General features: G+C 54.3%; 4 protein-coding genes, 1 long non-coding RNA gene, 5 other non-coding genes and 2 pseudogenes across 12 annotated transcripts; 7 read left to right on the forward strand and 5 right to left on the reverse strand.

The window, feature by feature from the left end:
• Positions 1-647: 647 nt before the first annotated feature.
• SYNGR1 (synaptogyrin 1) lies at positions 648-25,845 on the reverse strand. The gene is made up of 6 exons (XM_039863018.1): positions 25,695-25,845; positions 9,092-9,329; positions 7,737-7,798; positions 7,140-7,228; positions 6,048-6,297; positions 648-4,478 (listed from the first exon to the last, which is right to left on the reverse strand). The coding sequence occupies exons 1-6, from the start codon at positions 25,791-25,793 to the stop codon at positions 4,182-4,184; spliced, it is 1,035 nt and encodes a 344-aa protein (XP_039718952.1). The 5' UTR covers positions 25,794-25,845; the 3' UTR covers positions 648-4,181.
• Positions 25,846-36,629: 10,784 nt separating this feature from the next.
• LOC120602800 (uncharacterized) lies at positions 36,630-40,994 on the reverse strand. The gene is made up of 2 exons (XM_039863019.1): positions 40,460-40,994; positions 36,630-39,765 (listed from the first exon to the last, which is right to left on the reverse strand). Exon 2 carries the CDS (start codon positions 37,614-37,616, stop codon positions 36,630-36,632), a length of 987 nt encoding a protein of 328 aa, XP_039718953.1. The 5' UTR covers positions 37,617-39,765; positions 40,460-40,994.
• Positions 40,995-41,038: 44 nt separating this feature from the next.
• Positions 41,039-47,700, forward strand: RPL3 (ribosomal protein L3). Its single transcript, XM_039863417.1, has 10 exons — positions 41,039-41,247; positions 42,161-42,353; positions 43,049-43,217; positions 43,802-43,937; positions 45,044-45,230; positions 45,658-45,818; positions 46,311-46,412; positions 46,824-46,919; positions 47,287-47,406; positions 47,600-47,700. The coding sequence occupies exons 1-10, from the start codon at positions 41,245-41,247 to the stop codon at positions 47,642-47,644; spliced, it is 1,212 nt and encodes a 403-aa protein (XP_039719351.1). The 5' UTR covers positions 41,039-41,244; the 3' UTR covers positions 47,645-47,700.
• Positions 41,723-41,787, forward strand: LOC120603041 (small nucleolar RNA SNORD43). The gene has a single exon (XR_005652946.1). It is a non-coding gene; the product is annotated as a small nucleolar RNA SNORD43 (small nucleolar RNA).
• LOC120603044 (small nucleolar RNA U82P) lies at positions 43,746-43,801 on the forward strand. The gene has a single exon (XR_005652950.1). It is a non-coding gene; the product is annotated as a small nucleolar RNA U82P (small nucleolar RNA).
• On the forward strand, positions 45,277-45,372 carry LOC120603043 (small nucleolar RNA U83B). Its single transcript, XR_005652948.1, has one exon. It is a non-coding gene; the product is annotated as a small nucleolar RNA U83B (small nucleolar RNA).
• On the forward strand, positions 46,638-46,731 carry LOC120603042 (small nucleolar RNA U83B). The gene has a single exon (XR_005652947.1). It is a non-coding gene; the product is annotated as a small nucleolar RNA U83B (small nucleolar RNA).
• A 5,042-nt stretch (positions 47,701-52,742) lies between the features above and the next one.
• LOC120603061 (uncharacterized) lies at positions 52,743-52,861 on the reverse strand (annotated as a pseudogene).
• A 14,387-nt stretch (positions 52,862-67,248) lies between these two features.
• LOC120602802 (beta-centractin-like) lies at positions 67,249-68,225 on the forward strand (annotated as a pseudogene).
• Positions 68,226-100,537: 32,312 nt separating this feature from the next.
• PDGFB (platelet derived growth factor subunit B) lies at positions 100,538-120,167 on the forward strand. Of its 3 annotated transcripts, none has more exons than XM_039863418.1 (8): positions 100,743-101,653; positions 104,904-104,966; positions 109,446-109,542; positions 111,750-111,839; positions 113,129-113,334; positions 114,694-114,838; positions 118,090-118,240; positions 118,593-120,167. In XM_039863418.1, exons 1-7 carry the CDS (start codon positions 101,591-101,593, stop codon positions 118,212-118,214), a joined length of 789 nt encoding a protein of 262 aa, XP_039719352.1. In that variant the 5' UTR covers positions 100,743-101,590; the 3' UTR covers positions 118,215-118,240; positions 118,593-120,167. The 3 variants fall into 3 exon arrangements, with proteins under 3 accessions (XP_039719354.1, XP_039719352.1, XP_039719353.1); XM_039863419.1 differs by lacking the exons at positions 100,743-101,653; positions 104,904-104,966 and adding exons at positions 105,707-105,942; positions 107,261-107,379; XM_039863420.1 differs by lacking the exon at positions 104,904-104,966 and having other exon boundaries at positions 100,538-101,653.
• Positions 120,168-123,426: 3,259 nt separating this feature from the next.
• Positions 123,427-127,588, reverse strand: LOC120603006 (uncharacterized). Its single transcript, XR_005652936.1, has 3 exons — positions 127,476-127,588; positions 126,029-126,221; positions 123,427-125,454 (listed from the first exon to the last, which is right to left on the reverse strand). It is a non-coding gene; the product is annotated as an uncharacterized LOC120603006 (long non-coding RNA).
• On the reverse strand, positions 125,501-125,572 carry TRNAA-CGC (transfer RNA alanine (anticodon CGC)). The gene has a single exon. It is a non-coding gene; the product is annotated as a tRNA-Ala (tRNA).
• Positions 127,589-131,506: the final 3,918 nt, after the last annotated feature.

Raw genomic sequence — 131,506 nt, forward strand, 5'->3', positions numbered from 1 at the left:
CTCACCAACCCACCTCCTAGCCAGCAAAGCCCTGCTCATCTTAGAGAGCTCCAGTCCGTCACCTGCTCAGAAGGGCTGCATCTGCTGACACCCTCAGCACTTACACAATTTACATTGCTGCTTGCACGTGGGGATAGCCTCCATCTTTCCTGCTGGAAACATATCTGTGAGAGCAGGGCCACCTGTTCAGGTTTGAATTCCTAGGCCCCAGCGAAGTGTCTGGCACTTCATAAGGTCTGAATAGATACTGGGCCACTAACTTTAAAAGCCGGTCCTGCGAACATATGCAGATGTAAAAGCATGGGAATGATCTGGAAGGAATGAGGCCGAGCTCCTGACCTTGGTTGCCTCTGGGGGCTGGGGAAGGAACCAGGATAGGGGATGGTGACCAGGTGTCCACACACACGTAAGTTTGGGGTTTAGGGAAGGGGCTGGGATAAGGACTGGTGATGTGTGTACGCGCGTGTGTAAGCTGTGTGTGCATGCACGCATGTAAAGCTGGGGAGGGGCGCTGGCTTCAGATGCAATGATTTTACTTTTTGATAAACAGTGTTGAACAAATAAAGCATGTCCCAGGTCAGGGGGGACAGTGGGTTGGCAGTCACAAGCTACAACGCAAAAACAAAACACACTATGACACGCCACAATCCACTGGTGGGTTTTGAGTCTTCACTTTATTTACTGTCACCAGAAGTCACCACCTTTACTTGGTTCACCACAAATGGACGGATGTCATAAAGGAGGGTGCCATGGGGCCATTGGATTCACTCTTGAGACTTGACCAGGTGGTGGGGGAGTCCAGAGTGGGCGCCCGGGATGGGGACCGCCATTCACTGCACACACGCACACACACACAGATACATTTGTGGAGCCTTATATTATACATCTTATATATAGAAAATATATATATTTATACTATACACAGGCAGTAATGCTGCAGAAAGGGCCGGGTCACCCAGACAAGGGCTGTGGGCACCAGGGGAAGGGAGTGTCACATCAACAGACAGCGCTGGGAGGCAGCTGGACCAGCCCATCCTCTCATAAACTCTTGGGAGAGATGATCCCCCTTTGTGCTCCTTAGAGAATCGACGGGATCTTGGGCCAAGGTTGGGGGGCCCCCGAGTGGTAACAGGTGGGGGCTGTTGGTTACATGGGGAAAGCCTGGGACCCCACAAGAGTCTCTGAAGATCAAGAATCACCAGGGAAGGTTAGAGCAGGGAGCGGACCAGTCTCCTGGTAATTAGCCCCTCAGTGGTTACAGCCCCGGGGGACCAGGAGCCACACCCAGGCAGTGAGCCTGGGAATGCACAGGACGAGTGCCAACTCAGAGGCAGGACACCTGGATCCTGAACCTTGAGCTCTGTGCCTGACTTTGGACAAGTCACTGTCTTCCTGGCCTAGACTCCAGGGGCCCTTGCATGGAACCTGGTTTTCCTGGGCCTTGTTCTTGATGGGAGAAGGAACCCAAATGAGAGGGCAGGATGCCGGGGGCCTCCCCCAAGGAAAGGCTTGGAAGCAAGGGGGTACAGCAGGGAGGGAAAAGGGGATACTGGTAGCTTGGGAGCACAGGCTTTCAGCTTGGGGCCCCAGGGGGTCCTCAGCTAACAGAAAGAGCCGGGCTTCCCCACCAACCTCTCAGTAGGGGTCAGGAGCTCTGGGTCTCATCCAAACCCTGCCTCCTGACATCTCTCGCCTTGTTTATCACCCCTGCCATTGGCCCCTGCTGGTGGGGTCGTGTCCAGGCTGTACCTCAGATGAGTGAGGAATGCTGAGTGAGAGGATTCTGTGCCCCCACTCCTGGCAGGGGTCTTATAAACTTTCCTAGGCTGGAGTGGTAGAGAGAGTCTGCAATCAGCACCCAGGAGCTGGGTGAAGCTTAAATGTACCCTGCCCTTCACCCCAGCTTTTGCCAGAGCTGGCTGGTGCTCAGGGAGGACAGACAGGCAGCACCCTGGGGTCTCCCAGTGCCCTTCGGCAGGGGAAGTTTCTGGTGGAGAGTGGGCAAGGAGACAGACTTCTCACAGCCTCCTGCATGGACACAGAACTTCTGCCACAAACATATCCACACTTGCTTGCACCCTTACCTGCTCTGCAAACCTCTGGTCTGGTACAGCCTGGCAGATACCATGACCCTATCCTGTTTCCCCTTGGGCCACCTGGAGGGAGAGGATCACAGATAGAGCCCCTTCTCCGGATGGAGAAAACTGAAGTCAGCAACAATCAGCTAGCTGTCACTTGGCTGTCTGGGGTCCTCTCCCGTCACTGCTGCCCCTTGGGAAGACTTGAACAGACCTGAGTTCGGATCCAAGCCCCATGGCTAACTCACACTCTCTGAACCTGTTTCCCTTTTTGTTAAGTGGGGACGATGCTACTTTTCTGCCTAGGAGATTCCTTCTCCTGCCTCATTGCTGTGCTAACTCCTGCCATCCTAGGACCCTTCTCCAGGAGGCTCAGCCCGTCGTGCACCCATACGGCCCTCTGCTCAGCAATGCACCCTGGTCCAGTGGTCTAGTGCTCATCTCTCACCGACTATCAGCGCCTTATCCCAAGCACAGGTGCCCCATGCTGAATCAGTGGGCAGGTGAGTGAACATTACCTGCCTCTTAGGGTTCTTGTGGGGGTGCTGATGGTGGCTATACCCAGCACTGTCCCTTTGCCCTGCTCCCTGAGGCACTGGGCCCCAGGTCTTCCCACACCTTTCTCCACTGCTCAAGGCCTCCTTGTCCCGTAAGGCTCAGGGAGGAGCCCGTCGTATACAGGAACCCCTCTTTGCCCCGCATAACTCTCCTTGTGCCTTGGGGACACCTGCTACCCTCTCCCCTACAGCCCATAGCCTCCCTGAGCCTACTATGCTCCAGAGGCTCTCACCATTCATCTCGGGGGAGTTTGTCCCACAGCAGCAGTTCCAGGCTGGCCATGCAGGGTCCAGAACCCCTGCCCTCTCTACTCACCCTCCCACAGGGAGACCAGCCCCAGTGGGCCTTCTGGAAGGCCAGAGGAAGGACCCTCCATGCCCTTGGCTACTGCAGCCCCTTAGCCCCTGCCTGACCCTGGTGAAGGGAAAGATGACACAGTGTCCCAGATCAGTTCTGTTTCCTGGGAGGTCACAAGGGCAGGGAACTGGGGCACTGGCTGGGTGGCTGGAGCCAAGAAACCCAAACAGCAAGCCCAGCTCTGCCACTCACTCACTGTCACCTTGGGCCAACTGCTCCCCCTCTGGGCCTCCTCGTCCACCCAACCCTGAGCAGGGCCGTAGTGAACCCCTCCTAGAGGCAGGAACAATGGCCAGTCCTCTGGCAGGCCACAGAGGCGGTGCTGAGCTCCTGAGGGGACACACGCAGAGTGATACAAGGGGACATTCCCACGCTGGGCGGGGCCGTTGGGGATGTGGGGAGAGGGCCTGGAGGCAGGGCTGTCCCGCTGGGGAACATCTGAGGCCCTAGCTTGCAGCAGAGTTAGGGTATCTCACAGGCTGGGGTCCCCAAGGCTTCCCAGAATAAGAAGAGCACTGAGCAGTGGAGCCCCAGGCTTGGGAACAGGGGAAGGAAGGAAGACAGGGGACAGCAGGTGCTCTGCAGTCAGGTGGCCTGGGCTTGGTCCCACCTCCACCACCTGCTGTCTGAGTGACCCTGGGGGAGTGACCCTGACTTCTCCAGGTCTGTTTCTTCAACCATAAAACGTAGACAGCCCAACACTTCCAGCAGGGCTGCTGTCTCCTAGCAGGTGTCATCCCCCAGTGTTACGGGTGTTCGCACTCGCCCTGCAGCCAAACCTCCCAGCACCATCCTGGTCTCTGTTCCACCTGCCGGTACCAACAGGGCCTCCTCCACCTCTCGTCTTCCCCCTTCCCAGAGACCATTTCTCACTCACATCCGTGCTAAGCACGGGACAGATAAACAGTAGGCGCTCAATGAATGTTCGATGACACAATGAATGAATGTCAACACCCCAGGCCCCTGCTGGACACACTCGCACACACATGTAGACACCCCCACACGCACATACACGCCTTACCTCCCCACCCCACCCCAAGCTGCCCTGGACCTCAGCGGAACCACCAGGAGGCTGGTGAGATGCTGGGCAGGGCAGCCTGGGAGAGCAGGGGGCGGGTGTGGAGGGAGGGCCGAGGGGGCAGCTGGGGCTGGGGCAGGGGCAGGCAGGGGGCAGGCGGTCACTGCGTCTCAGTAGCCCTGCGACTGGTAGCCCTGGGGCTCAGTGTCGAAGGCGTTGGCCGGCTGCTGGTAGGTGCCACCCATGCCGGCGGGGTCCGGCCCAGCGCTGGGCTCCACGTAGGGGGCATAAGGCATGCTGGAGTCCTGGCTGGGGTCCATGTAGTCCTGGGAGAAGAGGGCCGAGTCGGCGCCAATCTGGTACCGCTGGAAGGCCAGCACAGCCTGGCCCGCCTGAGGACGGGAGCCAGTGGGGACAAGGACAGGCGGGAGGGGATGGTTAGGGGAGAGACAGACAAGAGCACCAGGTTAGTGGCGGTTAGTTCACAGGACACAGGCAACAGAGAGTTAAATATCCTCCAAGCACCAAAGACGAAACCAAGCCTGACTGAGGGGAAGGAAGGCTGTCCTTGCCGCCAGCCCTGGAGAGGCCCGGTTCATCGTCCAGCCAGAAAGGACTTCAGCGGTCACCTGCCCCATGGCCTCCAATCCCAGAGGTCGTCATTCTGGGCCACCCAAAATTCTAGAGTCTCCACTGTGGAGTGTTAAAATGGCCCAAAGGCCCACAACTTCCTTCTCAAACTGTGTTCTCAGGGCTGTTATGTGGAATGAGGTGAGATAGAGCTGTTGGCATCTCCTAAAAATCGTCGTTTCTCTTGCTAGGTGCAGCCGTGTGACTAGGTTCTGGCCAACAGGTCGCCCCAAGTTCTTTGTCCCACCTTTTGACTTGATGCCTGGAACATAGATAGTTGGAGCTCTAGTTGCAATGCTGAACCATGAGGTTCAGGAGCCAAATTGTAGGGATGGAAGAGGCCTGGGTCACTAAAGATTTCTGGAGCCGGTTGGGAAAAACTTGTCTATAGCATACATGCTTTTTGGAAATTCTTTTTAGGTAAAAGCAGCTATACTGTCGTTAAGGACAATGACATTAACTACACTGGGAATAAATTATATCTGTCATTAAAAAAACAGTTTATAGGTTTACATTGAAAGTCTCTCCAGAGATCTGTCCAGCCCAGGTTATCTGCCTGTGATGGAAAAACGCTCACGGTCTACATATCTCTGTCTGGGGGCTGGAGAGACCGAGGCCTAAAGAACGGAGGCCTCAAGGCAAAGTCAGTGTCAGAGCCCAGATCGAGACACAGGGCTCCTGTCCCTTCCCAGGCCAGGGCCCTTCCCACCTCCTTCCCTTCGATCAGCCCCCAGACAAGGCATTAAATCAAAAGGGCCATCAGGTCAGAGGCAGGTGCTTGGCATTTTATTCCAGAAAGTTCCAGAAGCCCAGTGACTAGGCATTAACTTTTGATTTGTGTCCCTGGAGAAAGCTGAGGGGCAGCCCTTTTTGGGAAGTGGCTGTTCAAAGCAAAGTGTCAGGGGCCTGAGAAGTCAGGCCCAAAGGAGCTGTGCTGGGGAAATCAGACGTGGCCCTGTTGCATTTTCCACTGTGTAGGTGTGAGGTCCTGGCTGCTTCGGGGCTCAGACGCAGGAGCCTTGAGAAGCAGGGAGGCAAAAAGGCCCCCTGGAATAGCGGCCAGGCCTTCAGCAGCCTGGAGCCACAGGCAGGCCCGCAGGAGCACACGGGGCAGTGAATGAAGGACATCTGCAGACCTGGCTCTCCTGGAGCTCCCAGGCTCCACTCTGCAGGCTGTGGAATGAGGTGAGACAGAGGGCTGCACGGAGACAGAGGGCTGGAGCAGATGACCTCTGTAGATTCTCTCAGGGAGAGGCCTCTGGCTACGGGCACCTAGTGCAGACTGTGGGCGCTCCTGTGCCCTCGCTGAGTCAAGGCCTCCCTTAGCCACTCAGTTCAAGGGGCCGTAAGACAGGAGCAAAGGAGTGCTGGACTGGAGTGCAGAGGGGAGGCTGGAGCCTAGGGACCTGGTGGTCCACCTGGCCTTGCATCTTCTGCTCAGAGCCTAGGGACCTGGTGGTCCACCTGGCCTTGCATCTTCGGAGCAGGTACAGTCTCTGGAGCCTCTCCACTGTGCTGCAAGCAGCCTGCACTTGTATGCCTCCAGTGTTAGGAAGCTCACTCTCTGCGTGCTCTGCTCTGGGAGCCTGATTGTGCTCCATGACTTCTTCGACCCCTGCAGAGAGTAGAGGGATCCAGGGGTTCCTGCCCAGGCAGCTGATGGCCCCAAAGAGGGAAACTGTGGAGAAGTGGAGGCCAAAGTCCTTTGGAAGAACAAGGACGCACCGCTTGAGGGTCACCCCTAAAGTCAATATTATGGAGGTGTCCCTGACTCCTTGGAGAGAACGGATGAACGAATGAATGAATGAATGAATGAACGAATAAGTGAATAAACGAAAGAACGAAAGAGCCTACATTTATGGAGCATCTCTGTGCCAGCCTCCATTTCATCTGCACAACAGCCCCAGGAGGTTGGTCCATGATCACTCCTCAGTCCAGGGATGTGGACGAGGCTGAGGCGGGCAGGGGTTTGCCCGGGGTCACACATCGCGTGAGAGCAGAGCTGGGCCAGGCATCCTCCGATGTCCTCGGCCAGGCCTCCTTGGCAGCCAGCCGCCACGGGAACTGTAAGATCAGCCTTCGCGCCGCAGCTGTGGGACAGGCTCTCGCACTGTCCATGGTTCAGCACCCTGGCAGCCACGTGCATGGAGCCATCTCCAACTCTCTAACAGCCTGCAGCAGTCCCATCTGGGGGGGATTTTGATTTGTCTGTCTTCCCCGCCCCCAGCCTGTGGGCTCCTGAGGCCTGGGACCCCATTGGATTCATCACTAGGCACAAAACTGCTCAATAAATGTTTACTGAATGCATGGACACATGAAGAATAAACAACGGAGGCAATGAATGAGTAAGTGGTGAGTCTTAAGTGGCCTCTCAAACCAGCCTTCCCCTGCCCTGCGAGCCCTGGCATTCTGGCCATTCCAGGCAGCAGGCTGCCCCCACAACCTCGCCATGGGGCAGGACACCGGGCTCCCTGATTCTGGAAGCCAGGTAGGCCTACGGCTGTGCTGAATCGGGAAACAGTGTGCTGTATTCCTCCTGGAAGGTAAGGTCCTTGAATCTCCGCACGGCCAGGGCTGCGGTCAGGCTCTGCCAGGAGAGAGCAGGGGTGAGGCCAGCGCGGGGGAGCTGGGAAGGGCAGAAGCCAGCAGGGAGGCAGGCTTCAGTGGACCATGGGGTACCTGTCAGTCAGGCTTTCAGACCCGGCCACGAAAGTCCTGGTGTCCAATCGCCCACTCCCGCTCTGTGAGCCCTGCCCCCACCTCAGGGCTCGCTGCTCTCAAACTTCTGCCTGTAGGGCTGGGTGGTTCCCACTTCCAGGGCACCTTCTCTGGTCTGAGATCCCCTAGGGTCACTGGGTTCTTCCTGCCCAGCCTTGAGGACAGAGCTCTGGAGTGACCACAGGTCGCCTCCTCTAAACTCTAGCTCCCACTATTGTATTGGGAGGAGGGGTCCCAGGAGAAAATGGATATCTAGGGCCCTCTAAAAGAGAAGTCACCCTAGGCAGGCCCAGGAGGGTGGGGGCACAGGGAGGGCTGGCTGCCTGAGAGGCTCAGGGACTCCTGTCAATTGTTTGGGTTGTCCTTTGCTGGGAGACCTGCCACAGATTGCATTGTGGTGCAGCAGCTTCTCCACGAACCAGAGGAAGGGCCCAGAAGGTCAGCAAGTGTCCACTCAGCCAGGTGAATGGGCCATGAGAGAGGGGCAAGGGGAAGGAAGTAAGCAAGGTTCTCTAAGAGCACGTTCATGCTCCCACCCCGAAAGAGTGGGGAGGGGCAGGAGGGGAGCATAGGGAAGGCGAGGCGAGAACAGAGAGGTCAGGCAGAGGCACAGCCAGAGAGAGACATGGAAAGGAGCCAGCCAAGGCCCAGGAAGAGCCGGGGCAGTGAGGGAGGGCGGGAGGGAGAGAGAGAGAGAGTCCGTCAGCCTCGGCTGGCGTTTCTCTAACCTCTGCCAAGCACAGACTTCCCAGCCATCTCAGACTGGCCCGCTGTCCACCCTGGGGCCCTGTGGCATTCTGGGAGGAGCACCCCGTCCCCACCCCACTGCAGGCTCCCAGAGAACTGGGCAGGGGGAGGGTTATGGAGGCTGGGGCAAGGATGTAGCTCAACTCTGGCAGGTCCGAGCCTCAACCTCTAATGTGCCTGCAGCCTCACAAAGTCCCCGAGGTTAGCGAGGGGCCCTTTGAGCCATGGTCCGGGGAGTTCAGCAGTGGGAGCCCTGTGGTAACAAGATCTTCCGTGGTGCCCAGGGTCTCTTCGGAGAGGGCCAGAGTGTGTGTGCCCAGGAAGTGGGGTGTCTAGCGTCCAGGTCCCTCCTAGAGGCACTGTTGGGGAACCCTGGGGCTCTAAGCAATACTTTGAGAACTATTAATTTTGTTCTAGTTCCTTCAAGTCTAAGGGACCCCCGACCTTGTCAGGCTCACTCTGAGAGTCCCAGGCCTGGAAATGGGGGGAGGTCCCTCCTAGAGACCTGAGACCAGGGCCTCAGGCCGGAGAGGCGAGAAGTCTGATGACCTCCAACCTAAGCCTCCACTAATCAGAACCCCTAGACTTGTGGGACCACCATCAGGGTACCTCTGCCAAGGCCATTTCTGAAGGGCAAGAGCAACAGGTCACGTCAGCTCCCCAGCTCCAGATTCCAACCCTCCCAGGGTCCCTACTGTGTGCCTTCGGTTACCACCCTGTTGAGTTCTCATGGGGCTCCGCCAGGGAGGTGGCACGGCAGAGGCCACTGAGAGCTGAGATGGACATTGTACTCCCTCCCCTGCTGTGGCTGTTCTGGGATCTCAGGCCAGCCATGGTCCCACCAGTCCCTGTTGCCAGTCCTGTGACCCCAAGTCTAACCCTTCAGCCGCCTCACAGCTGTGCATGAGGATTAACAGGAGCAGGGCCGGGACGGCCCTCTGCACCCTGCGGTGTGGAGGGGGCACCCTCTGGGGTAGGGACTCACCCGAGACACCGATGTCGGACAGGACGGCTTTCTTGCGGTCCTTCACGCTGCTGATCTGCGGGAAGTACACGTCCAGGGCCAGGTAAAGCAAGCAGGTGAGGAAGGCGAGCACACCCACGGTCACGCCGTAGCTGCAGGCGTTGGGATTTCGGTTGTAGATGCAGAATTCTTCGGCCTCCGACGGGGTGTTGAGGTAGCCCTCGTTCACGATGGAGCCGAACACCACAATAGAGAACACCTGTGGAGGGCGGGGAGGGGCGGGGGCGGGCATGAGAGCTGGGCAGGGCGTTACCGACACCCCTTGACCTGCTTGCTGCCCGCCCCTCTGTGAGCCCTCTTCACCCTGGACAGCAGGCATTTCAGAGCGGAGGCCCAGAGAGGGTGTCACGCAGCACAGGTGGGAACAACTGCTTCCTTCCTCAGCTCCAGGCACTGAGGACCCTCTGACCACAGATGTGGCCCCCCAAACCTGCCAGGTCCTGAGAGGTCTTCCTGGGCCCTGACACCACGGTTCCTGACACCAAGGACTGGACCCGGCCTTCCAGAGCCAGCCGTCTCACGCCCTCCTGGGCTGTGAACCTTCTAAGCCTCCACCCCGATCTGTGCCGCCCTCCCCTCTGCAGAGCTATGGGCTGTTCTGGGTCTCAGGCCCTGTCCTTGGTCCTACCCTTGGCAGTCCTGCCAGTTACAAGGCAACCTGTACCACCCTGTGTGTTACACGTGGTGCCTCATTTGACCCCCACCAACAACCCTCCCCAAATGGTCTACTTCAGTTGGGCTTGTAGCCAGCTACGCCGCCCCGTGACCCCCGTCCTGGTGTTCACACCCTCATGCAGACTCCTTGGCCTGGACTGTGAGCTGGGCCTAGTGATTTGCTACAGAACGTGGCGGAAAGCGATGGGAAACCACTTTGGCGAGGAGGTTACGAAGACTCTGGCTTCCATCTCGTTCGCTCTCTCCTGCCTCCTCTCATTTGTTCGCTCTGATGTTAGCAGATGCCCTGTTACGAGCTGCCCGTGGAGAGGCCCGCCTGGCAAGGCACGGGGGGCGGCCTCCAGCCAACGACCAGCAGGGAATTGAACCCCTCAGTCCAACAGCCCACAAGGAGTCGAGTCCTGCCGGCACCATGTGAATTTGAAAATGGATCCCTCATCAGCCTTCAGATGAGACCACAGCCCTGGCTGACACTGCAATTGTAGCTTGTGACAGACCCTGAGGCAGTGGCACTTAGCTAAGCAGATTTCTGACCACAGGAACTCTAAGAGGGCAAATGTTTGTTATAAGCCACCACGTTTTTGGGGTAATTTGTTACGCAGCAATAGCTAACTAATACAAAATTAGTATCATTGGCATTTTGCAGATGAGGCAGTTAAGGTGCAGGTATCGGTAATGAGCCTAGAGTCACACAACTGGTGAGTGGTGGAGCTGGCTTCAAACCCAGGGACTTGACTCGAAAGCGCATGCTCTTCCTCTTGCCTCTCGCCTGCTTTGAAACTGTATGAGGATGAAGAAAACCAAACCCAATAGACACACAAGAAGGCGGAGCCTCAGGTGTAGCCTGCGGTGAGCTTGTGGCGGAGGCCGGGGGCATTCCCATCGTCTATTTTCCACCTCTTTGTTTTCCAATTTTTCTATAAGAAACTTTAATATCAATATAAGCCAGACATATTTTCATCCTCGGCTAATGCCCAGGATGGCTAGTGATTCCAGGGCAGGTATGCCAGCCCTGGACAGGGGGCTACCAACACCCCTCAGAAAAAATATGAGAAGCGTTATTATTTTTCTATCTCATCTTTTTAAGATGATCATACTTCGCGTCGGTTTTATAACGTACTGGATATATTAGTGTAGTAATAATATACATAAAACTAATCTACATTTAATGGGAGGACTGATTCAAAAATTTTTCCTGAAGGACTGAGTGGTTAAAAGTTTGGAGACCTCTGGTTCATGACTCTCTGTGTTCAGAAGGATTCTGACCTAAATGCCATCAGTGGATGAACGGAGAAGCAAGTCAAAGCATATCCATACAATGGAATATTATTCAGCCACAAAAAGGACCACAGTTCTGATACATGTTACAACTGGATGAACCTTAAAACACGTGAAAAAAAAAAAAAGTGAAAGCAGCCAGACACCAAAGGTCAATATTATATGATTTCTTTTATGTGCTATATTCATAATAGAGACAGAAAGCCGGCTAGAGGTACAGGGGTAAGAAGCAGAAGAAGAGGGAGTAATTGCTTAATGTGTATGGGGTGTTTTATGCGTTAATAAGTTTTGAAACTAGAAAGAGGCAGTGGCTGCACAACATTGTAAATGCACTAAATGCCACTGAACTGTACACTTTAAAATGGTTTATTGTATGTTACGTGCATTTTTCTACAATTAAAAAAGAGAAAGCATTGTGGGGCTGTGTCCTGGTCCGGCCCTGGGTACAGAGGTGGGCTGTGGGCCACACCTGCTGGAATGCACACACAGCCACAGCCCTTCAGAGCCATGCAGGCGTCCTGACTCACAGCTCTGCCCTGTCACAGAGGGGGCGACTCGTACTGCCCCCCATTAACAGAGTAGGAAAACTGAGGCTCAGAAAGATATGATGCTGTTGTTAGCAATACAAGCTGAACTTGAACCCAGGTCTCCCGATTCTCAGCCCTGTGCTCTTTTCTGCCAGACCAAGCTCTCAGCCTCAGGAAGTGGGTCCTGAAGAAGGGGTGTCATTTCCTGAGACCCCAGGGACCCGCAGGGAAGCATCAGTGTGACTGGGTCAGGCAGTGTGTTTGGAGAGCCATGTCGGGTACTCAGGGGCCCGCAGGGGAGAGGCAGGAAGTCCTGACTTCAAAGCACCTCCTGACAGTCCCTGGGAGCTGGAAGAGACCTCGTGGCTGCCAGAGGGGAAAAGGGTGGACCCCCTTCCAAAAGCAGGCCAGAGGAGGTGAGAGGGGAAGCAGGCGGCCAAAGTCTCAGCTTTGGGGACAGCAGAGAAGGAACCAATGAGATGGGCCCTCTTGAGGGAGAGAAGCAGGGAGTCCTTGGAGAGGCCAGGAGGAAAGTGCCGGAGACCATGTACCCCCAAGAGGGTAAGGAGCAAGATCAAAACACCCTCCGAGGGACAGGGCTTAGGGCAGAGCGGAAGGAGGAAGCTTCGCAACGGCTCCCTGCTGCCTGTTCTCAGGCCTCTAGGCTGCTGCATCCCACCCGCCCCCCACGGCCCTGGTCAGGCATCCATCACAGATCAAAGGCCTCTGGGTGCCTGGCACCGTGCTGGGAGGGGGCATCAAGGGGTAAGCACATCCACGAAGACCTTGCCGGGGAGCTGACAGTCTGGAAGGACAGGAGTGAGGAGCTGAGAGTCTGGGTCAGACAGTGGGGCTTGCGGAAACCTAGCTTGGCCACTCATCTAGTGGGTGACCTTGGGCTAGTGACTTGACCTCTCTCAGCCTCGGTTCCCTCCTCCGTAAAGTGGGGCAGCAACAGCACCTAAACCCCTGACTGCTGTGAGGGGTGAATGAGATCATGCGTGCAAGATGCAGCACGGGACACGGGGTAAGCAGCCCCCAAATGCCAGACTGACACTGAACCGTGGAACAGGAGGGAGGTGGTCAGGGAAGGGAGCTCGACGCGGTGATTTCTGAACTGAGATGAGAAGGAAATTCGGGGGGACGCGTGTTTCAGGCAGAAGAACAGAAAGGGCAGGAGGAGGAGTGTGGCTGGAGCAGGGACCAGGGAGCTGGGGCTGGAGGGGTAAGAAGCGGCAGGCGGGGGCAGGAGAGGGGACAAGGCCCGGTGGGCCACAGTGGGGACACGGAATGTAAATCATACAGTGAGAGAAACCACAGGAGAGTGATGAGATCTGGCTCTGTGGATCGCGGTCCCCACCCTGCAGCACGAAGGTCACTAAAGTGGTTCCCTACCACCTCTGGAGACAATCCATGCTTCTAGGTGGTCAAGGTCTCACTTCCCTGTACTTCTCATCAACCACCTGCTCCCCGGCCTTCTCACGCCCCAGGCCCTTCTCACTATTTCCTCTCTGGAAGGTGGTTTCCGCATCACAGGTCCTGAGCAGTAACTCACTTTTGTGTTTATGTTCAGTGGAGGTGGCGTGAGCTGCCAGGTGGCCCCTTGGTTCAGCATGTGCTATCCTGGGAGCTGACCCCTCTGCACTCATAGGGCCCCCCTGCGTCTGGGGCCTGGGAGGCCTCATCTCAGAGGCCAGAGACCTGGAGTGTGCCATCAGTTGTTCATTTTTTCAACATTATTTCCTGAGGACCTAGTACGTGACAGGCCCTGTGCGAGGCCCAAGAGGCGGCAAGGTCCCTGTTCTCACTGAGGGAGACAAACAGGAAGCCAATAAATATGTAGGGAAGTCCTGGCAAGTGTCCTGAAGAAGCACAAAGCAGAAAGAAAGCTGGACTGGGTGACTGGAGGGCATGGGGGGCTCCAAGGAAGTGACCTCTGAGTAGATGACCAACATTGCGGGGAGAAGTCACCACAAGTGCGAAGGCCCTGGGGCTCGAATGAGCTCGGTGTATTGAGGAGGCCCATGGAGGCCAATGTGGCTGGGGCACAGGTGACTGAGGTAGGCAGGGGCTGGCCCTCAGTGCCTTGAGGAGCAGGATGAGTTCGGGAACCACTTCAGGTTCAAGAGCAGGCACGTGACTCGACCTGACTTAGGTTTGAAAAGAATCACCCCGGCTGCAATGCAGAAAAAAGACTGTAGGGGCAAAGGTGGAAGCGGGGAGACCAGCTGGGGGCTGAGCAGTGCCCCTGTGAGGGATGCGGGGGCAGGCGCTGGGCTGGCGTGGGCAATGGTGATGGTGAGAAGTGCTGGGTGCTGAATGTATTTTGAAGGTAAAGCCACCAGAAGCTGCTGACAGGTCTGCTGTTGGGAGCAAAAGGAGGAACAAAGGGCAGGTGGGGGAGGAGTTGGGTGTGACAATCAGGAACAGAGCTGCGCCCGCCAGGTCCCCGCAGGCTGCAGGGCTGGGCCAGGACAGAAAGCCTCACTTGCACCAGGCCTGGTAGTCTACAGACGGAGAAACTGAGGCTCGGAGAAGGGAAGAAACATTGCCAAGGACACACCACCAGGCCCTGCGGTCCCCCAAACTCCCTTCGGGACCCTACGGCCCAGTTTAACTTCTCTGTTCACCTGTGATCTCCCCGACCGAGTGGGAGGGAGCCCCCCAGGAACAGGGCATGGGCCTCAGTTTCCGTTCCTCAGCTGCATCTGGGGACCTGCCCAGGTCACTCGAACCTGAGTCTCTGAATCCAAGCTGGTGCCCTGCGGCCTCTGGGGTGACTTGCTAGGGCTGGATCTTCAGGGACAGCAAAGTGCACACAGAGCAGCCACCAGAGAACCGGAAATTAAACCGGAATGAAATTCTACGCTGCGCGCTGTTGGCATAGGGAAAACACCCCAACAAACAGGCCTACGGCAGGGATGGGAGTCAGGTCTGCGGAGGCAGAACCACCGCAGGAAGCAGCAAGAGGATGAAGGGAGGGCGGCGTCGGGGAGGACCCAGAAGGCCGCTGGTCACTGGCAGGCACAGGAAGAACCTCTTTCTCTTGAGCTAGAGAAAAATGTTAAAAGAAAAACAAAAACAAAACCCCACCAAGGTAAATGGGCCAAGGCTGGTTTTTCTTTTTTTGTTTTGCCATCTTTATAATCCAATCCTGGCTCTTTTTAAAAATGGATTCCAGATGGCGCTTGGAGCAGAGCTGTGTCCAACTCAGGAAAACAAATCAGAAGGAATCTCAGAATTCTGGAATTTCGGGATCTTGGGCTACTGGATGCAGCTACGTACAGACTCGGAGAACTGCCGGACCGGCCCTGGCCTCCGAACCGCCCACCCCCACTCAGCCATCCCAGACGGCCGGCGGCCAGCGTTGGCACCGCTTGATCACTGCGCACCTGCTGTTCCCGCCTCCCCAAACGCCCTTCCTCGCCTTTTCCCTCTTTCAAATGGGAGTGAACTCCTCCTCATCCTTCAAAACGCTGCTGGGAGGGGGTGACTCCCGGGCGCCTTCTGGGACACCCACCTTCCCAGTCACTCTCCTCTACCCTGACCCCGCACACACTCCGGCTGGGGATTCACGTCCTGGTCTGTCTCCCCCATGAGACCCCGAGACAGCTCACAGCCTCCGCAGGGGCCTCACATCAATGGGAGTGCCTGACAAAAATCTCATTTAATCCTCACCGAAGTCTCTAACGATAAAATATACCTAAAAACACCCCCACAAAGCAGGCTTACTCGGCCCATTTCACAGAGAGGGACGCCGAGGATCAGAGAGGCCTGGACTCTGCCTGGCACATAAGCAGGGCGCCGGGCCTCCCCCCGTCAGCCCCATTGCAGAGTGGGAGCCAACGCTCCACCTGCAGCTGCCTCCCCGTGAAGGAGTGGATTCCAGATCACAAACTTTAGCATCGGCATGAGCCCCAGAAGGGACACTGGCTGTCCCATGCCGTGTCACCACTCGCAGTGTAGGAGGGGCCGGACACACCTTACTCCACACCTGCACGCAGAGCTGGCAGGCTGTGTGGGGCCACTGCCAGGTGCCAGCTCACCCAGGCCCAGCGGAGAGCCGCACCCAGGCCCACGGGAGAGCTGCGCCCAGGCCGCTGCTGCTCGCCCGGAACTTCCCAGAGGTTTCGCTTTAAGCATCTATCTGTAGGCATATGCTGAGTCTTCCCCCACATAAGCTGTAGACAGATGAGGTCTGGAGCCCGCAGCCCTCCAGGCCTGCCAGCTCTGAAGGATACGATCTATCTCACCCTGCACGGGACATCTGTTCCCGAGCCGAGTGCCTGGGGAAAGTCCCTGGTCCCTGCCCCACGCTGCAGGCAGCCAGCTCGCTGACCGGCTCACCGGCTCCCCGCTTCGTAGTCTCGGCTGCCACCCACTTCCAGGCGGCAGCGTTTCTTGCCCAACCCAGCACGGCCTCCTCTCTGGCCTCTCGGCCTCCTCCAAACTGGCTCCAGGCAGCACCTGGGGCGCTCACCAACCCCAACTCTCACCAGGTCCTCCCCCGGCTGGGGGTAAAGTCTCTTCCCTAGGCAGACTCCGATACCCCTATTTGGGCTGCTGGTCTCACCTTCAGCCTCTTCCCGCCTCCCAGTGACCTCAGGCCACCCTCATCCTGGCTCCCACGCAGCTGCTTAGACCCCAAACTGGGCTCCTCCTTGAACTCCAACCAAGTGGCAGCCAGGCCTATTGCTTCATCCTCCCCCAAATAACTGGTGCGCTCTCCATGCCACCATGCTGGTCCAGGCCGGTCACCTCTCACTAGGCGATGACAGCAGCTTCCCAGTCTCTGTGTCCACTTCTGCCCCCTGCATGGTCCCCTTTAGAGGAGTTGGAAAGATCTCTTTAGACCTAAGTCAGATCCTGTCGCCCACCCCTGGTCTATCCCACCTCCCCATGCCATACCCTTCGGGGCTCCAGCCTTCCTCTCAGACTCCTTCCCTTCCGCTCTACGCTCCTGCTGCCTCCCCAGCTCATTCCTGCCTCAGGGCCTTTGCACTTGGCTCTTCTCTCAGCCTGGGATACCCAGAGTCCCCCAGATCTTCCTGATTGTCTCCTGCTTGTTCCTTCTCAACATCCGAATATCAATGCAAGACACCTCCTCAGAGAACCCCTCCAGACTTGACTCCCAGATCTACTACAGTCTCTAATACCTCAATATATTTTCTTGATAACATCGTTACTTAATTTTTTTTTTCTTTCGCTATTTATTGGTTCAGTTGTTGGGTTTTTTGTCTCAATCCCAGAGCCAGAGGGAAGATCAAGAAAGGCTTTGAGGGGAGCTGACCGCAAGCCTGATAAGATACGCAGAGGCAAAGGCAGTGCAAGAGTCAGGAGGAGGGAGTATTCCCTCCTCAGCATCCCTGGCTTATGCGCCCCCCGCTTTCACACCTGTGACCACAGGGAGCTCACTCCCTAACAAGGGGGCTGCTGAATCCCTCTCCCTCACGAGCTGCACCTGCCTTCCTGCTGGGGTCCCCACCCGAGTGCTCCATCCTGCCTCCTGGCCCCAGGGAAAGGCTGAGCGAGAAAGGAGCCTCCATGCTTTTGGGTGATGAGTCAGGCTGCCAAGGGCCCCCCTTCATGGGAATGGGGCCCTGTCTCCCCCAAGGTCATGTGAGGAAAACGGCTGTAGCTAAGGCAGGGGCGCGTGATGGGCGCCGGGCAACCGCTGGCTTCCTGAAGAGCCGCAGGGGTGAGGCGGGGTGGGTAGGGCAGCTACAGGGTCCCTGCTCTCCTCCTCTGCCCCTCGCCAGTTCTGCAGCCTTGTATGTGACCTGCTGGGGATTAAGCCATAATCTTCCCGCAAGCTGTCCCCTTGAGTTCTCAGCAGTGGGGGTGGGGAATGGGCTCTGGCGGGGCAGAGCAAGCAGCCCCCTGTTCCCAAGGTGCTGAGACTCGGCCTGGGTGGTCTGAAGGCTCCCCCTTCTCTCCACAGGGTCCTCATCCTCACCCTCCTGTGGCCAGGACCCTATTTGGAAAGGGGGAAACTGAGACCCAGAGAAGGGCCCAGGGCTCACACTCAGAGACAGAAGTATCCAGACTCCCACGCCACAATCTGCACCCCAGGTCCTGCCACCCCTGCCCTTTCTGAAGTAGGGAGCAGGTGGGGAGTGGTGAGCAACGCCACCCCTAAAAAAGGGTCGTAATGCCAACCAAGCACAGCTGAGCTTCCCAGGCAGGATCTCATGTGCGCCCCCATCTTGCAGGTGGGGAAACCAAGGCTCTGTGAGGTCCCGCAGCTGGAAAGAAGGGCAGAGTCAACCGCCCAGTGCCATCTGCCCTTCCTCCCCCACATGCCTGACACTGTTCCCTGTTTCTCCCCCTCTGTGGAAATTCCAGATCTTCAGAGAGAGAGTCTGGTCCCAGGCCCTGCCTCACATTCTAGAAGAAAGGTACAAAGGGGAAGAGCCTCCGCTGTTCTTACAGCTGTTCACAAAGGGCACAAGGGGAGGGGGAAGGGACAGAGCGATCCTGGAAGAATCCTGGAAGGCTTTAAGGGGGAGGTGATATTTGAGTCGGGCCTTTAAGGCTGGGTAGGAGACGTGAACAGGGACGGTGGGTGGAAGGAGGAGGGCTGGGCAGTGCACGTCCCACTGTCGTTCACTCACACGTGGAGTCCTCACGAGATGCCAGGCACTGTCTGGCACTGGGAATATGACCATGCTGGAACAGACGCGGTCCCTGGCAGGCTCCCGCGCTCTGTGGCACCGCTCAGCCTTTACCGTGCCTTTCCACCTGCCTGGACCTCCTCCCCCGTCTCTGCCTGGCTGGCCTCGTCCCTCTCATCCCAGCTCTGCTGTCACCTCCCAGCCCTGACCTGAGAGCGTGTCCCCTCACTCCGGGTTCTCGTGCTCCCTGGTTTCCCCACATTTCCCCCCACTAGACAGGGAGCCCTCCCCGCAGAGCAAGCACCCAGCACACGCTCGACATGTACAATAAGTAGAAGATGACAGGGCGTCTGCGTCCTGCGGCTGTCGGGTCCGCTGCCTGCCAGATGCAGCGGAGAGATCCATTAGTGACAATCGGTCACTGGATTTGGGAACATGAAGGTCACGGACTATGGAGAGGTGGGAGGAAGCCTGGCAGGGTGCACGTGAGAGCTAAGGAGAGAGAGGAACACTGCAGACAGTGACCACAGACAGACCCTCCGAAGGACCTGAGGAATGGGCAGGAGGGAAATGAAGCACATCTGTAAGCAACCAGAGTGGGGAAGATGAAACGGGGGCTGGAAAAGACGGAGGGACAAAGGGAGCTGGGAGCGTTGCTGGATCCGAGTCTCTGAGTAGCTGAGGGGACGGGGTCTGGTGGCGGCAGGGAAGCTGGCCTGGGCCACCAGAAGGGAGACAGCCTGGGGGAGGCTGCGGGGCATGTAAGCAGAGCTTTGCCAGGCGAGTGCAGAAGGCTAGAGCTAGAAGCAGGTGGGTGAGACCACCGGGGACCCCAAGCTGGAGAGGGGGACAGGAAGGACCGGGGTGAGGGCAGCACACAGTGGAGGGTCCCAGAGGTCCCAGGCTCAGAGGTCTCCGGTCCAAGGACCGCTGGAATCAAAGTAAGCGAGGGAGAGAGCTAGAAAGACAGGAGGGGCGGGGAGGGGTGGCCACGCGCGTGTGTGCAGCGTGCAGCGTCAGGAGAGAACAGCCAGGCTGAGGGGTGTGCCTGGCGAGAGTGGCCGGGGCAGGTGAGAACAAGGCTGTGGAAAGAGGGGAGGCCAAGGAAGTGAGAGGCCAGGGTGAGAGGGGATCATGGGAGCAAACACTGTGATGACAAGGATGAAGGCGGGGGTGGTGCCACAGAGAGCAGGTGCCAGGCTGTGGGCATCTTGGAGGGACAGCGGAAGTGACCTGCGGCTGGCGTATACTGAGGGCAGTGGCTGATCCTGTGCTGGAGTGAGATTCAAAGCTGGGGGAGCCAGGGGTACCCTGCCCCACCTTCCTCTCGCCCCACCCTGACCGGGAGCCATTTAAGGAGCTCTGGGTTGCTGGGGCCCCTGGATGATAGTGTTCTAAACAGTCTGGGTCTGACCGCCTGGGGCTATTCCAGGCAGCCACCCCTTCCCCCCAACATCCTCCTCCCCTTTAGAGGGGAGCTGAGCAAAATTCCATACCCGGAAGGAAGGCTCCCCCAGAAACATAGGCTTCACTGACCCAGCTCTGCTCACATACAGAGACCTGGGGCCCAGGCCCCCCTGCCGCCGGCCCCCACAAAGCACTGGGCGGGGGCAGTGGTTCTTGGCATCGCTTCTTTAAAGACGGACCAGTCCAAAACTTCCCAGCCTACAATCCACTAGGAGCGACAGTAGGGTTCTTTGAGGGTGGAAGGGTTGGGAACCGCCAGCTCAGTCCCACTAACCTCTTCCCGTCTGACAGATGGAGAAAGCGAAGCCCAGAGCGCATGGCATCTTGCTCAAGCGAACTGCCAGTCGGGGCCAGAGTGGGCGCAGAACGTGGCCCCAAGCACCTCCCAGCACCCTGCCCCACCTCTCCGGCACCAGGCAGCTGGTCCTTCCGGTCTGGGTACCGCGCGCGGCTCCCTCGCCAGCACTGCCATCTGCCTTCTCCCTGTCCAACCTCCTCCTCCTCCTGGCTTTCCCTCCTCTCCGCCTTTCCTCCCCCCGCCTCTGTACTTCCTCCCTAGGCTCAGGCCTAACAGCTCTGCACAAGCAGGCCATGTGGGACTCCCTGTGTAGCTGGGGACTCCCCGCAGCGGGAAGCAGGGGCCATATCCTCCAAGTCAATGAGGGCTGTGATCCCAGCAACTCCCATCAACCTCTCCGGGCCTCAGCTTCTCACCTAAAGTGGGAACCACAAAACTCACTTGACGGGGACGTCACATGCCTAGGAGTGGATCGTACGGCAGGCTCTTCACACGTCCATTTTCACAAACCTTCACATCTACCCCAAACCCATACTTACAGATAAGGTAATGGAGGCCTGGAGAGGCCTGAGATTTTCCAAGGACCCATTCTGGGGGTCCTGCTCTTGATGCCAAGACTCAGGCTCTCCCGGGCCCCCTGAGCTGCCCCTCTACACAAGAAATGCCAAGAGACCTGGCAGGATCCTAGAAACCAACATCTCCTGAACATTGCTTTGTGGCTGACCCCATCGACCCCTGCGAGACAGACCAGCCAAGGCTAAGCCACGGGCAGGCAGGGGAGCGAGGCAGGTCCCAATACTGTCAGCGATAAATGCCAAAGGCGCACTGACCCTATCTTCACCGACTTCGCTCCCTGAGTAAGTGACCACAGTGCTAGGAAAGGCCAGGCTGGACGAGATCACACATTTCCCGCCAGGATGCCTGCCCCCTAAACCCTCTCCAAGCCATGCTTCCACCTGGTGGCCACAGGGAGCTTCCGAAACACGCCTCTTCTCTGCTTAAAACCCCTCCCTGTGGCTCCCCACGGCCCTCGGATGAAGTCCGGTGTGTGCTTCTGTCACCAGAGGCCCTTTGTGGGCTGCCCACCCCTCCAGCCTCCTACCTTATCACTCTCACTCAGAAGCCTGGAGCCTCCAAGAACTCACCATCATTTCTAAAACTCACTCAGACCTCATGCCTCCAGGTATCTGCACATGCTGTTCCTTCCACCTGGAACCGCCCCCCCCTTCTTTATCAGAATTAGCGTGGGAGCCACCTCCTCCTGGAAGCCCTCCGCTCCCCACTGGATCTCCCTGCAGCATCCTCGGCCTCCTGGATGGCGCTTGTTGATTCAATTCTGTTCTCACTGGACTGTGCGCATCTCTGGTGGGACATACAGGCTGGCACTGAGCAGGACTTGGTAAATGTGGAATGAACGAAAGCCAGAGGCTCTGTCTCCACCTGGACCCCTTTCACCCACTGCCACAGTGGGCTCTAGAATTTCTATGAAGGGTGGCGAGGGCATGGCAATCTGATTGGGAGTAGGGACAAGGGGTCTCGTCTTGAAGCTGCTGCGTTTGCAAAGCAAGGTCAGCTTTTATACTCAGCATTCGCTTGGGATGATTAAGGGGGGGCTGATAAAAACGAGAGTATAAAGCTGTCCCCTTCTAGCCACATCTTGGTGACACTGTGACCCAGACAGGGAAGCCACAGGGAGCATACTAAATGAGGACCCTGCAGACCGGGTTTAAACTGCAGCTCTGACAGTCCGAGCCTTGAACCGGTAGACAAGTCCTCACCAGCCTGTGCCTAACTTCTGTCATCTGAGGGGACAACACATCCTGCTTACAGAATCCTGGGTGTTACAGCCAACACCGTTAAGAAATCAACCCTGGAAGTGGCCAAATTTCAAACATTTTGTTTCATTTTGCCAAAACAGAGCATTAATGTTTAAAAACCCTCTCATCTACCAGCACCAATATCCCGTCCCACAGGTCATTTCGACCCCCTAAAGGTAGGACTATAACTTCTAAATAGAAGGTGCTTCTTTCTACAAAATCAGTTCCCTTCTGGAAATCCGTGTCCCACTTGGCTCCAGCACAAAGAAAGAGTCACTGCAGGCTGCAGTCTTGCAGCAGGAGCACCTCTGACCTAGCCCGGGCCTCCTCATTCAGAGGGAGATACTGAGGCACGGGGGTGGGCACAGCTGGTGCCTGGGGGAGCCAGGAGTAGCGAGAGATCCCCTGGCCCGCAGACAGCACAGCCCCATCTTCTCCCCAACCTGGGTCACAGGCAGCAGCTTGAGCTTGCCCTAGACATTGTCCCCTGCCGCCCAGGGCAGGGTCTGCCGGAGGACTCACTGGCTCTCCTCCCACTTTTATGAATTACAGTCAGTTCCACAATCCTTGCTGGGAGCGATCACCCTGACAGCTGTGCGTTCAAGGGGGCGCGGGGGGGTGGCACAGGGGCAGGAGGGAGCTGAGAAAGCCTCAGTCAAGAGACAAGGGGGTCCCAGGACCTGCTTCTGCCCCAGCAGGGCCTGGGGGCTCAGGGGCGGCTCAGGTTCCAGGGTGGGTCCAGGTTTGGTGAGGTCCTGAAGCATATACACTTTGGGGACCCTCTTTAACAGAAAAAGATTCTCTTTTATAAATTTTACAAAATCACGAGCCCATCGCACAGGGTGCCAGGCTCCTCCGGGGCTGTAGGAGGGGTCTGGGCAGCACAAGAGAGTGACCAACCTGTGGAGTTCGTCTGGGACTGGGTGGCTCCCAGGACAGGCAACTGTCAGTGCTAAGGCCGGGAAAGTTCTGGCAAACCAGGATGAACTAACTGTTCACCCCAGCTCAGGCTTCGCTAGGTGAAGCTTGTCACCAGTCTGCCAGAGTCCCCGGGGCATTGAGGGGCTGTGAGGGTGAAGGATGCTCCCTAACTTGTTAAACTGTCCCAGCGCACCCCATATTTTTGAAGAAGACTGGGGGGATCTCACATATTTTCCCAACTTTTTTTATTGTGGTAAAATACACATAAAATGTACTATCTTAACCTTTTTTTTTTTTGTAGCCAGAAATAATCTTTATTGTCACTAGAATAAAACAGAGCCGATCGACTGGCCTCAGTCTGTACAAAGTGTGGGGCCTAAGCCTGGGTTGCCCCATTCCTCCCATAATATCTCCCCCAGGGTGGTGCCCAGAAGCTTCGTGAAGGGGAGGGGCCACCCCCAGTGCCTTCTCTTGGAAGAGGGGTCGAGGGTGGACTGGGGGGGCGGCTAGCCATTTTTAAGTGTAGAGTTCAGTCGTATTAAGTGCATTTATATTGTTGCACAAACGTCACGAGTGATTTTTATATTTCCCAATTGATTGGCAGGCGCTACTTTTATGATCAGAAAAAAACTACACTTTAAGGGTGTCGATCAGCCCGTAACACATGCCTCTACTCACAAAGGTAAGGAGCAGGGCTAGGAGGCTGTGCGGGAACTTAGGGGGGCTGGGGTGCTGGATGGGGGCAGGTACAAAGGATAAGGGGTAGGTGCTGAGATCCCTGCCTTCTTATCCTTCTCAATTCAGAAATTCCAAGATTCCAAACTATTCCCACCCCAAGGAAGCACTGGGCTTCGGAGACAGGACAGTGTGGGTTCGAACCCTCCATTTGCCACTTACATGCTCAGTAACCTTGGGCCTCTTTGAGCCTCGGTTTCAAGTGTGACACAGACTGTTTGTTGGAGAAACTAGCTGGGTAATGGTGACAGCACCCCTGAATACAGTGGGTCCTCAGTCAGAGTCACTTTTCCTCCTCCTGCCTGGAACGTCCTCCCTGCACCCTGATGTGCACTGCACACACGTAAGTGGGCAGAATCCCCTGGTGCAGAGGGCTGAGTGGGGTCCCTGTTCAGACATGGCCTGATGGCTCATCCTTCCCGGCCCAAACAGACATCACCTGCTCCATGAAGCCTCTCCGATTCCCACAGCAGGCAGGGAGACCCCTCCCCTCGGTCTGACGACCTCTGCCTCGGGGTGCCTGGCTCACTCCCCAGCTGACTAAGGGCTGCGTCTGAGTCATGCCACCGTCCCTCGTCCCTCAGGGCCCAGCAGACTCAATAAAGCTTTGCTAAGTGAAGCCACCACAGGCAGAAGTGACCCAAGCAGACAAACTACTCACACCTCCTCATAAAGCCAGTGGCTTCACACTGCCACACCAGTGGCCCAGGAGCCAGCAAAAGAGAGCAGTGCACACAGCCGGCCCACCGGATCAGGCAGGTGTCCCCCAGAGCCCTACCTTTGCCAAGGGCATGTCAGGTCTCTGGGGAGCTAGACTGGCACAGATGAATGAATTCAGCACCACAAACCCTCACAGATGTGCCAGGGGTGCCAGGCTCTGTGCCAGCACTGGGGACCCAAAGACTAACGGAACAGGGCTTCCCTGCCCTCAAAGAGCTCCCCATCTGGTGGGCACTTGAGGAGAAAGGGGTTTCAACATGGCCACCTTTCCTGTGGCACCAGGAGGAGGTTTTAACCGGTTTAGACAAAGGAAAGGTAGCTCCAGAGATAAACACCAAAGCTGTCCCACCCATCAGACCCTAATATGGCCCTGAAAACCCAGGAAATGAGGGAGCCTGAGCACCCCGAGGGCTCAGCAGGCCTTAGGTGTAGCCCTCTGGGGTCACCACAGTGCCCTGATCAGCCCTCCTGGTGTGGGCCCATGGGATTGGGCCCAAAGCCTGCAGAAGCAAGAGCTCTAGTGAGGGTGTCTGGGCAACGGCCAGCCAACTCCCCTTCCCCCAGCCCTTCCCAGACCTCCGCAGGCCTTCTTTCCCTGGGGTGCTGCCCAGGTCATGTGAACCCTCTGTCCCATCCTCCTCTTTCCTACTCCATGTCTGAACAGGGACCCCAACTCAGCCCTCTGCACAGGGGGATTCTGCCCACTCCCCTAGCTAGTCCAGAAGGGGCCTCTCTGTTCTTCATAGCGGGCAAGGAACCCCAACCCCCACAGGCATCCAGGTGTACGTTGTGGGGGAAGGTGGTTTCACGAATTCATGAAATATCAGAGCCCAAGGAGGCTCCTCCCACATCTCTACAAATCGAGAAACTGAGGCATGAGAGAGGGTGTGATGCTCCCACAGAATTTAACCCCTGGTCTCCCGCGAACGTTTCTTGTGTGGTTTCCAGCCCAAGGTCACGCTGCGAAGGAGAAGCAGGTCCCGGGTGCGAGCCAGGTCTGAGGCTGGACGCATCGCTCCACACTGTCCCGGCTAAGGCAAAAAAACCCGGGTTCCCTGCCCTCTCCTCCTCGAACGTCCACGACAGGAGCGGCGTGCAACGCCGCCAAATGATCCACGCCCTGATCCACCCCCCGAAAAGGCCACCTGAAACCCGGGATCCGTCCCCACGGTCTCTGGTCAGCCACGGCGGCCGCGCGCAACCCGAGCCGCGAGCTGCAGGGCCGCGGCCTGGAGGTCACGGCGGTGGGGGGTGGGGTAGCGCACGAATGGGGGGCGTCGGGAAGCAAGGACCTCGGGGACGGCAGCGGGAATACCCCACGAGCGTGGGGACCCCAGCCCCTGGGGCCCCAGAAGGAGGGACGGACTGGAGCCGGAACCCCGCAGGACGGCTTCCGCGGGCTGCCGCGCCCCTGCCTGGGGGTCCGGTGGGGTCGGGGTCCACCTGGGCACGCCGCCCTTGCCCACGCCCCCACCCAACCCCCGGCCTGGCCAGGCCACCAGCCGTCCTTACCCAAGACACGACGCGCAGGATGGTGTGCGGTTGCCGGATCAGGGTGTGGGGGTCGAAGGCGCCCCCGGCTTTGCCCGCTCCGTACGCACCCCCTTCCATCGTGCCTGCACGCGCGCGGTGCCCCCGGCTCGGCGCGCGCGGCCGGCCCTTGCGCGTGCGCGGCGCCCCGCCCCCTCCCCTCCTTGAGCGGCCTGCGCGGCCTAGGGCTCCCGCCAGGGGGCGTCGTGCGCGGAGGGCGCGGAGGGCGCGGAGGGCGCGGAGGGCGCGGGCGGGCGGGGGAGTGCCGCGCGCGCCCTGGTGCGCGGGGGCAGGTCTGCAGCAGACTAAGAAGAGGGCGCGCTTGTCACTAGCTTGGTGATCTCTTTGCAAAGTTGGGGGTGGGGGAAGGAGGGTGTGTGCGGCAAATGCAGGACATGTCCTCGCCCCCAGATTGCCGGTCTACCTGGCCGCCCTGCCCCCATCACAGCCCCTTCGAGCTTAAGGCTCTGGTCAACCCCACCTTCGTTATTTATTGGCTTGTTTCATGTTTCTTTGTCTGCCCCTAATATAGTGACAGGGCAAGAGCTGCCCCTGTCTTCACAGGGTGCTCGGCACACAGTAGGTGCCGCATGAAAATTTCTCGAAGGAATGAATGAATCATGACTGAATAAGCCTTCTCTTAGAGCCCCCCCAAAAGGCAGCCTCACCTCCTGGAGGACCCTTCCACCTTGCTTTTATGCTGACGTCATGTGGGTCCCTGTGTCTGCGCAGCTCCCACCCCCAGCCTGGAGAGGCGCCAGAGACACCAGGCACCAGAGGCGGAGGCTGAGGTAGGGCAATAAATTCTTTGAGACATTCCCCCATCAGCACCCTATCCTCTTTGTTAATCCGGTAATTGTGTAATTATTTGTTCATTGTTTTCCTCTGCTTGTCTGTGGGTTTTGTCTGGCTTGTTCACTGCTGTAGCCAAGGGCCTGGCACACAGTAGGTGCTCAACAAATAGACCATAGTCTCCATCACTACATCACAGCTTGGGCTACAGCTCCAGGTTTCGTGGAAACTGAGGTTGCATGGCAGAGTGCTCGCTCCAGTGGGTGAAACCACCTTCCAGGTCTGGCTCCTCCCATGATAACCTGGAGTCCTTAGGGCATTTCTCTATGCCTCAGTTTACTTCCATTGGTTCCAGGGGCAGTTGGGCAAGGATGTCTGCAGAGGTTTTGCCACTGTGTGATGACATCTCACATTCTGTGATGACAGGACACCGGAGGAAATGTGTGGTGGGTATGAGGGCACCTCTTATAAACATTACACAGGCCAATGTCCATCTTAGGCTCTGTGTATTGAATGTTAACTCTGTGTCAGGCCCTGTGCTAAGGGTTTTACATCCATTATCTCATTTAATACTACAAACTTATAAGGTGATTTTATATATACTATGATATATAGAACTTCTAGAAGAAAACGTGAGAAAATTGTTGTGACTTTGGGTTGGGCAAAGAGTTCTGAGATACAATACCAAGAGCAAGGCCCATAAAAGAAAACAGGATAAATTGGACTTCTCAAAGTTAAAAACACTCATCGAAGACATTGTTTAAAAAGTGAATAAAAAGGCAAACCACTGTCTGGGTGAAAATATGTGCAAAGCGGATATCTGAAAAAGGATTTGCATCCCAAACGTGTAAAGAACTCTAAAAAAGTCAGTGATAAGAAAACTCACTTTTAAAAAAAATGGACAAAAGATTTGAACAGATGCACTTCGCCAAAGAAAATATACAGATGGCAACCAGACACATGAAAAGATGCTCAACGTTATTGGTCGTTAGGGAAATGCAAATTAAAACCAGAATGAGGTACTTCCCCACACCTATTAAAATGGCTAATTTTTTTTTTTAATTTGCCAATTATCAAGTGCTAATGCGAATTCAGAACGACTGGAACTCTGGTACATTGCTGGTGAAATGCAAAATGGTGCAGCCACTTAGGAAAACGGTTTAGCAGTTTCTTATAAAGTTAACTATACATTGACGGTACGACCCTGCAATCCCTTGCCTAGCTCTTTACTCTAGAAAAATAAATAGTTAGGTTCACACAAAACTCTGTACAACAATGTTCACAGCAATATTTAATAGCCAAAACCTGGAAATAACCCAAACGTCCCTCGAATGGGGAATGTATGACCAAACTGTGGAACATCCATATAATGGAATATGACTAAGGAATAAAAAGATAACACTTTTGACAACACGGGTGAAACTCAAATGCATTGTATTAAGGGAAAGAAGTCAGACTCAAAAAATTGCCAGTCGCGTGATTATCTTTATGTGACATTCTTGCAAGAGCAAAACTATAGAGACAGAAAACAGATCAGTGGTTGCTAAGGGCTGGGAGCAGGGATGGCGTAGGGGTATCGGGTGTAGAATTTACTACTAACGAGCTTGGAGAAATTTAGAGAGATAACGGAATTATTTCATATCTCGTTCATGGTGATGGTTACACAATTAACTATGTATGTTTGTCAAAACTTGCAGAACTGTCCATAAAAAGGCTTTTCACTATAGGTAAATTAGACCTAATTTTTTTTAAAAAGGAGAAAAAAGTGTGCAAGTGTGATGGGCCGAATCAATGATTAATATTCAGATTAGTGACTCATATTCATTCATTTATTTATTCAATAAATATTTATTTGAAGCCCACCTTGCATAAGGCTTTGTGCTGGGCATGGAAGCATAAGGAGTGAAGAATTTAGAGACTGTCCCTAACATTCCAGCACAAGATTTGATCACTCTAATGAATTAAATCTCAGAAAGGGTGCTGTTTGGGACCCTGAGCTTCAGACTCAGATATTCTTGGGTGGAAGTCCCGGCTTCACCCCATAGTCACTGTGTGACCTTGGGTAAATGACTGATCCTCTCTGGGCCTATTTCCTCATCTGAAAAAAAAAAAATATGGAAATAAGCATAGTATCTACCTCTGAGGATTATTGTCAAGATTAAATGAGGGAATGCACAAAACTTAGAATAGTGCCTGGTGCAAAGAATGACATTTGTAAACAAACGTTATTAGCCTTCCTGCCCCGGTTGGTTGTCAAGGTAGTTACATATAACCAGGTATGCAGACATTTTTTAGAAACACAAAGCTGTGAATGGTAGGTAGGTTCCCAGGCTCATCCATGAACCTCTACTTTATAGCTAACACTGCAGGTAATAGAAACATCCTCCTTTTCCACCATCTGTATTCACGCATTCTGCATTAGCAGCAAGGCAGAAGGAGGAAGTCAGGTTGTTCTTTGCAGGTCAAGCCTTTGCAAACCCTGATAGGTAATTTGAGTTCCCAGCCCTGGCCTAGCCGCATCTAAGCCTTTGTTCCTTCTCTGCTGCCCCCTTGAGGCCGCTACGGAATCTAAGGTGTTAGGCCTATTTTCTTTGAGTGTGGAGATGCGGGGGCGAAGGGGGAAAACGCATTCATTGTATGGAGTCGATGAACCACAGCATAATTATAATCTTAAAACTTTGCCTCAGGTACCTTTCTGGAGAACTGTTTGGTAATGTGTTTCAATTTACTATAGAATGTGCTGTTTGATCCAACAGTCCCACCTTATTTCAAGAAAGGGAGGGAGGAAGCGGACACTTAGTGAACCAAGTGAGCCTATGAACACTTAGCCCTAAGCCTATGTATTGCACATTCTTCTAGACATTTGTTCAGGCTGATGAAATACAGTCACAAGTTCTTTGACCCTCCTCCGGTAGAGAGGTTGGGTCTGTGTCTCCTCCCCTTAAATATGGGCAGGCTTCTGATTGGTTGATCAGTGGAATGACACTGTGCTGTTTTCCTGGCTCAGGCCTCAAGAAAATATCAGCTTTTACTTTCCATCTCTTCAAACCCTCTCAGCCCTGAGCTGCCATATAAGAAGTCTATGTTGAGACCACCGAGACTTCATGGTCATACTCAGGACCAGAGTCCCAGCTACGCCCAGTCTCCTAGCCATCACCGCCACTGTCCTGAACCCTCCAGACTGATTCACGTACCAGTTGAATACACCGAGTGTCCTCAGTAGATGTCACGTGGAAAAGAAGAATCACTCAGCTGAGCCCTGCCCAAATTCCTGAAGCACAACATCATGACACATAAAAAAAAAAGGGATGTTGATTTGAGCCACTGTTGTGGAGTAATTTGCTGAGTGAGAATAGGTAACAACCATAATAACAATAAGTTAACAGAAACTTCTGCACCATACGCAGAGCAAGGAAGAGAGGGCTGAAACCACAGGCCTTGGCCTCTGGATCCAAGTGGACGCCGAAGCTTCGGCTTGTATTCAGTAATAGAAGAATACGCTCCACAAGAAGCAAAACCTGAGCCAGGCTCCTGAAGCCAGTGTGGCAAGGGCGGCACACCGCCACTGGGAAAGGAAACAAAGAAAATAAAACAGCAGGGGGCCCTGCCTGGGACTCTGACTTAGAGAACGTAGAATTTCTAAAGCCAAAAAGAAGAAAAAAGGATATACTAGGCACATATTAAACAAAAGATGTCTAATAGATCTATAGGCATATCAGACAAAACGGAATTTAGAAGAAAAAGTATTTAGTGAGAGATAACATCACTATATAATGGGATATAAAGTTCAAGTTGCCAAGAAAATATGTCTAAAATTGTGCATAACACTTATATATGTTGTTAAAAAACAAAATTCGACTTAGTAAATGAGAAGATCTGATCGGCTTTATTAAACAATTCATCGAAGTCAGGCAGCATTTCATTTAGCAAGCAGGGAGATACTCTGAAGAGTTACACAAAACAGAAAGGAGGGTGGGACAAAGGAAGTCACTGACAGAGGAAAAATGACAGTTCAGGGGGCTTGTTGCTGGTCAAGAAGAAAATCTTCCTCCTGCGGGGGTAGCAAAGTAGACACAGCTTCCTGTTGAAGGCGCACAGTATGTCTCCTGTTTGGACTAATTGAGGATGAGTGGCAGGGTGTGAGAGCTCCCTCTACAGGCCTTCCTGACTCCAATTTTAGTTGAGGTTTCCTTTATTAATCTTCACGATATAAAATAAAATTGATGCAAAATATATTCAATTAAAACTGACAGAACCTTAAGATAGTGACACATTCTGCATCATTTTAGAAAAGATATAACAAACAAGCTTTATATAATGGGCATATATAGAAGAGTGTACCTAACAATTGGAGAATAAAAATTCTTTTAAAGCAGAGCGAACTTCAAGCATTTCTCATCAAATTTCTTATCGAATTTCCAAGAATCAGTAATATAGAGATCATTTTTCTGGACCACAATACAATTAAGTTTGAAATAGTTAACAAGGTCTATGGCCATATACCCTGAATGCATGGGATCTCGTATGATCTCAGAAGCTAAGCAGGGTTGGGCCTGCTTAGTACTTGGATGGGAGATTACCTGGTATGGTAAGCTTTAAAAAAAAAAAAAAGAAAAGAAATAGTTAACAAAAACAAACAAAAAACATTCAAAAACCCCATAAGTAAAAACTTTAAAACACATTACTAGATAGCCCAAGGATAAAGGAAAAATCATAATGAAAATTAGAAAATACTTAAGACTGAAAAATAATTAAAATTATAATTTGGGAGATACATCTAAAGTAGTAGACAGTAGGAATTTTTAAAATTTAAATGCTTACACTAGAAGAAAGGCTGAAAATTAATGAGCAAAGCAACCATATTAAGAAATCAAATACAGATCAACAGAACCATGCAAAATTAGAAGCAAAGAAATTATAAAAATAAAAAATAACTTAATAAATGGAAAATATTACAATAATCAATACAGCCAAAAACTGGTTCTCTGAAAAGACCAAAAACCTGACAAATCTCTTGCAAGATTGATCAATGAAAAAGAAGGCTTGAATAAACAATTTTAGGGATGAAAAAGACTCCATACCTACAGATGCAGCAGAGATTTAAAGTCATCATCATCATCATCATCATCATCATCATCAGTATCATAAAAAGATAGAAAATATTGTGAATAACTTTATGCCAATAAATTTGAAAAAAGACAAAAATGGACAATTTCCTACGAAGTCATAGAAAAAAATATAACTTACTAATACCGATTCAACAGGACATAGAAAAATCTATACAATCTTATAACCATTAAAGAAGCTAAAACATGGTTAAAAATCTAGCCATGAATAAAATACAGGGCCCAGATGATTTTATGAGTGAATTTCACCAGCCACCCAAAATCAGATAATTCCATTTTTTACACAAATGTTTTTAGAGTAAAAAAGCGGGAATACTTATTTTGTAAGGTTAGAATACTTTGACATCAAAATCAAAGATAGTACAAGAGAGGGAGTTCAGGCCAATCTCACTCATGAATGTCATTTCGAGCAGTGCTTAGAAAATATTAGCAAACTTAAGCCTGCAATGTATAAAAAGATATTATATCACGAACAAGTTGGGTTTATCCTAGGAATGCAAACTTGATTTATTATTAGGAAATCTACAAGTGTAATTTCTCATATGAACAGATTATAAGGGAAAAAACTACATGATCATGTTGGTAGATGCAGTAAAACTATTCAATAAAATCACCACCCATGCCATGTAAAATCTCTTACAGAATTAAAAATAGAATGACCTTTACTTAATAAAGATTATCTACAAAAATCCCGTGGGAAGAGTATACTTAATAGATGAAACATTGAAAGCATTCTTTTTAAATACTGGAGAATAAAAAGAACGCTGGCCATTACTACATCCGACATCGCCTTAGAGGTCCCAGCCAGCACAGTAAGACAAGAAAAAAAATGATCTAAGGTATGACGATTAGAAAGGAAGAAATAAATATTTATTAATTTCAGATGGTATGATTGCTCTACATAGAAAACTCTAACAAATATGTCGTCAAATTATGAGATTTGATGAGTTTAGTAAGTTTGTTTATCAGAATATCAAAATACCAAAACCAGTTGCATTTTTATATTCCCACAGCCAAAAGGGGAGCCATTAATAACATATTTTAAAGAAGAAGACAACTAGGAATAATTTAAAAGGGGGGTGGTGGTGGACAAAATCTTTGGGAAGGAAGTTCTAAAACTTAAGGGCGATAAAGACCTTTAAAAAATAGAGAGATATTCCAAGATAACCAGGTGTGAAGATTCAATATTGTAAAGATCTCAAAATTATCTATACAGCCAATGCAATTCCAATGCAAATATCAATAAAGTTTTTGCAGAACTTGTTAAGCTGATTCTAAAATTCTCATGGAAAAACAAAGGGCCAAGAATTGCTAATACAATTTCGAGAAAGAAGAATAAGTTCTATGAGAGAGAGAGCAGATATAAAGGTTTATTACAAAGCTATAGTACATAAGATAGACAAAAAGAACAATGGAACAGACCACAGAGCCCAGAAATAGATTATTGAACATATGAAAATGTGATATACAGCACAAGTGACCCTGTAAATGGAAGATGGACCATTTAGTAAGTGGCGCTGAGAAAATTGGCTATCCATATGGGGAAAGAAATGACATCGGGTTCCTATCTCACACTATTCACAAAAACTAACTCTGTGCCTGTTGGAAGGACACAGTATCAGCGACCAAAAGCCCTGTGAGGAGTTGAGTATAGGTGTGGACTGCCCGACCAGCCTCCGTCAGGATTCACTCACCCACCCCTCCTCTCTAAATCGGCCGGACTCAGGGATGACAGCTGGCAGAAGGTTTCCTCCCCAGCTTCACTCTAAGTGTTTGAAGGTGAAACCTTGATCACCTGGCAGCAGCGTCAGCAAGGAGTGCTTGGAGCTGTCTTATGGAGCCCAGAGCTTTTTGCCCCTTGAGCTCTTCCTCCCTCTACTTAAATATTTTGGGACTAACACACACTAGGAGCTGGTTTTTTCTCAGAGGCTAAAATAAGTGGCTATCTGAGTCATACAACTCCCTGAAAATAAAGGCAATAAACTGCACGACATCTACCGTTTGGAGCAGGGTGTTAGGACAAACAAACCAAGAATTTAAAATATGCACAATAAGGAGACATGAGAAGACATTAGCAATATAAAAGAGGAAAAAGAAATAATAAAAATGAATCAATTAGAAGTATTAGGAATGAAAATGTAAAAATTAAAGAATATAATAGCGAAAGAATACAGTAGCATGGAAACAGCTAAAGGATGAATTAGTGAGGTGGATGATAACAGTGATTAAATGCTTTGGTATAGTGATGGCCGTGCTGCCCAGTTGTTTGGTCAAACACTAGCCTAGATGTTGCTGTGAAGGTATTTTATGGATGTAATTAACACTTACAGTCAGTTGACTAAGCAAAGATTACTCTCAGTAATGTGGATGGGCCTCATCTAATCAGTTGAAGGCCTTAAAAGCCAAAACTGAGCCTTCCCAGAATGGAAGGAATTCAGACTCCAGACTACATCAACTCCTTTCTGAGTTCCCAGTCTGTCAGCCTGCCTTATAGATTTGAGACTCAAGACTACAGTGTCAGCTCTTGCCTGACCAGCCCTGCAGACTTTACACTTGCCAGCAATCCATAGTCACATGAACTAATTCCTTGAAATAAATCAAATATATATTTATGATTGATCTGTTGGTTTTGTGTCTCTAGAGAACCTTGACCGATACAAATGGAATCTAAAACTTTCACCACTGTGGAAGGCCCTTTACCTTCCCTGCTTTTTATACAGTCAGCATATGTGTTACTTCTGTGCATATTGAAAACTCCATCTGTGGGAGTTGCAATAAACTTACAGGGGCTGAAATGGAGGAGTGAGGTGAATGTGGAGGCCGGAGAGGCTGGATTTATCTGTTTCCTCACCATCGTGCAGACATTAAACATTTAGACACTTAGTTCACGAATGATGTAATGCATTTCACAGTGTACCCTGCTGGGAAGGACACCGTCCCAGGTTGTCCCACTTGTGAGTGCTGCTGTCTGCATAAAGTGTTGACCACCAGTCTCCCTGTTGTTGAAGTCCACTGTTCCTGGGTAATTAATAATTAATCTGTAGGTGATAATTTGCATGACTAACCTGTTTCCCAACTGTGTTTCACCCAGTTGTTTTAATGTCTCTTGGAGATCCTTGCCTGATTCAATTAGGGACTTTAAAGGGGTGATTTTCTGCTTCTATTCTGACCAGCCCTACAGACTTTACCAGGTAAACTTGCCAGCAATCCATAGTTACGTGAACTAATACATCAGAGCAGTCATCTGATGTATTTTGTTTTTAACAACATAGTAGTAGGTTTTGGTTAGTTGGATTAGAAACACGGCCCATCTATAATCCTAAAGGTAAGTGGAAGCGACCTGGGACCATCTATTAAAGAGATTCTGGTCCAAACCCCTTATTTTCCAGAAGGGACTCAGACTCGGAGACAGAAAGAGATTTGCTCAAAGGCTCCCAGCATGAACTTTGTAATGTCTCGGAGGAGCTTTTGGATACGTAGAAAAGACATTTACAATTACTTGGATTTTCAGTTCAGATGATTTGCCCAAACTCTTCCCCACCTGAGTGTGCCCTTCAGAATTACCTGGTGTTCTTTCACACCATGGCTGTGCTTCCCCGTCCTCCAGCTTCTGATTTAGCAGGCCCCGGGGTGGTATCTATATTTTGAAAAAGTCCAGATGATTCCTTTTCTGTTTCTTCTCAGAAGTTCACTTTGATTTTTATTTTTAAAAATTGCACAAGTAATTAAGAATGAGTTTATTCTTGTGAAGAATACAGCAGGGTGTACAGAACCATCTGGGAAAGCTGCCTTCACACCCACTCCTTACGCTCACTGCACTCCTCAGAAGTATCCAGTTTGATAAGTCACTTTCCGGTTGGTTGTATATGCATTTACTCACTTCTATGTGCATAGGCGTGTATCTAATTTTTAAATAAATGGGATTATAGCATTTGTGTTGTTCCATGATTTGCTTTTGTTACTTACCAATGTCTCTTGAAAGTCTTTTCTCATTGCTATATACAGATCTACCCAATTCTGGTTAACAGGCTGTGAACTATTTCCCTGTATAGAACCATCATTGAAGGAAACCAGAATATGTTGCCCCAAAATATGCCTCTTTAATGTAAGAGTTACTTTGAGGCCATAGTCACAGGTTCCAGGCAGACATATCTTTTGAGGACAACTAGGCAACCAACTACAAGCTCCATATTTATTTTTTCGTGTAGTGAACCAGTTTCCCCAACTCTATCTGCTAAATGTTCCATGCTTTCCCCACTGGTTTATGCTGTCACCTTTTCATGTACCAACTTCTCATTTGGAGCCAGCTGATGTCTGGGCTCTCTCTGCATTCTAGTCCATTCATCTGCCCGTTTTCTGCCTCTACCATATTGTTTTTGTTACTGTGATTTTGTAATACGTCTTAATAGTTGATAGAGTAAGTCCCTACTCTGGCTCCATGTTTTTTTTCAAAAATGCTTTACATTTTTAAAAATCTTGATTTTCCATATACATCTTAGAATCCCTTGGGATTTGGGTTGGAATCCTAATAACTTTATGGATTAATATGGAGACAATTGACATTTTAAAGACATTAGGTCAGTCCATCCATGAATTGACTATGTCTCATCATTTATTCAGTTCTTCTTTTTATGTCCTTTAATACAATATGAAAGTGTCCACCAAGGCCTTGTTAGGGTAATTAGGGAAGAGCACTCTACGATTTACATACAGCACATTTTTATATATCCTCTCTCCCTGGAGTCCTATTATCTCTACTTACAGAAAAGGAAAATGAGGCTGAGAAGGGTGAAGGGATCTCCCCAAGGACATACAGTAGCGTCAGAGCCGAGACTAGGTCCCCCAGCCCAGCCTCTGGTAAGCATGTAACTTGCATATTGCATACCACCCACTCTTGTACCCAGCCCGGTAAAGGCTAGGGGACAGATCTGATGCCATTCGATCTCTTACCGACAAAGCAAGCCAGACATATACCAGAGGCCAGTTCACACTTGATCATTTATTTTAAGATCTGCACGAAGAGAGACACGGCATAGATATACAGAAGAATGATGAAAACACAGGTCGCTTTGACTTGCTGTGCGAGCGCCTGCTTAGATGATCTGAAGGCCATTTTGCTTGTCCTATTGCTCTGGAACCTGGTGTGAATGGGCATGTTGGTGGCCCCAAATTTACAGCCTCCTTTTCCCTTGCTGGCATCCTTGTCCCTAATCCTGAGGCACAGGCTAATGGAGGCCAGCGTGAGCCTGCTCAGGATGGCTGGGTTGGGTCCAGGGAAGCGCTGGCTCAAAGGAACAGTGGTGGCTGGAAGGATGGCGGTAACTGCATCCAGGTCTTTGGAAGCTGCCCCGCATGGCCTGGCCCACTCCAGGGGTCGGAGGCCACTGTGCTGCATGACCCGGGCCACCTGTCCCATGGCCACCAACAATCTCTCTAGGCAGCGGACCAGCAGAGACACGGCCACCTGTTGCAACACAGCCCGCAGCAGCAGCTCCAAGGCCTTGCTATTCTCGTGGCGGAAGTTGACTAGGCTGTAGTAGGCCCACTGGGCCACGGAGAGCAGGGCTAGGCCGCCCTTCCACCGCAGGAGCCACAGGATGCCGCAATGGGCTCTGTGGATCAGGGTGACCAGCGTCTGAAGGCCCCAGGCCCATGCGATGGTCAGTGGCTGCCCCAAGGCCTGTTGGACTGGCAGCAGCACGTCCACGAACAGCTTTCGGGCCAGGATGACGGTGAGCCTCCCACCGAGCTGCAGGCTGCTGTACCACAGGATGCAGAGGCCCAGCAAATAGACCGCAAGGCAGTGGGAGGCCATATTTGTCATGGCCACATGCAGCCCCAGCAGGCGCGCATAGAATTTCACCAGGCCAGGGCTGCACAGGAGCAGAAGCAGGAGCTGCCAGGCGCCTCTGGCCAGTCGGCCCCCATTCTGTGGGGCATCCTCCCGACAGCTGGTGGTGGAGGAGCAGGGAGTAGGGTCCTTCATGACCCAGAGGCTCTGCGCCCAGGCGTCCACCCTGGGGGCATGGGGCTACGCTCATGCCACAAGCTCATATTAACTGACCCTCCGGCCAAAATGCCCTGTCATCTGGGCCAGGGGGTTTTGCAACAATCAATGACAGCACAAAAGATCAGAATGTGAGCTCATGTCAAAGAGAGGGGCATTATTGCTTCAATGGGCAAGGGAGGCAGCCTCTGAAAGTGAAACTGTGATGTTCTAGTTGGGGCCTCCTGTGTTCATGCCCTCATCTGACCAGTGTGAACCAGGCTAGGCCTGCAGTGGGGCTGGGCACATGGGAACAGAACAGTCTCTGCTGACACAAAGCTTCCAGTCTGCTAAAGGAGGTGGACGTCGAAAAACCCTCACAACGAAGCTGCCTGACTGAGCTTCTGTCTTGCCCTCCTGCCCCCCCATTCTGTTCCTCCCCGTGGCCTCCTAACCTTTGCTATAGCAAGACCACAGCTCGGGTTTTACCTGGCAGCAGGGAACATCTGTCCTTCAGGTATTCAAGCAAAACCTCGGACCCTTTCCGCTCATTAGAAGTTCGATTTTGAAAACAGCATTGATGGAGGAACTTTTGTAAATAAAAGCAATCCATTTCTTTCCAGACTCTGGATTTCATCCTTGGATTAAACCAGAAATCCAGGATCAGGTAACCCAACCCCCTTGTTCTGGCCCCTTGTAAACAGCTTGTGAGGATCAGATCGGCGTGGTGTCAGGAGTTCATTGGTTTGCACTGGGTGCCCAACCATTGTGTGTTCACTGTGGGGTGATGTTCAGGGTGTCATCAGCAACATGCCACTCTGGCCCCTTTAGGGGAACCGTGTCTCCCCAGAGAAGTTTGTTTCAAGCCTTATTTCAGGCACGGTGAACTCCTTCTTGCCACTGGTTTGTTTTTATTGTGTGGATATTTGAATCACGTTACTAATCGTATTTATCTCTTTTATTTGGCCTCACAGAGGCTTGGAACTAAAAGGCAGGACTACTCTGGTGTAAACAGTTCTACAGTGTGTGTTTGGATGTGATCCCTCTCTGCTTTATCTTATTTTCCTTCTCTCACTTCCTTACTTTTTTCTTGTTGAGTTGCATACATCTTGGTGTAGACTTAGACATGTTCTTGGAAGGAGAAAAGGATATGGTGAACCCCACAGATGAATCTAAACTTACATATATAAATTAATCTATCCCTTCTAAATGTAACATCTGCTCAGGATTCCAAAATGGATACCCTGACTCCCGGGCTCCCTGCTCCTTCTCCCTGCCCCCAGTCCCAGGTCCTGTCCATCCTAAATATCTCCTTCATGGTTTTGCTCCTTCATGTCCCCTTCAGTGCCCTTTTCCAGGTCACCACCCGGATGGCTTGCAACAATGAAAGCCCTTCTACCTTATCCCCATCCTTTAACTGGTCTCTCCCAATATAGGTGGCCCCTTAGTGTCATTCTTAGGCAGAGCAGCCCTCAGTACACAAATGAGGAAAGAATCCCTCACTCGACAGATGGGGAAACTGAGGCCCAAGGCAATAATATCCCAGTGAGCTATATGCACAACTGGCATGACAGTGCAGCCTGTTGAGGCTGTCCTTTCTCATGACTGCAGAAGGGGAACGGTCTGTCCAGGATCTTCAGTGACACTGTTTGTTAAATCTTTTTGAACCCTCACCACGATTTTTTTTGACATTCAATATTATTTTATATTAATTGCAGGTGTACAACATAGTGGTTAGACATTTATATAATTTGCAAAGTGATCCCCACACCCCCCACCTCCAGTAAGTCTAGGACCCACCTGGCACCATGCATAGTCATTACGATATTATTGACTATATTCCTATGCTGTACTTCATCCCTTATTACAATTTTAGTCTTATTTGGTCCGTTATGATGGCTTTCTCGATCCCCTCTATATTCTCACAGTCTGGCGCATTACCTGGCACAGAGCAGGTTTTCAGTAAGAATTTCTTGTTGAGTGACTGAGTGACTCAGGACCCAGAGCTCCTTTTCCAGGGATGGGGTTACTGAACCCTGAGTCTGATGTCATGAAAACTCAATCTAAATTCACTCAGACTTGAGCTGTCCTTCACGAATTGTGCGATTTTTGTCAAATTCTGTCCTCTTGGCCTGAAACTTAGTTTTCTCTGTAAGAAAGGATAATATGTATCATAATCCCTTCTCTGCAATTATGAAATAAAAAAATTTAAGTCATTTGGTGGCAAAAACCACACTGATCTCAATTTTTTAAGCAGTTAAGTCAGCCTTGAACTGTTGGGAGGCTATTTATATCTATCCCACTTAATGTGAATATTCATGTTTCTTTACAGAATTAATTAATGTATTTCATCAGAGTTTTGGGAGGATTACATAATATACAGTATGTGCACCATATTGCATGATATTATCTAAAACATGAAAAATGCTGAATTTAGAAACACATCTGGCCCCAAAGATTTAATAAGGGACTGAGGATCTGTCAGCGCTGCCCCTACGGGATGGTGTGAGGATTAAATGAGAATGTTTTTTAACAACGGTGTTGAGCGATGCCCAGGAGGGGAATCAAAGGCCATGACCGGTGGGAGGAAGGTGGAAGGTGACAGGGGGGAGAATGTCCACTGCAGGGAAGAAGCTGGAGTGGTTGGTTAGGGCAGAGCCTTGTGGGGGCAGCCTCAGGAATTAACGCTTAATCTTGAGGAAACGATGCAGGGTGAGGGGCACGGGAAGTAACAGAATGAGATTTGATTCTTAGAAAGATTTGGAGGGGCAAGTCCGGAGGCAGGGAGAGGTTAGGAGCCTCCTGGGTCACCTGGGAGCCCCAGCAGAAAACAGCAAGGGTACCTTCATGCAGAGGGTCTGGAAGGCCAGGTTCCGTGACGCTGGGCGGCTGGACCCATGACCCCAGACCCCCTCAAGAGACCTTCAGAACCACGCTCGGGCCATTGCGACGGGACACTGGGAGGAATGGCGACACGGGGCTTGGGTGTGCGTGTGTGGGGGGGGTTCCCTGAAATCAGGACGCATTGCAGGCAAGCTGGTGTCGCGGAAGCGGCTCTAGATTGGAGCCGGAAAACCAGGGGTTCGGTCTTTTGTTTCCAACTTAGAGCAGGTGGGAATGGGCAACTCGTTCCAACTCAATGTGCCTGCAAAATGGCAACAATGCTGATCTACTCTGTGGGGCGGAAACGGATACCACGTGTGAAAGCGCTGCGGACTGAAGACCACAGCTGGGTTATTCCATTCCAGAGGTGACTGCGTTTCATACGAAAAGCGACGCATCCACCTTCCTAAAGCCGAACGGCACGTTTCATGGAATCTGATTGCCGCCTATGGCCGTAGGTTTATTGCATTCCAGTTCTTTACCAGCGTTTCCGAGGCTTTTCACTAAGTTTGAACCCAGCCGCTCGCCGTAGGGGCTCCGACTCCTGCCTGGGAAATCAACGTTTAGTTGGGAACGACCGCTGGGCGAGGACGAGCGTGCGTGCAGACGGCACCCGTACCCACGCCTCGACCTGACGTCCGCCGCGGGTGCGCGCTCGCACGCCGGAAGAGGCGGAGCCAGGCTGGACTTTATATATCGAGCGCCGAGCGGCGCCCGACCTCTATCGGCGGCGTTCGGCGGCGGCATGGTGGGTAATGATATGGCGGCCTCTTCCTTTGTAGTGGTGGCGTGGCTGAATCCGTGGCGCATCGTCGCCATCTCGGCTCTCCCGCCGCCGGGAGCCTGCTCTGGGAGTGCGGGGATCTCGGCGGGATCCGCAGCCAGGCCTATTTTCTGAAACACCGGCGGCTGGCCTTGGACTTGCGGGTCGGCTGGTGGCGAGAGGCCTTGGTGCGGGAGCTAGGCAGCGGGGCCCGGACCGCCACAATTTTCAAGCCGTTGGATTTTTGGGTCTCGACCTTGTTTAGGGCTAATCGATATTGGAGTCCATGAGCGCTTTGGCCAGGAGGACCTTGAGTCGGGGCACTTGGCCGTATAATTGTTAAACTGGGCAGTGCAGAAATCAGAGCATCAGGGGGAGACTAGGGCAAGGGCTCTTAAGTCCTCATTCTGAAATGTCGGGGGCGGTTGATAGGACTCAGGCCTCTAGAGTTCCCAGAAACCACAGATGATGAACTTATTGACGGGCGGACAGAGGCTGTGCTGCTGATTGTCACGTTCTGATTTGGCTCTGTCGAGTTCTAGTGGCCTATGTGTTATTGTAGCTGGAGGATCTTTTTAGTGTCATTGTCTGTTACCCAGCAGTTTGACCCAGAATTTTCTTTTGTGGTTAGACTCTGACTCGCCCATAAAGCCACCTGTTAAGCTATTTTTAATGTCAGCACTTAATGTGCTTTTCTCCCATTTAGAGAAAAGCGGATGAGGATTTGAGATGAAGCTTCACCTCATTTAGTTGAATACTGTTTCAGGATGTATGACCCTGCAAAAAGGGATCCTAATTCAGCATTTACACGGGTCTCATTTGGATTCAGCATTGATGAGAATCAAGACAAATGAGTTAGTTACAAGTTCAGATGCTAATGTTAGTCATTTTCTCCTAGTCTCACAGGAAGTTCTCTGCTCCCAGGCATGGGTCCCTGGGCTTCTTGCCTCGGAAGCGCAGCAGCCGGCATCGTGGGAAGGTGAAGAGCTTCCCCAAGGATGACCCATCCAAGCCTGTTCACCTCACAGCCTTCCTGGGCTACAAGGCTGGCATGACTCACATCGTGCGTGAAGTCGATAGGCCAGGATCCAGTACGTACACGCTGCATTCTCTAAGCTGCTGGTGGTAGGGAGGTAGGAATCGAGGGTGGGCACAGATTAGTTGGAGCTGAGCTAATCAACAATCCCACGATAGGGGGAGATGACATATTTTAGGACTGGTTAATGTTCCCAGACTACCCTTGGCTGACACTGTTTGCTTTGAATGATGTATTGAACTCGAGCATGGTGAGTTGTCAGCCACAGAATAGAGAAGTATATTGACTAAAAAGTTTGAATACTCTCCACGTCCCTGGGTTGTGAGGTTTGACGTCTAAAAGTCGCCAAGTAGGACAGCACTGGTTACTTCCTTGTAGTATGTTAACGTTAGACAGTTGATGTCTGCATCAACTCAGCTGTTGTGATACCCCATTATACTTCCTTAGTATGTATTACCTAGGTAATAAGGAATTGGCTTTTAGAGATTTCTGAGATAAGAACTGAAGCCAGGCTGTTAATTTGCCTCTTACTAGGATCATATGTCTTTTGCGTTAATGTCGGCGTGTGCAGCAAGGGCAGCCCTTTGGGAGTCTAGATTGCTGATGTGGCCCTGCTTCTGTAACCTTCCGTTACCTGAAGCAGGTTGTCCTTGTGACCTATGTGAGCACTTCATGTTTTCCTACAAAATACTGTATCCCCTTGTGGGGGATCTTAGCACACTCGAATCTGACTATCTGCTTTCTTTGCAGAGGTGAACAAGAAGGAAGTTGTGGAGGCTGTGACCATTGTGGAGACGCCACCCATGGTGGTGGTGGGCATCGTGGGCTACGTGGAAACCCCCCGAGGCCTTCGTACCTTCAAGACCATCTTTGCTGAGCATATCAGTGACGAGTGCAAAAGGCGCTTCTATAAGAACTGGTAAGGGAGGGGAGACCTAGCAGGCCCTAAGTTGGGAGCTGGAGAGAAGCACCCTGTGCAGGGCTCCCCTCTAGTAGGGGAGGGGCTACTCTGGTGTTAAGAGTTAGTTGCTTCTTAAACAGAACACTTCCTGGGGACGGACCTTGAGCATTGATGGTTTCTGAGCTGGGAGCAGCACCTGGAGATCCCTTTATGTTCAGCTTAGTGGGTGTGTTGGTGGAGGATTCAGTTTTTAGTATTGTCCTGGTTGCTGGAAGGTACTGAGTCCATTTAGACACTGAGAGCAGTGGAACTGTCCCAGTCCTGCCCTGGGATGTGGTCTGTGTAAAGGCTAGGCTGGAGCAAGAATTAGTGTGCATTCGAATGTTTGTGACTTGAATTAATCTTGTGGACCTCTGCTCAGCTCCGCTCGGCTTTGCCCGATGAGCTCCATCCAGGCTCCGCTTGCCGGTGGAAAAGGCTCCTTAGAAGCCGGCAATGAGCCCCATCCCCACGTGGTGCCCGTGTGCCTTCCGCTCACCCCTCGGAGGGGTGATGAAGGCCTGCACCCGGCCCCCGTCCCCAACTCTGCTCTGCTCCTGAAGGCACAAATCTAAGAAGAAGGCTTTCACCAAATACTGCAAGAAGTGGCAGGATGACGATGGCAAGAAGCAGCTGGAGAAGGACTTCAACAGCATGAAGAAATACTGCCAGGTCATCCGCGTCATCGCCCACACCCAGGTGAGTACTCCCCAATGTGCCCAAGAGGGCAACTTGGCTGCTTCCTGTCCATGGAGGTGAGGTATAATGTGTGGCTTTGAATATCAGATGCCACCTATTTGAGATTCGGTCATTTGAGTCGATCCCTCAGCTCAAACTGATTTTGTGCCAAGCCTGAGCATGTTAGGGGGATGCTAAGACTGGGTCAGATTCCTCATGCGTACTTTCCAGTGATGGAGCTAGGCCGGTAAGCAGCCTGGGGCTTGTTTAAGTTACAGCAACACCACGGTCCAGGCATTTTCCTGCCCTTGAAGCCTGGTTCCTGGGGCTGAGTTAAGGTCAACTGGAAGGTGGCTTGAGAAGCATCCAGTGCCTCCACACTTGTGGGTTGGTGTCTCATTTGCCAGCAGAGGGCACTGTGTTCCTCCTGGCTCTTAATTAGGGAAACCATATCCCATTTTAAGGCAAACTGATTGAAGAAATTGGTGACTCATGATTGCTGTCAGTGCCGGACTGAATGAAAATAGTGAATAGTCAGTGGGGGCATTCTGGCTGTTTGCACTTCAGACCTGACTTGAGAGCTGAAGGAGCCTTTGGCTGGCTTGGTTAGAGTGGGTGTGTCTTGTGGTCTGGACCGTTATCCTGGGTGTACACCCCGATTCATAAGTGCTTTGTTTTCATGTAGTGACAACCACGTTAGTGCTGACTTGTAGTATGTGCCCATCACTGGACAAAGTTCTGTGTAGGACACTGGGTACCTCTTAACTAAAAGTTTTAGGCTTGAATTTGTTTTCTAATTCCTGACAGTTGTACTCAGGTGCAGTGTCCTGCTCTCCAAAGTAAAGTGGCTTTTGCTCATAGTTAACATAGCAGGCTAGATGGCCCAGGTAAACTAGGGCAGTGCCCCAGAAGAACTGACCAAAAGGACAGTGGTTAGGAACATGGGGCGAGTTGGTGCCAGGATCTGGTTAAGTTGGCGTGTCTTGATGTGTCAGTTAAGGATGCTCATCCTGATGGTGATTCGGGTGTTAGAGTTGAAAGGGGAATTGTACCCAGCGGGGAGTCATGGCAAGACTTTTCTTCGTGGGAGGAGAGCTTGATGCTAAGCTGTACCCGTTTCCCCCTAGATGCGCCTGCTTCCTCTGCGCCAGAAGAAGGCCCACCTCATGGAAATCCAGGTGAATGGAGGCACGGTGGCTGAAAAACTGGACTGGGCCCGCGAGAGGCTGGAGCAGCAGGTCCCCGTAAACCAAGTGTTTGGACAGGACGAGATGATCGATGTCATTGGGGTGACCAAGGGCAAAGGCTACAAAGGTGAGCTTTGCGGTGGCCCAAGTTGCCATGGTTAACCTCTCAGGAGACTGGTCTCTGACAAGGCTGCGGAATGCGCGCTGGGCACAGTGCCTGAGTCACAGACTGCGGAAATGTTCCTCGCTGCCTTCCTTCTGAGGACAGGGCTGGGGGTGGGTGGCCTAGGGTAGTGTGGGCACTGGGGATGTGCCCTCTCGTTCAGGGTTAATTTCTCCCAAAGTCTGTTCAAGATTCACATCTAGACAGGTATTCAGCTTGGCGGGATGTGGGAATTGGAGGGTGACACGCAGATAAACCCAAGTCTGTCCTTTAAACTTAGCCAGTCATTGGGCATTTGTTCACAAACGAATGAACTCAAGTGGGCACTCGGCAGGAAAGGGCCAGTGGCATGAGTGCCAGATACCCGAGTAACAGTGTGTGTCTATTCCAGGCGTCACCAGCCGCTGGCACACCAAGAAGCTGCCCCGCAAGACCCACCGGGGGCTGCGCAAGGTTGCCTGTATTGGGGCGTGGCATCCTGCCCGAGTGGCCTTCTCTGTGGCCCGGGCTGGGCAGAAAGGCTACCATCACCGCACCGAGATCAACAAGAAGGTGAGGTGCGGGGGACCATGTGGAGAGTTCGGTCTGGAAGGGGAAAGGTGGCTGAGAGTGAGTTCCAGTTCCTGTCACTGCTCCCTTAGTGGAGCTTCTGGACATCACGTGGACTTAAGTGCTCATATGATGGGCACAGTTCTGACTCGGGTGTCAGCCTCAAGGGGGTTCTGGTGCAGCTCTTGGTGCGACCGGGGAGAAGAGCCTTTCTGCCCTCTCCCCGCGAAATGGTGGGGCGGTCTCGTCCACTGTCGCAGTTGGACAGCGGTGTCTTTAGAGCCAGCCAGCTTTCCTTTCTGCTCTGAGCTGAGGACACCTCATCGCTAGGACTGAGATCCGAGCTGCTTTTCCAGAGCCCGTTGCTGGATGGGGGTGACTTGTCCCTAGTGGCAGTCCTTCCAACCCAGCCAGCCTGTCTAGGGGATGAGATCATGAAGGTCTCCTGCCCCGTTTCCTCTGCCAAGTGTTCACGCGTGTTCCCTTCTCGTTCAGATCTATAAGATCGGCCAGGGCTACCTCATCAAGGATGGCAAGCTGATCAAGAACAACGCCTCCACCGATTACGACCTGTCTGACAAGAGCATCAATCCTCTGGTGAGTAGCAGGAGCTGTCCTCTCTGGGCTCCTGCAGTCCTGGGCCTGGCAGACTTCTTTCAGTCTGTCCCCGGCCTTGCCTGTCGCATGGGGCCCTGGTGTGTTGGGGCCTGGCTGATTCGTTGGGATGTTTGCAGAGTCAGTTAACATTCCCTACACAGCAGCCAGCTATCCGTCTGCATCCACCGTTTGGGGTTGGTGGTGAGAAGTGGGGGCTCCGGCCCGGCTATTCGGTGATGAGGCTGTGGAATGAGCGCTGGGCACAGCGCCCGAGTCAGACTGCGGAAACGTTCCTTGCTGCCTTCCTTCTGAGAATAGCCGGGGACCGCCTGGACCCGAAGGGGTCCTGCGTGTCTGAACTTGTCTCCGGCCTCATGCTTGACCTGTGCTGACCCAGTGACCTCTTTCCAGGGTGGCTTTGTCCATTACGGTGAAGTGACCAACGATTTCGTCATGCTGAAAGGCTGTGTGGTGGGAACCAAAAAGCGAGTGCTCACTCTCCGCAAGGTGAGGCAGGTCTTTTGGAGGAGGGGAAGAAGGTCGTGAACATGAGCGACCCAGACACAGGCTGAGCTTCGTTAGCGGAGGGGTGTTCAAAGGAAAAGGGGGCTGCTGCTCCTTTAACTTCGTCTTTGAAGTCCTGGGAGGAGGAAATTCCAGTCTGGCCCAGTTAGTTGCTGCTGTACATACATGGGGTGGAGGGGCAGCTCCTGGGATGCAGTCTGCCAGACAATGAGAGCTGCGGGTGCGGGGAGGCAGCCTGGTTTCCACAACAGGCCGATTCGGGTTTTGATCCTGTCCTCGGGCCTATGAGATAAGTTGGTGCAGGGAAAGGCCTGCCCTTCCTAACCAACCCCCTGCTCTCGGCCCACAGTCCTTGCTGGTACAGACCAAACGGCGGGCCCTTGAAAAGATTGACCTGAAGTTCATCGACACCACCTCCAAGTTTGGCCATGGCCGCTTCCAGACAGTGGAGGAGAAGAAAGCATTCATGGTGAGTACCTCCCTGCCTGCTCTCACGCTGGGGTCAGGGTGGCTCCCGGCTACTGTCACCTGTCCTGTCAATTGCCCATCTAGGGCTGGAGAGGATGGTCCAGAATCTCTGATCTCATTAGGGTATGGCTTACTCTTACTGGTCACTTGTTTTCCTCCATCTCTTACCTTGTTTTCTGTACCTTCCTCCACAGGGACCACTTAAGAAAGACCGAATTGCAAAGGAAGAAGGAGCTTAATGTCAGGAGCAGATTGTGCAGCTGGTGGGGTCTCAATAAAAATTATTTTCTAGTGACATCTGCCTCTGACTTACTTTTCCCAGTCCTGGCTTCTTCCACATGGGCCTGGCACTCCCAGAGGCATGCTGCCCTCAGCCTCACTTGGTCTCCTTTGCCCCTGCCACTTGGCTGGCCCCAGTGCCTGGAGCAGACTGGGGGTGGGGGTGGGGCAAAAGCCGAGCCTGGGTCAGCCCCTGAACTTTTGAAGCCACCCTGCAGCTGTGAGCTGTGCAAGATGTTCGTCACCGGGGTGAGGCGGCTGGGGCTCGGCTGTGGAAGTGTTTGCACAGCTTGGGTGGCAGCTGTGGGGATGGGAAGGAGGCAGTGAGGACTTGCTGTTCCCTGATGCTTTTGGTTGCTAATGGGCGTGGCAGGGCAGACCCTGGGTCTGCTCAGTGTACACATAAGTAGGTACTAATCCACGCAGGAGCGGGATCCAGTTAAGGCTTGTTTTGGTTCTTTTGTAAACTGCAGCCCAGTTCTGGCGCTGGGAGAGGACAGATGGAGAGGGGCTGTCATGCAGAAGGGTAGCACTGCACCTGAACTGGGAGGGAAACGCTTGAGTGTTCACCTGGAGGAAGGTGGCTTGTCTCACCCAGCTTCCCTCCATGTGGAAGTTAAATGCCTTGTCCAGGCCCACCCAGCTGGGTCAAGGCCTTGGACCCTTTCTGGCTTGCGTCTGCCTGCAGGAGGTGCTTACCCTGTTCTGTGCTGACCAGCATGTTCAGTGGACACTAATGTGTCCAGGATCAGGGACACCAGAATCATGTTTTTTTGGTTGCTCCAAGCTCAAAACAGCTAGGCCTCTGATCTCTGACCCTTCGGGGATTGGCGTGGCCTCAGCCCCAGTGCACTTCCTGGCATTCCAGTTATGCAAGATGGCCCTGTTGATTCCCCATTTATTCCCAACCAAGGCTGTTTGCCACATCTGGCCGTGTGGCATGTTTTGCCTCAGAAGCCCTACCCAGCTGAGGGCAGAGACCACAGCTGGAGAAGCTCGGACTGCCCTCTGCAGCAGTCTGGCAGCTGGTAAGACCAATCACCTGGCCTCTGGTCCCTCTGATCCTTTACCGAAAAAGTGATAGCCAGGGGTGGACTGAGGTCCCATTATATGGTGCTGTCTCAAGGATGATTAGAGGTGGCCCAAGTTGTCCCCATTAAGGCTTTAAAATGTAGGTCAAGGTTCAGCAGAGGATGCAGACGTGGGTGCTGAGGAGGAGGTAGGGTGAAGCTTGAAACTTGGAGTGCCCTGAGCAGGAATCCTTAGCCTGCCCCCTATTGTCCTTCCAACATCTTTGGAGCTCCTAAACTCTGGGATCGGGGGAGTGGGCCGAAACAGCTGCTTCCGCCCTAATGCAGGGAAGACTACAGTGCTTCCCATAGCTCGATCCAGGCCCCAGAGTCGTTGGAGCTGCACTTTAGGATGCAGCCACCAGGGGGTGGGAGTGGGTGGCACCTGCTGGGCCAGCCCCTCAGCCCTGTAGGAGAGTTGCTGTACAAGTGGCAGAGTCTTCCCCAACCAAGGTCTCAGGTCCCCCACTGCTGCGTGAAACCCACAGCCAGAGCAGGACGGGGCTTGTCCATGGCAGAGCCAAGCGTGGGGCCTGGGCTCTGCTGCGGGAGTCTGTGTCCAGTCAGGTCCTGAGGAGGACCCTGAGTTGGGCAGGGGGTCCATCTCATTCTCTTGCTCATGCCAGTGGGATCAGCTCCACTCAAGAACTCCTGCGAGCCGCTCTGGACCAGCACGCCTCCGGGTGCTGGGAGCAGCGGCAAACTCAAAGGCCCTAGTTGGGGGTGGGTGGCAGTATGAACACAGGTAATCGAGACAGTTTTAGAAGGGATGAATGCTGTGAAGAAATAAAACAGGCCATGGATAAAGTGATGGGTGGGTGGGGAAGCCTCTTTGAGACCCAAGGGTGTGAAGGACCCAATCTGTTGGAGCTCTACAGGGAGAACAATGCAAGCAGAGGGAGCAGCGGGTGCAAAGGCCTGGAGGTGGGAATGAGGCTCTGGGCTCAGATTCTGGGGAGGCAGCTCCCCAGGGGAAGGTCTGTGAGGCAGGACTGGATCACCCCCGCCTCCCTGGCCAAGGCCTGGCATACAGTAGGTGCTCAGTAGATGTTACTCCCTGTGTCTCTGGGACTTGCCCATGCTTGTGCATGTGTCTGGGTGTCCAGATGAGGGTGCTCAGGCTTCTCTGAGGGCCTGCGGTCGGTGGGGCAGCTGTCTCCTGCAGTCTGTGCCTGTGCGTGTCACTGAGGGTGCATCTCAGTGCCTGTTGGTGTGTGCTTCCTGTCACCAGAACCCCCAGACAGGCTTCACTGGAATCCTGTGGTGACAGAACAAGGAGTCTCATTCCATTCCTCCTGATTTAAAAAAAAAAAACAACAAACCTGCTGGGAATTTCTGAGCAAGTGGAAACAAGGAGGTGGCGGGAGCCGCCATCGCCTTAAAAGGTAGTGACAGCTAGTGACCTCGATGAGCTCACCTGGGGATGGCCTTGGGGGGTTGGGAGTGGGCAGCTGGCTGCCACCTCATGGGCTCACCCCAAAATGCTCTCTCCTGGATCCTCACTGGCAGCCTTGCCAGCGGGGCCTGAGCGGCTGGGCCTCTGTTCTCCCACCCCCACCCCACGAACCCTCCAGATGCCCGGTCCTGTGCTTCCTTCCCGCGGCCTCACCCTCCTCCCATCATCGGCTCTCTGCGCGCAGCTACTTGTCTGAATCTTTCACGGGTCCCCCGCCCTCCATGTGATGTCTCGCCGTTCATGCTGGCTTTCAAGGTCTCCAGCACCATGTCCCCCATTCCCTCACCCTAGGCCCAGACTCCTGGCCTGCTCCCAGGAGCCCAAATAACTTCCCCCGCCCTATCAGCAGCAGGATCAGAAGCTGGGCTGGACCACTGAGAGAAGAGGGGCCTAGCTGAACCCCACTCGAGGCAGAAGAGGAAAGCCCATGGGCCCAGGAATTAGGGAAGAGGCACAAAGGAACCTTCCAGGGCCTATTAACGTATCAGAACTACTAAACTATCAAAATCATTACCATGTCCTTGGCATCCATCAGCCCCCTGGATCCGCCTGTGCAATGCTGCCCAGGGCCCAACCTCCCCAGCCCCTGGCCCACAGTGCCCAGCACTCACACTGACTTTGGATGCCTACAGAGGGCAGTGCCCAAGCTGGCAGGTGGTAGTAATTGTGAATATCTTACTCCTATCAGGCACCATGCTAAGTACTTTCTATATATAAACACCTTCGGGATTACTCCTTGAGGCAGTTGCTATTATTAGCCCATTTCACAGGGGAGAAACTGAGGCTTGTAGAGGATGAGCGACTTGCCTGGAGGCACACAGTGTATAGCTGAGCTGGGATTTCAGCCCGCCTCCCTTCACCCCGACCCTCCCTGTGCTATTAGAGGCCTGTAAAGCACATTTTGCCTCAAGACAGGAGTAGGGTACTCATTTGTTGAGCACCCACTGTGTACCAAGCCTTGTGCTAGACCCTTTCAGAGTTCCTTTATCTAATCCTTACAAACACTATTCCCATTTCACAGATGAGGAAAGTGGCAGCCCGGAGTCAGAGAATCCTCCCAGGCCACAGAGCCAGAGGATGCTCTGCCAGGTGTCTTAAATGTCGCATCTCACTGAGTGGTCATAGCAGCCCCGTAAGTCGTGGGTCATTGCTCCTTTTACCACTCCCGCTTTCACAGTGAGGAAACTGAGGCACAGAGAGGCTCAGCGATGGCTCCTCAGGTCAGACTTTCAGGAGCAGTGAAGCAGGCATTGCAATCCTGGCTCCAGCGAGGAGGCTCCTGCGAGGAGGAGGGCCCCCCACTTCCCAGCAGCCACTGCAGCCCCCCTCACAGGCTCGCATGGCCCCACCCCGCTTGCTTCATAGGTGGGGCGGCAGGGGACTCCGCCTCAGGGCTGCCAGCAGACAGGTGGGAGTGGGGGAGCCAACCCAAAGCCAACCCCACCCTCCTTGGGCCCTGGCCCCACAGCTGGCTTCCAGGTCACCGGCTTCATGTGACTTTGGAGAAGTGGCGCCTCCGTGCCCCAGCCCCATGCAGCCAGGCAGAGGAAAAGCGCTGTGAGAGAATGCGCTAAAGATAGCCGGCCGCCAACTTCCCCATCCCCGCTGTCCACCGCCTCGTCTCCATGGCTCCTTCCGCAGGCTCCCGCTCCACATCGGGCCGCTCCTCGGAGCCTGGTCACCCAGCCCAGCGAGCAACACAGGGACTGAGGCAATGGTCAGGATGTGAAGACCTACCACTCTCCTGGTACCCGGCAGGCGCAGAAATGTGCCTCTTCTCGCTCATGCAGTCCCCTTGATGGGAGGCAGGAGCATCATCATCACCTCCACTTTATAGACAGTGAGCCCGAGCAGAGCGGACACTGGCTCTCACAGACACACCAGCCCATTCACACACCAGGGCCAGTGGACACACCTCGGCACAACCACACCGTTTTCCATGGTGGCCAAGGCCCTGAACGTGCCAGCACGGCAACACTAAGGCCCTTTAAGACATCACGCCATCACCCAATCGTCGGTGAGTTCATCTCCACCCACGTGGAAGCGTTCACATCGTGAAAGTTGGGGACACTACATCTGGGCCTTTCTTCCAGAGTGGTGGTTGTTAAACCAGCAAGCCACCAGCCTTAACCTTTGGGTCTTCTGTTGGTGACTCCCAGTGGCTGAACCCAACTGGAAGCCAAAGATGTTGGGCTGATGCAGTCCCTATAGGTCAGCGGCCTGGGGCACGGAGCAGGGAGCGGAAGGAGAGATCGAGGTTCTGGAGGGATAAGCACAGTGATTCAGCACCGTGCCTAACACCTTGCTTGCTCTGCCTTCCTGGAGCCTAAGCCCCTTACATAAATAATCAAGGGCAAGCCCTCCCTGCTCCAAAGCTTTCCATGGCTCCTCATTGCACGTTCATTCATTCACATACACAAAACATTTTTAGTTATTTTTATATAATCTTTTTTAGGTGAGGCAACCCTTGGTTTGACCTCACAGATTGCAAGGACCTTGTCAGCTTACAATCCCTTATTTTTTTATTTTTTACTCCTACAGCACCTGGTCTTCCTAGGTGGTCTCCCATCCAAGTACTAACCAGGCCCGATCCTGCTTAGCTTCCGAGATCAGACGGGATCGGGCTTGTTCCGGGTGGCATGGCCATAGAGCATATTCACAAAACGTTAATTAAGTTCTGACTAAGCATCAGGCACCTTGGTGCGGCATTCAAGGCTCCTCAGGGTTTGGCCCCAGTCTACCTAACAGCTCATCTCAGGCTGCTGTGCCTCTGCCACGTGGGGCCACCAGCATCGTCTTGCCCAGGCCTCCTGGTTGTGCCAAGGTAGCTCCATGTAGTGGAGGAAGAGCCAGCCAGGGCTGAATCCTGGCTTGGTCTTCTCCCAGGGCTGTGACAGCACTCAGGGCCATAGGGAGGATTCAGTGGGACTCCGCCTGGGATGTGCCCAGCCCGGCCTCCGGCCTGAGGCCCACACTCTCCATCAGTAGATCCTGAGTGTGCGGCAGCCTTATGAGAAGGCAAAATTGCTTCCATTTCACAGATGGCAAAACCAGGGCTGAGATTGGGCAGCTGACTCACCCAGGTTCGCACAGCCAGCACGTGGCCCTGCCTGGTCTGGCACCCATGGCCCACTAAGCCAGAGGCGGCAGTCAGCAGCCTAAGGTCCAAATCAGCCCCCAGCTATTGGTTTGGCCCTCAGAGTGAGCTCGTTTCACACGCAGGCTTTGAATTTGGGAATTCGAAGCTTTGCTTTTATCTTTAAAAACCTGATCAATAGCACAAACCTGGACACGATGTAGAGGTCCAGTGACCTGAGCATCATTAAAGGAAAGAGAGGTCTCCTTGGCCTGGGGTTCCATTCAGCAGGTGGACGAAGGACCCCTAGCTGCACAGGAACCTCCCAGCGAATGAGAAATTTCAAGAGAAATCCTGGGGCACGACAGATGCCTGTGCCTTTCCTTTGTATGTGTGAATGCCAGTGGCGATCTGATCTGCCCTCACTGGGTGGCGTACTGGACAGTGACCGGGCTTGGCCTCGGGGTGGCCTGGCCCCCATCCCAGCTGCCCTGAGCACTCAGTGCATGGGCCTCAGTTTTCTCATCTGAAGCATGGGGACTCAGGGAGGGCTGAATTGGAAAATTTCTAGGGACCTTTCAGCTCTGAGGTTAGGACTCTGAAAGCCAAAGGCCAGTGCAAAGTCAGGAGGTAGGGGAGACACAGAGATAGAGCTCTATGTGCTGCAGCAATCAGGGAAGGCTTCCTGAAAGAGGAAGGCTTGAGCCGAGCCGTGAAAGCTGAGTAATACCCTGCCCGACGCTAACCTGATTAGGAATGGTGGTTCTGGAAGAGTGGGAAAGCACGATTCAGAAGAATGAGTTTGTAGTAGAGAGATTTCAGGTACAGAGGGGAGCAAGCTGAGAGGATTGAGGGGTAGGTTGTGAGAGGTCTTCCCTGAGACCCTCCAGTGCACCCCTTCATAAAGGGCCCTACTTCTCCAGACCAGGATGCGGTGGGTGGGGGTGGCGAAGTTGACCTCATGCATCATGCGCCAGGCACCACACCCAGCGTTTGCCCTGCATTGGCTCATTTACTCCTCATCCAGGGGAGGCAGGCACTAAGAGGACCCCCATTTTACAGGATGAATCTGGGCTTGACTCGCAAGCTCCTCTGAGCCCCTTTACCTGGGAGAGTGAAGGACAGGAAGCCTTTCACAGAAGCGGGAAGCGGAGCGTTTCTGCATAGGCTGTTCCTCTGCCTGGAACGCTTTTCCTTTTTTTCTGTGTTGGGTAACCCCAGCTTGCTTTTGGCCTTGGCTCCAATGTCATCTCCTCCTGGAAGCCTCCCTCGATCCCACCGGCATCAGAGTCCTCTGATATTCACTCTTCCTGCTCTCTCTGCTTCTCCCTCGCCACCCACACCAAGACTGTCACTGCATTATCATTTGTGCTGCTTTTGGCTCTGTGTCTCTTTCCAGCCGGGGGCTGTGTCTGTTCTGGTATTCTTGTGCCCCCGGAACCCAGCACAGTGCCAAGCACATAGTAGGTGTTCAATAACTTTCGGTCGAAAGACCAGTTGACCGAAGGCATGAATAAACAAATAAACGTAAGAATGAATGAAGTGATTTTTCCCAACGTCACGCAGATCGTCAAGGTGGAACCTGGGGGGTCTTGCCTTTGGGCTAGTGTCCCCCACTCCCTGGCCTTCTGCACACTCATGTCTAGTCTTCACCCAGCAGCCAGAGCGATCTTGTTCAAACTTAAGTCAGATTGCATTCCTCCAAACTGAGTTTTCCCATTTTACAAGAGGAAAAGAGTTGTAAGGAGGGGTATGTATTTAATACCACTAAAAGGTACACTTAACAGTGATCAAGACGGTAAATTTTATATTATGTGCATTTTACCACAATGATAAAAAAAATGCATTCTTCCTCCACTCCGAAGCCTGCAGGGCCCCCACCGGAGGCAGAGTTAAAGGCCCCGAGTCAGCACAGCACAGCGGGCCGGGCACCGCCCCTCACTTCCCTCGCTCGTCCATGGCCACACTGGCCTCCTCTTCTCTCTGTTCCTCTCACAGGGCAGGCTCACCCCCGCCTCGGGGCCTTTGCGCTGGCTCTCCCCTTTCCTGGGATGTCCCTCCTCTGGAAATCGGCAGAGATGCCGCTTTCTCAGCGAGGCCTGTCCTCGCTGCCCTGGTTAGAAGCGCACCCCGCTCCCCCAGCCCTCCCGACGCCCCGCTGGGCTCACCTTGCCTCTTTCTCACGCACCATCACCTACTACCAAGTGTAGAACGACCTTATTCCTCACGTGTACTGTCCCTTTCCCACTCTGTTTTGGGTCACCTTTCTTCAGGCTTCCAGAGAAGTTGGGGCGGGAAGGGATGTGGTCTGGAGCGCGTGAGAGACGAGGAGAACACCAAGGCGACAGCGACTTCCTCAAAGCAAATTTAGGAAAAGCTGAAGTGAAAAAGGCTTGGGCAGCGGAGTGCTTCCGGCAGCCGGCCGGCCCCGAGGCCGAGGGCGTGCGTCTGTGTCTCTGCGTCTGTGTCTCTCTGTGGGGAAGGGCTCCCGAAGAAGGGATATGCTCTCTCGGGGCCTCAGGGGCTTGAGCTATGGGGTCTCTCTCTTCCGGGAGCCCCCAGACTCCCCAAGGCTGTGAGGGTTCCGTGCTTCTGTCTTCCTTTCGCTGGACAGTATGACCTAACGTTGGTCAGGATGTGGGCTCTGGAGCTAGACTTTTAGGGACTCGATCCCAGCTCTGCCATTGACCGACTGTGTAACTCTGAGGAAGCAATTTAGTCACAATGTACCTCAGTCTCATAATCTGAAAAACGGGGACGATCAGACAAGAACCCACTTTCTGTCGTGTTGCCAGGATTTGAAGAGTGAAGGCATGTGAGAGGGGCTGGGACCAGCAGCGGGTGCTCTGGTCCAAGGTCCAGTGTGAGTGAGACGCAGCCCAGCCTCAGGGAGTGGGCACCCAGGCAGAGGCCACCACCTGCGGGGGTTGCAGGGGAGAAGCCCAGTGTGGTCCAGAGGAGGCACGGGGATTTGGCAGGTAACAGCAGCTGAGGCCTCAGGAATGAGGATGCTCTGGCCAGAGGGGAGGGCGGAGGGAAAGGGGCTGCAGGGAGTGAGGCTGTGAGGAAGAGAGGTGGCCTGGCAGGGGCTGCAAGAGGCTGGGTGAGACCCGTGCCCTGTGGGACCCAGGGGTGAGGCTGGAGTGCAGCCTCAGGGTCATCCCCATGGAGTTCCAGACCATGTTGGACTTTGTCCTGGGCAGTGGGGAGCCATGCGAGGTGTGTGAGCAGGGGCGTGGAGGCTTCGGCCCAAGGCTTCTAGTTCCAGGCTGATGGGGAGACACCATAATAATGTGGGCTAGGGAAGATGAGACATTTTGCATAAAATACTTAGAGAACAAGGTCTGAGTAGTTAGAGCACACTGCATGGTGGATGTGGGCTCTGGAGTAAAGTCTTCATAGTAAAGTCCATAGTAAAGTCCATAGTAAAGTCTTCAGGGGCTAAGGGGCCCAGGGATGAGGCAGTAATCCATGAAGACTTCCTGGAAGAGGAGGCCCTGGAAATGAATGTTAGTGGAGGTAAAAAGTATGGTATGTTGAAATATGCTGTGTGACTTTGGGCAAACCGCTGCCCTCTCTGGTCTTCGCTGACCCAGACAGACCCCTCCCCTGTGGCTCTCTCAGCTCTGACATTCTGTGGTCAGGGCTGGGAATCACAGGAATTTGCCAGGGGCAGAATCGGGTTCTTGGTTTAGACAGAGACCCCTCCTGCCTCGGTTTCCCCTCTGCACTGGGCTGAGGGTGAGGCAGGGAGGAAAATAATGCTTGATTGTCAAAGACCTTGCACACCTCAGGGGTCAGATGCCAAGGATTATTTCCATTCATAGGAGGGTGGGTCCTTCCTGCCAGGAGAAATTCCAAGCTCCTGCAGCAGGGGGGTGGTGGGGGATGGTGGGGACCCTGCCAACCTCTGTGACCACATGCCAGCCGCCCAAACCTGTGGCATCAACGGTTTTCTTTCTCTTCTCCTTTCTTGGCAAAGGTAGCCGCCCAGGGCCTGGAAGAGAGGCCCTCACCTCAGGAGTGCCCCCTTCCTTCCCCTCTGCCGCCCCACTTTGCTGTTCCAGGCACAGAGAAACTGCTTCGAGGCAGGGGCCACATTGAAGGACCCCCACCAGGCCTGTCTTGTTCTGCTCCTGGACGTCTACAGTCCCGGAAGTATGCAGGGCTCCTGTCCTTTGGGACAAAGGGATTGTTGTCTAAGAATTCTCTGCTTCTAAGAGCCCTTGCTCCCAGAATTCCCCAAATCCATTTCCTTGGTTTTGATCTTTGGTTGCAAGATGCCGCATTTCTGAAAATATTTGGTTCTAAGAGTTCTTGGGCCTGAAATAGAAAATGTCCTAATATTTGATGGTCCTGGCATTGTCTGATTCTAAGAACCCAAGGTTCTAGAATTTTCTAGTTTAAAGGCACTGTGGTTCTGGAAGTTTGGCACTGTGGTTCTGGAAGTTTGGATCCAGTTGTCTGTAATTCCGAGGCCGCACCTTGGGGGCTGGGGGAGGGAGGAGGAGCTGGGGACGGGGTGGTGGCGGGGTGGCTCAGCGGCAGGCCAGGTGCGCTGGCGTGGGCGTTGGCGGCAGCCCCAGCGCTGACAGCTAGGCAGGGGCCGCTGCCTGAGCTCATGGCACCTGGCCCTGACCCAGGACCGGGAGGGGACAGGCCGGGAGGGGAACCCAGCAGAGGCCAGGCCGAGAGCCTTCCACAAGCTCTGCCACCTTCTTCTCTCCCTGGGACACGCCTCTCCCCTTTTGTCGCCCACTGAACTCACAGTGGCTGAGACTGTTGGGCACACCTAGAGCAACCCCACACTGAACAGGTGGGGACTCCGGACACAGTCAGCGAGGGAGGGGCTTTCCCAGTCTGCCGAGGACAGGGAAAGCCCCTCCCTCAAGACCCTCTCCCAGATCTGCTGCCAGAACAGGCCTCTTTCCGGGGGGTCTCATGTTAACCAGACCCTCAGACGTCCCTCTTCTTTTCCCCAGACATTCGGTCTCTGGGCACAGGTCGACCCTGCTTTCCTACTTCTCTCACCCACAACACCCCGCCATCCCAGACCCTTGGCTGGGGAAGAACCAGGAGCTCGGAGTTTGACACCAGGGGGCCTCAGCCTTCCCATCTGGGCACTGGAAGCAGTGACTTAGCTGCCTTCAGGGCCCTGACTGTGGCCACTCTGACTGACCGCTTCTTCTGCCCCTCTGGCCCTTCCCCAGGCTCCTCTTGCCCTCCTGGCTTCCGTGAGGAGGGGCTCCTTGCCCCTCCCCGGCCCTGCTTGGCATGCTCCCAGCAAGCTCGTGGGAGCTGGAATTCGGAGCGGTCCCTGGCGTGTGTGTGCGCTGCCTCCCGCCTGCCAGGGCACCTCCCCTGACTTCAGGCCAGGAATTCTTCCCGCTTGCTCCCAACAAGCCCCCAGGGAAGGAGGAGCTGTGGGAAGGGGCAGGGAACATGCTGGATGTCAGGACTGAGTGGGGGGTTGGGAGGGAGCCATAGTCTGCGGACACCCAAGGCAAGACAGGCTGGTGGGGGCAGAGGAGGGGTGGAGGGTGAGTTCTGACCACATCCCCCAGCCCTTGTCTTCGATCCCATCATGCGTGCAAACTATGACAGTTTTAGAGTCCTTTGCTGCCCTTCTATGGACTCATTCATTGATTCAAGTACTTATTGAGCACCTACTATGTGCTGGGCATTGCATAAGGTGTTGATGATACAGCCAGGAGTGGAGCAGAAACCCTGAACACGTGGGGCTTACGTTCTGTGCGAGGACAGATGATAAACACAGACACGGTCTGGGAGGTCAATACAGAGAGAAATCTGTGCTAGGACATCGATCGAACAGGTGCCGGGGGCAGAGAGTGGCTGGGGGTGGCTTCGCAGGTCAGGAAGGGCCTCTTGGAGGAAATGCCTGAGGAGGAGACATAACTTGATGAAAGAGGCGACATATGATGGTGGGGCAAAGTTATGCAGGCCAAAGGGAGTATGAGTAGAGCTGAACCCCTGGAGAGGTCCTTGGAGAAATAAAATAGAGAACAGGGAGGAGGCGGGGAAGGGCGGGGAGGTGGGGAATTAGCTCAGAAGTGTGCAGAGGGACTTTGTCTCATTCTGTTTGACATCCTGTGGTCGCTAAAATTGAGAAAGGGGTTTCTGGCTGCTGGGTGGAGAATGGACTGTGGGGTGTGGCGGGGCAGAAACTGGCGGGGAGGGTGGGGGCAGCTGCAATGGTCCAGGCGAGACAGGATGGACGCTAGAACCAGGTGGTGGCCATGGGGGGGGTGCAAGTGGTCAGATTCTGGTACTGCTTTAGAGGGAGAACTTTGCCGATGAATTAGATGTGGGCAGAGCTGGTTAACAACTGGTTCTTTGGGGGGCAGATCTCTGATTTGTAGCAACTGCCAATTTTCGTGTAAAGATACCGACCATGGTCAGTTTCAAGCTACTAATGTGAAGTTCCTGAGCTCGGAGTGGGCGATGGACACAGGTCATCATATAGCATCTCCACGCTACAGAGACAATGGACGTAAGTGACCTTGTGAGCATAGATAATGGAAAATGTCGTAAAAAGTTAGGAAGTGATGAGTTTTGAATATTTATTTACTTGCGAATTTAAATGTTTAATTTTAAATGATAACTGTTTAAACGCTGGCTTGCAAAATTCGGGAACGTTTAATAACGTAACGGCTGAGGGGTCCAGCTCCCGCACCCCACTGGCTGCGGGAGCTCAGGGTCAGGGATGTGGGCAGCAGGTGGACAGTGCAAGGAGATGGGGTTGTGTGAGGGGGACTGAGTCGCCCTCGCCCACTACGAGTCCCGGGGGCGTGGACCACCTGGCCTCTGGGCTCCTCTTCAGCACAGACCCTTTTCTCTTCCATTCTTCATGCCTCTCCTATAACCCAAAGGGGTGGTGGGGAGGGTGGCCCTCGGCCGGGCACGATGTCCCAGGGAACACGCTGGAGTGCAGAGCACTGTGCTCGGAGACGGGAGGGCGGGGTCTCTTTCTGGATCTGCCCCTCACTTGCTAGGCACTTTGGGGAGAGGCACTGTCCTCTCCAGGCCTCTGTTTTCCTATCTGTAAAGTGGGGCACTTGGACCAGAGGGGATAGGAGCCCGGATGGCTTCACCTCTGGTTTCCAAAACACATGAGAGCCGGTCATCTCCCAGGGCCTTTGGCTACTGATGGGTGATGTAGTTCCAGCCGTCCACCCGCCCCCGCTCCAGCTGGTCCTCCAGCTGTGCTGTCTAAAGCAGTCTGGCTTGCCAGTGATGTAGCTACTGGGGAGACAGTGACTTCAGGTGGGGTTACCCTGCCCCAGGCTCCTCAGGCCCAGCACCAACCCTGCTTCCTACGGGGAGCCTTCACGGGTTATTCTGCTACTACGAACACCTCCCAGCTCACCCAGACCCTCGCTGTGGGCAATATCCTCATTTGGGTGTGCGTTGGGTCTCCCCAAGCTGCCCTGGTGCACCCAGAAGGCAGGGCAGGGATCTCAGGCCAGAGCAAGAGGACCTGGCTCAACCTTAACCAGCTGCGTGACCTTGGGCAAGTCACCCTCCCTTGCTGTGCCTCAACTCCTCTCCTGAAATAGGGGTCAGTTTCCAAAGCCATCCTTTAGGTGTCTCCCAGCAGAAAGCGGGCAGGAGACCTGACCCGGAGCAGGTGACCCTGAATCTGTGGCCACGAGAGATGGTCCCCTGATAGTTTAGATAATTCGCATACCCCGCTTCCCTCGTGGCTTCAACGTCATCAACGAGCTGATTTGTCTGACGTCCATCTTCAGCCCCAGTCCCGTGCCCGGCTGCCTGCTTCACCACCCACGGCCCGAAACAGAACCCTGGATCCCCGCAACCTGCTCCAGCCTGGCTGTCCGCAGCTCGATAAATGGCACCACTACCCATCTAGTTGCTTAAGCTGTAACCCCTCCGTCACATGTCACACCGAGAACAAAAAGCCAGGGCATGAAAGGAGCACACATGTGGCTCCGTGTCTGTGAAGGCGAAGAACAGACAGAGTGGGAAGATGGTTCCCCGGGGGCAGGGGCTGGGGACTGACCACAGGGTGCACGAGGGAGCTTCTGGGAGGGGGAAATGATCTGTGTCTTGATCTTGGAGCCGGTTTTATGGGTGTGTTGAGCTAAAAAAAATTGAATCAGTCTAGATTCTTCTCTTTCTTCTCTCCCCTCATCTACTTCATACAGCAGGAGGTAAAAATCCCAACTCTCACACAACTTCTGCCCTGGCAGGGGTGGGGCGGGGGTGGGTGGGCAAGAAAAACAAGTAAATATGTCATAAATCAGAGGTCGGGACAAACAGGGTCAGGGAGGCGAGCCCCAAAGGACTTGAGGGGACAGGCCATGAGCCTCGTAGGGAGGGACAGCACACCAAGGAGGGAAATGAGGAAACATGGCCTGATAAATACTGTAGTGGGTCAGAAGAGGTCACCGTGAGTGCCAAGGAAAAACAGAAACCAGGGAAGGGCAATTGGAAGGGCAATTGTCATTTCAGTGGTTGATATTGGGAATTGATATATTTGGGCATTGATACTTTAGTCCCCGGTTTTATTGCCTATAGAGCACTTATCTGACCCAATTTGAGTCTATCATTTTCTCTCAAACAGGGTCCTCCCTCACACCCCAGCCCCAAGCTGTGCCTCACCTGGCTTGTGGGCTCCTGGTATGTACCCCTTCTGTGGTACGCGAGTGATGGACGAGTGAATCGACTTGGACAGACCGGCCTGCCTTTGTAGACAAGGTGCCCATCTTCCGGCGACGTGTGGTTTGGACGCCACTTGCCCTTGGATGCTCTCAGCACCGCCCACCACGCCTGCTCCACGCCCCGCTGTTCCTGCAGGAGCTGAAGGGCGTGGGCCAGATCTCATCTCAGTTGCTTCCTTGCTGGGTGGCCTTGGCAAGCTCCTTCCCTCGCTGAATTGGCTTCCTGGGCTGTAAAATGGGGATATTACACATGGGCAGGGGACATCAAGGACCAGCACAGACCTGGCCCTTTGGGGGCAGAGGTCGGAAGAGGAGTTCTTAGGGAAGAGTAATTAATTGAAGGGCCCTGGGATTTGGATTTTGGACTGTGTGGCTTGGGACAAGTCACCTCCCCTCTCTGATTCTTGCTTGGTTCCAAGATAAATGGCACAGCTGCCCTTAGGGGCTGGGGAACAGGACAGGGGTGCTTCAGCTTGTGGAGACCCACCTGAGATGGGTGTGGGGCGGTATCAGATGCTGGAGGCATTGGCGGCTCAAAGTGTCTGGGGCAGACAATGGGCGCTGTGTTCAGGGGCACAGGGCGGGGCGACGGGGTGGCACGGTGGCACCCCAGAAGGAATGTGCTGGCTTGTCTGGAAATTCGAGCACGCGGCTCCCCTCATGGCCCACTGCCCCACAGTGGGCTCCCTTGATGGCCGCAGCCATCCTGTCACACGTGGTTGAGAGCCTGGAATGGCCAAAGGGAGCAGAGGCCGAGGGAGGAGCTGGCAGCCTGGGAGTTCCCGGGTCCCTGACCCCGCTAGCTTGAACAACCTCTCTGGGCCTTGGAAAAATGATGAAGGGTGGGGTGGGCATGGGGCTTCCCTATGCCACTGACTTGCTGGGTGACCTTGGGCAAGTCTCTGCCTCCCAGCCTCAGTTTCCCCTTCTGCAGTCTCTGATCACCCTATAGGGGTTTCCTTGGGTTAAAACGTCTCTCCTGGCTCAGTCACCTCCCTCACTCAGCCTCATTCTCCCCTCTATGAAGTAGGGACACAGGTTTGTCTTAGTCACCACTTTGTCCCCTGGGCCCAGCACAAAGCCTGGCCATTCGTGGCTGTGCTCAGTAAACATTTGCTGAATAAAGGCATTTTTATTATTATTCAGATTATTTTCTGCTTGCTGCCCTCAGGTCCTTTCTTGGTTCTTTTTATCCTGTCGGCTGCTGCGAGGCACTGGCAGATGCCAGGGCAGGAGGAGGGGCGGGTTATTCCTCTCTGCTTTCTCCTTGGTCCGGCTGCAGCTATCAGATCCTGTCCTCGTCTGCAGCTCCTCTGCGGCCTTCTCCCCGCCTCCCCTCTCGCTGGCTTTCAGGACCCTCAGCCCCTCTGTGCCACTTAGCTCGGGGGATGGTCATAGGCACCCCCCACTCCCCACCTCGATGCCTCTCTCCAGGTTCTTCACACCCCACCTGCCCACAGCTCAGAGCCGTCCCTAACCCAAGATTTCTTCTTCCATGACCCCTGGTGCCTGTTTCCTGCCGGACGCTGACATGTGCCCCTGGCCAGGTAGCTTTCATGACCTCCATTTTACGGATAAGAAAACTGAGGCCCAGAGAGGTGCTCTGAAGGGTGCCAGGCCTGGCAGCGGGAGTCCCCACATTTGAACCCATGTCTCTGTTACCCCCGTGTCCGGGGCCTTTGGTCCTGGGCAACCCTTGAGTTTTAGCTTTCCCGATGGTCACAGTACTAAGAGCTTAGAATGCTCAGGTGGAATGCCCAGCAAGTAATAACAATAATCAGTCACGTTCCCACTCTCTCTCGCTCCGGCAAAGCCCCGGGCCCTGGGCCAACAGCTCGTTCCAGGCTCCCTTCCACTGCCCTCTGTGGCAGGGGCTGTGAGGAAGGGAGAGGCGGGCGGGCGGGCGAGGGGCCTGCAGTCCCCGGCAGGCGAGCGGAGGGCTGGGAGCTGCCAGGGCTGTTCTCCATCCATCGGGAGGGCTGTCTCCATCCCGCAGCCAGGGGAGCAGACAGACCCTTCCTGGGGAACTCCCTGGCCAGGGAGCCCAGGGACCAGACAGGCTCCCAAACTCCCGAGGTGACCTGGGCCTCTGGATGACTTCACGGGCCTTTCCCACTCATGAGTCACCTGCACCTCACTCACTGACCCCTTGGGCACCTTTGGAGGGTGGGAAGGCGGCCTGCAGGGCTGGCAGGCAGGGTTGGGCTTTGTTACCTAACGGTGCAGGGAGAGGTGGGGAAGGGAGGCCGGGGTGCCGCTGCTGGTGTGCTGGGCGAGGGGGCACCCCGGCCCCTCTCCAAGCCTTAGGGACCACATCGCCTCCTCTGGGGGCTTCATCTAGAATGTTCCCCCTTTATTCCAGCTGGGGACTGTGGATGTGATTGCACCACGGTGAAGGACTACGTCCCTGTCTGTCTCTCCCCAACCCTGCCTCAGCACAGGTGTGAATCAGCCCAGGTAAGGAAGCTGACTCACCTTCCCCACCTGGCCCTGGAGAAAGGGCTGCTTTCCCTTCCCTGCACATTGGAATCAAACTTGAATTTGACGGTTACTCTCAGAAGAGAGTGATTCTGCCATGGGGGGGACACAATGCCAGGACTTAGGGTGTCAGGTCTCTCTAGGAGGAAGTCATGAGCACCTCCTAAGCTCCAGGCCCATGGCCTCCACTTGGCAGACATTATCTCAGAGAATCTCAAACCAGCCTGTCAGTGCCCTTGTTTGCAGATGAGGGAACAGAGGCTAAGAGGGGGCATGACCCACCCAGAGCCACATTGCCTGGGTGTGTGCCTATGGACGGAGGTCTGACCAAGCCCTTGGTCCTTGGAAAGTCCTTGGTCCTTGTCCTTGGAAGGACTTTCTTGCCCCGTCTTATACCCCAGCCTCCCAACCCCCCACTGTGAGTTCGGCCCCCTTTCCTTAGAGACCAGGGGAGGCTGGATGGGGCAGAGGCAGCCCTCTTCACAACCCCACCGGGTCACCAGGGAAGGGGCGAGCTCCTCCTCCGTGCCCCCATCATGGGTAAGCCTGTCCCCCACCAACCTGCTGTCGTTAATCTTTAAACAGCCTGATGATTAATTAATTACCAAGAGCTGGGGGTCTCGGTTGAGTGCTCCAGGTGTCTGTGGCTAGGGCACCCTCTGTGCCCAGCCTCTGTTACTTGGGGTCTGTTTGAACCCACGGGGCATTCTGGGAGCTTTGTGTCCTTGGTCAGCACCACTGACTGGACAGGATGGGCCCGGTCTGAGCCTCAGTTTCCCTTACCCATTCACTTTTCTGCTTGCCTCCTGGGGTAAACGAGGAAGAATAAATCTTGAGTGGAAACTGGGGGCTGTAGCCAGCGGAGGTGGGGAAGGTCCGGGGACAGGGTTCTTGCTGAGAAGTAGTAGGACAGGGCAAGCGGCTCCTAATGCAGGAGGTGACCTTGGCCAAGTCCTTTCTTCACTTTCGGCCTTGGTTTCCCCATCTGTGAACCAAGGGGTTGGAATCAGTGAGTGCTCAGGACGCTGGGAGGCCTCTAATGGGTGAGTGGGTCATTGGTGCCACACAGAACCTCCCTTTGGTCCCCACCATGCCTCAGGGTGCTCAGCTCACAACCCCAGAGAGGTGCTGGGCTGTGAATGTCAGCTGGTCATCTCCAGTCAAAGGGAAGACTTGTAATCTGGAGGTCAGAGGACCCCAGGCGACTTCTAGGGCAGGCGTGGGAGAAACATCGGCCTTGCCCATGATGCCCATTCTCACCTTACCATTGAGGGGACTGGGCTCCCAGAAAACCCGAGATACTGATCCTGGGAGACGAGGAGTCTTTGAAGACGTCTAGTCTTCTGTGACTTTAGAATTTTTAAAAGTCGAAATGAGATGACACAAGGAAAACCTAACTCCATAAGCACCCTGTCATTGTTAGAAGGCGTGTTTGCCTTCTTACTTTGTAAGGGTTGAATAGTGTCCCCTCAAAATTCAGGTCTGCCCAGAACCTCAGAATGTGACTTTGTTTGGCATAAAAGTTTTGCAGATGTAATTAGAGTGAGGATCTCAAAACACGATCAAACTGGAATCGGGGGGGTCCGAAATCCAGCGTGAGTGTCCTTATGAAGGAAAAGGGAGATATGGAAACAGAGACACAGGAAAAGCGATGAGAGACAGAGGCAGCGACAAGCCGGCCACAAGCCAAGGACGGTCAGGACTCAGCAGGAGCCAAAAGAGGCAGGACGGCTCCTCCCCCAGAGCCTTCGGCGGGAGTGCGGCCCTGCTGGCAACCCGATTTCAGACTTCGGCCTCCAGAATGGTGACAATAAATGTCAAGTCCCCCAGTTTGTGGTCATTTGTTACAGCCACCACGGGAAACCACACACCCTGATCCCAGGGCCCTGCGCAATCTGTTGTCTGCTCTCCGTCCACGTGCGACCACACTTAAACGGGCGCACAGCCCACGCAACGTTCTGGAGATGGCTTCCCCCCCGCACTTGTGTATCTAGGAAAAGGCTCTGGGTTGTCGCTCCTACAGCCGACCTCGTCCTTTCTAGTGGCAGCAGAGTCAGTGGTGTCACCACCATCCCATCCCTTGTTTAACGAGCCTGCGTTGACGGACAGGTGGAACTGTCTGTCGATAGACAGGCGGAAGTTTCCGACTTTTCTCGATGATGCACAGTGCCCCAGCGAACGCCTCGGCACCTCTCTTTTGTACACGCTTATTGATCTCTGGACTCCTTCAAGTGAGCATGACCCGGTCAAAGGGTCGGCTCCTTCACAGTTCAATTGGTTTGGTCAAATTGAGTCAGAAGGAATTGGAAACTTAGATCCTTGAGAAGAGGGAAGCATGGAAATGGATGTTTGCATTGGATAGTGTTGGATACTTCCAACCCCAGAATCATGAAAATTTAGGACACGGGGAGAGGGGCCTTGGAAAGAACATCTATGCTGTGGTCTCACTGGGGGGACCCAAGGGGGACCACTTGCAAACACTGCCTGGGTCTCTGCCTCCCTGGGGTGGGCAAGGAGGAAGCAGAGGAGATAAGACTTGGGGGCTGGGGCCCTAGGGGTTTGAGGGAGCTCTGGCAAAGGGCGAGGCACCTCCCCAGCCTGGGCACCCAGCTCCTCTGCCCCACGAGGCTGCCCCTTCCCAGCCGAGGTGCCAGGCTAGCTGGGCCTCTGAAACCACACCCAGTGGCCCCCTCTGTGTGTGGCACGGAAGAAGATGGGGATGTGCACTCACCCACTCATTCGCAGGTGCCCCCTGGTCCAGCCAGGCCGTGGAGTCCTGTGACATATCGCCGACCCGCCTGGGGACGTTGACAACAGATCAGGGGTGATCAAGACTGGCTTCACAGGGGACCAGATTCCCAAATACTGTTTCCCAAACTTCATTGGGCCCCGAGCACGTGTGTGTGAAGCTTGGAGCCCTGGAGGGGGACCTCTTCATCAGACTGGGGGCTGCTGGCCCCGTGCCACCCCATGGAGCACAACGTGGTGTGGAACTGGAATGACATGTGGCAGTACATCTACTCCAAGGACCAGCCACAGCAGCCGCAGACCTTCTCCGAGGAGGATCCCGTGCTTCTAAAGGAAGCCCCGCTCAACCTGAGTAAGACCCGGGAGAAGGCAGCAGCGGGTTCTTTGAGACCCTCAACGTGCCAGCCCTGTTTATCCCCATGAAGTCCGTGCTCAGCCCGTATGCAAAGGAACGCACAACAGGAGTGGTTTTAGACTCGGCAGATGGGGTCATCCGTGCTGTCCCCACCTACGAGGGCTTTGCCATGCCACGTTCCATCACATAGGTGGAGGTTGCCAGCCGTGATGTCTCCTGCTGACTCTGCTGCTGCTGCACCAGGAAGACTTGACATTCACAGCTCAGCTGAGTTTGAGGTTGTCCAAACCATCAGAGAGAGAGCCTGCTGCCCCGTCCATCAACCTGCAGAAGGACGAGGCTCTGGAGACGGAGAAGATGCGGTATGCCCTGGCCAGATGACAGTACACTCCATGTGGGGCCAGCGCGATTCAGGGCCCCAAGCTGCTGTTCCGGCAGGACCTGGTAAAGGACGGGAGCAAGGGGTTCCACAAGGTGCTGGCCTTTGCCACCCACAAGTCCAACCTGGACCTCTGTGGCCGCTGTTCCCCAACATCGTGATTTTGAGCGGCTCGTTGCTGCTCAGGCTCCGTGACCGATCACTCCGTGAAGTGCAGAGGCTTGCCCCAAAGGACCCCGACCTCCCCCTCCAAGATATGTTCAATAATTTAACATAGGTGCCCGAAGAAAACTTTTTTATAAATCATTATAGTAATAATTCTGGCCAAGCCCCCCACCATCACCAAAAAATGGGAATGGAAGCGGCAGGGTAGGATCACTCGCTCTAGGACTGATCTGCTACCCCCGCTGGAGGTCTGGAATCGGGCAAGGCGGGGGTCTCTGGGCTAGACAGTGGTTGCCTGCCTTGGGGCTTTTTTAGAACACATTGCACCCCCCCTAATTAATTGACACTCCTCTTACTGAAGGTGGGGCAGGTCTATGTCCCCTACTCTTGAATCTGGCTCTGTGGATGCTTGAGTAACATGGACGTGATGGTGGGTCAGAGCTTAGACCCGGGCCGGGAAAGCCGCAGCCTCCATGTCCATCTCTGAGGATGTTTGCTCTTGGAACTCAGCCACGACGCTGTGAGGAAGCCCCACAGCCCCCTGGAAAGGCCACGTAGAGAAGAACAGAGGCCCCAGCTCTCACCCCGACAAGCTTATGGGTCATCTACTCCCCAGGTGAGTTGCCCTAGCTGATGCCACCTAGAGCAACCAAGTGCCTTCCCGCCTCAGCCCTGCTACACTTGCAGACCTGTGAGCGAAACAAAAGCCCACTCTTGTTTCAAGCCACTACATTTTGGGATCCTTTGTTATAGAACCATAGAACACTGGACACCCCCATGACCAACAAAGTCACTACCAGTGCCTGAACATGGGCTTTGGGGTCAGTCCCACCAGCTGTGTGCTAAGACCTCTCTCAGCCTCAGTTTCTTCATCTGCAAATCGTGATGGTACTTGCCCCATAAGGTGCTGAGAGGATGAAATGAAATGATGCATGGAGGGGGCAGGGCGTAACGTGAGTGCTTGGTAAATGCTGTTTATAACTGTTGACTGTTATTGTTGTTGTTTTCATAGGCATTAGAAAATTCAGGAGCCTCCTCCTCCAGGAAGCCTTCCCTGAGCACCCCAGGCTGAGCTGCCACCTCCTCTGTGCACCTACAGCCCTCTGTTCTGCCCACTGCCAGGACATGGGTCCCACTGTGTGGTGGTCATGGCCTGTTTCTAGCCACTGGGCTGGGAGCTCCATAAAGTCATCATCAGAAGGGCAACAAGTGGTTGAAATGCCCAGAGTGAAAACAAGATATGTGTGCATGCAGGTGCCCTGGGAGTGCTTACGCAGCTAAGCGACCCTCAGCCAGCTTGAGCACCCCAAATGTGCACTTGGGTGGGCCTGGGGTGCAGGCCTCTGTGTGTTTTGGTGGGCCCGTACGAGGTGCGTGTGTGCATGTCTGTGTACACGTGAGTGAGTACCTGTACGCATGTCTGTGGATACGTGTGGGAGTGTCTCTGCCTGTGCTTGTGTGTGGGTGCACAGCTGTGTATACGCCTCCATGTGTGGATATGTTCACACGTGGGTGCTCACGTATTTGCATGAGTGCCGTGTGCATGGTGTGTTCATGCATGTGCAGGCTCTGGCCCAGGCTCTTGCCCAGGGGCAGGCTGCAGTAGAGAAGAGGCTCCTTGGAGCAGCTGCTACATCCAGGTCCCACTAGTTTTCATTTGGAAACTAAAAATAGCCATGCCCAGCCCCGTCTCAGAGGGCAGGGGGCTGATGGGCAGGCCCGCAGGGCATCCCAGCCAAGCTGGTGACCTCCCTCTTGGGCCACTGCCCTGCTTGCCCATCCCTGCCTTGGGCTCCCATGAGCTCATGCAGGCTCTGCTCAGCCAGAGCAGGGAGTGGGTGGGGAGTGCTGAGGCCTTGCCCACGTCCAGGCAGCTGGGCACAAGCAAGGCCTGATAAGGTCAAGCATGGAGTGGGGTCCGGCCCCGCCCTCCAGCCAGGGCCAGCCGGGCGGACATGAGTCAGCCCCTGGGGGCATCGGGCAGCCCAGGCCTGACCACTGGCTGGTGGCAGGGAAGGCCTGAGGCTGGGGTGGGGGTGCCTTTCTGGGCAGGGCAGGAACCGGCCAGGAGGAATCACCTGCTGGCAATGGCCAACACCTGACCTCATTCTCCACCTTGAGGATCCCCACCTCCACTTCTGCCCAGAAAGCCCCTCTTGAAGCCCCCTGAGGGCTTCCTGCTCTGGTCTGGCCATACCTTTGGCCTTTGGAGGGCTGATGCCCACCCCGCAGAAGGCATTCCCCAGTTTAGCTGTATGGTCCCTGGGGTTCCCTAAGCCCCTCACTCAGGAAGTCCTCGATGACCCCCTGACTGGCCTGGGTACCCTCTGACCCCCTCGCTCCCTGTCTTGGCGCCCCTCACTTTGGAAGTCAAGGCCCCTATTTCCTTGTCTCTGGAGCCCGAGCTTCTGAGGGCGAGGAAGCGTGTCTTTTCCACTTCTGCGCTCACGTTGTGGTCCCTCACTTCTTCCTTCCCCATCACAGTCCAAATGTCATTCTGTCCTCTCCAGGGGAGGAAGCTGAGGCCTTGCCTAGATGTGCCTGGCCCAAAGTCCCAATTTTCTGTGTAGCTTTAGGCTAATGGCCTAACCTCTCTCGTCTCCTCATCAGAGGAATCAATGTGGCAGTAATCACCTCCTGGAGACGCTGTGTGTTGTCTAAGGGGACACCAAAAATTCTTGAGGTATCTACTTACAAATCCCACCTTGAGCAGTATGCACTGGGGAATCCCCAGACACAGGTTGCATCGGGGCTGTGCAGCCCCAAGCTTGACTAGAGGTTCAGGGTTGGAAATGTTTCTGGCTGGAACCCAGATGGTCTTTGGACCTGGGGTCGAGCCATTCCTGGAAGGGATCCAGCTGCTCTGAGCCCAGCTGGATGGGCAGGAGTTTGAGGGTGTGGCTGGTGGGGGTGGGCGGCGGGGTGGGGGGCAGGAGCCTGTGGCCTGGGGCCTGGGTGGGGCCTTGACAGATGTCAGGCTGTGAATCCTCAGCTGAGAGCAGGGACGACCTAGGGGAGGAGCAGGGACACCCTGAGAACCTGGCCCCTGAGCTCTGAGCCAGCTTCCATAACATCTGGTTGTGTGATTCAGTTTCTTCATCTGCAAAACCGCCTCACCTCACAGGCTCATTGTGAGAGGCAAACGGCTCATGCAGGGGCTTGGCACGCAGCAGGCCTCATCCGGGGTAGCTTCCCTCTCCCACCCTCTCTGGCTCCCAGGGAGCTGGCCTCAGACCCCGCAGGACACCAACGAATTCCTCTTTGTGTCCCAGGCTCAGAGAATGACACGAAGGGGAGAAGAGTGGACAATCCAGACAAACAGACGAAAACTATATACTTGCTGAAGAGTTCACATTCTCACATGTCCGACGATCAAAAGACGTCAAAGGTTTGGAGCGAGAGTTCACGGGAGGCAGGAGAGGAAGGCCCACTTCCCGTCCGGTTCTGTACCGTCCTCTCCCAGAGGCACGGGAGGATACGGGCCTGTGCAGATAACGTGCACAGATAGATTTATATTCTTTTCTTGCTTTAAACGCACCCTGCGAATGGCAGGCTCTTGCACCTTGAAGAACGCCTGCATCGGCACCTACAGCGCTTCCTCATTCTGCTCCACGGCTGCGGCCTATGGGTGTTCCAGAGTTTGTTTAACTGAACTGCAGTGGAATTGGTCTTTCTTTTTGTTTGTTTGTTTGTTTGTTTCTTTGTTTGTTTGTTTGTTTCTTTGTTTGTTTGTTTCTTTCTTTGTTTCTTTGTTTGTTTTTTATTTGTTTCTTTGTTTCTTTTGTTTGTTTGTTTGTTTCATTCATTCAGCTTCTTCTTCCTTCCGCCAACTTATTCCCTTCCTTCAGCTTCATTTCTTTCTTTCTTTCTTTCTTTCTTTTTCAATATTTTCTTTCTTTCTATGCTTTCTTTCTTTCCTTTCTTTCACTTTTTCCTTTTCCTTTCCATTCTTCTTCCTTCAGCTTCCTCCTCCCTCCTCATTCCTCCTTCCTCCTTCCTTCCTTCCTTTCTTTCCTCTCTCTCCTCTGTCTCCCTGTCTCTCTGTCTCTCTCTCTCTCTCTCTCTTCTCTTTCTTTCAGCAAGGGAGCGGCTTCAAGGAAACGTCCTTCCTTGAGTCTGGAGTGGGAGACGTGGCTTTGAGTCTGGTCTCCGCCACAGGCCACACGTCTTGCAAGGCTTGCTTCTCTCTCTTAGCCTGTTTTTCTCACCTGGAAGATGGTGGCTGTATCTGTCAATGAGATAATGTTGCTGCCTGGTGGCCCGTGAGGCTGTATCCTGCTCATGAATGTATTTTGCTCCTGGATTTTTTTCAAAATCTGGAGATTTCACATTAAAATCCGGATTTGTGGTTTCTCTTGGAAAATCCAAAGTCTGGCCACAGCTGGCAAGAACCCGCTGGATGGAGCAGGGTGCTGCCCTTGGCCACAGGCCCCCCAACTCCACATCGCCCACTTACACGCATTCCCGCCTGATCTTGTCCCCTCCGCAGGAGGGTCTTTGATACTGGGGTTCGAGTTATGCAAACGTAATGGGGGCTTTGCAAACTCCCCAAGGGCGGAGTCCCCAGCACAGCACAGCACGGGCCTAGTTTTACCCTCTGAAGTGTCTGGGACTCGGTAGCCAGAGCCACAGCTGATCCAGGCCTGGGGACCCAGAGCCTGAGCAAGAGGCTCCAGAGTGTCTCCCCCGCAGCAGGAGGGAAGCGGAAGTGCCGGCATCATTTCCGAGACACACTCTGGGCTCTGAGCCAGGTGGCTGCATCCTGGGAGGCAGGGGCTGAGGCGTCTTCTCTGGGCTGGAGCCGGAAGATGGGCTACAGACACCTGGAGTTCCCATCTCCTGGTCCCCAGGATGCAGATTCCTGCACACATCCCCTACGCCTTCCTCTTCCCCACCTACGTTTGGCACTCACATCCTGCCTTCAGGGGTGGGCCAGGCCTGAAGGGGGGCAGGAATGTGGGCGGAGTCTCTGGGGACTTCAAGGGGCTCTCTCTCAGGGACAGCTGAAACCTCTTCTTGGCCCCAGGGTGCCTTGGAACAGTTTGAAAACCACTGCTAGAGCCCTTTTGACAGACTGGAAAACAGAGTCCTGGAGTTGGTAAGGATAGGAAGGTCAGGCCCTGGGGGCCCCTGTAGCACCCTCACCCCAGTCTACTAGGCTTCACGAGCCTAGCACATGAAAATGTAGCTCATGGTGCCCTCAGCCCACTTCCCTTGGAAATGTTGTCCTGTCAGCCCTCCGCCCCAATCTCCTTTGTCCAGAAAGCCAGGGAGGCATTGGGGCTCCATCACTTTTTGTGTCAGACACCCCACTTCTCCAAGCCTCACTTTGCCATACCTGCCAAATGCCCACTTCAGAGGGTTTTGGCGAAGAACAAAGATGATAATGGAAATAACGAGAACTCCAGACCCAGCAGCTCCAGACCCTGAGCGCTAGCCGGACTCCCAGCAGGAGGGCTGGGAGCATCTCATTTGTTAAAATAGATTTTCCGACAGACAATTTACATACCATAGAGCTCACCCATTTAAAGCATATGATCCAATGGTTTTCGGTATATTTACAGAGTTATACAACCATCCTCACAATCTAATTTTGATTGTCCTCAAAAGAAACCCAGTGCCCATCGGCAGTCACTTCTGTTCCCCCTCTCCCAGGCCTTGGAACCAACCGATCCACTCACTATGGATGCGCCTATCCTGGACATTTTATATAAATGGAATCATTCAGTATGTGGTCTTTTGTGACTGGCTTCTTTTACTTAGCAGAATGTCGTAGCATGTATTGGCACTTCGTTCTTTTCATGGCTGAATAATATTCCACTGTATGGATATACCACCTTTGGTTTATCCATTCATCCATGAAGAGACATTTGGGTTGTTTCCACACTTTTTAGCAATTATAAAGAATAGTGCTCTGAACATTCCTGTACAAGTCTTTGTGTAGGCAAACATTTTTGTTTTTCTTGGGTCAATACTGAGGTAGGGAATTACTGGCTCATCTGGAAACTCTATAGTTAACATGTTGAAGAACTATTCAACTCTTTCCAACATGGCTGAATCATTTACACGCCCACCAGCAATGTATGAGGATCTCGATTCCTCCTCATCGTCACCAACACATAATATCGTCCGTCTTTGATAACAGCCATCCTAGTGGGTGTAACTCATCGTGGTTTTTATTTTGATTTCTCCACCCACTAAAAATGTTGATCATCTTCTTATGTGTTTATTAGCCATTCCTTTTTTTTTTTTTTTTTTGGAGAAATGTCTATTCTAATGGCAGCATCTCACTTAATCCTCACATCATGAGATTTATACTATCATAAGTTCCACCAATGATGATGAAATATGGAGGTGCAGAGATGCTCGTGAGAGATGGTGGGGACAGGGCCGGTGAGCTCTGGGCCTCCATGCTGGAGCACTGAATCTGGGGAGGATGGGCCCCCTGCATTACAAGTCGTGGGAGTGGAGGGTGTGAGTGATGGGGGGGCATGAATATGAAGAGCCCACACTGGAACTACAGGCTGAAGGGACTGAGCTCCAAGACCTGCTTCTGTCGGCCTCTGTCTCATTCTGTGACCTTGGACAAGACACCTCCTGCTGTGGGCCTCAGTTTCCCCACCTTTCCCCCTTTCCTTTATTCTGCCGTGACAATCAGATTTGGTGCTACAAGAGAATTCGCTGGAGGCAAGGTGAGGGCTTGGTAGTTCCAGCCCCCGTGTCTTTCACCCTCCAGTCATTGGCCTGCTGAGACTGGCCGTGAGCAGGGGTCTCCGTCTGGGTCTCAGGCCAGCCTGCACTCTTGGGCACCAAACACTGGGAGGTTCTGGGCCTGCAGGCAGACCGTGCTCAGGCTGGTGGACAGCAGGTGCGCAGCAGGCGGCCAGTGCCTGGGCTACTAGTCTGTGGGAAGCAGCGCATTTGTCCCTGGGCGAGCGCCTCCTCCCCCACTGGCCACCTGCTGCTTCTACCTGGGGGTGGAGGTGAGGCAGGAAATTAAAAAGGGGGCACGGGTGGGGTCAGGCTGGGGAGGAAGGTGGGCTGAGAGCCCTTCCTCTGGTAAGAAACTGAGCAGATTGACTCACTGACTCATTCATTCACTCATTCACTCATTCATTCAGTCATCCATCCAGCCCTTCCATGGCCCCGTGCCTTCTCCGTGGAAGCACTGAGCACAGCACGGTCATTGTCTTGGAACTTGCTGAAGGTATAGACACCCTGAGCCTGAACCCTGTGCCGAGAGCTGAATACACCCAGCCCCGTCCTCGCGGACAGAAAGAACCAGCCGAGGCAATCAGAGCCACTCCTCAGAGTATTTGCGAGGGACCTTAGGCTCTGTCCTTTGGTCATTAATTCACTAGGCAATACTCATGGTAAAATCATTGCTATCTCCATTATAGATGGGAAACTGAGGCTCAGGGACTGGGTCAAGGCACCCCAGTGAGTTCGTTGCAGAAGGAGGGGCAGAAACCTGGTGTCCTGCTCCCAGCTCTGGGTCCCTTCTCGCACTATGCACCTCTTCCTCTCTGTTCTGCACCTCACCCTCTGAAGCTCAGACCTGGTGCTCTGCAGCCCCCCGGCCCTCTTCCTGCAGTATTTCGCCAGTATTCGAGGATGGATGTCTCGTGTGCTGAAGAGGAACTTGCAGCAGCTGGGGAATCTGGGTTCAAGCCCTCACTCTGCTATCAAGATGCTGTGTGACTTGGGCAAGGCCCAGCGACCTCTCTGGTTCCAGCTTCCTCATTGGTCAGCTAGATGGCTGGAGCCAGAGCCTTCGAAGGGCCTTTGGCAGGGACTGTGTCTTAGGGTGGGTCGGTGTGGGTTCTCTGGGGAGGCATGGGTGGAATCAGGCTTAGGGAAGGATGGCTACAGCCTACGGGTCATTTTCCAGGGGACGCTGGAGACTTGTCCCCCTCTCCACCTGCTCTGGCCCTGTTTATCATCTCCCTGTCTCTGGCGGCTCTTCCGAGCAGCTCCTCAGGTTTCAGCTTGGAGTCTGTGCTAGTGGGGTCAGGGGAGACCTGGAGGGCAGGTGGGTGGCCCCGCTGCTAGTAGGGCTCCCTGTCTCCCCAGAGTTATCTCTGGTCTGGGACAAGTTGGGGAAAGTGAGAAGCTGCGTTATCTCTTCCATTTCCTTCCTGAGATAGAGCCGCCTCAAAGCTCTCTTGTTCTGCCCTCCTCATGCCCACTGGCTCCCCAGGGAAATGGGGGGGCACTAGTGCAGCACCGAGGCCGCAGGGGGAGACAAGAGTGCATGGACCAAACATCGGGCAGGGAGTAAGGGGTCCTGGAGGGTTTTCAAGCCCCCCTCTTAACTTACTCACCACATACTCATTGAGTACCTACTATGTGCCAGAGTGAGGGAGGGATTTAAAATAGTTCACACCCTGTGTGGCCCAGGCACTGGTCAATCAGATGACCCGAAAGCCGGTCCAGGGATCTCCTACTGTGTAGTTACTGGCTCATGAGGGGGTCTGGGAGAGGCGCTCTAAGAGAAGTCTGGATAGGTGGGGCATATATGAAGGCCTGGAGCAGAGGCTGGTGACTCCCAGCTGTCATGGTGAGAAGCCTGGGGGCAGAGACACCTGAGTTTGATCTGCCACCTGTGTGGGTGTGGCCTCTGTTTCTTATCTGTAAAATGGGTCTGGGAGTGGCTGGCTTATTCTGTTCAGGCAGTTGAGGTGGATTCACACTCTTCTGTGCCTGTGGCTGCATGTCGTGTGGGCACAAATGAGGGTAACCTGATGACGTTGCTGCAATTTGACCATTTTCACTAAAATGGCCATTTCCTGTGCTCAGGTTGGAGTGGGGGCTGATGAACACAGGAATTCAGGATTCTCAGGCCTCAATCACTGGGGACAGAGCGGCAAGTGAGGTTAGCTGTGCCCTGCTCTCGGGAACCCAAGCCCAGAAGGGAGACGTGTAATCATGGGTGTGAGGTGGCTAGTGGCTCCAAGAAAGGCGTGGCAGACAGAATAACAACCCCCTCGCCGCCCCCCCAAGGACGGCCATGTCCTGATTCCTGGGATTTGTGACTATGTCACCTTACCGAGCAAAAGGGACTTTGCGGATATGATTAAGTTAATGACCTTGAGTTGGGAGATTAGTCTGGATTATCCAGGTGGGCCCAGTATAAGCGCAAGGGGCTTTATAAGAGGGAGACAAACTGAACTGTACATTTAAAAAGGGTTAAAATGATGAATGTTATGTTAGATACATTTTACTATAATTTTAGAAAATTCGTAATGTAATAAACCCCAAATCATCGACTTGTACACTTTCAATGGGCGAATCGTACACTTTAAATTGTAAACTGTAAATGTATGGGATGTGAATTATATTTCAATGAAGCTGTTTAAAAAAACAGCAAATGGAAGGACATTCTACAAAATATCCAAGCAGCGTCCTCGAGAGTGTCAAGGTCAGGAAAGACTGGGGAACATCCCAGATGGAGGGACTAAAGTGGCGCGGCCACCAAATGCCATGTGGGATTTTGTGCGGATTCTAGAACAAGACAAAAGAACCTCGGTGGCCAAACATCCGAATAAAATCTGTAGTTTATAGGGTCGTATGACAGTTAACGTCTTCATTTTGATAAATTGTCCCCGTTACATTAGCTATTAACACGAGAGGAAGCTGGGTGACGAATATATGGGAACTCTCTGAATTATAACTTCTATAAAGCTAAAATGAGTTCTCAATAAGAAATTTAAAAAATAAATAGATAAAGGGAGAGAAGAGAGTCAGAGTCAGAGAGGAGATGTGACGACAGGAGCAGAGATCAGAATTAGAGATCGGACGACGCTACGTCCCTGGCTTTGAACATGGAACAAGCCACGGAATGCAGGGGCCTCTGGAAGCCGGAAGAGGCCAGGAAACCGATTCTCCCCCGGAACCTCCAGAAGGAACCCCGCCCTGCCGACATCTGGATCTTCAAAACTGGAAGATAAAATATTTGTGTCGTTTTTAGTCACCATGTTTGTGGTCTTTTGTTATAGCAGCCACCGGAAACTCATACAGAAGGCGAGGAGGTAGTAATGGCGCTAGCCACCGTGACGCATACTTAGAAAGGCCCCGCGGTGTTCTGTAAGCACTTTATGTTTGTTAGCTCAGTTAACCTCCAGGCACCCTCTGCAGAGGGACTATTCTTAGTCCTATTTTACGGATGAGGAGACTAAAGCACAGAGAGGTTAAGTAACCTGCCCAAGGCCACACAGCTGGAGGCAGCAGAGTGGGATTCTCACCCAGGCGGGCTGCGGCTGAGTGTGTGTGTGTGGCTTCTGCCCTCACTGACTGGCTTCACCTTGTGTGTGAATTCTGACCCCACCCGGTCAGTGTGAGGCCCTCTACAGAAAAGATTGAGTTAAATTTCAACAACTAGCCTGTGGGGTAGATGTTCTCATCATCCTCCATTTTATAGGCGGGGACACTGAAGCATATTGCGACGGAGCCCTTTGCCCAAGGTCGCAAGGACAAGGCTGGGGAGCGTTCCCCAATGATGCTGCTGCTTCTGGCTGGGGCCTGGGGCCCCCGGCTGCCTCGTCTCCATATTCCATGTGCTCCCTGAATGGGAATCAGATATCCCCACACCCCTGCATGCCAGAGGCTGAGGGACATCCCGGCCCCATTGTTCAGGCCAGGAAACCACCCCCTCAGTAGATTGCCAGGGGAGGCGGTCTCTGGGGGGAACATTCCTTCCCAGAGAGGTGACCACTCAGCGAGCAGGCCCTGGCTGGGCCGAGGACAGAGACACATGCGGGGTGTTTCAGGGCAGGGCCGGGGTGGAGGCCGCTCACGTGAGTCAGTGTGTCTCTTCTTATCAGAAACTCTTTCTGGGGGATGCACCCAGGACCCAGGACCAAGGGCAGCTGGCGACAGTGACTGGGATGGGGGTGAGGGGCTCTCGTTTGGGCATGGCCTCCTTCCTCTCTGGGCCCACTTTCCTCAGCTATGAAGCGAAGCGCGTGGCTGGGGCTCCCTAAACCCCCAGCATTCTGTGAGCCTATGACCCCGTGGGTGCGCCCCCCCGCCCCGTCCATTCATGATGACAGAATGAACATCTACGGGGGCGTCCACGCCAGGCCCATTCTAGCTAAGTCTCACAGTGACAGGGAGCGAAGCACGCCATTACGGTCTGTGTTACAGGTGGGGAAACTGAGGCACAGAGAGGTTAAGGAATGTGGTGAACTAATAGTGAAGCTGGGATATGCACCTGGGGTTGGAGGCCACCAGCCACACCCACTGTCCCGTGGTCACTGTTCACTCTCTCTTTCTCTCCTAACCTACACAGAGCCGCATCAGGGATTTGGGGCTGGGGAGCGAGGCTCTCCCACGGGGGTGGGTCGTGGGAACCGATGATGGAGGTAGGTGATGGAGAATGTGGATGTTGCTGGTGCTCCGGCCTCTCTCCTTCAGCCAGGCCCCATACTCTCTCTGGGCTGGACCAGGACTCGGGAGCTAGATGTAAACCTTCCCCTAGAGGGAGGGCTTCCCGGAGGAGGTGGCATCTCGGTTGAGTAAGAGTAAGCATTAAGCAGGTAAAGGAAGAGGGAGAGGGCATTCTGAGCAGAGGGAACCCTGAGTTTAAAGAAATAAGAGATCTCCAACCTGACTTTTCACTTCCAACTTCCAGGCCCATTTTCTCAGTGCTGCTTCTTGGACCCATACAGCCCTGGGGATCCTTCTGAGCTTCCTTTGGCCAAGGCAGGGCTGTCTGTCCACCTGTGGAGATTTCTGGTACCTGACAGCTTCTGTGCTGGACTCTCGGCCAGATGCATTTAAGAGCCTGGACTCAGGAGCTAGAAGGCCCAGTTCAAATCCTGCCTCCATCGCTTGCAGCTCCAGCATCTGGCCCGAGTGGCTTCACCTTCTTGTTATTTGTCACAGGGTTACTATCGTTATTATTCTTATTGCGGAGTCCCTGCAGCCCAGCTCACATCAAGAAAGGCCCACGGACTGATGTGTGTGGGAAGAACGGCCATCTGGGCAGTGGGAGTGCCTCAGCTGAGCAGTGATCCCCAGGGACCATCTGGGAATCGGGCCCGGCATGACCACTTCTTCAGTGCTCAGAAGATGCCAGAAATCCAGAGGTTTGTGAAATCTCTCAATTTTTAAGGGAAAGCCAAATTTTAGAAAATGATTTGGGGTCAAGGAAAACCGGACTGGACTCTGTTCATGGGGCTGTCAGATGTCTCCCTCTGCCTTCTCACCTCCACCCAGGACTCTGACATGCAAATGAGCACCTCCATCTGCATATAGCCAAATGCAAAGGCTTATGAGAGTGCACCTGCCCTCAGCTTTGCTCCTTCCCTCCTTGCCTCTGGGATGGAAACAGCTTACAACAAGGAGTTTGTCTGTTTTGTTCTATGCAGTATCTCCAGGGCCTAGACCTGCTCCCCGCACACAGTAGGTGCACCTTACCCTTTGAATGAATGAATGAATGAATGAGTACATGATTAGAGGTACAGAGGAAGGATCTCAGGTATTGCTGACTGGCTGAGTGACTCTGGCCAGTTCATGGCACCTCTCGGAGCCTCTCTGCTCATCCGTGGAATGGGCGTGGCTCAGGCCTTCAGAAGACAATCGGGCGGAGTGTGCCAGAAACGTATATGACTCACTGACCCACTAATTCCATTTCAGCCACGGCGATATCCCTAAATATGGAAAAAGGAAAGCTTTCTGTACAGAGATCTACCAAAATATATTATTTATAATGTCGAAAAACTGGAAATAACTGAGATGTCCAACAGTAAGGAAACGGCTAAGTAAACTATGGAACTTCCACTCAGCAAAATACTAGGCGGCCAATAAAAACGAGGCTCAGAGAAGAGGAAAAGAAACCGAGTTACACAGAGAGTGAAATAACTCGAAAAGTGCCCGCGATCGAATGGCAAGTCAAAGAGGCAGGATACCACCGCTTTGTTTTTTTTTTCTTTTAATACGCAGTATGATCTCAGCCATGTTTAAAAAAAAAAGCTCCCAAACAAAAAACTATGGAAGGAAATACATCAAACCTTAACAATGATTGTCTCTGGGTGGTGGGGCTGTGGGTGGTGATTTTTCTTCCTTATTTTGACTTTTCTGCATTTTTCAGATTTTCCTAAGTGAACATGTATTGTTGCTTTGATAGTAAAACCATGAAAAATGAAAACAGAATCAGAAGCAGGGGGTGGGAATGGAAACCTGAGATCTGCCCGGGTTTCTGAGAGGGGAGGTCAAACTTAGCTCCGGGTATCGGGGAAGTTTCTGGGCTTGGGGTCGGACGCCCGAGAATCAGAAGAGGGGCTACCTGTGTGACCCTGGGAAAATCACTCCACCCCTTTGGGCGTCAGTGGCGTCACTAGTCAAATGGGGCCTGGTCCCCTATTTCACAGGGGTGTAGCAAGAAAGTGACTTTATAAGGCCTTTGGGAACTCTGACTGAAATGAGGTAAATGGTGTCATTATCATCAGTTCCTGGGAAGGCCGGTTTTGCTGTCAGACCCCTTGGGAAGGTGTCAGTATCCTTGTCAGGGAGCCCCAAGAGTATTTTTGGCCGCTGGAGGTACAGATGTTCCTGACTCATTTTGGAAAGTAGATCTGGGGTGATTTCCAGAAATGCATCACTGTGCCGGGGAGGAACATGGCTAGGAATTAGAGTCCTAGGTCCCAGCTCTTTCCCCACTGCTGTGCGACCTTGGACGAGTCACTCAGCCTTCTGGCCTCAGCTTCCCCAATGCCACAAGCTCTGGACAGAGATCACTAAGATTCTTAAACTCTCTCTGTTTAAACAAGGCCATCTCACCTAGGCCCTTAAAGGCAAGGACCCAGGAGTCTGAGAGGAAGCCCCCAACCTGCTGGGGTCCCCAAAACTTTCCATATGTGGCCTGTGGCCTCATTTCCAGTCCACCATTCTTCTGAGGGTGACGGGGGTTGGGGGAACATTTCTCAGTGGGTCTCTGAAAGTTCAGTCTGCCACGATGGGATTATCTTCAGTTCTCCTCAGCACTCTCTGTCACGTTTGAACCTTCCAAGGGTCCAGCACCTGGGAAAAGGGTGGAGGATGCTTCAGGGCAGGCAGCGTGTACATGCAGCTTACACACTCCCAACCTGGGGGTGACAGTTGGCCTTGTTCTTGATGCCACGAGCAACCTCAGTCCAAGACACTCCCAGCCTCCCACTCTGATACGCAGAGATGTGTCCGTACAAACCTGTCTCGTCCCTGTAGACAAAGATCAAGGACCTCAGATTTAATTATGGTCTAATTAACCATGTGGTTCATGCTTGTCCAGTGCTTCCCAGAGGCTGGGCTTTCTGCAGGAGCCATCGCGGTGAATCTTCAGAACCATTCTGTCGGCAGACCCTGAGGCTCTCTGGCACTTATGGACAGGGACATGGAGGCTCAGAGAGGTTAAGACACTTGCCTAAGTTCATAGAGCTAGCAAAGGGGCAGGACCAGGATTTGAACCCGGGCCAGCTGGCTCGAGGCAACACTTGTGACTGTGATGCTTTGAGATCATTTAGCCTCTTTCAGTTGTGGCTTTGGCAAATGAGAAGCTCAGCACTGGTCAGTGCTTCCCAAGGTCACACAGCAAATTAGTGCAGAGCCCAGACCTGCTCCAGATCCCTGGGTTTGGGGAATGGGCTCTGTGAACATGAATGAGAGGGGGTCTGTCTGTCGGGGTCATCCCTGGCTTCTGTGCCCAGCACAGCTCTCGACACACAAGTCAGTGAATAATGGGCTGATTGGACCCAAATAACTACCCCATTTGTTGGTTTATTCATTCGTTCATTCATTCATTCACACATCCATCTATCTTTCTACTAAGATCCTTCTTGGTGCCAAGCCCTACGCTTGGCCCTGGGGGTAAGATAGGTAGAGACCTATCTTCTGCTCATAACCCAGGGACTTCCAGGAGGAAGTGACAGCTGAGATTTATTTGGTCAAAGGGAGGAGGGAAGACAGGGCGTCCTGGGCCTAGGGAATGGCTGATGCATTTGGGGAACCCCCATGGTTTCTGGGAGGGTCGGCGAAAGGGAGGGAGAGGAGGCTGCGGGGTCTGACACAGCTGCTGCCAGTGGGTGGCGAGGGGTGGAAGGGAGTCAGCCACAGGCTGAGGGTCAGCTGCCCTGTCCCCTGCCCTCTACTCTGGAGGTCTGAGGCCCGCCCCCCAGGAAGAGAGGCAGGAGGGGAGACCCCACTGAAGAAAGGAGGCAGTTGCTGCTTTTCCAGGTCACAGCTGGAAAGGGAAGTGGGGGCTGGGGCTGGGTGGGGCTGAGGTCACAGGGTAGGAGAGGAGGTGGCAGAGCAGCGCCCCAGCTCTGGCTGGGTTGGGGGGGTTTAGTTCCGCAAGTGTAGTCCCTCAGAGGCAGGAAAGGGTGAGGGAAGCGGACCCAGCACCCTGCGGCAGTGACCTCATCTCCTCCCCACTTACTTCCTCACTCACTTCCCGCTGCCCTTGTTGCTGGTTCCCAAGCATCCTGCTCATTCCCACCTCAGGGCCTTTGCACCTGCTGCTTCGCCTGCCTGAAATGGCTTTCCTCTTTTAATCATTCGCCTCTTTAAATGTCACTCCTCAGAGAAGTCTCCTGCCCCCTCGAAACTGCACCGCCCCTCTGCCGTCCATCTCCCCTGCCCTGCAACACCGTGGCCCTCATCCCTGCCTGTCATTCGATGTCCGTTCGTTCACTCATTCATTGTCGTTCCCCTTCTCAGGACATAAACTCCACGAAGACAGGAGTTCGGTCTACCTTGTCCACCGCTGAATCCCAAGTCCAAGCACATTGCCTCGTACACTGTGGACCCTCCGCAACATAGCACATTGCCATGAGCCGGGCACCGTCCTATGCGCAACGACTCATTTAATTCTGAAAATGCTGTGGGCAGAAGCCATCCCGAAGTGGTAGAGCCTGAGGCTGAATCAATCTCAGGCTCTTTAAGAACAATATACATGGTCAGGCATATTAAATAGGAATGTTGCCTTAGAAGGGGCCATGCAGGGGAAGGGTGCTGGGGCTTCAAGTTCATTAGCCACAGGACAAATCCGCCTGGGCCTCTGGGCTGGGGGATCACCCTGTTATATGTGAGGACACGGAGGCACAAAGAAGTTAAGTAACTTGCCTTCTTGGCTTGCAAGTGGCAGCTCAGGTCTTTGAACTCAAGAAGTCTGGATTCAAAGATGGTGGAAGGTTTGGATGCTATAAACCTTTCACATTTGTTGAACATGTGAATGGCCTGATAGCCTTCGGCCAATGATTCACCTTCCCCGGGCCTCAGTTTCCTCATTTGGAGCCTAAGAATGAACGCTGAACGGGCAGGAGGGCAGCCCGTCAGGGGTTTCACTAGCGTGGAAGTGTTCTGGAATCATTCATTCATTCACCCATCTACCCATCCATTCATTCAACAGACATCTGAAGCTCTCCTACGGGCTAGGCCCTGTGCTAGGCACTGAGGATAAGGCAGGAAAAATGAAAACAAAAAGTCACAGCCGACAGGGAGCTCACACGATAATGGGAGAGGGCAGACGGCAAAACACTGAGATGTGACTCATCGTTCTTGTTGGGATAGGACATAGGGAGAGAATGGGGAGTCTGGGGGGTAGGGTGGTCAGAGAGGTCTCACTGAATAGGTGACACTGGAGCTGGGAGCTGAAGCGTTGAGGAGTGAGACATCCTTAGGCAGAGGGAATGGCATGGCCGATGCCGCCGAGGGAGGGATGCGCTTAATGAGTTTGGGGAAGCGGCTGGAGCGGACCGAGTGAGGGAAGAGCGCGGCTGGGGGGGGAGCTGAGGGCAGCGAGGTCTAGGGGCAGAGCTTGCGGGGCCTGTGGGAGCCACGGGAGGAGGGCTTTGAGCAGAGCTGTCTCTGCTCACTGTCTCACTCTGGCTGCTATGTGGCGAATAGGCTGTCGGGTCAAGGGCAGGAGGAGGGAGGCCAGCCAGGAGGCTACTGCAGTTGACCAGGCAAGAGACGAGGGAGGCCCAGGTTAGGGAGGTGGGTGGAGATGTGAGAAGTGGTTGGTTCTGGATTATTTTTGAACATTGGCCCAACGGGATTTACAATAGGTCGGGTTGCAATTAACTACTGCTGTGTAACAAACCAGCTCTAAATGTAGTAGCTTAAAACAATAAGAATCATTTTATTGTTTCTCGTAGTTTCTGTGAGTTAGGAACTTGGGATGCGCTCGGTGGGGGGTCTGGCTTGGGGTCTGCCGTCAGTGGCTGGAGCTAAAATAGCAGGGCAGGTCAGCGGGTGCCGGCTGGACATCTTTCCCGTGCTCTCGGGGCCTCCCTATTCAGTCCCTCTGTGTGAGCTGGTTGGACTTCCTCACAGCATGGCGGCTCAGAGCTCCAAAGGTGGATGTCCTGGGAGGAATCATGCAGAAGCTGCATTGCCTTTTGTGACCTGGCTCAGAAGCCAGGGCATTGCTTTTGCAGGTTCACGTTTACCCAGACGTGGGGAGAGGGAACACGGGGAGGGCCAGCGTCGCACTATAAGAATGTGCGGGATGACAGACAGTGCCGTGGTCCTCTCTGGGAAATGCGACCTGTCGCAGATCGAAAGAGCCGAATCTGAGTGTTGTCACTGTGTGACGTGACCAAATGGCCCAGGCTCCTCACCCCTCCATTTCCTCATTTGTAAGAGGGAGCGGATACCAGCAACATCCTAAGGTTGGGATTCCACGTGAGCCTGCCTCTCACAGGCACAGGCTCAGTGACCTTGAGCTTCCCCTCCCCACTTCCCGCCAACCACGTGTCTCCACGCTGTGCAGCTGGGAGGTTCTCCACGGAGAAGATGGAAACAGGTGTCGAGTGGCTGTGCCTCGAGGGGTCTGCTAACTCTGTGCCACCTGTCTGGAGCTGGACTGCCCTCCTCCTTGTGTGTGTGTGTGTGCACGCGCCTATGCACATGCGTGTGTGTGTGCACACCATGTACTCACGTGCCTGTGAGCACATCTCCCTCCCAACCAAGTCATGAGGGGCGTCTCAGCCACCAGCCAGCTGCTCTGCAGGAAACCTGGCATATCCTCCAGGACACGTGCCTCTGGTCCTGAGGAGCCCTCTGAAACCCAGCTCTCAGGGCGGCCCCCTTTCACCTTTCCCGGGCCAAGCCTGTCATGGTCACCTCCATCTTGCGGGGGGGGCCCTCCATCCCCCTCGGCCCTCCTCCAGGGCCCACACAGCTGCCTGAGTGGTCTCCTCGGATACAGGCATGGAATTCTAGAAAGGGCAACACTACGGTACTAGGAGCCAGGCCAGTGGCTGTCAGGGCCAAGGGGGAAGAGGCGTGAAGGGACTTTTAGGGTGATGAAAACGTTCTATGTCCTGATCCAGATGGAGGTTACATGACTGGATGCATCAAGGTTTGACAACTGGTGACTTTTATTGTGTGTATATGACATCTTCATAAAGCTGACAATAACAAAACCTTCCCAGGCTCCCCATCCATCCATCCAAGTGCTTGTCAAGCACCTACTGTGCTCCTGGCACTGTTCTGGGCACAGCAGAGGATAAAACGGGGGAGATGGCCGCCGAAAATTACCACAGAGACATTAACAGGCCGTAATGCAACGGGGAGCATTGAAGCGGCCCAGAGACAGGAGAGACCAAGCTCATTTTGAGGCTTTTGGCGACCCGTCTCCTCCCCACCGTCTTCTCTCAGAGGTCTCCCTCGAGGCCATTCCCCGGTAGACTGGGGTGGGGACTGGCTAGCGGGAGCCCTAATGCTTCCTATCCTGGAGGAGGAGATGACAGCGGCAGGAGACACACGGACACACCTGTGCTCTCACCTCGGTGGCGGGGTGAGGGGACGTGAGCTGTTTCAGGTCCTTGTGAGCTCGGCTGGGGCACACACGTTCTCCTCAGATACGTGTGCACACACACTAACGCTGGACTCTGGTCCCTGTGCAAATCCACACCCGATCTGGGTGCCCATTCTCTTTCACACACATCTAGTGGCTTCCACATTCTCTGGGAGCACAACCCGTGGGGATTAACACATACAGGCTGGCGCACACGCATGCGCGCACACACACGCACACACACACACACACACGCGTGCACGCATCTCGGCCCTGCTGACACATGGGAAGAGCTAACACTTACCGTGTGTCTACTTCTCTATGCATTCTATCTCAGTCATCCCAACAGCCCCAGGAGGCAGGTAGTCTCACGGTTCCGTTTTACAGATGGGTCATGGAGGTGCTGGGGGAGGTGCCCAAGTCGGAGTCTGACAGTAGAGAGCAGGGATCTGAAGCTGGGCCGTCTGGCTCTGGGGTCTGATGTTTGTGGCTCTCCACAGATGCTACCAGGTGTTGGGGACTCAAGTTTCCAGTGTCGCATGCCCATCCAGAGGCTGTGCCCCACCTCCCTGAGATGGGAGCAGAGCGGGTCGAGCATTCCCGGTTTACAGAAGAGGAAATGGAGGGAGAAAGGAAGGTGTGGGTCTTGCTCAAGGTCATGCCAGGGGTTGACGGCAGAACCAGGACTAGACCCGCGTCCTCGACTCCTGGTTCACCCGTCCTGGGAAATGTTGAGCTGCTGGTCACCTCCTGCTGCACAGAGTGGGCAATAGTCCGCCGTGGGGGCTGGGTGGGACAGGATGACTCTCCGAGGAGGCACGATGTCTGGTGCAGTGTGGGGGCTGTGGAAGTGGGGAGAGTCTGAGGGGCCAGGTGTCCTGGGTCCTGAAGCCACTTTTAGGACTATGGGGGCTTGAGTACAGCAGGTATGCCTCATCCGTGCCTGGCTTGTCCCAGCAGTGGGGGGACAGGGACTAGGGAGGGCTCTAGAATCCTGATCCTCTGCGTCCCTGATGGTGGGTGAACAGAGTCCCCTTGACACCTGTCTGGGAGTAAGCAATGCCGGCCCAGGAAGTGTGGCTCCCAGCCGATCCTCGTTCTCTCTGTCCTCTTTGGGAGCTGTGCTGGCCAGGCATTGTTCTCAGGTTTAAAAATAAAGGCATCTTGGCCTGGGCCCCGCTGGCAGAGGGCAGGAGGGGGCGGCCCTGCCCCAGGCCTGAAGGGCATCTGGCTGGAAAAGGAGGCCTCGCCCAGCTCCACCACCAGCATAGCTGGGAGCGTGGGGGGTCCCTGGAGAATCACTGGCACCTTAACTTCTGCCATGAGAGGCACAGGTGGAGGGCATCTGGGTGCCAGCCGCCTTCTCCTCACACTCGCTACTCAAGGCTGCCCCTCACCCTCACCAGAAGCTTCCAACAAACTGGAGTCACTGGGGGGACACAAGCTCCCTGCCTCCTCTCCTTCCCCCACCAGCTGATAATGCTGACAATAATAGCTAAGTCCCAACAACCCCAGTGGGGAAGCTACTGTTATTATTACCATTAGACGAATGAGGAAATCGAGGTTCAGAGAGGTTTAATAACTTGGTCAAGGCCGCATAGCTGGTCAGCGGAGGAGCCAGGGGTCAGACTCAGGTCTGTCTTACCCCTGAGTCAAGATCCTAACCTCGCCACTCCCATGTTCCACTCCCCCCTGCTCCAGTCCCGGGCGCCCCCGGGGGCCAGTGGAGGGAAGAAGCTTTCTGCTTCCCCTAAGTGGCCAGGGATGGGGAATCCTAGTGGGAGTGGGGAGAGCGGGGAGGGAACCAGCCAGGGCCCGGCATGTGACAGGGTGTCACCTTATTAAAATCTCACACCAAGCCCCAGCACAGGGGGATTGTCTCCATGTTTTAGGTGCAGAGACAAGTTCAGAGAGGCAGTCACTGTGGAGATGGGATTTGAACCCAGATCAGCCCAAAGCTCTTTTCCTCACACCCAGGCTCTGAAGAGTTAAAAGGAGTCTCCAACATAGAGCACTATCTCCCTCCACCCCCAACAGGGTTCAAGTGGAAGCCTAGAGGCACTATGGGTGGTGTGGGCAGCTAGAGGGAAGAGTGTGATGGGGGGCATTGTTGCTAGGGAACCAGCTCCCCGACTTCTGGAGGGATGGTAAGCAGAGAGAGAAGGCCAGCAGTTCAGGGCGGCCTTAGTGCAGGATGTCCCCAAACTGAGATGAGGCAGGCAGGCCGGCCCTCCCCCGCGGCTCATGGCTGCCCGCCCCCCAATTCCAGACAAGATCCGGTGATCCCCCATCCACCCCCGAGGCCTCTGCCGAGGTTGGCACACTGGTGCTGGCATCGAAAAGCGGCATTCCAGAGGCCCCCTGCAACTCCCTGCCAACCCCGATTCCTGGCAGAGCAGGAGAGCGGGGGCTTCTGGGAGAGTGGGGGCTGGGGTAGCAGTTGGGGAAGATTGTGGGAGGGGCCAGAGTCAGGACACCTGTCTACAGGAAGAGGGAGTAGCCTGCGGGAGACAGGGTAGACCCTCACCCACTTCCCAGGGACTGTGCATCTCTGACCTGCTAATCCCCATCCCAACAGGAACCTGGGCAGGGGCGACAGTGCAGCCTGCAGGCTGGGGGAGCAGGTGAGGGCAGTGTCTTAGACATCGTGCTCTTGAAAAGACACATCCTTTTCGGGCGGCAAAGTTCTTACTACCTACTATAAAAGGCTTTCCAGGCAAGGCTCCGACTCACTGCGTGACCTTGGCCAAGAAGCAGGCCCTCTCTGCGCCTCAGACACTCTGGAGAGGACTGAAGCGGGTCAGTCTTGAAGGTGTCCTCCGGCAGTTTTTATTACCCCAAGGTGTTATGACTTTGGCCTCTTCCCTGGTCTCCCTGTAGCCCCATTGCTACACAGCAGCCAACAGATCCTTTTAAATCTGTGCGTCAGGCACAGGCTCCCCTGTTTGTCACCCTGGGGTAGGGAACCACCTCTCATACAGGGAATGCTGCCTCCAGACCCCTTGCCCTCCTGGGAGTGGTGTCCCCATCTCCCGACTGCCCCAAGCCAGACAAGTTTCTTCCCTCCTGGGCGTCTGTCCTTGACCCTCCTCTGGCCTGGATGGGCTTGGCCCCACCCAGATCTTCGAATAGTTCTTTCTGGTCATCCAAGACTCAGCTCAAATGTCACCTCTCGGAGAGGCCTTCCCTGACCCCTTCTCTAAACCAGGGCCCTCCGCCCCACCCAGGGTTCACGCCCGCCTCTCATCTGTTTCCTTCATAACGTTTGTCACGACTGAAGCGATCTCGGTCAGGGAAGATCACTATTTACTTGCTGATTGTCCTTCTTCCTCTGGCCTGAATGCCCGGGGAGGGCAGGGTCGGACTCTGCCCAGCACTGGGCCAGCACGCGGCCGGCCCTCAGTGTCTTTTTCCAAAGGATGACTATGAGGTTTGCGTTTCTTTCAACTTGCCAAGGCCCTGCTTCTCCAATGTGTGCTTCTCCCCCTCGCTCCCTGACCCACTCCGTGGCCTCCCCACCCCAGGCTGCTGGTACAGTTCTTGGGGACTCAGCTCTGGGCCCAGCAGCCAGCGGGCTGGCAGGGCGGTTAGGGAGGGAAGACTCATGACCCCTGATTCCTTGTAGATGGTGCCCCAAGAACAGAAGAGCAGCCTTGGACCTGGAAACCCCCTGGGTCTGGCTGCTGGGCGGTGATTCTAGGGTGACCTCATCGCCTTGAAAGGAGGGCAGCAGGGGCAGGAAGTGGAGGACGCATCACATGGGCTAAATTTAGAGCGTTTGATTCAGCTCAGCTGGACAATATTCCTGGAGTCCCCATTGTTGTGAGGGGCCAGAGGGCAGAATGTCCATTGAATGGCTGGGTCTGAGCCATGCCAAGCTGTCTGGGCATGCAGGGCTTGGGGGTGGTGGGAGGGGTGGCCCCCTCCCAGGCAGGGGAGAACCGAGGCCAAGAGTCATCAGGGCAGAGCCAGGGGATGGAGGCTCTGGGGATGCTGCCCTGGGGATCAAGGCTGAAGGTGGGAGGAGGGTGTCCACAGATGAGGAGGGGCTCTGGGTGGCCTTCATAACAACTGCTCAGCTCCAGGACCCTTGCGACAGCCGCAGCAGCTGTCAGTCTTCTCCCCGACTCTGCTGTTTTATGGGCTGGGGGCCCGAGGCTCGGACGCAGGGAAGGAATTGCTGAAGGCCACATGGATGCCGTGTCCTGATTGCCAGCCTGTGACTGCAGCAATCAGCTGTGTGCCTGGCCCATTGCCTTCCCACCAGGACCAGTGCTGGGGGCCCTCGCCCCACCGGGCCAGGCAGCCTCGGGGTGACAGGAGAGGATGGCTCTGCCTGAGAAGGCTCCAGAACCTGTTGCCATGGCAACCCGGGGTCCAGGCCTGCCCTGCTCTGGAGATGAGCCTGAAGCTGAGGATTTCCTTGGAGGAGCATGCAGGAGTGGGGGCTGCCTTCTGACCCCGGCCTGCCAGAGTCCGGGACTGGGCCAGCAGCCCTGCTTAGCTGCCTGGGCTCATCACGTGGGCTGGGCCAGTGATCCTTGAGGGTGTCCTGTTTCTGCACCCACGCCTCATGCCCACACTTTGGCCAGGCAGTTAAAGAAAGCTGTCCTCAATTCAGGGCCACCCTGGTGGGGAAAGGCTCAGCAGACCAAGTGCCCAGGAACCTTGCGCTCCTGTCCAAGCTCCGCCCACCCGCCACTACCACCACCGCTTCCACCCTAAAAGTCCCATTCGAGGCCCAGGGAACTCCTTGGGCCACCTGCCTAGGAAATGGGGGGAGGGGACCAGAAGTGCCAACAGACCTGCTCTTCTCACTGACCTGTGACAGGCGTAGGGAGAGGACCATTGATGCTCAGAGCACGGCCCCAGCCCTCTTTCCTCTTCTAAGCTCAGGGAGGGCCTTGGGAATGAAGCCAGCACCCCTCCCCCACTTCCTAGCTCATTACAGGTGAATAACCTGAGGGTCTGAGCTAGGAGGAGGCTTGTCTGAGACGGTTCATGGGACAGCCGCTTCCTTCGCCTGTCCTCCTAGGCCCTGCCTGCTGTGGGTCCCCAGGCACCAGATCTCCTCTCCGGGCAGCCCCACTGCCCTGCCCGGGGTGGCGGCCCAAGGCTGTTCACTGCTCCTCTTGATTTCACATCATGACTCATGTTATCATGTTTTCAAGAGCTGAGTAACCACCTGAGTTATTTATACTCTGGCTTAGCAGGCTTCCTTCCCTCCTCCCAGAAGTCAGGCAGAGAGGATGGGATGGGGGTGGGGAGGAACCTGGGAGGGGGGATGTAGACTGGGAGAAGGCAGCTGAGTACCCCCCATATGCCCTCCCCTGGGGTACCACCCCCATAAAGCACCCAAAAATAACCACGACTCTCAGCACAACAGGATGGGCCTGGAACCACGGCATTGATATATAGGTGCTATGATGGTTTGGGGAGGGGGGAATTCCTTTCCCGAGCGAGTCACCCGTCTGGAAAAATAAAGAAGGAAAAAGCTGAAATTTTTTCCTTCCATCAAAACAGGAAGGAGCTGGGGGAGGTGGGAGGGTGGACGGGGAGATGAGGGGTGGAGGCCGAGATGCATCCTCCACCCCGTGGTGGTCTTCAGGGAGGGGAAGACCCCAGGCGCCTGCACCTCAGGGGCCCACTGGCCAGGAGCTCGCCCTGGGTGTCCCCTGTGTGGGCCATCCCTGGCTGCCTAGAGGCATTTTTGCCCTCCCTTCCTCCCAGGCCTGTGTGCGTTTGTGGACACACACGGATGCCCGCATGCGCACAGACCCATTACCCCCCAGCTGCCACACCACACAGACGTACTGCCCATCCTCACAACCCCCAGCAGAACCCACATGAGGAAAGATTCACTCTGGTGAAAGGGACTGGAGGGCGGTGTCTGACTTCCTGACTTACTTGTCCACCCCCCACAACCCACCCTTGAGCACTGTCCTGGGAATCTGTCCCGACTTAAGTTCAATTTGATTTTGCTCCAACTCTAACCAGCAGGTGATCTCAGGGAAGCCACCGTCCTACCCTGAGCCCCAGTTTTCTCCTCTGTAATAAGGGTGGGGTGTCATTTCCTCTGGGGCACATTGTGAGGACTGCCTGGCCCAAGTGAGGGGAGCCGCAAGCACAGCTCCTGTTTACTGAGCGCTCTCTATGTGCTAAGCACCTACATTCAGTCACTAGAGTAACCCCATCACCAAATGTGGTAGGTAGGTTCCAGAATTATCACACATGGCCCAGAAGGCAGAAATTCACCCGGGGTCACAGAGCTGGGGTGCAGTAAGGGCTGGTCCTGAACTCTGGCCTCCGCAGCACCGTCCGCATCCTCCGTCAGAGCCCTGAGGCGGAGAGGGGGAGGGGAAGGGGGAAGAGGGTGGTCCAGCTTCCCTGGGCCTTGTGCTCCCACCTGAGACCATCTGTAACAACTCTATGGCTTCAGCAGGGATGTGTCCTGGTGGCCAGGGAGCGCGGCTTCGCCCAAGAAGTGTCGTGCCCACCGCTGTGGTAATTACGGTTAAGAAGGTTAGTCACTCCCGCTGCGCTGCCCTCTGTTTGCTTACTGCCTTACATAAGTGCTGCCTTCGGGTGTTTGTACAGTTGTCTGGTCTTTCTGTCTGTCTTCCACCTGCCTGCCTCGGCCTGTAAGCTCTCCAAGGGCAGGGGGCTCTGGAGAGGTGAGCCGGCGATGGAACACCCAAATTTGTGCGAGGACAACCCTGGGGTACCACGCAGGGCACACCTGCACATGCTCCCCGAAGTCAGATTGTGTTGGGACCCCATTCTACAGATGAGGACATTGAGGTTCTGGACTTGGCTCCTCTGAGCCCGGCATTGGTCAGGCCTAGGACAGCCACTGCAAAAGGTGTAGTTCTCAAGCCCTCAGCACTGGCTCGGCCACCTCCTGATCGTATGAATTAGGGAAGTAATGTGATTGCTCCAGGACTCAATTTTCTGGCCCATAAAATGAGAATAATATACTTTGCTCTCCCTGGATTATCAGGTGGTTCAGAGGGCAGATGTATGTTATTTGAGCCATATGAAATCATGACTTTTGAATATTTGTGACCTACCCTTTAGATCAGTGCTTTTCTACTGAGCACATAAGTCACTGGGTGGGATGGGGAGGGTGGTCCTCTTAAAATGCAGATTTTGACTCAGCAGCTCTGAGGTTGGCGGGGCACTGTGCATTCCTAACAAGCCCCCAGGTGGAGTGGCTGCTGGTCAGTGGACCACTCCCTCGGGAGCAACAGTGCAGATCTAGACTGTGCTGAAAAGGTAACAAGTGGGCTGTGTGCTGAGCACCGGGCTGTGCCGGGCCCTGGGCTGGTGCCTTTACTCCTATTCCCACATAGGATCCTCACAGCATCCCTGCGAGGCAAATGTGGCCATCCTCAGTCTACAGATGAGGAAGCTGAGGCCCAGAGAGGTCAACGCCTCACCCAAGGACACACAGCCAGAAACTGGCATGGCAGGGTCTCAAAGACAGGCCTGTGGGGCTTTTAGGGTCCTCGTCCGTTAATCTAAACCTTTGCATAGGTTCCCAGTCCCTGTGCTTGAGAAGCTCACAGTCCTGATGGGGCCCTAAGATATACCCAGGAAATGGGAACATCCTCAGGTGGTCTCCAGGCAGTGGTGGGTAGGGACAACTGTCTACTCCGGGAAGCCACCCTAGGGACAGTTCCAGGGGACAGGCATGAGGAGTGAGGAAGTGCGTAAGACTTGGGTTAGAGAGGGCTATGAAGGGCTGAGAACAGCATGTGTAAAGGCCGATGGTGGTGGGAGATGGGGAGTTGGGGTGGTCGGATGAGGTAGGGGAGAGGAGGACGAGGGCAGGATGATCTGTAAGTGCTCGGGCCACTGCGCCTTCCATCTGCGTTTCCTTTCTAGCAGCCTCTATTGTCCCCAGTCCAGCATCAGCCCAACATTATTCACTACGGCAAGAGGAAGCTCCTTCAGTCAGGGGTCTAGCCTAATACCCACCCAAGGGCCTTTCCCAGACGGGGTGGAGCTCAGCCAAAATAGGTGGGTGAATGAGACTGGGGCCCAGGTGAACCAGGAAACTGTGTTTTCATCTTTACCTGGCCTGGCAGATGGGCATAGATGTCCAGAGAGTGATGCTGGCATTAAGCTTCAAATCCCAGCTCTGCCCTCACTCATCCTTGACCTTACGAAGCTGCTCCAGACCTTGGTTTCTCCATCTGTAAAATGGGGGCGATCATAGCTCCTCTCCTGTAGGCTTGTTGTGAGGCTTAACTGAGTTAGTACACCTGAAGGGCTTAGAGCAAGCTGCTGACACAGCGAGTGCCATGTGAACATTTGCTCTTATGAATACTGATGAAAAATTGGTGACTTCTACACTGTGGCTGGCTTCCCATTCTTTTGACAGGCACATCATGTTTCTTGCAGTTATAAATGTCTTCCGCTAGAAAGCTGGTGAGGGGTCTGTGTGCTGTCGTAGCCATACCCCCCACCAACAGGGGCTGCTACCACCTGCCTGCCCCTCTCTCCCTCCTGTCCCATCCCTTCCAGAATCCCCAGTCAAATCCTCAGAACACAGCAGCAAAGATAGCCTTGTTTGGAAAGGGCTGGCCAACCCAGATCAACTACACAGCTTCTCATCTGGGGGGCTGCAGATGGCTTCTTGTCCTGGGGTGGGGGCAAGTCCTGGGGACCCACTGCCTCCGGTCCTGCATAGCCTCCTCCATCTAGTTCATTTAATTTCCTATGTGCAAAGTAACATGAAAAGCTGGGCATCTCCGATCCAGGCCACATGGGAAGGTATCATGTAACACAGCGGTCCCCAACCCCAGCGGTCCCCAACCCCAGGGACCGGTGCTCCTATGAGAATCTAATGCCTGATGATCTGAGGTGGTGATGCTGGCGCTGGGGAGCTGAGGTGGTGATGCTGGCGCTGGGGAGTGGCTGCAGATACAGAGGAATCTTCGAAGCTTCGCTAGCTTGCCTCCTGCTGTGTGGCATGGTTTCTAAGAGGTACGGTCTGCAGCTGGGGGTTGGGGACTCCTGAGGTAACAGAAAGGTGGCAAAAGTGTAGGCTTTGACATCACAGTCCTCGATTCAAATCCTGGCACTGCCAAGTCCTTGCTGGGTGATGCTGGGCGAGCCCGTACCCCTTTCTGAGCGGCAGTGCCCCCTCCCTAGGTATGAACATCATAAGAGCACCAGCCCTCCAGGAAGCGGGTAAGGATTCAGCCAGCCTCATTCCTTTGCTGATAAAATGGAACGATTATTTCCCTCATTGCTGTCAGTTCAGGTAAAGCGCTTGGCCCAGGGCCTGGCCCAGAGCGAATGCTCCGAATGCTCCTCCGTAAGCAGGGTTGTCCTGACTCTCAGAGTGCCCGAGGCCCAGCACTCACAGCAAAGGGTGCAGCGAGGATGAGTCTTCTCACCATATCCCCGTGGGGTCATCTCCCAGCCTGCACGGCCCAGCTCCCCTCACCCTGGGGGGCTTCGCTCTGCTTCCAGCCAGCTTCCAGGACAGGTAGATCTGAGCTGCCCCGTCCAAACATCCTCTTCCTCGTCTGGAGACTGAAGGAGCTAAAAATGCATCGCTCAGCCCAGGAAAACAAACACTGCGCTTCCCTTGCCTTTGTATACAGGACACAAGGCCAAGGTCACAGAGGCAGTGAGGTGGGCACCGCGGGCTGTCTGTCTGCCTTCCTGGGGTCTCTCTGGTACTTGCAGCCACAGTGGCCAGACCCTCACCAGGGTAGGGGGTCTCTAACAGAAGGAGCGTCAGTTCTATGTGAGGACACCCCCCTCCAGGTGATGTGCCCTGGCTTCCTCAGCTTTGCTTGGGCTCGTGTGCTAGCCCTGTCTCTGCAGTTCACTGTGTGTGTGTGTGTGTGTGTGTGTGTGGTCTTGTATGCAGCGTGTAACAGGTCACCTGATAGCGATAATCCTGATAGCCAGCATTTGTAGAGCACTCCTGCTTTTAGCACTCAGGATTCATTGACTCTTTTGACTCTGCGGGAATTACCACTGTTATCCACATCTTACAGATGAGCAAACTGAGGCTCAGAAAGGCGGAGTAACTCGTTCGAGGTCACGCGTGAGGAAATGGTAGAGCTGGGCTTTGAACCCGGGCTGTCTTTGATGGGAAGCCTATTCCCTTGCCCTCTCTAGGCCTCAGTTTCCCCATCTGTAAAATGAACACATATGACGTAAATGCCTCCCTTGCTGGTGACTGTGAGGCTGAAGCAGGGCAGATGGGGAGGCAGGGACGGAGCAGGCAGAGGCCTGGGGGAGCGACTGCAGCTCTGTGGTGTGGGGCAGTGTGTGCACTTTGCTGTCATACAGCCTGGGGCTGGGGTCTCAGGTCCTTTGTGGCATGGCCTTGGACTGACCCCAGTTTGGAGCCCTGTGTCCAAGTTGGAAAAAGCACACTTGCCTGGCACGGGTGCTGTCAGGACCCTCGCAGCCGAGCAGGGGTACCTGGGACACAGCATTCCCACCCTCTGGACTTGAGTTTGCCCTTGGGATTGAAGCTAAGTCCTTCCTTGACCCTGGGTTCCCATTCCTAGAGTGCGAGATGATTTTAATGGACAGGAGTGTGGGTGGATTGTTCTAAACACCCAGTCTATAAAGGCCCCTGACCTTGGGAAGCCCCCCAATCCCCACCCCAGTACTTGGCTGACGGCTGTGGCTACTTGGTTTTCCACTTGGCTCAGACCTGTCAAGGGATTGGGGGTGAGCATTACGGGGGTGTAGCTCCTACACTCCATAAACCTGTTCTCAGCCCTACTGGAAAGCCTGATTCCTCAGTGGCCCCAAAGCCAGAGATGAGCTGGGGCCTTTCTGGGTCTGTGAGGGTGGTGCCCCCTCCCCACCTCTCTCCACCTCTCAGGCAGAGTCTGACATCTTCACACCAATAGGCCAGAACTCAGAAACAGGTAAGATGTTTACTCATTTATTCATTCCTTCAGCAGACATTTATTGAGCAGCTACTGTATGGTAGAAACTGGAACCAAGCCCTTGCTCACCCAGACCTCAGTCTAGTGCTAGACGGATAAATGGGCAATGACAATACCATGGGGTACCTGCTGTGGGAACCCAGAGAAAGCAACAAGCCGGGAGCGGGGCGGTGGGGGGGGTGGTGGCTTTCTGGAGGGCATGCCAACTAAGCCAAGACTGATAGGAGGAGAGCAGGTGTTCTGTAGAGAACCGCCTCTGTGGAAAGACCCATTCATTCACATGGTGCCTGCAAGGAGACGGGACAGGCAAGAGGTTCACATGGCATTCAGGCCCAGTGCCATGTGCTCCTTGCGGCCTCTGTGGTTCCTGTCCTGCCACTTCTAACCAGTGAACAAGGACATCTAGAATTAATGATTTGTGTCTATCTCATTCAAGAGCCTGGGAGGTCCCAAATGCCAGGACTGTGTCTCCTTCCTCATTCCGTTCCCTGGTGCTTCACACAGGGCCCCGCACACAGTAGGTGTTTATCGATGCTGGGTCCAGTAGCCTTTCCCCCTTTGCATCCCTCCTTTGCACTCCTATAGCACCTTGCACACAAGTGCCAGCTCAACTTGGTATAGCACTTTTCAGTTGGCAAAGTACTTTTACATATACTGTGTTTGATGCTTACACAAGCGAGTCTCGTGTGAAAAGTGTCATCATTGTCATCATCATCACCTGCCAGGAGACAGCACAGCGTGAAGGTTTAAGTGTGTGGGCTCTGCAGCTGGACTGCTTGGGTTCAAGTTCTGGCCCTACCACTTCCTGGCTGTATGACGCTGAACAAGGTGCTTAACCTTTCTGTGCTTCCTTTTCTCCATTTGTAAGACAGGAGTGACATATCTCACAGGAGCACTGAGAAGCTGCTTGCAGAGTGAGAACACTACCTATCGCCTCAATAATAATGGTAGCTACTATCATCTCATTTACGGATATAGAAGGTCAAGGTCAAGATCACCTAGCTCTCCAGTGAAGCAGGTTTTAGCTCGAAATCTTTGGACTTCAAATCTTGTGTTTTGGGATTATCTTCCCACACCCCACTTCCCTTGTCACCCTGTCTCCTAATTTGTATGTTTATGCATCTGTCTGTCCTCTGGATGGGGGCTCCTCCAAGGGCAGGAGCCTGCATTGGCATGATGCTGTCTCCCCAGTGCCTGGACAGTACCTGGCCACACTCGAAAACTGTGTTGATGGAACATTGCCCTCTACGTGCCAAGCATCCTGCTGTGTGCTTCCATGTGGATTATCTTGTCTGAGCTTCAGGAACACTTTACGGGGTAGGCAAAATTTTTTCTACAACCATACTGAAGGACGATAAACTGTGCTTATCAGTTTTGACAATGTATATACCTATAAACCAGCAACGATGACATTTTCATCACTCCTAAAATCCCTCCCTCCCTTCCTCTCTCCAACTATAGGTTTATTCCCCAGTTTACAGGGGAGGAAATCAAGGTACTGAGAGATTAACCTTCCCAGAGACACTCAGCCAGCAAGAGGTCACTCCAGGATTTGAACCAAGGCGACCTGCCCATGGCCTCTCAGCCACTGCTAGTTGCTGCCCAGGTGGTCATGGGCAGAGGGTGGGTGCGTGTGACTGTAAAGAGGCCACCCTGGGAAGTCCTCCCTCCTCTGCACCACCCCTGCTCAGGTCCAAGAAGATGATTTATGAAGAGATGTTGGTATGTCTGTCTCAGTGACTGAGGGTGTGTGCATGTGTGAGGAACAGGCTGTCGCCCCAGAGGGATGTTTGGGTACAAAGGGCAGATGAGAGAGACACCGCAAAGAGACCAGACAAAGTGTCCTAAAGCCAGGAGCCAGGTGATGCAGTGAGCCTGCGGGTCCCATGGTGGGTGCTGGGCTCAGCGGGTGTGCGTGTGACTCTGTGACTGTGACCATGTGACTGCTGAAGACAGGGACATAGCAGCTCCCAGAGCTAGGGGCGGATGGTGTTAACTGTGTGAATGCTGGTGTGGGTGGGCGGCCTTGGGCCTGGAACCTGGGGGCTGAGGGAAGTAGTAAACATCAGGGTGACTGGCGGATCATGACGGTAGTCCTGCAAGGGTGCTGCAGGATTGTGGGGGTTTGTGTGACTTTGCAGTTCAACAGATTCAAATTCAGTCAATGCTGGCAGTGCCTGTTGTATGCCAGGCAACCAGCTAGGAGGAGGAGACAAGGACCCAGCTTTCGGCTGAACGGTACTGGCTGTGGGTTTCGTGCGATCATCTTGCGGATGGCTTGGGGCTGGGTGCTTTCCGTCCTTTCTGGCATTAGGTCCTCACGGTAACCGTACCCCACTTTGAGGCTAGCCAGAGGAGCGGAGAAAGAAAGTGACTTGCCCAAGGTGACCCAGCTACTCAGCACCAGGGCATGACATTGCAGAGCCTGAGTCCTTCTCCACCATGCCTGTGCCCAGGGTGCAAATGTCTGGTCCTGGATGCCAACTTGGATGGCCATGGCCCTGGAGACATCTCCTCAAACACATGGAACCAGGCCACACGGTCACTCTGCTGAGGGGCTCAGAGGTTGGTTGCCCCTTTTCCAAGGGCCAGACTCCGGGACAGAGGTGCTGCTGGGCTCTCAGAGACCCCTAAGCGCCCCATCCTTGCCTCAGGCCTTCCCAAGCTCCTGCCCCCGCCCCCTCTTTCCCTCCCGGTGCTGACTCTCGGCCAGAAGAGGAAAGGCTGTCTCCACCCACCTCTCGCACTCTCCCTTCTCCTTTATAAAGGCCGGAACAGCTGAAAGGGTGGCAACTTCTCCTCCAGCCGCCGGGAGCAGCCCGCCTGCCTCCCTGAGCGCGCAACCTCCCCCGCTGCCTCTGTGAGGGCTCTCCTCTGGCCGCCAGCGCCCATCCATTCCCGGATGAGATATTTTGCACACACGCTGGCAAAAAAAAAAAAAGCCCACCCTCCAGCCTCGTTGCAAAGAGAAAGCCGGAGCAGACGCAGCTCAAAGCCCGCAGAGGACGCCCAGAGTGGCGAGCGGGCGGACAGACGGACCTACCGACTCGCGCCGCGTCCACCTGTCTGCCGCGCACGGCCCAGGGCACAGCGGGCACGCCGCGCGCGCGGAGCAGCCGTGCCCGCCGCCCGGGCCCCGCGCCAGGGCGCACACGCTCCGGCCCCCCCACCCGGCCCGGGCGGGAGTTTGCACCTCTCCCTGCCCGGGTACTCGGGCCGCCGCTGCAAAGCCAACTTTGGGAAAAGTTTTAGGGGGGAGACTTTGGCTTTGAAGTGCCCAGCTCTGCGCTTTCCGACTTCGGGGGGCTTTCCAGAAAATGTTGCAAAAAAGCTAAGCCGGTGGGCAGAGGAGAACGCCCGTAGCCGGCGTGAAGACGAGCCATCGGCTGCCGTGTTCTTTTTCCTCTTGGAGGTTGGAGTCCCCTGGGCGCCCCCACACGGCTAGACGCCTCGGCGGGTTCGCGACGCAGCCCCCCGGCAGTGGATGCTCGCTCCGGCTCGGGATCCGCCCAGGTAGCGGCCTCGGACCCTGGTCCCGCGCCCAGGCCCTTCCCAACCCACCAACGACGGAGCCGGGGTCGAAGGCGGCGGCGCCCAGGGGCCATGCGGGTGAGCCGCGGCAGCGGCTGCAGCGGCCTGAGCGCCTGATCGCCGCAGACCCCAGCCTAGCCCATCTCCTTCTCCAGCCCCCGCCCTCCACCCTGGCCGCGGGGGCGGCGCGCTCCGTCCACGCGTCCGGGGCCCCGCGGGGCCGGGCCCGGAGTCGGCATGAATCGCTGCTGGGCGCTCTTCCTGTCTCTCTGCTGCTACCTGCGTCTGGTCAGCGCCGAGGTGAGTTGCGACGGTGGTGGGGCTGGTTCGTTTCATTCATTACCTCCGCCCCCACCTTTGGCCGCCCTCTCCCCTCCCTGCAGTGAACTTTGGACCCTTGCAGCCCGTGGGCTTGGCGCTGGGCGCTAGGTGACCTCCGAGGGCTGAAACGCGAGGTCCGGGGGGTGCCAGGCTCTCAAGGGAGCAGGCAGCGGTGGTTTTCTTTCCCAGGGGCGATCCTAGATCTCCGCGCCTTTAAGCTTCGGGAGAGGGTGTGTGTGGACCTGTCTCCCACCCCTCAGGGACCCGAGAATAAGCCTCTTCCCAGCTGAAGGGAGAGGGGGTGGGGTGGTGCCGAGGGTGCAGAAGACAGCGCGTCCTCCCAAGCCCACTTCGGTTCCAGCTTAGGTTCTATCCGGGACCCGGCTTGCACGGAAGGTGCGAGCTCGCGCAAATGGTTGCAGCCACGCCAGACGTTTTTATATCCAGAGGTTTGCGTCCCACCCTGGCCCCCGCTCCCGGTCGGGATGGGCTCCCTCAGGCCCGCACAGGGCATGCCCAGCCCCAGAGCGCGGTCCTGGAGCAGCCTGTGTATTGGGCGCGGCGGGGGTGCCGAGAGACAGGCTTCGGGCACTCGGCATTAGGGAGGAGTGGGGGCTCTTAAGGAATCCAGCCCTAAGGCGGTGTGTGCCTGAGGCCCCGCCATACCTGCGCCCGCACCCTGCAAGAGGAATCGCTCTCCCTCGCTTGCAGGGTGCGGAGCGCGCCGCCTGGAAAAGCCTAGCTGCAAGGGAGGTGGGATATAAAAACGTCTGCAGGAGCTATCGGGTCGGATCAGTCCCCCACCCCGCCCAGCCTCACGTAGCAGTGAGTTGGCAAGTCTACCCGGAATCCAGGTGGGAAAGGGGGCGGGGCAGGTAGGAGGCGCGCGGTGGAGGGGATCGGAGGGCAGCGGGGAACGCGTCCCGCCTCGGCCGGGTCGCGGCTGGGAGCCTGCACCTCGCCCGCTCCCGGGAGGGCTGGCCCCTCTCGGTCTCCTGCGAGGCACAGGAAGAAGGCGGCGGCGGCGAAGGGGTTAAGGTGAAGGGCTTCCAGGCCGCGGCCCGGCCTTGGGCCGCCGCCAGTGCAGGTTGTTTTGACCACGCAGGAGCCGTCGCCGTCTCCTTTTGTTCTCGGGGCTCCTCGAGGGCCGCCGGCCGCCCGCCCTGGGGCCCCGCCCTTCCGCGGCCGCCCCCCGCGGCCCGCACCCGGGAGGGAGGACGCGGAGCTCGGCCTGGCCGCCCGCAGGCTCCTCCCGACGCCCCCTCCTCTCCTCCTGTAGCCCCCCGGGCCGCGGCCAGCTGTTGGGGAGGGGGCGCCGGCCGGCCCCAGCTGCCGCTTCGCCGCGGGGCCTGGGGGCTGGGCCCGGTGCCAGGGCGTCCTGGGAACGGCGGCGCCCCCGCCGCTGCTCTCCGCAGCCCACCCCGCTTGGCCCCCCGACTCGCTCACTCACCCCACGCATGCACACTCTTGGCCGGAGGCGATGCTGCGCTCCGGCTGACGGGCGCGCAGAGCGACGGGCACGCACTACCGCGGCCGGGTCGCGCGCCCGCCGCCGCCACGCCCGAACACACGCGGGGCACACGCGCGCGCACCACACACACACACGCACGGTCCCCGCACACGCGGCCTGAGCACACGTGCGCACACACCCACGCACGCACGCACAGCCCAGAACCAACTGTCCACCGCCGCGCCACAGGTGGGCCCCCATGGGCCCTGGAACCTCCTCACCTCTGTAGCGACTCCATTTCCTTCCTGGGTGCCATAAGGGAGAGGAAACAGGGACCCTCCCATTAGGTCCTGGCTCCACGACACCCACGGTTTTTTTTGGTCAAGCATTAATTACCCTCCTGTGATTACTTTTTTCAACCCCTCCCATGTGGTTGAATATGGTGTTGATGTACTTGGCGGGCACTGTCATGGCCAGGGCCCTTCTCTGAATCTTCAAGACTGGAGGACTCTGAGCAGCTGAGGGGGTTCCCACCCCCCACTGTTCTGTCCTCTTTGCTGATCCCAGCATGCCCTGGAGAGGCTGGGTGACAGCTGGATAAGGCTTTCCCAGGCCTGCCCTTGCCATTCCCAGCTTCATCCAGCACCTCCTCCTTCTTTCCCACAACTCCTTGGGTATGTATTTTAGGGGGGGAGGTATGGCACAGAAGTTGGTGCCTGCCCTTCTCACTTTAATCGCAGCATCCTTGAACAAATACATGACTCTCAGGACCCCACAGTTGTGTGGTGCTTTGCAGTTTACAAAGCACTTTCCTACTAAGCCGGAGTAAGCCTCAGGCAGCTCTGGAGGAAGAAACCTAAACCTGTGGACATGGGGCTCAGTCTAGGCAAGGGCACTCCAGGAGGGCTTGCTGGCAGAGGTGGCCTTGGGGCTGGCCATGTCCCAGGCATGTGTGGACTGAGCCTCAGGTGGAGTCCTCAGCAGCTGAGAAAGAGGGTTGGGAGGTCTGAGACAGGGCCTGGTAGGGGATTGGTGTAGGCCTGCGAGGTCCCATCTCCATCAGCTGAGCTTGCTTCTGGGGAGGGTGACTCCCACTGTCATATGATGCCTCCTGTCTCAACACCCTTATGGTGGGAAAGAGTGAAAAGGCCCCACAGCCCTTTGCCACGCAGCTGCCTTCTGGTTTGCTAATGCCTTAGGTGGTGGGAAATCAACTCACTGGAGTCTCCAAGCTCTAGAATTGTCTGCAAGGTTAGAATTTGGAGTTCTGGTGCAAGACCTAGGAACAATGTGTGTGTGTGTGTGTGTGTGAGAGAGAGAGAGAGAGAGAGATTGATTGATTCAGCAGGAGTGCTAAAAGAGGTGGTTGCAGTAAGCCTCAAATGTCCCTCTCAAAGTCCTCCCTCACCCCCCGTTGAAAGGCCCCTTCTAGGACAGCTATTTTCATTTTGGGGTTTATTTAGTTGTTTATTATCTGTTTTTCCTCACTGGAGTGAGGAAAGAATTTTTGTCTTAGTCACCACATCTCTCATGCTTAGAACAGGTGCCTGGACTGTGGCGGGTGATCTGTAAATGTTTGTGGAAAGGACAGCTAATACTGGGGGCAGCGGAGGGACCAGATATGTGTCCGGCGCTTGCTAAGTGCTTTATAAACACGACCTCGTTTAGTTCACAGCCCAGGGCAGCCCAGCACGGCCATACTGCCCTCCAGCAGGCATCCTCCTCTGAGCTCCACCCCCATCTTGAGAGACAAACCCATCTTTCTTTTCCATGTCTTAGGACTTGGGCCACGAAGATTGGACAGGACAGAGGGGAAGAAACAAGGAAAATCAGATTGCAAAGGTTCTGTGCATCTCGAACTGGGCCTCATTTTCTGCTTCCTAAAAATATGAGAAGGTTGGATTAGCTCAGAGTTCCCCAAGAGCAGCAGAATTACCGGGTCTCTTGAAAATGCAGAGTCCTGGGCCCCGCCTGGTGCTGGGAGTTGGGACAGAGGTGGGGGCGGGGAGCAGTGGCTGCCAGGACTGGATTGCTGCGCTGGCCCACTCTCTTTTTGCTTTGACAGTTTTTCTGCTCGAGGGAGAGCTGGGGGGCCAGGGAGAGGCTGGGTGCAGGTTAAGGTGGGGTGGGGGAGTGGGAGGGTCCCAGGAGCAAGAGGGAAGGGCCATGGTAGGTGGGAAGTGCTGCTTCTAAATGGCTTCCGTGGTCTGCCCAGAGGAGGCTCCTTCAAAGGGCTTGGCTTTGGCACTGAATCTAAATTAGGCCCGAGACTCTCAGGCAGGCAGGCGCTGGAGGCTGGTCGGCTTCTCCGGCTTCTCCCTCTGCCAGCCACAGACAACGCCCCTGGTCGCATGGGCTGACCCTGTTGTCTCTCTCAGCTGAACAGAAGGCCGGCAGGCGGGCAGGGGAGTGTGTGTGTCTGCGTGTGAGCTCGGGCCCAGGTAGAGGGTGGGGTCCAAGCCCATTTGATCTTCCAGCCTGCTTGGGAGCAGGTAATTCACCTGGCCTCACACTGGCTGGTGCCCTTCCTACCTTCTGCAGCTGGTGTTGGGGGTGGGGCGGGGTGGGGAGGAGGCTGTTTGCCTTGGCTCCCTCCGCTGGCTGTGCCCCAAGCTGCCTTCTTGCCACGCCCTCGCCCTGCCAGAAACCCCAGGCCTGAGATCTGGGGCAGCTTCTTCAGAGTGCCAGGCCTCTTTTTCCAGCTCTGAGGGGAGCTGCCCACCTGAGGAGACTTCTAGAACCTGCACCCAGGAAAACCCTCACCCTGCGCTCACTCTCCCACACCAAGAGGAGCCTTTGGCCCCAAGCAGGTGCCCAGGCAAGTCTCCACTCAGGGCACTGCGTCCTGGGGCTGGCCATAGGCTGAATTTCCTCAGCCTTCACCCACCCCCAGCCCTGGAAGGGACCCATCAGCCCACGCGGCCCCAGGCAGTGCCAGCGTGAGACTAGGGTACCATTTCCTGTGACCCAGCACAGGGGATAATGCAAAGCCACACACTCTGCCAAGGGCAGGCAGCTCTCCACCCACCCATTGTCATCCTCAAAAATGTCCTGCACTGCTTTCCCTTGGGTATGCGTGCTGCTCCCTGCTGCCACACTGAAGGCATGGTGATGACCACAGCTACAGCTCATTAAGTACCCATTATTTGCTGGCTGCTCTGCTAGGTGCAATTACACCTCCCAGTAACCCCAGTGAGGTATTATTAGCCCCATTGAAAAGATAAAGAACCTGAGGTTTTAGGTTGTTAAAGACCTATTTCAACAATCCAGGTTTCCCTGGCAGCTGAGGCCTTTGCTCTTTTGACTATACATACAGTTTCTCGGCCTCTGCACTGTTGACATTTTGGGCCAGACAAGTCTTTATTGTAGATGGCCGCCCTGTGCTTAGTAGGCTATTTAGCGGCATCCCCGGCCCCCACTTACTAGATGCCGGTAGCAAGCTTCTAGTCATGATGACCAAAAAGTGCCTCCAGACATGGCCAGTATCCCCTGGGGGCCACTGCCCTGGTTGAGAACCTCTGCTCTGTGACCTGCACTGAGTCAAGAGCAGACAGGAACTGAGAACAGTCCCGAGAAGCTCCTTGGTGGGCTGAGAGAGAGAGAGAGGCCCAGCTCTACTTGTACTAGCGGTATTGACCTGTAGCCATTTACTTAATTTTTCTAAGCCTCAGCTTCCTCATCTGGAAAAGAGGGATAAAAATAGTGCCGACCTCTGGGGATTGGTAGTTAGTACAGCATTTCGCTCAGTGCCTGGCTCATAGTCAGCACTTAATGAGTTAGCTGTGGTATTATCAAATCCAGGAGCTCTTAGTGAGTCCTGGGCACCCAGTGACCCAGTTACTAGAAGCATGTGCAGGAATGGACTTTCTGCTTAGAATACAGTGGACTCTGTAGGAGGCGGTTTGTGTAGGGGGTGGGGGAGGACTATCTCAGGTGGTCCTCTTGGTGGAGGAGGTGGGAAAAGCATGCAGGAGAGAACCTCAGGGAGAAGGGGATAGTCCTTCAGGCATTTTACCAGTATTTATTGAGCACCTACTGTGTGCTTCTCCCCAGTCTCTATCCTGGGCTCTCCCCAAGGGAGCCTTCGGTGGGGAGGCCTGGGTTTGTTTCCATAAGTTGTCTCTTTTGCATTGTAGGCTGAGTCCAGGGCATCTGCTGGGCCCGATTGGGGGCTGCCTACTCCACCATGGCTGGCAGCTGCAGCCACCTCTCCAGTGAGCAAGGAAGTCTTGGCACGAATGCAACATGCCATTTGGTACTGGGCTTTTGGTCCCCTCTCCTGGGGAGGTTAATTGCATCATTACTCCTTAAACAGCCTGGGAGACCCCCACCTTGGCTTTCCTCCTGCCAGCCCCTGGACAGAGTTAGAATCAAATGTCTTAAACCCCCTCAATTTACAGGTGAGAGCCAGGACCAGAGATGGGCAGTGACCAGCCTGAGGTCACAGGTGGTTATCAGCAGTAGAGGGTGGACTTTAGCTCTCTGGATCACTAGTTCTGGGGGTGACAGAACCCTTTAGGGAAGTGGCTTGTCTTGATCTTAGCTGTTCTGTTCTTGGGTTGGGTCCTCTGTTCACATTTGGAGCCCACACAAGGTGTGGTCTCTCGCCTCGGGTTGGAAGAAGCAGCATAGGGTGGAGAGGGGGGAGGACAGCGAGGGGCGGTTAAGCCAACTCCCCTACGCCTCTCACACATGCAGCCCCTGGCTCTCTGGCTGCACAGCTGTGGACCCTGAAGGAAAGACCCCCAACTCCCAGCCAAGCTTATTGCTAGGCCCCAACCTTCCCTCCCTCGAATCTCTCGATAGCCCTAGACACCCAGCCAGGATGATAAGCTCCATGTTCAAGTGAAGAAACTGAGCTCGGGGGTTTCAAGGAATTCATTTTAAAAGCAGTTATGCCCCTGCTTCACCCTGGGTTCACTGGCTCCGAGGTTGACTCGGGTGGCCAGAGCTGGAACCCCTGGAGGAGGTGTTCCCTGATGCCACTAGAGGTGTCAAGGAAATGAAGTTTTGGGGGAAGCTAGAAACTGATCCATCACCAGGCCCCTAGCAGAGCTTTTAGGGAGAGCCCAATGGGGCTGAGCTTGAGGTGAGATGACCTTCAGATGGCCTCCCTCCCTGGGAGGCACCCGCGCTAAGCCTCCTGGAACTCCAGTCCTCGGAGTGCTCACTGAGCCAACTAGAGCGGGAGCTCGTCCCTTCTTAATCCAGGGAAACTGAGGCACACAGTTATTAATCCCAAGGTTAAACGGTAGTAAGCCAGGTCATCCGATGCGCTCCCCAGGGCTCCTTCCACGAGACCGTGCCGTCCTGTGTGTGTTTGTACAGGTGTGCGTGTTCGCATGCGCGTGAGTTCAGGTGTGCAGCAGCATCTGACACGTTTTCTTGCCCCGAGAAGCTGGGTGTCCAGATCATGTTTCTCAGCTTCTCATCTGTCCTCACCTCTTTCTCCAGACCTCTGGCATCAGTCCCTCAGGTCTCCCTGGACTGTGAGGGATGTGGCCGCGTCCTTCCTATTGGGCTGCGCTCATGTCATTGTGGGACCTGTGGTTTCCCCGGAGGAAGCCCGGCTCCAAGTGGGGCCTGTTAAAGTGCTTATTAAGTTTCAAGTGTTTCTGGTAACAAGCCAGAGGAGCTCTAAAAATAGGGTTCGGTAGGGCATGGGGCATGGGTACGCTTTCAGGTTTCCCGCTGCATCTGAGGATTCCCTTCTCCCGTCTTTGAGTGAGAGACTAAATAAACATCGTTAGTCCTTGCGGCCTCCTGAGACCATCCAACTCTGCGAGGAGGATTTATTAGACACCTCTCGTACCCATGAGATTGGGAGTACAGGCTCTGGCATCCAAAAGTTGGGTTTTCATGCAGATTCTGCTGATAATTGGCTGTAGGGCTCCAAGAAAGGGAGCCGCCTCTTTGAGCTTCCGTTTTCTCATCTCTGATAATTAGATCTCCCATGACAAATGTTGGCTGTCATTAGCTGTCAGGTATGGAGCCTGTCAGGTTGTGGAGCCTCCCAGAACCTGTTGTATGATGGGGGAAATGGATGTACACAGTCAAATCTCAGAGCAAGCTGGGGTTCCTACTGGGAGGCAGAGATGCAGCATCTGAGCTGGGTCATCGGCAAGTTTTGGCCCTCAGGCCTTTGTGCTCCTGGAGTCTGCCTTCTGCCCACCCCCAGCCTGGCCGTTCGTCTGTCTGTGGCCGGAGGAGGCCCTGCAGGAATTTTCCATCGGAGGGAGTGTCTGTGTCGGGGGGGAAGAGGGCCAGGGCTGGGAAGCTCTTCCTCCAAGTTCACTTGGTTCCACGGTGTCTACCTGGCAGGGAGACCCCATCCCCGAGGAGCTCTACGAGATGCTGAGTGACCACTCTATCCGCTCCTTCGATGACCTCCAGCGCCTGCTGCACGGAGACTCCGTAGGTAAATTGAATCCTTGTCCGGTGCTCTGGGTCCCCGGGAGCTGTAGGCCAGGGCAAGCCCCGCTTCCTTGACAGCCAGAGAATCAGAGGCCTGTGGCAGCCCTCGGAGGACTGGGCCACGCCTGTCTGGAGCAGGGCTGAGTGGGCGGACAGGTTGGTACCTAGGATGTGGGGTGTGGCAGGAGAAGCACCCACATGTGGCTCTGGCTTGGTGCAGAGGGTGGGGCGCTGGGAGGAGGTACCCAGGACATCTGCCCAATGAGGATCCAGGTGTGGACTCAGCCAGGGGGCTGGTGCTAGAGGAGGCGCCTCCCTGCCCCTCTGGCCGAGGGCCTGCTCTACAAGGTCTCTTGGGGACACCTGGCCTGGACCAGCGGGCAGCCCTGCCCGTGCCCGAGAGCAGACGCAGTGAATGGGCACGTGCTTGGTGGCACACACGTGGCAGGGCTGGCGGGCTGGGTCGGGAATGTATTTATAAATGCTGTCTTCAGAGCAAATTCCGTTCTATTCTAACCTCTAGCCTATTCCCTGGAGCTCTGGTCAGCACCCCCCCTGCACCCCCAGCTCCCCTTCCCTCTGGGGTTTTGTCTCTTTGTCACTTTGTAATCCTTGCCCAGACTGCTATCTACGGGGGACAGCATTTCCTGCCTTTGTTTCCTCTCCCCGTTGGGCCCCTGGCTCCCTCTCAAAAGCATTCCCGGGCCCTTTCAAACTCTCCTGTGCCTGGGGCTGGTGAGGCAGGCCGGAGGGGGCCCCAGCTGGGCCCACCTATTGTTCACCAGGCCCCCCACCCGACGTCTCCCACACCCCCACCCCATGCCAGACTGGCCAGCCCTGGCCAACACAATGGGGCAACTTCCAAATTTAGCTTTTCTGCTGTTTCTTTCCAAGGTCCTTCGCCCCCACCCTCGGACAGCCCCTCCACACCCCGGGTGGGGGTCGGGATCAGAGACAGGTTTTCAATAGCGGCCTGTTTCGAGGCAACCATGTGGCTATTTTTTCCTAATCGACTTAACCTTTCCACAAAACACATCTTTTCCCCATCTCCTCCCCACCAGGGACATTCCAGAGATGGCAGAGAGAAAGGAAGGGAGCGAGAGGGACAGACAGACAGTGCTGACGTGGGACAGTAGGCTAGACGGAAACGTCCCACTTTTAGGAAAGTCTGCTCCAAACAGGACCCCTTGAGAGCCCACGGGGTTGAGCTGAAGCTTGGCCATTGGCAGGGCCAGTGGCATGGGGACAAGAGCGGGTCCCAGACAGCCCTCTGTTTGTTTGCTGGCTTGCAGCCATCAGAGAGCTAGAAGAGTCTGCCCACCATTCAACGTCAAGCTCAAAGTCCTCCTGTCCATCCCTTGGCTCCGGCGGCCGGCTTCCAGCCACCTCTCTAGAGACAAGGATGTCTCCCAGGAGTGCTGATGGTGCTGAGATCAGGGCCTCCCAGGCTGGGCAAGGGAGCTGTAGTTGTGACCTTAGGAATAAATGGACAGCTTAGGGCTAAAGGTTAGAGGGAGAGAGACAGAAGCACAATGAGAGGCTGGGAGATGGAGAGAGACCAAGACCTAGAAGCGCCCCTCCCCCCTCCAGCAAGGGCTCCCCCATCCCAGTAGCCCTGGCTCCTCACCCCTCTCAGCCTTCAGCCCCCACTCCCGCTCCTCTCCCTCCTGCCCTCTCTCCCGCCCAACTGGGCCATTGTCAGGGGCTCCAGAGGGGCTGGGTCCAGGGCATGCCGGTCCCCCCCTGGGGATTCTGGGAATTTCTCCATTCAGCACTTCCTATGGGAACGCTGGGTGGAGGGGCATTGGAAAGTGGCCTCAGAGCTCTGGGTCCTTGCCCTGCCCCGGAGGCCAAGAAGGGTTCGCTTACAGTAGCGAGAGAGAAGGGTTATTTTTAACTCCATTGACATGAGTTCTGTCTAAAAAATGTGACGGAAGAGCCAAGAGTGGGGCTGAAGGCCCCCTAAGAACACAACCAGGAACCCACCACCTCCTGAGCCTTGTGGCCACCCTGGGGGTTGCCTGGAGAGCCCCCTCTTTAGAGCTAGGACTTTGGGTTTACAGGGAGTTGGACTGGATGGGGAGTCTTCTCTGGAGTGGGGTCCCTCCTGGTGAGGGGCAAGAGGCTGTCCCCCCACCTGTCCCAGGTCCCCCATCAGAGCCCACACCCCAGCAGTTATCAGAGTGTGTCTGACTGTGCCTTCTCTTGCAGATGAAGACGGGGCCGAATTGGACCTGAATTTGACCCGGTCCCATTCTGGAGGCAAGCCAGAGAGCTTATCTCGAGGGAGAAGGAGCCTAGGTAAGAACGAGGGTGAGAATGGGGGCGCCTCAAAGGTGGGGGCCCAGGGAGGAGAACTGGGGCATGCAGCTGCTCGAGGCTGTGAGGGAGGGCCTCGTTTGTCCCACACGCAGGGCTGGGTTGAGCTAAGAGGGAATAGCACCCTTAAATAACCCTATATTGAGTTGAGTCATCTTGCCCCACCCCCAAAACACACTTTTCCCTAAATATAGTGTTTTTAACTTCATTTGTTTATTACTTCAACTCTAGAGATAGCTATTATTAACCCTATTTTATAGAGTTGGAAACTGGAGCCCAGAGAGGGTTAAAGAAGTGGCTGTGGTCACACAGCTAGCAAGTGACAGAGCTGGGGTCCCGACGGCTCTTCTCGGTTGGACCCAGTGCCATGCTGGCTGCATGTCCCTGTCCTTGCTGTGGCTAAGGGCTGCGGCCTGGGACAGCCGGCGTGGAACTGAGCCTGGGACCTGCCTCCTGCTCTATTGCAAAGGCCAAAAGAAGAATGTAGATCACTAGGTCCCACGAAGCCTTCCCAGGGGAGGCCAGTGCTCACTCCAGGCTCCTCCTCCTATCCACCCACCTTCAGTCACCCAAACACTGTAGACCGGGGCTGCGGGGGGCCTCCAGATAAGAGTTGGTAGCTTGAGTTCCCATTTTTGCTCTATCAATTTGGGCAGCTAGTTTAGCTCTCAGAGCCCTGGTTTGTCTCTACGTGAATAACGAATGACAAACCCCAGCATTGACTGTACGCTTGCTGTAGGCAGCGTCGTTCCTTCGGTCTGCAAGTGCTGTGTCATTGCTGTTATTACGTCATTTCATAGATGAGGAAACTGTGGCTTCGAGAGAAGCCATGGTGTCAGGGTAGATTACAGTGTAAAATGGCCAAATAATGTGGTTACAAGATACTACCTGAGTGAGGGCCGCACCTCGGGCAAAGCCGTAAAGGCGGGAAATCCAGTGCAGTGGGCGGGGCCTGGCGGCAGGGATCTACGCCACACGTGCCGGCGCCGTCTGAATGACCTCGCTTGATCCTGACAACGGTTCTTGGCTGTAGATCTCATCCTCCCCATTCGCACATGGGGAAACCGAGGCTTAGAACGTATCGGCCACCTGCCCAAGTCTCATGGCTGCTAACAGCCAGGACTCGAAACCTCCCCCAGGGTGGAAGGGAGAGGGACTCGGCCAGCCAGTTTGGAGAGAGAGCCGTCGGAGAGGTGTTCTGCTGGGCCTTCCTGCCAAGCGTGGGCTCTGGGCAGGCCGTCCGTCCTGAGAAAAGGGCCCTCTCCCTTCAGATTCCCCGACGGTCGCCGAACCAGCCATGATCGCCGAGTGCAAGACGCGCACCGAGGTGTTTGAGATCTCCCGGCGCCTCGTCGACCGCACCAACGCCAACTTCCTGGTGTGGCCGCCCTGCGTGGAGGTGCAGCGCTGCTCCGGCTGCTGCAGCAATCGCAACGTGCAGTGCCGCCCCACCCAGGTGCAGCTGCGCCACGTCCAGGTGCGCAGGCCCCTTGCCCCCCGGGCTGGCCCACCCCGCTGGCGCTTGTGACTCACTGACCGGGCTTCCAGATGGGTCAAAAGGCACTCCTGGCAGGCTGCAGGGCCGTGTCCAGAGAGCCGTCTCAGGAAGCTCTCCAGACAGGTGCGCTGAGGCCGCCCAACAGTCTGAGTATGGGACGTTAAGTAAAGGGTGCTGCCTCGTCCTCTACAGGGGTAAAATTCCAAAATGTCTCTTAAAGAGACACGTCTACAAACATATTAGACACTCAAAACGTTCTGGGCGGCTGCTCGGATTCTGCCAGGGCTTCCCCCGCACCGCCCCCCACCCCCCCGCCGTCCTGGCCTGTCAATTTTCTTTACTCTGCCGAGAGAAAGGCTCCCCTGCATCTGTGACACCTGCTCTTCTCCCTTTGACAAGCTTTGTCTTCAATAAGGAGGGTGCAGGGACCCTCCCGGCCACAGACACTGCAAGAGCTGGGGCAGCCCCTAGCACAGAGTCAGAATGCTGCATTCTGCCTCTTTTCTGGAAAGATCCACTCTGACTCAAGGGAAATTTTCGAGTCGAGGCTGTCCCGGGGAGTTCCTGATCTCGTGCCAGGCAGAGCGACGTCAGAGAAGCCTCAGTTGGCTTCTAATTCACGTGGAAATGTTTCTACACCCCCTGGGCTAGGCTCACCCACATGCTGACTCCGGCTGGGCCGAGCTGCTGGGCCACTGGTGAGCCCCACTTTTGCTGAGTGCTCTGGCGGCTTTGCCACGCACCCCTCCCCGGCAGTCAGCCGTGGCCTTTCTTGCCCACCTTCCGTCCCAGGCCTGAGCCCTGCTCCCGAGGTTACGAGTATTATTCTCTACCACACCACACACTGTCTTGGTATCTCCTATCCCCGATGCTTCCAGCTGTATGGATGGACACCTGACAGCTGACCTCCCCCTTCTTTACTCCCTCCTGGATAAAGCCTCCCCCCACTTCCTTCCAGACAACCATCTCCCCGCCTCTGCCATAGCCCCTGACCTTGGCTGGCGCTCCAGGAATGAGGACATCACAGGCCCCATGCTCCACCCGGAAATGCCTTTCTCCCTCTCTGGGAGTGCCGTGGGGAGGGGCGCGGGTTGCAGCCAAGCTGGAGGACAGGTCGGGAGGGCTTGTTTTGATGGAAAAGCTACCAGAAGGGCAGAGGGCAAGGTCCTGCTATTGTTTGGGCCACAGTGTCTGCCCTGCTGCTTTCCTCATCCCAGGCTTTCGAGGAAAGATTCTCCACAAGGGACGCTGGGGTGGGAAGACCAAGCAGGTGCCTCCCTCAGACCACACACTGCCTGCGTGGTCTTACAGAGGCACTTGGGTGGTTCTGTCCTCCAGGTGAGAAAGATCGAGATTGTGAGGAAGAAGCCGAGCTTTAAGAAGGCCACAGTGACTCTGGAGGACCACCTGGCATGCAAGTGTGAGACGGTGGTGGCCGCAAGACCTGTGACCCGAAGCCCAGGGAGTTCCCAGGAGCAGCGAGGTAATATCAGTTCAGGGTCTGCCTCTGATGGCCCAGCCCAGCAGTCTGCTTCTCCTGTGGCACCTGCTGGGGCGGAGGAGGGGGAGGGTAATTGGGTCAGGCATGCTCGCCCCCGGTTAAATTTATCCGAAGGTTTCCATCCATCTCACTGAGGACAATCCAGGTTCCTCCCCCACTGGCGAGGCCCTATGTGAGTCCACAGTCCCCGGGTGGCCCTTTGGCCTTGCTGCCAACCAATCCCCTTCACTATGCCACTCCAGCCAGCCTGGCCTTTTTGAGTAGCTGAATATGTTTCTGCCTCAGGACCTTTGCACATGCCACTCTTTCTGAAACTCGCTTCTCTCAGCTCTTTACAAGCCTACTTCTATTCATTTGGGTCTCAGCTCAGAAGTCGCCTCCTCCTAGAAGTCTGCCCTGACCACCCACCCCATCCAGAGGAGCCCCCATCCCAGACTTGTTACCACAGTTCCCTACTCTGTTGAAGGAGTGTATGACATGAGGAGGAACCAGGGCCTGAACGAGAGAAGACCTCACGTACATCGTCTTCAGATATTTGACAGCTTATCCTGTGGATGAGAAGTTGAACTAATTCCTGTAGCCTTGAGGGAGGAATTAGGAGCAATGAGGCAAAGCCAGCAGAGAGATTTTTAACTCCAAAACCCAGTCAGGGGTCTGTGATGGAATTATCTGCCTCGGGATGTAGTGAGTTCCCTGTCACTGGAGGCGTGTAAGTAAAGGCTGGGCATCCATGCAGCAGGGATGTGACAGACAGGGTTCAAGCATCAGATGGCTAAGTGGAGTCAGAGTTCCGTTCCTATCCTTAGACTTCACAAATTCACATAGGTTGACTTAAAAGGGGCATAGTTTGACTTAACAGACTTGAAAGGGATCAAAAAAAAAAAAGATCTGGTCCGATCGCTTCCTCCACATTTTATGGAGGAGTTGCCTGAGGCCCGGAGAAGCGGAGGTCTGGGCTGAAGTCACTCAGCCGGTCCCAGGTCTTGCAAAGTCTCCTCCTGCATTCTTTAGACTATACCCCGCTGCCTTTTCTCCCTTCATTATCTGCAGTAAGGATCAAATGAGAACCCTTAAGTTAATGCGATTAGATGAGCATTAAAAAGTCACACGAGTGACTGTTTCGATTTTCAGTGACTTTCTCCTGTTCGGCGACAGCCATCTCACCGTCATTTCTTATTAACGAACCTTCTGAAGGCAGCGCCGTCTCTCAGCCTCTGTGTCTTGTTCTCAGAGCTGAGCTGAGAGGCCTGGATGCCCGGGGAAGGCCGATGGTTTGACAGCTTCAGACTGACGTGTCGTAAATTATTTATTAGAATGAACCTGGAGAATGACTTTTCTCTTCGGGAAGAATTATATTCTTCTTCATGTTGAGAATGGGGTGGTTTTACATGCATTTGTTTCACACGATTTTCCAAACCACTTTCTTGGGAGGCATGTTCAACCGATTAGTATAGAGATAACGTCTTGCCATTTGCTTTTAGCATTTGGCTCTGTGTGACAGTACTTCTGGCGGCTGTCCACGAGCTGGGCTAAGGCTTAGTGGCGTGCCCCGTGTGATGTGGTGGTGGTCAATGTCAGACCTGTGGGCTCAGATCTCTGCTCTGTCACTTGTGAGCTATGTGACAACCTTGAGCTGGCTTGGGCTTTGCCAGCCCAGCATCCTGCTGGTGGCCCGGTCTCTGGATCAGAAACTCCAGGCCCTCCATGGCTCTCCTGGGTGCAAAGGCCCTGAGTCCCCGAATCACAGAGATGGGCCCACTGCCTCACAGGGGTTTGTGTCTGCAAAGCAGGAGGTCAGGTGTTGACCCCAAAGAGTCAGGTGGGCCAAGGAAGCCTCCAGGAAGTGGTATGCCTTGGCCTTGGCAGAGAAAGCTTTCATTTTCTACCTTGGCCCAGGAGGAAGAGTTGCGAGCTAACCTGGACTGATACTCACAGGCACCAGGATTTACAGCGGGGGGGGGCCGGCAGTCTGGACTCTAGGGACTGACTCCTGGGTACGAATCCCGGTCTCTGGCTCGGTTTCCTCATCTGTCGCATGTAGATGCTTGTACCTGTTGTGAGCTTCGAACGTTGTCAGGTTCGTCAGTGCTAGCTAAGGGTTTCTAGCTATTTCCATGTATTATCTCCTACCCCTAGGAGGCCAGGCCTGCTGGCATCTCAGTTTCGAAGATGGAAATTGAGGCAAAGAGAGTTTATATGACATGCCCCTAAACCACATGACTCGCACGTGGGAGACCCAGGTTCGAACGCAGGTGGTCTGGGCCACCATCCGAGCGCTGGCCTGCCCCACTGTGCTGCTGCTCTAAGTGGAGAGGGCCAGGCAGACGACAGGCACCACCGATGGAAGGGCCCAGCTCCGTGGTCTGGTTCCGGCCCGAAGCCAGCAGCTCCCTCGTCATATGACTGCAAGGGGCTGAGAGGTTGATGGGAGGAAAACTCGACAGGGGATCGAGCCAAGGAAATAAGAGAAAGTTTCTAACAGCCCCTGCCGTCCGCTGATCATGGCTTTCTCTAAACTCAGCAGCAGAGACGACAGCTGTTTCCTTCTGTCCCGAGTCTGTGGGCTGACAGGGCTCAGCTGGGTGGTTCTACTGCTGTCTCTTCTAGTTGGAGTCCATCATCTGGAGGCCACACCAGGACACCTGGGCCTCTGTCCCTCTCCCTGTGGTCCAGGGCCTCTCCTCCCCAGGTGGCCTCTCCCTGGCAGGGTAACCAGACTTCTTATGTGGTGGCACAGGGCTCCCCAAACTGCAAAGGTGGGAGCTACCAGGCCTTTTAAAGCCTTATGCCTAGAACTGGCCCAGCAGCAAGCACTCTACCTGCTTTTATTGATGGACAGATCCAAGTCCAGGCCAGATGCAAGGGGCCTGGGGGACAGAAGGGCACGTTAGTGGGGTAATGACCAAGAACTTGAGCTATAATCCACTCCCCTCTGTGTCTGCCAGCACACTGTCATTGATTCCTTCCACCGGTCCTATCCGGCGGGCAGTCTCATCACCCTCATTTCACAAATGGGGAAACTGAGCCACAGGGTGGTTCAATAATCGTTCCCAAGGCACGTACAGCTGGTGAGCGGTGGACTTGGGATTCGAACCCAGGAGATCTGGCCCCTTCCCTCAGTCCAGAGGTCAGCAGCAGGCCTTGGTCAAGACGGATAGAACCGCCCCACGCCCACCCGCCGCCGCCACAGTAGCTGTCCGCCTGCTGACATGTCCTTTCCTTCTCTTGAGCAGCCAAAACACCCCAAACTCGGATGAGCGTTAGGATGGTGCGAGTCCGCCGGCCCCCCAAGGGGAAGCACAAGAAGTTCAAGCACACGCACGACAAGAAGGCGCTGAAGGAGACCCTTGGAGCCTAGAGGCATCTGCAGGAGAGTGCGGGCAGGTGAGGCCCAGGAGGGGAAACTGAGGCCCAGAACCCTGTATTTCTGTGGTCTGCGGCTTGGGCTATGGGAAAGGTAGGGCTGTAAGCTCTGATTCTCTCTGCCCAGTCATCAACTGAGTTTTTCCACAGGGCAGGTGGGTGGGGGGCTTTGGAGACCCCAGCCCAGCTGTGTCCCAGCCTGCCCTCAGAGAATGTGTAATCTAAACCTCACCTGCCCCAACCCCAAGTGCTGCTGGAAATCAGGAACAGCTGGTCAACCCCAGCTCCCCGCCTCTGGCAAGGCGGGCACGTGAGTGTGGCGTGGAGCTCCTAGGCTGTCTCTGACCCCTGCGTCCCTCTGCTTGCCTTACAGGGTTATTTAATATGGTATTTGCTGTATCGCCCCCATGGGGTCCTTGGAGTGATAATATTGTTCCCCTCGTCCGTCCGTCTCGATGCCTGATGCGGACGGCCAATGGTGCTTCCCCCGGCCCTCCACGCAACCTGCCACCCCCCTGCCAGCGGGTCTTCCCTCAGAGGCCTCCAGCGTCTTGCCCGGAAGCTTGAGAAGGAAACAAAGGACCTGGACTCCATTGCTGTCTTCCTCCCCCGACCCCAAGAATCTGGGATAAGAGTACAGGAGAAACTGATGGGGGAGGAGCTCCCTCCCCCAGCGCCTGGCCCAAGCCACACCTGAGCACTGTGCACCGGCCCAAGGAACCCTGCACGTGGGCCTGAGGACCTCGGCACGGCCTGCTTGGTCCCTGGACCCAAAGCCAGCTCTGATGGGAGCACCCGCAGGCAAGCCAGGGTGCCTCGTACTCTTGCGGCTGAGAACAGATCGGGGAGCACAGACTGGAGAACTGCCCCACCCCCCAGGCCTAGTCACCTCTCCCCGGTCACCTCTGCTCACAGTGGCTTCCTTTCATTTTACACATATGAAATCTTCGAAGATGTGGACTCCTCCGGGCACGTGTGGCCTGAGCGCCCGGCAGCCACGTGCCCTCTCAGATGGGTTGGAGGTGAAGTTTGCTCTGGGGGTGGGTATAGATGGTGACCTGGGCGTCCACTGCCTCCTCCTACTTCCCCTTCCACTTCCTCCTGATTCACCTCTACCTCCACCCTGCATCTTCCTCGTCCCGGCCCTTCAGTCTGCTCCACCAAAGGGACCACCTTTACTGAGGCTCCCAGTGGCCCTACTCACTGCTCCCTAGGGCAGAAGACCAGGGGCTGGGCAGCAGGCGGCCTGTCCATCACGTCCCAGCCCAGCCCAGACTGCAGGGTGAGTGCCGCACAAGGGCACCGCCTGTGGGGGGGCGCTGTTCACATCACAGATGTGGCCAATTTGTATATTTATTATGACAGTTTTCCGGCAGCTGGAAGTAAAGTGTCTTGAGGAAAGGGATCCTTTTCCTGATTGACACAAAGGCTCTGAGTGGACTAGCTGTGCCCCCGCCACAGTCCCTGGCTTGGAGTGGTGGGACAGGAGCGAGTTCATGGTGGGGAGTGGGGAGGCAGCACATCGTCCATCTGGCCTCCATTTCCCCAAGTCCTCGGCTCAAGCAGCCACCCTTCCAGGCAGGTGTGAAAAACCCAAGAGAAAGTCTCTAAGGGAGGGGGCATCCCTGGCACCCCCATGCACACACCCCCATCTTAGATGCTTTTGAATTCCACCTCTGGTAGCTCCTCCCAGGAAACCAGCTCCTGGGCTGGGAGTGGGGAAGACGGGGGAAAGGTCCCCAGGGCCCCCTGGGGGCGGGCTCTGAGCTCCCACCTCCCCACTTTCCACTGCTCTTTCCCCTCCCCCTCTCCAAAATCTGCTTCCTTCAGTTTGTAAAGTCGGTGATTATATTTTTGGGGGCTTTCCTTTTATTTTTTAAATGTAAAATTTATTTATATTCCGTATTTAAAGTTGTAAAAAAAAAATAACCACAAAACCAAACCAAACGAATCCTCCAGAGGTCTGTCTGTTGGCATCGTGCGTGGCAATTACCCTTTCCGCATTGGCAGGATTCGCTGACAGCTTGCCGCGTGTTCCTCTCACTCTAGGAGGCTGAGGCGCACACTCAGGCGCACACGCGCGTGTGTGCACACACAAGTGGGCCCACTGCTCTGGGGGGGCCTCTGTCTGGGGGTGGGAAAGAGCCATATATGGCCCACTCTGCAGGTCTTGGTCCTGCAACAGCTCCTGATACCTGAAACCCGGGTCTCAGCCCTGTGCCTCTCACTGGCAGTGGCCAGAGGTGGTTTTCTCCAGCCTGAGGGTCTCCATGAGAGGAAACCCTCAGCATCGTAGCGTGGGACTGGCTGTGGGGAGGGGCTTCCCACTGCGGGGAAGGCTGGAGGAGGTCCTGGAGGGGCTGTGGGATTTAGAAGGAACACAGCTAAAAGTTGGGTCTACAGAATGATCTTAGCCAGCTGTGTGGCCTTGGGCGAGTCACAGCCCCGCTGGCCAGAACCTCATCTGGAACATGAGAAGATGACCGGGAGACTTGTGGCCTCTAAGGTCCAGTTGTGGGGTTCTGTGCTTTTCCTTGCCTGTGAAGACTTGGGTAACATTCCATAAAAAAGATTTTAAGCGTGTTCTGGTTCCTACCTGCAGACAGACTGGGGCTGATGAGGAAGCCTAAGAGGAGGAGGATCTAAAACTAAAACCATTTTGCCCTTGGAAGTAGCGAGCTCCTTATCACTGGAAGTGTGGAAGTGTGTGGAAGCTGGGTGACAGCATGGCCGAGGTTAGACTGAATAACATTTGGACTCTCCACGACTGATTGGTTGATGATTAATTGGCTTATGCATTCACTTGCTCACCTTCTTGAGCCCCTACCACGTGTCTGTCTCTACGAGGAGCTTTCATAACAATGTGGTTTAAATTCATCCTAAGAGTCCCAGCCCTGTGACTGAGGAAGCTGAGTGCCCCCCACCCCCACCCTACGCCCTGCTCCCGTGAAGTGGTGGGCAGTGCAGGTCAGAGGGGTTTTCCTGGAAACTCCTACCCCTGCGTGTAGGACCCTCTCCTTTCCCCCAGCCCCTAGTGTCCTGGGTTCTCAGGGCACCAGGGAAGGCTCTGGGTGGGAGGAGGAGGGGAAAGCTCCACTAGGAGATAGAAATTAGAAGGCAGCTGGAGGGCTCAGTATACATGTGGCATCTTGGCAGCTGCAAACAGCTGTACTGTTTTATGGACGACTACAGAAATTTCTCTGCAAGAAACAGGCAGAGCTGACTGCATCTCTTCCCTCCCTGGGGGGCTATCCCAGGCAGCAGCAGTGTAGAGCCCATGGGCCCGATGGGCCCTCTCTAAGTCTTAGAACCACTAAGCTAAAATAGCATTCTTCTAGAAACCTCTCTGCTGCGGAGAAGGCATTCTCTTCTTCATCCCTTTCGCTGCCTTGTTGCCCATAACACAGACATGATGTCCGGCACTCAAGCAGCCACTTTGAGCCATGAGGTAAAAGTCAAATGCTGAGATTAGTGGAGCAAGATGGAGGGGGCAGGGTCCCTGACACCCGACCGCTTAGCTCAGGACTTTTTACATAAGAAAGGGAGAAATTTCTTTCTGTTTGAGCTACAATTCTGTCGAGTTTTTTTGTCTTTCGTAATTGAACCTAATCCTAATAGCCCTCTTCGCTCTGGGATGAAGATAATATAGTATGACCATATAAAGATAAGCTGGTCTGCTTATCTTTAACAACCTTTGGGTGTTCAGCATCACGTTATGAACAACTACAAACAGGTTTCTCCTCCACTCATGGCCTGCTCAGATTCCGCCTTCCCTGAAGAGATCTCTCCCCAGCCCCCCAGCCCCCTGCCTCCCTCCTCTAAAGCAGCACCGTAGCCCCATGTGGAGGCTTAGGATTTGCTGTCTCCATAAAATAACGAAATAAAGAATGTTTACAGCTTATAAAGTAAAATACCTGTGAATTCTTAATACTCACAAGATTGTCTCAAGGAATGGGGGAGAAAGAAGGTGAACGAGGAAGTATTGGCTTAGAGAGATGAAGATCATGCAGCTCCCGATGGGCCAAAGCCTCCAACATCCTCCTCCGCCGACACCCTATCTGGTGTGTTTCCATTATTTTTAGGGAACCCCAGAACCCCAACCCCTGGATGTAACCTGGGTTATAGTCTCAATTCAGCAGCCTAGTTAGTGTGACCCCAGGAATGTCACTGCTCCTTCTTGGTCTCGGCCTGGCTGGCCTTGCCCTTTCTCCAGATTTTCGTGCAAGTGACAGCCCACCAAGGGGGCCTGCCCTCTCCAACCTTTCAAAGAGCAGCCCCTGCCCCAGAGCCTCCTCTTCTTACCCTGCTTTATTTATCTCTATAGAATTGATACTCATCGTGTTCACCCTTCCCTTTCTCCCCCATGGAAGCTCCATATGGAGTTATTTTGTTCACGACTTTATCCCCGGAGCCTAGAAGATGTTTATTGAGCACCTACTCCTGGTACAGAGTAGGTGCTCAATAAATGCCTGTTAAAGGAACGAACATACAGGTCTGTTATTGGAGAAATTAAGTATGTCTGCCCCAAGTGGCAGCTTGCCTGGCTGATCTCCATCCCACACGCCACTGTGTGGCTGGAAAATTGCAGAGTCTGAGGATGTCACTAATTATAGCTATTTCGGCTTCTTGGCTAGCTCCACCCTTAGTGCCACATCTTTCTTGATTAGAAGATCCTCGAGGGTTGGGGTCACGTTGAATCCATCTTCTAAGTCTATCCAGCTATCATCCCCCTCCACGTCTACACCTCTCCATCCATCCATCCATCCCAACTACTCATCCATTTTTCTCTGTCCATCCATCCCTCCATCTGTCCATCCACCCATCCATCCATCCATCCATTCACCCACTCATCCATCCACCTCCTTCATCTCCTATTTATCACTTTCACCACGTCCCGAGCTCTGTACTCGCCACCTCATGTCATCAGCTTCTATGAAGCTTGGTGCCACAGTGGGGAGAACATGGGTTTAGCAACAGCACACAGCTCGTTCCTCGCCCCGGCACTGCTACCTCCTGCTGCCTGACCCGGCAGAGCTGTTGTGTAGAGTCGTGAGGACCAAGCACTACTCTCGGCATGTACTGCACCCTCGGTCAATGGTAGGGGTTATTTTTTTAAATTCTCAGCACCCAGCAAATGGTTGGTCACAGTACGGTGGAGGGAAGATGGAAACAAATGAAAGAATGAACACAAAATCACAGAGGAATTCAAAGTTCAGCTGCAGCCAACGCAGGCATTTGTATTCCAGGCACTGCCCCATTATTCTACTCAATTAACCTGGCAATCCTTTCAGGCAGATATTATTGTCCTCCTGTTACAGATGAGGAAACAAGGGCTCAGTGAGGTTTAACACCGCCCCCCGCCCCACACCCCGCCGCCCCCTGCTCCCTGGTGCATGGTTCTGTAAATGGCTACAGTCCCCGAATCCAGAACTGTCAGTTGGTACGGCCGTGTTGATAAGTTCCGTTCAATCGATCCATTCACACACTGTCTCCAGATTTTTGGGGATATACAATAACCAAGTCTTGCTCAGATTTTGGTTTTGGGTTGATATTCAATCCTGCCCCATTCCACTGTGGTCTGAAGACATGGACGGCTGGTGGGACATTGGTGGGGGGCGTCCTTCAGGGGCCCTGTTAATCCAGGACCAGCCTCATAGACAGTGAGGAGAGGCTGTTGTAGCCAGCAAGGGGGCTGGCTGGGAATCGGGGGTTCGGCATCACCTCAAACCTTCTCATGTGGCTCCATACAAACGCTGAGCCCACACTTTCATAATCAACAGTCTCACTTCCATAGAGCAGAGGTAGCGAAGCTGTGGCATCAGCTGATGACATCGCTCGCCATTCCGCAGGCTCAAATTTTGAGTTTCATTTTTGGCTATGTCGGCTGTGTGGCTGCAAGAATTAAGAGGTACTTTAGCCTACAAGTCCTCAGTTTTTGATCCAGGTCTTGAGCCAAGAATTTAGGACTTAGGAGATTGTCTTCTGCTTCTTCAACTGGCCAGCACGGTGAGAACTAGCTGCCCACACCACAGTCTGATTCCTTGGCCCTTTCATTCTCTGTCAAGTCCGGATTCTCCGTCTCGAAGCCATGCCTTCAAAGGGCTCTTTGCCCTTCTAGGTGATTCCAGAATCTGAATTCTCGTTTCTCTCTCTATGCCATAGGATTCCAGGTCCCATCCCTTATTACATGCCGGACTTTGACTGTCTCCAGCCCAAGCAGTCCAGATAACCCACCCCAGCCTCTCTGAACTTCCTCTGACATCCATTGCCTGCAACCACTCTTGGCACCGATTTCTATATAAGGCAGCATTCTTAGTCATGGGCATCAGAAACCAACTCTGGTTAACTTAAGCAGAAGAGGATGTTCAAAGAATAGACGTTCAAAAGGGTATTCGAAGAATGTTGGGTGACTCATGAATCATGAGTGAGCTGGAGACCTGGGTTTACGGTATGCAAACAGGATCAATACTCTCAGAGGGCCGTGAGGTCAGCACGGCAAACAACTGCAGGATGCTGCAGCCCCGATGACCAGCACGTCCCACACCTAACACCAGCACTGGGCACTGCTAACCTAGGGGCTCAGCAGGGAGGCCCTCTGCTTCTTTGCCATAGGAGTTCTGTTTTCAAATCTTGGGTTGGCGCATCTGACTGGTGAGCCTCGAAGGCCCCGGCGGGAAGGGTGGCTGTTTCGATTTGTTTTGTTTTTGTTTTTGTTTTTGTTTTTCAGTTTCTATAGCGGGGGCTGGTCCATGGGTTAAAGACCTATGATGTGGGGTTCAGAGAGCAGGCGGGCAAAACCATGGAACAAAACAACAGCCACATGTCTGTCTCCTGTGCCACACTTCTTTCATTTCCCCTAGGCTAACTCAGGGGGAGATTACGCGCCCCAGTCTCTATTTGATTGTCAACTTGAGGTCGAAGAACCACAACTATGTCACTGAGTGCTGGGCCGTCAGATCCTTGCACAGTTGCAGGCACATCATGGGCAGCCAGTGTCTTTTGATGACAATATGAATCGGTCCAGGAGGAGGGTGGGGGGAGAGAGGCGCTCACCTCAGGTGCAGAGTTTCAGGGGACATCAGAAACGGTGCTCACGATACATATTTTAATCTATCTGTATTTTATATTTGATATATTTCCTCCTCCCTCTTATCCTCCTTTTGCCGATGCCCCGCCCTCGGTAAGAGACGGTAAGCTCTGCGGAGTAGAAATGGGAGGACAATAAAAGCCTTTGCCTGTGAATAGGAAAAGCATGAGAAAAGGGGTTGGTAGAAGGAAAAGTGGAGGTGCCAGGGATTGAACCAGGGACCTTGTACATGCGAAGCACATGCTCTACCACTGAGCTACACCCCCAACTCCGCTATTTCTTCTAATAAAAATTAATATAAAAATTCTGAAATGAATCCAATGTCAAACCTCAATTAAAGACAAGATCCAACTTTGCACTTGCACGATGCCTCGCTTGCCTCTCCCTAATCTTGGCCCTGTCAGGCCCTTTATTTAAATGAAATATAAATATCTTTATTTAAAATTTTGTGTCCAAGGAGAGTGCTTCACGTTCCTCATCCTAGCCCTGGCCCTGCTGTCCTGGCTCCACTGTCCTTTCGTGGCCTTGGTTTCATATCTTCCCTCTCTCTTGCCCCAGTCATCAAGAACTTCCCCTGGGTTCTCACGCCCCCCCAAATATTCTGCCACAGTCCACCTCATTCTCAGCTGTCCCTGCAGCCTCTCCTGGAGGCAGAGCAGTCAAGTCACTCCTTTGCTCCAAACCTTCTGTGGCTCCTGTCCCCAAACGAGGGTCACACTCACCGTTAAGATGTGCAAAGCCCTCTGCCCTGATGTACGTTCCGGCTTTTCCGTTCCCAGCTGCACTGCATGCAGCCTACCTCCTCTTTGCTGTTCAGGCTGTGCCTTCTCTCTTTATCCTGTGAAGGGCCTTCCCCACATCTCAGCCCCACGGACCATCTTCAAGGTCCACCTCCAATTCGCTGTAGAAGTGCCCCTGCGGGAATGTAAAATGGTGCAGCCGCTGTGGAAAACAGTATGACAGTTCCTCGAAAAATTAAACCATATGATCCAACAGTCCCGCTTCTGAATATATACACAAAAGAATTGGTAGCAGGGTCTCAAAGAGATATTTGCACACCCATGTTCATAGCAGCATCATTCACAATAGTCAAAAGGTGGAAACAACCCAAGTGTCTGTTGACGGCTGAATGAATAAGCAACATGTGGTGTATCCATTCCACACAATGGAATATTATTCAGCCTTAAAAAGGAAGGAAATTCTGACACATCCTATAATGTGGATGAAACTTGAGGACATTATGATCAATGAAATAAGCCAGTCAAAAAAAAAAAAGGCAAAACCTATATGATTTCACTTAAATGAGGTACCTAGTAGAGTCAAATTCATGGAGGCAGAAAGTAGAATGGTGGTTACCAGGAGCTGTGGGAGGGGGAAGTGGGGAGTTAGTTTAATAGATATAGAGTTTCAGTTTTGCAAGAGAAAAAAAATTCTGGAGATGAATGTGGTGATGGTTGCACAACAACACGAGTGAACCTAAAACCACTGAATCGTGCACTTAAAAATGGTTAAGATGGTAAATTTCATGTTACATGTATTTTCCCACAATAAAAAAAAATGGGGGGAATAAAAGACTTGTGGCCAGAAAGGAGCTTTATCTCCTCTGAATCCAGAAATGAGCTTTTTCTCCTCTGGATCCCTTCAAACATTCTACCCCAAATTTCTTTGAATTAGGAGAGACTGAGTGGCAAGGTCTCTCCGTGAGGGCAGGATCTGTGCCTGAGACACCATTCTGTTCCCCGCATGGTCTGGCTGGATGTCCGGCACTGGCAGATGTTGGATGGATGAAGGAACCAGACGTGGGAGCTCAGCCTCTGGCCAAAGCTCCATGGGCACACATGCCCGCCCTCCCCAGACACTGGTGCAGTCACCTGTCAGTACCTGGAGGGCAGGTGTGTGGTGAGGTTGGTGGTGAGCCAGGCCTGACAGTGGTCCTGTTGGGCTGTCGCCTGCTTTACTGGCATTTGAGTCCCATGACCTGACAGTCTGGTAGAACAGTTAAGAACACAAACGAGCTCTACCGCTTGCTAGCGTGGTCTCCTCATTTGCTACATTGGCATAAAAATAGTCCCAGCTTGATAAGGTTGTATGAAGACCCAATGAGATGATATTTGAAAACTGCTTAGTGTAGTTAGTGTCTGGGGGAGCAGACCGTGCCTGTCACCTTACCTGACCAGTGACCATCCTCTTTTCCTGGTACACAGAACCCTGATCAGCTTTGGAGCCAGCAGAAATGCTGTGATCTCAGCACCAGAAGATGAATTGTGATTGTTCTAACCCCATCATGGACATCTCATTTCCCTGGGCCAGTGATTGGTCAAAGTGTGGCCATGTGGCCCCATTTTGACCAATGAGATGGAAGAGGAAGTCTGTTGGGTATAGGGGGAGGGTTTGACAGTAGAGGCTCTTCCTCAATGAGAAGATAGAGACTTCCAGGGAGATAGCTCTTCCCTAGTCTCCCTTCTCCCTGCTTTCAATGCAGTTGTGATGCTTGGAAGATCAGCAGCTGTTTTGCAGTAATGAGGCCATAAGGATGATGAAGAGGTTCAGGGAAGAGCAGGAACCCCAACTTGACATTGTCAAGCCACTGGACAATGCCAGGGTTACCACCTCTTGATTTCTTGTGATGGAGGAAAATTAACTCCCTATTTTTCTTCTCTCAGCCAATATAAATTTGATTTTTCTTTCTTTAACTTACAACTAAATGCATTCCTATAGAATAGCCCAATAAATGTTACCTCTTCATTTGACCTCATATCCTTTTCCATCCTTAGACAAGGTGTACAACTCTCTGGGTCCCATTGTACCTAAAATGGAGGTAGAGACACTTGTCCCCTCAGGCTCTTGTGAGGATTAAATGAGACACAGGCCATGAAATGATTCTGTGACGTGTGATGTCTTCGGCTGGGAAGGAGGGTTGCGGGCCTCTCTCTTGGAGACCAGGGGCTCCCCTGGGTGAGGAACAAGTTAACTGTAACAAGAGAGAAGAAAGCAGAGCCCCAGCTCCAGCTGGTGGGTGGGCCTCACCCCTGTTTCTGTGGAAGGAGGTTTGATGACTGACAGGTGGCATAATCAGTTGGGTTTAGGGCTCACAGTCTGGAGCCCAGCTGCCTCTTCCTCTCCCCTAGGCAGGTCGTAACCTCTCTGTGCCTCAGTTTCCTCATTTGAAAAGTGGGGTAATGATAAATAATGAACCAAATAAGCTTGGTGAATCAATTGAAAAATGCACGTAGGAGCTCAGTAAACATTAGCTGTTTGAGTCAGTGATGGCCACGCTAACACCACATAGCAAATCTCAACTCTGGCATAGAGCACTGAGCACGTACTTCTCCCTTACGGGGTCTGAGGGTCGACTGGGCTTGGTTCTGAGAGGTGGGTTGGGTCCAGATTTGCTCCGCTTGACTCTCGTCCTCTTTGGACACTGATTATCTGGTCTTCTCTCAGGGGAAGGCAGGACCGCAAGAGGACAATTGTCAAACACGTTTCTGACTTTTGCTCACATCCTGTCCACTTACGTCCCTTTGGCAGAGCAAGTCCTATGGCCAAGCCCACAATCCAGGTGCGGGGAAGCGATAGCAAGGGGCAGACATGCAGCCCTAGTACAGGGCGGGAAGAGCTGAGGTCCGCTCTCCAGTCTGGTACGTGCAGTGTGTCACACAGAGCATGGCGTGCAGTGGGCACTGGGAGAGCAGGAAGCTTCTGTTTACCGTGTCGGGCACTGCAGCAGGCGGAAGATGAAGTGAAGACACCATTATCCTGCCCGCCTCTCAGGAACTGGCGTCTAACATTGATTTATCTCTGTTACGTGTCAGGTCCTGGCTAGGCCTCGCTGGTACTGGGGATATAGAGACCAATAAGACAGAGTCCTGCCCTTGAGAAGCTCACGGGCCACTTGGGCAGATAGGCAGGTAAACCATCTCAAGATGGAGTGACAGGCTGTGGAGCATCGAGGAGGTCGGTCTCTAACTTTGTCAAAGGTTGGAGCGGGCAGGAGGAACCTGGAGAGAAAAGATAACTGGACTCGGGCTTTGTGGGACGGGAGGGGGGCACTCAGCATGTGGATGCATGGGCATGAGCGATGGCATCTGAGAATGAGGGGGAGAGAGCCGGTCAGGAGCTCAGCCCGCATGTCTGGGGGGAGGATGCGGGCAAAGCAGGGGGACGCGGTGGGAGGTCCGGTGATGCGCGCTGACAGGCGTACCAGGGGCTCAACCGGAGACCCAAAGTAACCCAAGGGAGCCATCTCTTCTGGGCGTCACCTCCTTGAGACCTCCACAACCGCCTGTGTGTCCTGCATCATCTGTACCCTGTGTCGTCATTGCCTGTTTGCCCTGGACCCTGAGACAGACACTGAGGGAGTCCTATTCCCTGCACAGGTCCAGGGGAGTTTGGAGCCTGGAAGGAGAAATTGGCACATGGCCCGAGGCGATTGGGAAGGATGCCTTAAAGAAGGGTGTTGGGGTGAACCTGACCTTGAGGCAGGCTTGCCTACAACAGATGGGCCAGGCCTGCAGGGGAATCGAGCATGGCCAGGGCCAGGAGGTGGGGTGGGCAGGACTATGTCCTAGGAGGAGGTCAGGGAGGCAGGGAAGTTGAGGATGGAGCGGTGGTATGGGTGAGATGGTGGCACCTCCGAGCCAGCTGAGGGAGGAGGGCCCAGGGCGCCCTGGGTCCTGGGAGGACAGTTTGGCCTGGGTTCTGGGAGGACAGTTCGGCCACATATGTTCTGGAGAATCAGGCAGCTCCATGGGAGGCTGGCTTAAAGAATGAGGGAGGGGACTATAGGACTGTGGGTGAAGTTGGACCCAGGGTGGGGCTGCCTGGTCATTCATCTAACAAACAAATGTTTACTGAGCACCTACTATGTGCCAAGCCCTGTGCCGAGTGCTGGGATGCAGCTGTGAACAGGAGAAAGTTCCGTGCGGAACTGGTGGGAAGAAGGCAATGGAACTGGATGAAAGAAATGGACACAATACTCAAGACCAGTCCGATGGACACACTGTGTGCGAGACAGAGAGCTGAGACCTCTGCCCTCCAGGACCTTAGCCCAGTGGAAGTGTGCATTTGGCTCCCTTCTCTGTGGGTTTGTGGTCACTGGTCTGTGTGTCTATGTGTCTGTGTGCACAGCTGTCTGTGGGCGTGGCTGTGAGTGCGTCTGTGTTTTGCTGGCAGCTCTGTGTATTCCTGAGTGTGTGTGTGTGTGTGTGTGTGTGTGCGCGCGCGCGCATGTGTGTGTGTAAGGAGGGAGGCAAGAGCTGTGACTCAGACCTTCCCCCGGCTGTGGCAGAAACCGAAGTCCGGGGGGAGGATTCTCCCACACACCTGTCCCCTCGTCCCTGGGGTGGGGATGGGGTGCCCTGCGGGCGCCTGTGACTGTGGGAAGAAGGTCCTGGTGCAGCCAGAATGTGTTTGCGTTTCCTGGGTGATTGACTACCAAGAGCAGGATGTCTTGCCGTGACAGATGTAGGAATGTTTCTGCTAATCAAAGCGGAAAGCAGGGGCGTGGGGGCCGCTGCCTGAGGCCTCCCCCAGCCCTGGGCCACGGCCACCTGTCCAGAGCCTGGGAAGTGGTTGAGCAACGCTAGGGAGACTCTGCTCGACCCAGGGACTCCTCTGCTCACCTCCACATCCCCAGGAGTCTCCGGTCAGGCTCCCCTCACCTGTCCCACACCTAAGTGGGAGAGTGGGGTCCAGGGTTCAGCCACGAGGATGATCCAGGATGTGGAGGGGGCTTGGAGCGGGGGAGTGGAGCATTGGGCGACTGTGGGGAGCGTGGAGGGGAAAGTCCATCTTTCCAGGTTTTTCCTCCTTGTGAGGCCCCTGCCCGTCGCCAGCCCTGCCAGCAGCAGCCCCAGAGTGTCCTCTCTTTTTTCTGAGTCATGGTATAATGGACACCCAGAACAGTCAGCGATTGTGAGAAGTTACCCAAATAGAGAAGCAGAGGCAGGCCCCTGGTCTCAAGGGGGTGGCACGCTCGTCCTAGCCTGAGCCGCCCGGCCACAGGCCGCACGTTCTCCTAGCCCATCACTCTCCTGCTCATCGCTCATGAAGCTTACGTCCTGGGTGGGGTAGGGAGAGGATGGGGCAGCAGATAACATGACCACACAAACCAGTGTGGTCTGGGCTCTGCCTGGCTCTAGGTTCTGGCCATTCATCTAGGAAACCAGGCGACTCCATCCCGTCTACGCACGTGCCTGTGG

This window comes from Pteropus medius, unplaced genomic scaffold (assembly GCF_902729225.1).
Source record: "Pteropus medius unplaced genomic scaffold, Ma_sr-lr_union100, whole genome shotgun sequence".
NCBI classification, from domain to species: domain Eukaryota; kingdom Metazoa; phylum Chordata; class Mammalia; order Chiroptera; family Pteropodidae; genus Pteropus; species Pteropus medius.

Bases quoted from the DNA above. Each gene is read 5' to 3' on its own strand.
- SYNGR1 (XM_039863018.1), bottom strand. From the start codon at position 25,793: ATGGAAGGGGGTGCGTACGGAGCGGGCAAAGCCGGGGGCGCCTTCGAC. The intron at 7,799-9,091 runs GTGAGTCCCTAC...GACACTTGCTGA, and splicing joins GTCCGACATCGGTGTCTCGG to CCTTCTGGGCCCTTCCTCTG. The intron at 4,479-6,047 runs GTCCCTAGGCTC...AACCGCCACTAA, and splicing joins AAGGCCAGGTGGACCACCAG to CCTGGTGCTCTTGTCTGTCT.
- LOC120602800 (XM_039863019.1), bottom strand. From the start codon at position 37,616: ATGAAGGACCCTACTCCCTGCTCCTCCACCACCAGCTGTCGGGAGGAT.
- RPL3 (XM_039863417.1), top strand. The intron at 45,819-46,310 runs GTGAGGTGCGGG...CTTCTCGTTCAG, and splicing joins GCACCGAGATCAACAAGAAG to ATCTATAAGATCGGCCAGGG. The intron at 46,413-46,823 runs GTGAGTAGCAGG...ACCTCTTTCCAG, and splicing joins ACAAGAGCATCAATCCTCTG to GGTGGCTTTGTCCATTACGG.
- PDGFB (XM_039863418.1), top strand. From the start codon at position 101,591: ATGAATCGCTGCTGGGCGCTCTTCCTGTCTCTCTGCTGCTACCTGCGT. The intron at 111,840-113,128 runs GTAAGAACGAGG...CTCTCCCTTCAG, and splicing joins TCGAGGGAGAAGGAGCCTAG to ATTCCCCGACGGTCGCCGAA. The intron at 114,839-118,089 runs GTAATATCAGTT...TCTCTTGAGCAG, and splicing joins GAGTTCCCAGGAGCAGCGAG to CCAAAACACCCCAAACTCGG.